Below are 116,595 nucleotides of genomic sequence, written 5' to 3'. Positions count from 1 at the left end.
ATAAAAGAGACCTAAGGGGCATCTTTTTCACACAGAGGGTGGTACGTGTATGGAATGAGCTGCCAGAGGAAGTGGGAGAGGCTGGTACAATTGCAACATTTAAAAGACATTTGGATGGGTATATGAATAGGCAGGGTGCTGGTTGGTGGGACTAGATTGGGTTGGAATATCTGGTTGGCAGGACGTGTTTGAAGTTTATCCATTCTTGCATTCTGTGAAAGATGAAAATAAATTGAATGGGGGGCCTCTAATTCATTCACTGATTTTTTTTTAACCTTTATTCTGTTCAAAATCCCATGTCAAATGAAGCTAATCAGTGTGACAGTTTCAGCTATTTAATAAATGAATTGCCTGAACCCCTTGATTAGATTCCAATCTGTAATTCACTCCCTCGTATCTGCTGTTCTATATATATAAAATCCCCAATCCCCTCCATTAGAGTCCTGTCTGTAACTTGTTCCCTAGTTTCTGTTTTTCTATATGTATAAAACTTCCGATCTCCTCATTTAGATTCTAGTCTGTAACTCCCTGCCTGGTATCTATTATTCCATTTACAAACTCCACCACCACCATACCACCCCTAAGCCCCTCGGTTAGATTATAGTGAGTAACCCACTCTCCATTATGTATTGTGGTCTTTATAAACTTGCTGAGATCATCAATTAGATTCCAGCCTGTAGATGATTGAATATTGACCCGGGAGCAAGAACAGGGAAAGCTGCAATTTAATTCCTGTTAGTTCTGTTTCTACAAAAAAATCAGATTCGAGAATTCTGTCAGTTTTTTGGAGTGCAACCCACTATTGCTTTCAATGGGAATGGAGGAGAAGCAGTCTCCATGAGAAACAGTAGATGGAGTCGTCTGTTATAAAGTATATGCAAGTTGTGATTGATTAACATGCAAATTTCAGACTGTGTTGAAACCCACTGTTCTGGGATAATTAAGTGTTCCAACAGAGTCTGGTGAACTTTCCAAACTTCAAACAGACAGAGCGACAGAATGTACAAAAGGTGACATATCTGGTCTGGGACTGAATTGTAGGTGTCAGGACTTGTTTGATTCCGAAAGCAGGAATTTATTAAATACCATACTGTCCCACTGGGACTTCAAATTTTGTGATGCCTGAAAAAAAAATCTGGAATTAAACAAACCTCGTGGACACAGATATGTGTTTCATAAAGTCATACAGAACCGATATAGAGCCTTCGGTCCGACTCAACTTTGTCAATCATAATCCCAAACTAAACTAGTCCTATCTGCCTGTACTTGGCCCATTATCCCTTCAAGCATTTCTTATTCATGTACTTATTTAAACATCTTTTAAATGTTGCAACCATACTTGCATCCAACACTTTCTCTGGCAGTTCATTCCACACAAACCAGTGAGTGTGTTTTTTTAAAAAAAACTTGTTCCTCATGTCTTTTTTAAAATCTTTTTCTCCTTAAAACATTTCTCCACTCAAAAGTATGCTCCTAGTTTTAAAATCCCCACCATTCACCTTGTTCATACATATCTATCAACCTTTATAAGACCACCCCCATCTCTTAGACACCACTATTCAGCCTCTCCTAACAACTCTAACCCTCCACCCTGGCAACATTCTGGTAAATGTTTACTGAACCCTCTCCACCTTAATAATCTCCTTCCTATAACGACACATTATTCCAGAAGAGGCCTAAGCAACACCCTGTACAACCTCAACAGGATGTCCTAACTCTTCTATTCGAAGGTCTGAGCAATAAGGCAAGCATGCTAAAAGCTTTCATAACCGAGGTAATGTGTAGGAGTATGTGATTGTGTGAAGTGGTGAGTTCGTGTGCGACCAGTGACGAAATGTGATCCCAGCCAATCAGGTAACAATGCACATAACTAACAACTGTATCAGCCAATCATTCAGATGATCCGATCTGCTATCTACAATTAGTAAATTTAGCCGGGGTCATCGGGTAGTCTGATTGACAACCATCTTGAAGGAGAAAGTGAGGTCTGCAGATGCTGGAGATCAAAGTTGAAACTTTATTGCTGGAACAGCACAGCAGGTCAGGCAGCATCCAGGGAACAGGAGATTCGACGTTTCGGGCACAGGCCCTTCTTCAGGAAGAAGGGCCTGTGCCCGAAACGTCGAATCTCCTGTTCCCTGGATGCTGCCTGACCTGCTGTGCTGTTCCAGCAATAAAGTTTCAACTGACAACCATCTTGCCCAATCAGAAATCAAGTACATTGATGTCTGGGTGATAATGGGCAAGGATTTCTGGATTACACCTCTTCCCACCCTACCTCTTGCAAAAATGCCATCCCGTATTCCCAATTCCTCCGCCTCCGCCGTATCTGCTCCCAGGAGGAGCGGTTCCACCATAGAACACACCAGATGGCCTCCTTCTTTAGAGACCGCAATTTCCCTTCCCACGTGGTTAAAGATGCCCTCCAACGCATCTCATCCACATCCCGCACCTCCGCCCTCAGACCCAACCCCTCCAACCGCAACAAGGACAGAACGCCCCTGGTGCTCACCTTCCACCCTACCAACCTTCGCATAAACCAAATCATCCGCCGACATTTCCGCCACCTCCAAACAGACCCCACCACCAGGGATATATTTCCCTCCCCACCCCTCTCCGCCTTCCGCAAAGACCGTTCCCTCCGTGACTACCTGGTCAGGTCCACGCCCCCCTACGACCCACCCTCCCATCCTGGCACTTTCCCCTGCCACCGCAGGAACTGTAAAACCTGTGCCCACACCTCCTCCCTCACCTCCATCCAAGGCCCCAAAGGAGCTTTCCAGATCCATCAAAGTTTTACCTGCACATCCACTAATATCATCTATTGTATCCGTTGCTCCCGATGCGGTCTCCTCTACATTGGGGAGACTGGACGCCTCCTAGCAGAGCGCTTTAGGGAACATCTCCGAGACACCCGCACCAATCAACCACATCGCCCAGTGGCTCAACATTTCAACTCCCCCTCCCACTCTGCCGAGGATATGGAGGTGCTGGGCCTCCTCCACCGCCGCTCCCTCACCAACAGACGCCTGGAGGAAGAACGCCTCATCTTCCGCCTCGGAACACTTCAACCCCAGGGCATCAATGTGGATTTTAACAGTTTCCTCATTTCCCCTTCCCCCACCTCATCCTAGCTTCTAACCTCCAGAAACTCGATCCCCTGACCTGTCCGGACTTGTCCAACCTGCCCAGCTCCTTTTCCACCTATCCACTCCACCCTCTCCTCCCTGACCTATCACCTTCATCTCCTTCCCCACTGACCTATTGTACTCTATGCCACTCTCTCCCACCCCCACCCTCCTCTAGCTTATCTCTCCATGCTTCAGGCTCTCTGCCTTTATTCCTGATGAAGGGCTTTTGCCCGAAACGTCGATTTTGCCTGTCCTCGGATGCTGCCTGAATTGCTGTGCTCTTCCAGCACCACTGATCCAGAATCTGGTTTCCAGCATCTGCAGTCATTGTTTTTACCTCCTTTCTATATCCTCGCCAATCATATAGCAGTATAGTAAAAAGCTCCACCCACATATTGTTATTGACAGTCACTTCAGCCAATCAATGAGAGCATGTGGAACTGGTGGACGAATCAGCATTCTGTTTTTATTTGTGTGTTTCAATTTGTGTGAGAAAAAGTGAAATGGTGTCTGTGTGAAATAGTGTGTAAAACTTAGTGCGAAATAGAATATGTGAGAAATGGTGTGTGAGAGAAATAGTGTGAATGAAATACTGCCTGAGTGTCTAATGGTGTGTGTGAGAAATGGTGAGTGTGATTTGAGAGGGGGTTGAGAATGTGAGACAAGTGGACGTGTGTGAGGAGAGAGCAAGAGTGACAGAGAGAGAGACAGCAAGCGTGTAAGAGAGCGCGAGAGTATAAGGAGGAGAGTATGAGAGAGGGGTAAATATTTTGAGTGATCTGGCCTAGTCCATAACATCAGCAGTGTCCGGGAAAATTAAATTTGATGTGGTCACGACGGCATTGTTTTTGTGGGATCAGTTCGGAGCTGACAATGCTATTCTGTGTTCTCAAACAGCTGGATGGTAAAAGGATGTCTCTAGCTGAGAGCAGGACGACGTGGTCAGTAATAGATAGCAGTTCCTAAACGTCAGCAATGGACCGAACAGTTCAAGAAAACCTTGTTAACCCAGAGACTGCGGGGGCAAAGAGTGATTGGGACAAGTGCAGGGCCCCTCCAGATATTGTTCCCCCTTCTGTCCACCATGCATCATGTTTTGCCACAATCCAGACAGGTGACAATGGCTGCCCTGGTGCCCATCAGGCTGTGGTGCCCCAGTTGATGCCACCTTGACCAGTCAAGCCTGGGTGCTGGCTATGCCACACTGGTGTTGGAAGGTGGAGAGATTGTGCCCGAGCTGTGGTCTGGTGGTGATGCTGGGATCAGGCTGTCCCTGTGATCCTCCGGGCTCTGGAAGTAGGTGATGGGAAAGCGGATCTCCAGCTGGTGGTGAGCACGGTTTCAATGAGCAGGAAAGCGATAAAGACCAGGTTCACTGGGGCAGCACCATGAGCCGTGGGTGAAAGCAACCGAACAGCGTCATGGGGATCTACAGCAGTGAGCTCAGAAACCAGCCAACTCAGGGCAGCTGTGGGCACAGGCCGAGAGACGGGCACAGGGAGAGGGGGGAGAAACAAGAGAAACTCAGGCGCACCAATGACATTGTGGCCAGCCCTGACTGACTGGCGGGGTGTGGGGGCGGGGGGAAACGCAGGGACAGAGAGAGACTGATGGTGGGAAACAGACAACATGATGTGGGGGGTAGAGGGAGGGAAAGACGGAGATTAGGGATAGAGAGAGATGGGGGGTGCGGAGAGAGAAATACAGACAGAGAGAGGGAGTGCGGGGAGAGAAGCAGAGTTGGGGGGGGGGCGGGAAGCGTTGCAGAGAGAGACAGAAAAACAGACTGAGATAGAGAGACAGAGCGGGAGAAGGGTGGGGAACAGAGAGGAAGCAGGGCAGAGATGGAGGAGGGAAAAGGGCAGGAGGAGGGGAGGGGTTAGAGGGAGTGTTGTAGAGTGGGCGGGGTGAAGACACAGAAGGAGGGAGGGAAGAGAGCTGAAAGAGGGAAGGACAGTGGGAAGAGAGGTGCAGGGAGATGGCGGTGCGGGGGAGGAAGGGAGTTGGGGAAAAAAGCAGGAGGCAGGAGAAAGAGGCAGTGACAAAGTCACAGAGAGTGAGACAGAAACAGAGAAAGTAATCATTAGATGCAATGCCAAAACTCACTGAACTCTCACAAACACACATCCCACACCTCTATAATACTGGATCACTGAATATATATTTCCCTCCACACCCCTTTCCGCAAAGACCATTCCCTCTGTGACTACCAGGTCAGATCCACGCCCCCTACAACCCACCCTCCCATCCTGGCATCTTCCCCTGCCACCGCAAGAACTGTAAAACCTGCGCCCACACCTCCTCCCTCACCTCTATCCAAGGCCCGAAAGGAGCCTTCCACACCCATCAAAGTTTTACTTGCACATCCACTAATGTCGTTCATTGTATCCGTTGCTCCCAATGCGGTCTCCTCTACATTGGGGAGACTGGACGCCTCCTAGCAGAGCGCTTTAGGGAACATCTCCGGGACACCCGCACCAATCAACCACACCGCCCTGTGGCCCAAAATTTAAACTCCCCCTCCCACTCTGCCGAGGACATGGAGGTCCTGGGCCTCCTTCACCGCCGCTCCCTCACCACCAGACGCCTGGAGGAAATATGCCTCATCTTCCGCCTTGGAACACTTCAACCCCAGGGCATCAATGTGGACTTCAACAGTTTCCTCATTTCCCCTTCCCCCACCTCACCCTAGTTCTAAACTTCCAGCTCAGCACTGTCCCCATGACTTGTCCGGACTTGTCCTACCTGCGTATCTCCTTTTCCAACTATCCACTCCACCCTCTCCTCCCTGACCTATCACCTTCATCCCCTCCTCCACTCACCCATTGTACTTTATGCTACTTTCTCCCCACCTCCACCCTCCTCTCACTTATCTCTCCACGCTTCAGGCTCACTGCCTGTATTCCTGATGAAGGGCTTTTGCCCGAAACGTCGATTTCAAAGCTCCTTGGATGCTGCCTGAACTGCTGTACTCTTCCAGCACCACTAATCCAGAATCTGGTTTCCAGCATCTGCAGTCATTGTTTTTACCTGGATCACTGAATACCAACCTTCACTTTCCTCCTCCACTGGCCCTTCTGATGCCTAGCCTTTGGCCTGGCCCTCACTACCGGACAATCAGGCTCCCTCTATCCTGTTATTCTTAATTGACCAGGACTGTGATTACCGTCAGGGGTTAGGGATGGTGACCGGATTTGGGATTACCGTCAGGGGTTAGGCATGGTGACCGGGTTTGTGATTACTGTCAGTGGTTAGGGATGGTGACCGGGTTTGTGATTATTGTCAGGGGATAGGGATGGTGACCGGTCAGTGGTTAGGGATGGTGACCGGTCAGTGGTTAGGGATGGTGACCAGGTTTGTGATTACTGTCAGTGGTTAGGGATGGTGACCGGATTTGTGATTATTTTTACTTGTTATGGATAGTGATCAGGATGAGATTGCCGTCAGGGGTTAGGAATGGTGACCATGTTTGTGATTACCTTCAGTAGTAGGGGATGTTGACTGGATTTGTGATTATGCCAGTAGATGGGGATAGTGACCGAGTTTGTGATTACTGTCTGTGGTGAGTGATGATGACCGGGTATGTGATTACTGTCAGTCGTTAGGGATGGTGATCAGGTTGTGATTACTGTCAGTGGTCAAGGATGGTGACCGTGTTTGAGGCTATCTTCAGTGCTTTCGGGATGGTGACCAATTTTTTGTGATTACTGTCTTTGGTTATGGATGGAGAACGGATTAGTGATTACATTCAGTGGGCAGGGATGGCGGCGTGTTTGTGATTGCTGTCAGTGGTTAGGGATGGAGACCGGTTTTGTAATTGCTATCAGTGGTTAGGGATGGTGACCCGGTTAGTGATTGCTGTCTGTGGTTAGGGATGGAGAACGGGTTTGTAATAACTGTCAGGGGTTTAGGATGGTGACTGGGTTTGTGATTACCGTCAGTGGTTAGGGATGGTGACCGGATTTGTGATTACCATCAGTGGTTAGGGATGGTGACCGGATTTGTGATTACCGTCAGTGGTTAGGGATGGGGACCGGATTTGTGATTACCGTCAGTGGTTAGGGATGGTGACTGGGTTTGTGATTACTGTCAGGGGTTAGGGATGGTGACTGGGTTTGTGATTACCGTCAGTGGTTAGGGATGGTGACATCCAAGTCACCCCTCTCCCAGGTGGTTACTGAACACCCCAATGCCTCCCTCCCACCTCAACAGTTACCAATCAGTCAGCACCACACTCCATACCCTCCCTCCCAAGTTACCGATCCGCCCTTCCTGGCTGGTATTACTGATCGCCTCCCTCTCCACCCACACCCGTGTTACCAAACCTCTGCCCCCACCCACCCTCGGCCGCCGATATTCCCGGCCAGAGAGGCACCAGTTTCCTCTGGCTCGGGTTGTTGTTGCTGAAAGCACTCTGGGCTGTCCTCCATCCCCAGGATCAGCAGTACCACTCCCCAGGGGGAGCAGGTTACCCTCCTTCCTTGGGACCCTCACTACCACGCCCCCCAGGGGGAGGGGGTTACCCTCCATCCCCAGTACCCTCACTACCACCCCCCCAGGGGGAGGGGTTACCCTCCATCCCCAGGACCCTCACTACCACGCCCCCCAGGGGGAGGGGGTTACCCTCCATCCCCAGGACCCTCACTACCACGCCCCCCAGGGGGAGGGGGTTACCCTCCATCCCCAGGACCCTCACTACCATGCCCCCCAGGGAGGGGGTTACCCTCCATCCCCAGGACCCTCACTACCATGCCCCCCAGGGGGAGGGGGTTACCCTCCATCCCCAGGACCCTCACTACCACGCCCCCCAGGGGGAGGGGGTTACCCTCCATCCCCAGGACCCTCACTACCACGCCCCCCAGGGGGAGGGGGTTACCCTCCATCCCCAGGACCCTCACTACCACCCCCCCAGGGGGAGCAGGTTACCCTCCATCCCCAGGACCCTCACTACCACGCCCCCCAGGGGGAGGGGGTTACCCTCCATCCCCAGGACCCTCACTACTATCCCCCCTCCCAGGGGAGAGGGTTACGCACCATCCCCGAAACCCTCACTACCACACACCCCCACCTACAGGAGGAGGGTGTTACCCTCCATCCCCGGGACCCTCGTTCCCCTCCACGCGGAGGTGGGGGGGGGGAGTGGATTGTTTGCTTGGGAGGGACGTAAGACCGTAGCCGTTCCGCCAGCATCAAAGATGGCGACGATGCCGTGTGGAGGCTGCAGGGGAGGGCGCCATCTTTGATACTGGCTTCCCCCCTCCATTTGGGAGGGCGAGCAGAGGACAATCAGTTCCTCCAGGACCAGGCAGGAATCATTCAGACGTCTATCAGAACAAGTCAGACAGGTTTCACAGAGATACAAGGCCCTCGACGGTCTTTCTGCTGAAATTGTGGGGGTGGGGGTTGGGGTTCAGTTATTGGACACCCTGGTGTCTGCGATGTGTGTGAACATGGTCTTGTACAAATAAGAGATGCCTTCAGTTTGTTTGCTGGGTCGAGTCAAACCCCAGAGTTTATTTGTTCATATACTCCTGGACAGAACCGAACTGTTTCAGTGACTATGTATGTGTATGCATATATTTTTATGGATGAAGTGCATTTTTGAAATTTTTTTAAAAAAGCTCTGATTTCTCTCCACAGATGCTGCCAAACTTGCTGAGTTTTGCTTTGCCAGCAATATCTGGTTTTGTGTGTTTTCCAGCATCCGCAGTTGTTTTGGTTTTGTTTTAAATTTAACCGGTTTGCATATCGGTCTGCTCAGCCTGATCCAATACCCAGTCTGCCGTTCAGCTGGCTAACGTTTGCTTTCGGTGTCTGAAAAGAGCAGTTATTTAAAAACGGGTATTCCACTACCTTTTTTTTTCAGATTCCCTAGAGTGTGGAAACAGGCCCTTCGGCCCAACAAGTCCACACTGGCCCTCCGAAGAGTAACTCACCCAGACCCATTTCCCTCTGACTAATGTATCTAGCACTATGGGCAATTTAGCATAGCCGGTTCACCTAACCCACACATCTTTGGACTATGGGAGGATGCCGAAGCACCCAGAGGAAACCCACGCAGACACGGGGAGAATGTGCAAACTTCACACAGACAGTCACCCGAGGCTGGAATCGAACCCTGGTCCCTGGTGCTGTGAGTGCTAACCACTGTGCCACCCCATGAAATTCAACCAGCCGCCGTACTGGGATTTGAACTGAAGTTCCCAGATTATTTGTATAGGCCATCCAGTGACATCACCACTGTGTTGCCATCGCCCCAGTTATACGTATACCTGACATGGTTGAGATGTTGGTAATAGATTAGATTAGATTACTTACAGTGTGGAAACAGGCCCTTCGGCCCCAACAAGTCCACACCGACCCTCCGAAAAGCAACCCACCCAGTCCCATTCCCCTACATTTACCCCTTCACCTAACACTACGGGCAATTTAGCATGGCCAATTCACCTGACCTGCACATTTTTGGGCTGTGGGAGGAAACCGGAGCACCCGGAGAAAACCCACGCAGACACAGGGAGAATGTGCAAACTCCACACAGACAGTTGCCCGAGGCAGGAATTGAACCCGGATCTCTGGCGCTGTGAGGCAGCAGTGCTAACGGAAAGTGGGGCATTTTAAACGGGAATGCCCGGAATTAGCACGAGAAAAGGAAGCCGTTTCCCTCATGACCTTAGATGAAGATTAGGGGAGTCAGGGGTTCCTTCCTCCTGAGACCCACCGGGAACCTTTGATAAATTTAAAGGTGGGACCTGAAGGGGAGGAGACAGTATTTTTGGTGGACACGGGAGCGGCACGGTCATCCCTAAGTTTTAGACCTAGCGGCGTTAAATTGACTAAGGAGTATCTTAAGGTTTCTGGAGTAAAAGGCGAAGAATTCTTGGTGCCTATTTTTGAACCAACCCTAATTAGAAGAAATGATGAGGAAGTGATAGGACAATTACTATATATTCCTGACATTGGAAGTAATCTATTAGGTAGGGATTTGATTATATTGCTGGGCTTAAAAATTGGGGTGCAGTAACTGTAACGATGGCTATGTTAACACCGAGTGAAGAAAGCCCGTGTTTGGATATAAGTGATTTTGGCTGTTGAGGTGATTGTGTAGGGTCTACAGTTTCATTCATCCCTTTTGTTATCAGGAGTTAGCATTTTTATAACAGAGTTCTGGGATTAGCTAAGGTCCCATGTAGTGAGCTCCTCCAGCAGGAAACAGCTTATTCCAGAAAAAAAAGAGTTATTGCTATTTGTTTTCAATCCCTGAGCAGTTATTAAATTCTGAAGTTTAAAGTATCACAGGGTACTGTGAGCAGATCTGTGCACCACACCTTAGGAAGGATAGATTAGCCTTGTAGGTAGTACAACACAGGTTTATAAAAATGATTCCTGGACTTCAGGGGCTGCATTATGAGGAGAGATTATACAAATTAAGCGTGTTCTCTTTTGAGTTTAGAAGGTTAAGGGGTGATCAAATCAAATTCTTCAAGTATGAACAGCAAAATGGTCGCTATTTTCAATGTAAAGGCAGAACTTTGTCTCCACAAGGACTATGTGGTGGTCACTCTGGTATCATGGACAGATGTATCTGCAGCTGGTATTTGGTAAGGATGAGTTTATGTCTGTTTTTTCCCTCTTGTCAGTTCCCCATACCACCTGCCGCGGACCCAGTCTAGCAGCTATGCCCTTTAAGACCCACCCAGTTTGATTAGTCGTGTAGCTACTGAGCCATTCTTGGTGGTGGACCTTGAAACTCCCCCCTCAGATTGCATTCTGCAACCTCAGTGCTTCCTCCAAGTGTTGTTCAACATGGTGGCAAATGATTCATCAGAAGAGGGAGGATTGCATGTGGTCATCAATAGGTGGCTACCTTGCCTGTATTTAACCTGATTCCATAAGACTTCATGGGGTCCGCAGTCAATGTTGAGGAATTCCAGGGCAACTTCGTCCTGAGTGTATCCCATTGTGCTATCACCTCCCCTGGGTCTGTGCTGCTGATGGGACAAGACCTATCCAGGAACAGGGATGGTGGTGTCAGGGACCTTGCCTGTAAGTTTAGGACTGTCTCAGGCTGTTGCTTGACTAGTCTGTGAGACAGCTCTCCCAATGTTGGCACGAGGTGCCCAATGATGGTGTGAAGGATTTTGCAGGATCAGCAGGGCTATTTCTGCTGTTGTCTTTTCCAGTGCCTCGATCATTGCCTGGTGTTCCACCTGGATTCACTTCATTGGGAGTTCTTCACTGTTGATACAAATGATTGGTTTCCTTGGCCATTGCTGTGGTTCTGGAGTCGCATGCAAGCCAGATCAGGTGAGGATGGCAGACTTCCTTCCCTGAAGGCCATTACTGAGCCAGGTGGGCTTTTCTTGATGAACGCCAATGATTTCATGGCCATCATTAAACTCTCATTCCAGATATGTATGGCACAGCAGCGACAAGGTGGCTTAGTGGTCAGCACTGCTACCTCACAGCGTTCAAGGGACCCAGGTTCGACTTCACCCTTGGGCAACCTTCTGAGTTGAGGTTGCACGCTCACCCTGTGTCTACGTGGATTTCCTCCCGCAGTCCAAAGATGTGGAGGTTAGGCGGTTTTTCATGTCAAGGCAGTGCAGGCTAGTTGGATTATAGTCATGGGAAATGCAGAGTTACAGGCATAGAGTGGGAGAGTGGGTCTGGGTGGGATTCTCTTCAGAAAGATCGGTGTGGACTCAATGGGCTGAGTGGCCTGTTCCCACACAATAGAATTCTATGATTGCACTTAAATTCCATCACCTGCAGTGGTGGGATTCAGACACACTTCCCCAGAACATTCCCTGGATCATAGAATTAACAGTGTAGCAACAGTTGGGTCCCAAGATCCTAGGACTGGATGAACAGTCTCGAGTCGAGTGTGGTGCTGTAAATGCACAGCTGGTCAGGCAGCATCAGGACAATCGATATTTTGAGCATGGGCTCTTCATCAGGAAGATGATGAAGGGTTTCTGCTTGAAATCTCGATTCTCCTGCTCCTCGGATGCTGCTTGGCCAGCTGTTTATCCAGCACCACACTCTTCGACTCTGATCTCCAGCATCTGCAGTTCCTCACTCTCTCCCTGGGTGAATAGTCTAGTGATAATACCAATAGACCATTATCTCCCCATGTCCCATCACCATGACACTTGAGAATGGATGTGGAGCATGCTGCCTGAGAGTGTTGTGGGGGAGGCAGGGTCACTCGAGGGGGTTAGGGTCTGGAAATTGCTGCCTCAGAGTGTGGGGGAGGCAGGGTCAATCGAGGGGTTAGGGTATGGAACACATTGAGTCTGCTCCTTCAGGCAATCAGAACCCTCTGCAGTGGAATTGCAGATAAGATGGAAAGTCAAGAATGTGGTGCTGAAAAAGAACAGCAGGTCAGACAGCTTCCGAGGAGCAGGAGAATCGATGTTTCGAGCATAAACCCTTCATCAGCAATGTGGCCTCACATTCTCAACTCTGATCTCCAGCATCTGCAGTCCTCACTTTCTCTAAGATAAACTGGAAAGGGAACGATTGACAGGAGACAGATGGTGATGGAGCTGGGGTGAGGTCAGTGGGAATATGGGGGAGAGATCTTTCCGAGATTCAGCGCTGTAAGGTTGGAAAGTGTGTGAGAATTTTGATTCAAGCTTAAATGTGTTTTTCAAAACATGTAAATTCCTGAAGCTTTCACAAGCTGATACTGTGTCATATAACACACTGCTCATCAAAGTTTTCTTGCCTCCGGCAATTCAAACAAGTTCTGTTTCTGTCGCGTAAGGAAATATCAGACACACATTGAAGAGGTGTCAGCCTGCATCCTCTCAGAGTCAGGTTGAGGCAGGCAGACAAAGTGACCTCATCCTCCCAGATTGAAAGAACCAATCTCAGCAGCAACCACTTGCTTTGTAATCAGCCTGCCTCAGTCCTGACCCTCCGACAGTGCGGTGCTCCCTCAGCACTGACCCTCCGACAGTGCGGCGCTCCCTCAGCACTGACCCTCCGAGAATGCGGCGCTCCCTCAGCACTGACCCTCTGACAGTGCGGTGCTTTCTCAGCACTGATCCTCTGACAGTGTGGCGCTCCCTCAGCACTGACCCTCTGATAGTGCAGCACTCCCTCAGCACCGACCCTCCGACAGTGCGGCGTTCCCTCAGCACTGACCCTATGATAGTGCAACGCTCCCTCAGTACTGACCCTCTGACAGTGCAGCACTTTCTCATCACTGACCCTTAAACAGTGCGGCGCTCACTCAGCACTGACCCTCTGACAGTGTGGTGCTCCCTCAGCACTGACCCTCCTACAGTGCGGCGCTCCCTCAGCACTGACTCTCTGACAGTGCAACGTTCCCTCAGCACTGACCCTCTGACAGTGCGGCCGTCCCTCAGCACTGACCCTCTGACAGTGCGGCAGTCCCTCAGTACTGACCCTCTGACAGTGCAGTACTGCCTCAGTACTGTCCCTCTGACAGTGCAGTACTGCCTCAGTACTGACCCTCTGACAGTGCGGCACACCTTCAGTACTGACCCTCTGACAGTGCAGTACTGCCTCAGTACTGACCCTCTGACAGTGCGGCACACCTTCAGTACTGACCCTCTGACAGTGCGGCAGTCCCTCAGCACTGACCCTCTGATTGTGCAGCGCTCCCTCAGTACTGACCCTCTGATAGTGCAGCGCTCCCTCAGTACTGACCCTCTGATAGTGCAGCGCTCCCTCAGTACTGACCCTCTGATAGTGCAGCGCTCCCTCAGTACTGACCCTCTGATAGTGCAGCGCTCCCTCAGTACTGACCCTCTGATAGTGCGGCGCTCCCTCAGTACTGACCCTCTGATAGTGCGGCGCTCCCTCAGTACTGACCCTCTGATAGTGCGGCACTCCCTCAGTACTGACCCTCAGACAGTGCTGCGCTCCCTCAGCACTGACCCTCTGACAATGCGGCGCTCCCTCAGCACTGACCCTCTGACAATGCGGCGCTCCCTCAGCACTGACCTGACAGTGCAGCAGTCTCTCAGTACTGACCCTTAGACAGTGCGGTGCCCCCTCAGTACTGTCCCTCCGACAGTGCGGTGCTCGCTCTGTAAGACCCTCTGACAGTGGGGCATTCCCACAGTACCTACCCTCCGAAATGCAGCACTCCCTCAGTACTGACTCACCGATAGTGTGGCACTCCCTCAGTACCGACCCTCTGACAGTGCGACACACCATCAGTACCGACCCTCTGACAGTGTGGCACTCCATCAGTACCAACTCTCTGACAGTGCAGCATTCCCTCAGTATTGACCCTTTGACAGTGCGGTGCTCCCTAAGCACTGATCCTCCGACAGCACAGCACTCCCTCAGCTGCTGTCATTCTTATTAATTTATCTGCGCAGTTCCCTTTTGCTGATACGATTCTCATTTCATTGTAATTCTTTTAATTTAAGTTAAACACAGTTGGTTCCGACCTAAGCTCCTCACTCTCTCACTGAACGTTATATTCTATCATGTTGTGATTAGTAAACCTTCCCCATTAACCATTACCAGATCCAATATACCACAATGCTATCCAACAGCTCCCAAATTACTGCCTGACCTTGCATCTTCATTTTATTTACATAGTTATTAATTTGTTTTTCTAAACTTTCTGACTGGTCCTTTAGTTTTTAATCTGTATAATATTTCTACAATTTACCTTTAATCTGAAAGTGACACGCAATAGTCTTTTTTAAAAGAATTCATTGACAGGATGAGGCATCTCTGACTAGACCAGCATTTATTGCCCATCCCTAATTGCCCAGAGGGCAGTTAAGAATCAACCACATTGCTGTGGGTCTGGAATCAAATATCAGCCAGAAGTTTCTTTTCCCACAGGGCACACCCCAGACAGGTTTTTCTGCCAATCGACAACGGATGCATGGTCACCATTTAGACCACGCAAACCAACCTCCACCCAATTGCCCTAACCAGTCTCAAACAGTGAACATAGAACGTAGAACGTTACAGCACGGTCCTCGATGTGCTGACCTGCAAAATTAATTTGATGCCCATCTAACCTACACCATTCCATTACTATCCATGTGTATATCCAATGCCCATTTTAATGCCCTTCACATTGGCGAGACTACTACTGTTGGAGGCAGGCCGTTCCATACCCCTACTACTCTCTGAGGAAAGAATCTACCCTTGATATCTGTCCTAAATTGAGGGGTGATAGATTTAAAGATCTATCCCCTCGTGCTAGCCTTCACTATCTGAGGAAAAAGGGTCTCACTGTCCACCCTATCTAACTCTCTGATTATTTTGTATGTCTCATTTAAGTTGCCTCTCAACCTTCTTCTCTCCAACGAAATCAGCCTCAGTTCCCTCAGGCTTTCCTCGTAAGATCTTCCCTCCATACTAGGCAACATCCCAGTAAATCTCCTCTGAACCCTTTCCAAAGCTTCCACATCCTTCGTGTAATGCGGTGACCAGAACTGTTCACAATACTCCAGGTGCGCCCTTACCAGTGTCATGTACAGCTGAAGCATGACCTCATGGCTCTGAAACTCAATCCCCCCAACCAATAAATGCCAACATACCGTATGTCTTCTTAACAGCCCTATCAACCTGTGTGGCAACTTTCAGGGATTTATGTACCTGGACACTGAAATCTCTCTGTTCATCTACACTGCCAAGAATTTTACCATTAGCCCAGTACTCTACATTCCTGTTACTTCTTCCGAAGTGAATCACCTCACACTTTTCTGCATTAAACTCCATTTGCCACTTCTCAGCCCATCTCTGTGTCTTATCTGTGTCCCACAATAACCCACAAATTCCTTCAGCACTATCCACAACTCTGCCTACTATAGTGTCATCTGCAAATTTACTAACCCATTCTTCTACGCCCACATCCAGATCACTGATAAAAATGACAAACAGCAGTGGTCCCAAAACAGATCCTTGTGGCACACCACTGATAACTGAGCTCCAGGATGAACATTTCCTATCAACCACCACACTCTGTCTTATTTCAGCGAGCCAATTTCTAATCCAAACCGCTAAATCACCTTCATCCCGAAACTCCTTATTTTGTGCAATAGCCTACTGTGTGGAACCTTATCAAATGCCTTACTGAAATCTATATACACCACATCAACCACTTTACCTTCATCCACCTGTTTTGTCACCTTCTCGAAGAACTCAGTAAGGTTAGTGAGGCACAACCCATCCTTCACAAAACCATGTTTACTATCCCTAATCAAATTATCCCTCTCTAAATGATTATAAATCCTATCTCTTATAACATTTGCCAACAACCAAAGTGAAGCTGACTGGCCTACAATTGCCAGGGTTGTCTCGATTCCCCTTCTTAAAAAAGGGAACAACATTTGCTGTCTTCTGGCACTACTCCTGTCAACAATGATGGCATTAGGTTCGAAACCAAAGGCTCCACAATCTCCTCCCGTGCTTCCAGAGAATCCTGTCCGGCCCTGGGGCCTTCTTTATTTTCAGATCTTCCAAAATTGCTAAAACCTCCTCTTTGTCATCCTCAAACCTATCCAATCTTGTTGCTGTGGTTCTGTTCGCTGAGCTGGAAGTTTTTGTTGCAAACGTTTCGTCCCCTGTCTAGGTGACATCCTCAGTGCTTGGGAGCCTCCTGTGAAGCGCTTCTGTGGTGTTTCCTCCGGCATTTATAGTGGCCTGTCCCTGCCACTTCCGGTTGTCAGTTTCAGCTGTCCGCTGTAGTAGCCAGTATATTGGGTCCAGGTCTATGTGTTTGTTGATGGAGTTTGTGGATGAGTGCAATGCTTCTAGGAATTCCCTGGCTGTTCTTTGTTTCGCTTGCCCTATAATGGTAATGTTGTCCCAGTCAAATTCATGTTGCTTGTCGTCTACGTGTGTGGCTACTAGGGATAGCTGGTCGTGTCGTTTCGTGGCTAGTTGATGTTCGTGGATGCGGATCGTTAGCTGTCTTCCTGTTTGTCCTATATAGTGTTTTGTGCAGTCCTTGCATGGGATTTTGTACAGTACATTAGTTTTGCTCATGCTGGGTATCGGGTCCTTCGTTCTGGTGAGTTGTTGCCTGAGTGTGGCTGTTGGTTTGTGTGCTGTTATAAGTCCTAGTGGTCGCAGTAGTCTGGCTGTCATTTCAGAGATGTTCTTGATGTATGGTAGTGTGGCTAGTCCTTTGGGTTGCGGCATGTCCTCGTTCCGTTGTCTTTCCCTTAGGCATCTGTTGATGAAATTGCGAGGATATCCGTTTTTGGCGAATACCTTGTATAGGTGTTCCTCTTTTTGCAGTTCTGGTGTGCTGCAGTGTGTTGTGGCCCTTTTGAATAGTGTCTTGATGCAACTTCGTTTGTGTGTATTGGGGTGGTTGCTTTCATAGTTCAGGACTTGGTCTGTGTGTGTGGCTTTCCTGTATACCTTTGTGGTGAATTCTCCGTTCGGTGTTCTCTGTACCATCGAGTCTAGGAATGGGAGTTGGTTGTCCTTTTCTTCTTCTCTCGTGAATCGGATTCCTGTGAGTGTGGAGTTGATGATCCGGTGTGTTTTCTCTATTTCCGTGTTTTTAACGATTACAAAGGTGTCATCAACATATCTGACCCAGAGTTTGGGTTGAATTTGTGGTAAGACTGTTTGTTCTAACCTTTGCATTACTGCTTCTGCTATAAGTCCCGAGATCGGTGAGCCCATGGGTGTTCCGTTGATTTGTTCGTATATCTGGTTGTTGAATGTGAAGTGTGTTGTGAGGCACAAGTCCAGTAGTTTAAGTATGCCGTCTTTGTTGATGGGTTCAAAGTCCTGTTGTCTGTTATGTCTGTTCAGCAGGTTGGCTATTGTTTCACTGGCTAGGTCTTTGTCAATAGAGGTGAACAGTGCCGTTATGACGAATGAGACCATGGTTTCTTCCTTGTCTATGTGTATATTTCTGATGATGTGCAAGAATTCCTGTGTTGATTGTATAGAGTGTCTGGATCCGCTGATCAGGCGTTTCAGTTTCTGTTGTAGTTCTTTGGCCAGTTTGTGTGATGGTGTCCCTGGTAGTGATCCTATGGGTCTGAGTGGGATGTCTGGTTTGTGCACTTTAGGTAGTCCATAGAATCTGGGGGTGTTGTTGCTTTCAGGTTTCATTCTTTGTAGGTCAGACCTGGTTATCTGTCCTTTTTTTGTAGGTTCCTCAGTGTGTTGTTTATCCTATTGGTGAGCTGTGGGGTGGGGTCAAACTCCCTCTTTTGGTAGGTGTTGCTATCTGCAAGTAGTTGTTGTGCTTTTTGGATGTACTCTGCTTTGTCCAGGATGACCGTCATTCTGCCTTTGTCTGCTGGTAGGATGATTATGTTCTTATCGTTTCTTAGTGATTTTAGTGCTTCCCTCTCCTTGGTGTTGAGGTTATGTGTTTGTCTTGTAGCCTGTATCTCCATATTTTCACGAACACTACCCTTTTCCAATGTAAATACTGATGAAAAGTATTCACTCAGTGCTTCCCCTATGTCCTCAGATTCCACACACAACTTCCCACTACTATCTTTCGTTGGCCCTAATCTTACTCTGGTCATTCTTTTATTCCTGATATACCTATAGAAGTCATTAGGGTTTTCCTTGATCCTATCTGCCAACAACTTCTCATGTCTCCTCCTGGCTCTTCTTGGCTCTCTTTACCTTTTCCTGGCTAACCTATAACTCTCAAGCCCCAAACTGAGTTTTCACATCTCATCTTCACAAAAGCCTTCCTCTTCCTCTTGACAAGAGCTTCAACTTCTTTAGAAAAACCAAGCCTCCTTCTCTCGACAACTACCTCTCTGCCGGATAGGCATATACGTATCAAGGACCCGCAGTAGCTATTCCTTGAATAAACTCCACATTTCAAGTGTCCATCTCCTGCAGTTTCCTTCCCCATCTTATGCATCCTAAATCTTGCCTAATCACACATAATTGCCTTTTACCCAGTTATACCTCTTTCCCTGCGGTATATACCTATCTCTTCCCATTCCTATTGTAAATATAACTGAATTATGGTCACTATTACCAAAGTGCTCACCTACCTTCAAATCTAATACCTGGCCGGGTTCATTACCCTGTACCAAATCCAATATGGCAGGGCCCCTTGTTGGCCTGTCTTCCTCCTGTGCCAAAAAAACCCTCCTGCATATATTGAAGAAAAACTGACCCATCTAAACTACTTGAACTATAGTATTGCCAGTCAATATTGGGGAAGATACAGTCCCCCGTAACAACTTCCCTGTTATTCTCACTCTTATCGAGAACCATCTTTTCTATCCTTTCCTCTACATCCCTGGAACTATTCAGAGGCCTGTAGAAAACTCCCAACAGGGTGACCTCTCCTTTCCTGTTTCTAACCTCAGCCCAAACTACCTGAGTGGATGAGTCCTCAAACGTTATCTCAGCTGCTGTAACACTACCCTTGATTAACAATGCCACACCCCTCCCTCTGTTACCATCTTCTCTGTTCTTGCTGAAACATCTAAATCCTGGAACCTGCAACAACCATTCCTGTCCCTCCTCTAGCCATGTCTCTGAAATGGCCACAACATCGAAGTCCCAGGTATCAACCCATGCTGCAAGTTCACCCACCTTACTCTGGATGCTCCTGGCGTTGAAGTACACACATTTCAAACCAACATCCTGATTGTCAGTGCCCTTTTACGACTTTGTAAACCTATCCCTGACCTCACTATCCTCAACCCTCCCGTGCACTGGAACTACAATTCAGGTTCCCACCCCCCTGCTGCATTAGTTTAAACCCTCCCAAAGAGCATTAGCAAATTTCCTCCCATCCCCAGGATATTGGTACCCCTCTGGTTCGGGCGAAGACCATCCTGTTTGTGGAGGTCCCACCTTCCCCAGAAAGAGACCCAATTATCCAAGAATCCAAAACCCTGCCTCCTGCACCATCCCTGCAGCCATGTGTTCAACTCTGCTCTCTCCCTGTTCCTCACTTCACTAGCATGTGGCACAGGCAACAAACCAGAGATAACAACTCTGTTTGTTCTCGCTCTAAACTTCCACCCTAGCTCCCTGAAGTTTTGCCTTAGATCCCCAACTCTCTTCCTACCTATGTCATTGGTGCCGTCTATATGGACCACAACTTGTGGCTGCTCTCCCCCCCCCTCAAAGAAAACATGATCAGACACTCACATCAAGATGGACTGTATGGAGTGTGGGGGTCGGATGGACCTGGTGGAATGGGGTGGTGCCCCTCACTTTGACAGGAGGTGGATGGGGGATGGTGGAAGGGAGCGTGAGGTGGAAGTGGTGTGAGCCAGTGCAGAGGTGTGCAAGGCAGGGTTGGGGTCGGTTGAAGGGAAGCGGTGATGTCGGCCAGTGGAAGGGCACCCCGAGGGGGATTTTGAGGGGCAGTGGAAGGTCCCCCGAGTGCCCTGAGTTGGGTTTGGGGAGCAGTAGATGGGTTCCCTGGGGGGTACGGTGGAATGGCCTCCTGCACGCCAGAAGGGGGACGGTTTGGGAAATGTCTAAGGGGATGCCAGTTATCTGGAAGAATAAAAGGGTGGTTATGGTCAGGAATTTTAAGTTTCTAAACATAGACTGGGACTGCCATAGTGTTAAGGGCTTAGATGGAGTGGAATTTATTAAATGTGTACAGGAAAGTTTTCCGATTCAATATGTGGATGTACCTACTAGAGAATGTGCAAAACTTGACTTGGGAAATAAGGCAGGCCACTGACTGAGGTGTCAGTTGGGGAGTACTTGGGGGCAGCAACCATAATTCTAGTAAATTTAAAATTGTAATGGAAAAAGATAGACCAGATTCAAAAGATGCAAGTTCTAAATTGGAGGAAGGCTAATTTTGACGGTATTGGGCAAGAACTTTCAAAAGCTGATTGGGGCAGATGTTCGCAGGTAAAGGGACGGCTGGAAAATGGGAAGCCTTTAGAAATAAGATAACGAGAATCCAGAGAAAGTATATTCCTGTCAGGGTGAAAGGAAAGGCTGGTAGGTATAGGGAATGCTGGATGACTAAAGAAATTGAGGGTTTGGTTAAGAAAAAGAAGGAAGCATATGCCAGGTGTAGATGAAATAGATGGAATGAATCTTTAGAAGAGTATAAAGGAAATAGGAGTATACTTAAGAGGGAAGTCAGGAGGGCAAAAAGGGGACATGAGATAGCTTTGGCAAATAGAATTAAGGAGAATCCAAAGGGTTTTTACAAATACATTAAGGACAAAAGGGTAACTGGGAGAGAATAGGGCCCCTCAAAGATCAGCAACTTATCGAGGTTTATAAAATCATGAGGGACATGGATAGGATAAATAGACAAAGTCTCTTCCCTGGAGTGGTGGAGTCCAGAACGAGAGGACATAGGTTTAGGGTGAGAGGGGAAAGATATAGAAGGGACCTAAGGGGCACATTTTTCATGCAGAGGGTGGTATGTGTATGGAATGAGCTGCCAGGGGAAGTGGTGGAGGCTGGTACAATTGCAACATTTAAAAGGCATTTGGATGGGTATATGAATAGGCAGGGTTTGGAGGGATATGGGTCGGGGGCTGGCAGGAGGGACTAGTTTAGAATGGGATATCTGGTCAGCATGGACGAGTTGGATCAAAGGGTCTGTTTCCGTGCTATATATCTCTATGACTCTATGACATCATGAACCTGGCACCTGGGAGGCGCACACCAGTCGTGAGAGAGGTTTGACAGAAATTTGGCAAGGAAATTCTGAGGGACTGTTGAGAATAATTGTCAAAATCAACAGAAATGATCAGTTGTGACAGTGAGAAATGTAATATTGATGGATGGAGCCCATGAAAGTTGAAGTGGTAACCAGTTCTTCTGCAGAATTAAATCTTAAGGGATGCCAGTTATTGAGGAGTTAATCATAACTCTGTCCATGGCTGTGTGGTCCGTAGAGACAAACATGCAGGGTCTGAAACAGATGCTGAACAGGGGAGCTTTCAGTTCTGCAGTGTGTTTTAGAGAGACACTGTGGGGTGCAGTATCATACCTTATCCAATCACTAATACAGACAATCAGATTAAGTTAATGACAAATTGCACTTTGGGGTAAATCTTGAGGCATCCTTGCAGAATCATGTGCAACCATGGGAAACTGGGCAGAGTACATGCGCACTGACTTCCAGCCCAGAACTGCCAAGTGAGGCCGTTCATTTGGAGTCTGCGAATCGATTGAGTCACACAGCCCTCTGAAGCAGCGGCTTTCCAAAGAAGCTGTTGCTCCAGGAAATATTGAAACAGTTAATCAATTAAGCTGTTCATTCCCAAACACGTCTGCTTGCCCTGCCGTCCACTCCCTGCCATGTTTGATATCAATTTTATTTTGATCGTCAGGACCCCAATGCTGACGGTGATCAGTTGATGAAGGTTTATGGTAAGCACAACACTCATGCAGTAGAATCACTTGGACCTACTGCGGAACTGCCCTTCGATTTATTTTGCTTAAGCATTTTCTTTAGAGCTGTTACTGGAGCAAGTGAGATTGATGCTGAGCTATCTGTCTCAGAGATAGAATCATAAAATCCCTACAGTGTGGAAACAGGCCATTTGGCCCATCAAGTCCGACAGACCCGGCTGATTCTCTGAAGAGTATCCCACCCATCCCCCGACCCAATTACTATACATTTCCCTGCCTAATGCACCTAACTTACACATTCCTGAACACTATGGGCAATTTAGCATGGCCAACCCATCCTAACCTGCACATCCCTGAACATTATGGGACAATTTAGAACAGCCAATCCACCCTAACCTACACATCCCTGAACACTATGGGATAATTTAGCACGGCCAGTACACCCAACTCAACTTCACCAACACATTCCACCCTGACCTTAAATTTACCTGGACCATCTCCGACACCTCCCTCTCCTTCCTGGACCTATCTCCATTAATGACGACTGACTTGACACCGACATTTTTTACAAACCCATCGACTCCCACAGCTACCTGGATTACACCTCTTCCCACCCTACCTTCTGCAAAAATGCCATCCCGTATTCCCAATTCCTCCACCTTCGCCATATCTGCTCCCAGGAGGACCAGTTCCAACATAGAACACACCAGATGGCCTCCTCCTTTAGAGACCGCAATTTCCCTTCCCATGTGGTTAAAGATGCCCTCCAATACATCTCGTCCACATCCCACACCTCCGCCCTCAGACCCCACCACTCCAACCATAACAAGGACAGAACCCCCCTGGTGGTCACCTTCCACCCTACCAACCTTCACATAAACCAAATCATCTGCCACCTCCAAACGGACCCCACCACCAGGGATATATTTCCCTCCCCATCCCTTTCCGCTTTCCACAAAGACAGTTCCCTCCGTGACTACCTGGTCAGGTCCACACACCCCCCAACAATCCACCCTCCTGTCCTGGCACCTCCCACTGCCACTGCAGGAATTGCAAAACCTGCGCCCACACCTCCTCCCTCACCTCTATCCAAGGCCCGAAAGGAGCCTTCCACATCCATCAAAGTTTTACTTGCACATTCAACAATATCATTTATTGGATCCGTTGCTCCCGATGCGGTCTCCTCCTACATTGGGGAGACTGGACGCTTCCTAGCAGAGCGCTTTAGGGAACATCTCTGGGACACCCGCATCAATCAACCCCACCGCCCTGTGGCCCAACATTTCAACTCTCCCTCCCACTCTGCCAAGGACATGGAGGTCCTGGGCCTGCTTCACCGCTGCTCCCTCACCACCCGACACCTGGAGGAAGAACACCTCATCTTCCGCCTCAGAACACTTCAACCCCAGGGCATCAATGTGGACTTCACCAGTTTCCTCATTTCCCCTCCCCCCACCTCACCCCAGTTCCAAACTTCCAGCTCAGCACCGTCCCCATGACCTGTCCTACCTGCCTATCTTCCTTTCCACTTATCCACTCCACCCTCCTCTCTGACCTATCATCTTCATCCCCTCCCCCACTCAACTATTGTACTCTATGCTACTTTCTCCCCACCCCCACCCTCCTCTCATTTATCTCTCCACCTTCAGGCTCTCTGCCTGTATTCTTGATGAAGGGCTTTTGCCCAAATCATCAATTTTCCTGCTCCTTGGATGCTGCCTGAACTGCTGTGCTTTTCCAGCACCACTCTACTCCAGAATCTGGTTTCCATGCTGTACATCTCTATGACTCTAAATCATCAAACCATCAAATATGAAGAGCAAACCCTCTGGGTTCTTCCAGAGCTCTCTCAGAACATTCTCAAAGTAAGGATACTGATCCAGTATCATATTCCTCAGGTTCACTCTACAGTTAATAGTATTTAAATCCTGGAATTTAAAACTGAATACAAATTGAAATTCTGGGTATATTTTCTCAGTGGGCCAATCATAAACAATCTTTTACACCATTACTGTTTTACCAATCCCTGGGATTCCGCTCACTGCTGCTCCCAGAGTTGGATTTTCTGTAAGAAAAGCTGCTGTAGAATAATTGATCAGTTCGGATTTTTTCTAGTTCATGACCGAAATGTTTCTCTCTCTACTCTTCATCGCTTCGGCCTTTTGCCATCAGCTCATGTTCTACAAGTGTCAGATCTCGAACGTGTGGAAATAACTGTTAGCTCAGCAGCTGGAAAATCTTCACCTTGTCCTTTATGAGGACAGTGTTCACTCTCAGTGTTTCAGTTTGGACAAGGAGTGTCTCCTTGCGTTTCTGCTGAGCACCTTCAATTAGAACAGATGGAAAGTAGTTCCCAATGTCGCTTATATTAACATCAAAGAAAACTAAAGTTCTTAATTTGTTTTCACTTGTCAGTGAAAATTTGCGTTTACTGCACAGATTCAGTATAGGCATATTTAGAAGTTAAACCTCTGTTCATGTAAATTTCACTTGAAGGTGGAGGACAGTTAAGAAAACAATAAATTATTTTAGTTTTTTGTTATTACTAAATATGGAGATTTCTACAAAAGTGATATATTAACCATGAGAGGGACATTATGATTAAATTGAAAAAGAATTACACGACAGTACAGTTCTCATTTCCACATAATAAGCACGAAACAGATATAGTTCAAAAACATTGTAACAGAAGTGGTAAGTTATCTTCATCATGAATATGATTAATGGACAGTACATAGAAAGTGGAGGGAAGTGGAGATTTTCATTTGGAAGTGAAGATGGTCACCAAATTACCACTGATTTTCACAACTTTTCATGGTCCTATTATTCATGGTGTAGTCCTTAATAGCCTTCTGCACCACTCACTATATAACCACACACCAATTTTCCAAGTTTAGTTCCATTTGCCATTGCTCTGCAGAGCTGACCAATCTTTTGATACTCTCATCCAGTTTACACTCTCCTCCCTACTGACCACCTGATCAATTTTCATGTCATATGCAAACTTCTTGATCATATCACCGGCATTTCTTTGGAAAATCCTGAAAATACAACATGTATAGTGAAGATCTGAACCCCCCTAAAGGATCTGACCCCCTTAGATTTTGCCTTGGGTTCATATACATTGTTCATAGGCAGACATGGAGCATGGCCACTTGGTAATAACCAACGGAATAACATAACGCATTCATTCATACCATCTCATCCTATCACGATTTCTTGTAAACAACCTGTTCTTAGAATCATGCCTTGTGGATGGGGTTAAACCGTTACTTCTGTATTTTTATCACGTTTGATCAGTCTGTGGAATCTTGTTTCTGTCTGGTTCAGTGCAATCTAATTTAGCATTTTGTGCAATTCCTTTAGCCATTTTGTCCCAAATGCTCACATCCTCAATCCCCCAACTTTGATTGCACTGCGGCGATCTGGAGCAAGTCTATATCACTGAGGGAGCTCATAAGCTTAGCAATTAAACACTTAACAATAGCAATACCAACAAACAGACAGAGGAGAGAATGATTCCGATATCCATTGCTAAATTGATAAGCCAATTGTACCAAGAGTCTAATTCCTAGTTTCCCAACTGGTCGCTTCAGTCATTCTGTCAAGGAACACCTGGATCTCGCCTTGTATCTTAGTAATATTGCCAGTGCGATCGGGAATGCCCATAATGTATTTATCTTGGACAATTGTACAGACCCTGCCTTCCCACGCTAGTATATACTCTAAGGCAAACCTGGATTCTGCATAGAATTAAGATGCAGATCTGATATTCCCAGTTAATCTGCTCCAGGGCCTCTTTGGTCTTATTTCCTCGAATGGTCAGGTGCAAATGAGGTAATTGCGGTTCTTTTGACTTATTTACCCTACCAATCCTCCCAAATTCAGGATACTCAGGATTACCCTGCATATTGAATGTCCTGTATTGCCACCCAGTCCCTTGGGATCCTTCCAATTGGAGCAAAAGTTGGCTGAGACCAACCGCTGCACCCTCCTCAGATGAAGGTTCCATCGACTTGTCCACTGGCCATGAAAAGGTATTGTTGTGGGAACAAGGGCTTCGATAGCAACCTTATGGGGAACATCTTTACCATCAAGGACAAGAAAATTGGTAGCTTTAACTTGGCTGAACAAATAACAGCCTGATTTGGTATATATGAGGGAGGGTTTGTTAAAATAGGTTACAGCAAGGGTTCTGGTCAGGAGTAAAGGGCCAACATTGTGTCATGTGAGCACCATAAGAAGTGGGCAAAGTGACTGTTGAGTGCTTGCACTGTATGGTGGGACAATGGTCCTCAGAATTCTGTTCCCATTAGGCTCTCCCTTAGCTCTTAGTCTTGGCAACAGTATCAGATTTTGAGAAGAGAAAAGACCTATAAATGTGCAATCTCCCCCAGCCAGTGGAATTCAAGCTGTTTGTATGCATGTGCAGGAGGTATAAGGCCCCTTTGTCTTACATGAGTGGGAGAGACAAGTCTCAAATAGGCAGAAGATGTTATGTGGAGCACGAACAATTCCACACCCATAACCGGTTTCATTAAAGCAATTCTCATATGACCCTGCAGTAGAGTTAAAAGACATCAGCAAACTTGTGGCAGGAGGGCCAACATGGTTTTGGAAAGTGATATTTCTCTTCGGAGGGTTGGCAGTCGGAAGTCTGATGAACAGATTGGGATCGGGACTGGGGACGGGGCAAGTAAGTCATCTACTGATAGACAGAAGTAACATCCTACTGACTCTGGGATGAAGAGTGTCCTGTGGGCCTGGACAAATAAGTTGTTTGTGGATTGAAGAGTTTCCCCTATTAGGCTTCTCTTTTCTCGAATAGACTTGTCCTGCAAAAAGACATGGTGCTCCCAGACTTCCTTAAAACATGTACCATAGTAATGGGGTTGATCATTTCTATCCTCACTAGGCTTACGTCTGCAGATAAAATCAAAAATACAGGTTTGGTACCGACATGGTAATTTCCACTGATTTCTACTGTCCATATGGACCATATGGTCTTTCTGATGTAAGAGTCCATTGCAATAATCAATCTTAGTCATGTTTCACATGTCGAAGGAATCTGGTCTGGTGCACTGGACGACAGCTCCTCAACATAGGTGGTAGATAATCTCGGATCGTTCCGGATCACATCGATTCTTTTGTGGCTTTCCCATCAGGATGTCGTGTGTGATCAAACAGGTCAGTAAGTAGGCAAATCCCCACATGTCTCTCCTCTTAGTTCAAGTATCTGCAATAAGAATAGCATTAAAACAACAGCAAAATTCAAAAAACCAAATGAATGGGATCTCAGTTTCCTAGGATTCCAGTATTCTCTCCTCCTCTTCCTCCTTTTGATTGGTGCGGTCAATCAACTTACAATGGTGCAGGTGGACCCACGCCGAGTGACCAGCCACTTTGGCCACCATAGGGGTGGTAAGTAAAACCTGGAAGGGGCCAACCCAACGAGGTTGGAGACCTTTGCGAGTCCAGTTCTTGACAAGCACAAGCGAACCAGGCTCCACCTGTGAGGAGACTGAGAGGGAGGAAACATCGCCATAGGCCGCACGAACATGGAAATGAAAATCACGCCTGACGTTAGATGGAGCAAGAACAGAAACAATCATTTCTTCGATCACGTGGTGGTGGAAATGGACTGAAGAGGGAACCAATTCATTCCAAGGAGTATGGACTGGGCAACCGTAGAGAATCTCAGCTGGAGACAGTTGTGTCTTGCCCGCAGGCATGGATTGCATCTAGAATAAGGCCAAAGAGAGCAGCATAACCCAGGAGAGGACAGTCTCAGCCATTATTTTGGCAAGTTTAGTCTTAAGAGTCAAGTTAAAAACATTCAACAAGGCCGCTGCCCGAGGACGATAAGCACAATGCAGTGCCAATGAATAGAAAGCTGGGAACAGAGTTCTTCATTAATATAACCTATAAATTACAGTCCATTGTCCAAGCTAATGCAAGCAGGTATACCAAAACAGGGAATAATTTCCTTAAGCAAAATCTTCTCCACGGTCTCAGCAGTAGTGTTAGTAGGGTAGGCTTCGATCCACTTAGAAAAGACAACAATAACAAAAACATATTTATAACACTGGCATTTAATCAACTCAATGTAGTCCAGTTGGAGTATCTCAAAAGGGCTGCCAGGCAAAGGGTATAAACCCTTGCCCACAGGGAACGCCGTTGCCAGGGTTTGCTCCAGACAGATCAAGCAACAGTCACTAACCCTCTGAGCCAATAAAAGGTGTTCACAAGTAAGTCCCTGATCGCTCTGGTGCCACCATGAGTTGCACAATGAACACATTCAATAACCCATAGAACAAGAGCATCAGACATATAAATTTGACTCTCAGGAATAGTCCAGAGTTGAGCAGGGTCATGCAAACAGCCCAACTCTGACCATAACAGCTTCTCAGTGTCAGGGGCGTTCCCCTGAAGTTTAACAACATCTGGGGATGGTTGGCATTAATTCATCTAAAGTAGTTTGGTTTTTGTTAGAATTTGTAGGCTGCCTCATCATTCTGCCCACAACCATAAGATCCCCTTTAGAGGCTGCTTTTGCTGCCACATCTGCCAAATGGTTGCCAATGTCAAACTAAACCTTCGCTATTACTATGGGCAGTACATTTAATAAATTTGTCAGCTGTAAGATTTACTTGAGAACCTCTTGATCTGTCTTCCTTTTCCCTTTCTATTTTGTAGCATTCTATTTTGGTCCCCCAAAAGTCTCCTAACTCATCTGCACTCTTGAAACTGCAAGACTACTATTCCAAAATTCATTGTTGAGTGAGCCATAATTTCTTCAGATCAAACTCTGGAAATTTAAAGCCATCATCCACTGTCAGGCTGTAGTTTTTATTTTGGTACTTGGTGGACTTTGAACTGAAACCCCAGCTTCACATCCTTTCTATCAGAGGTTGTTTAATTGCACCTCTGCATCTTTCTCAGTAATTTGTCACTGAAACTGCTGTACATTATACTGTTGTCACTTCCAGACTTGACCTCAGCAGTGAGTACTAGTTGACTATCAACAGTATCCACACTGAGTTATATTGTCTTTTGGTTTAAATGGAATTTGATGGGACCTTCCATGAAGAATAGCAATGCCTCAGCACCCAAGGTCTGTGCAATCCAATCAGAAAGAATCTCAAGTAACATGCTGTCAGAGGAAGTGGTGGAGACAGGTACCATTATGACATTTAGAAAGCACCTGGATGGATGCACGAATAGGAAAGGTTGTGAGGGATGTGGGCCAAAAGCTGGCAAATGGGAAGAGATCAGTTTAGGTTATCTAATCAGTATGGATAAGTTGGACCAATGGGTCTATGTCTAAGCTGTATATCTCCAAGTCACAGAAACACCTCTCCACCATCTCCCTCTATTCTGCCTTTCATTCAATTTTGTATCCAATGTGCCAGTCTGCTTTGCATCCCATGAGCTTTTACTGGACCAGTCTTCAATGAGGAACAAAATAGTGAGAGAACACAAGGGGGCTGCTGGGAAAGAGCGAACTGATGTATTTGGGCAGCGGCTGAACCAGAGACACTACACGTGTAGTCTCTCCCACCCATTCTCCTCCTCTAACCAAAACAAATATTGGATTTGGATTCTATACCATGAACAAATCAAAAGCATCTCTTCCTTGTGTAAAATCATATTTACATACATTTGAGGTACCCGGAGGGTCCGATGACTGAATGGACCCCCGTTTAACTCAGCACAAAGACCTCAGACAGTGGGTCTTTCTGCACTGCTCTTTGGCGGCAGCTGCCCCAAGCTTTCATGTGTCCCTCAGCACGTTCTGCACCTTGGAATGGGCTTGTCGGAAACACTCAGTCAAGGTCGACTCTTTCTTCTGGAATACTAACATATTTCGAGCCGACCAAAGAGCATCTTTCACTGAATTGATGGTTCTTCAGGTGCAGTTGATGTTTATCTCAGTGTGCGTCCCAGGGAACGGTCTGTAGAGCACAGAATCCTGCGTCACGGAGCTGCTCGTGACGGAGTCTCTATAAAAACCTTTCTCCAGACCTCCTATGCAATGGCACGTTCAACAAGGTTGTGGGACGGCCTCAACCCTCCCACAGCCGCTTCGCGGGCAGCATGTGGTGGTGCATGCAGTCATGTTGTACAAGATGGATCGCCACAGGTAGTGCCCTATTTACCACCAGTCAAGCAATGTCTTGGTGCTTGTTGGAAAGTTCTGGTGATGAGGTATTCTGCCAAACGACATTGACAGTTTGCTCAGGGAACCACGCGACAGGACTCACTATCTTTTCCTGCAGGGTCTTGTGGATGCGATACGCTGACCACGTCCTGATGGATTTATGGTCAAAGGTGTTTTTCTTTACAAATTTCTACACCATCAACAGGTGATGTGGAATGGTCCAACTACTTGGAGCATTCAGTGGCAATGAGCCCAGTGCCATCTTGGCAATAGTGGGAACAGGTAGAACCTCAGTACATAGTGACATTTGGTGTTTGCATACCGATACTAAGTGGCTATCAATTGGAGGGTGGTATTGAGTATGTTCTCCACGCTCTTATCCAGAGTTTTGCATATGGGGTCCCTGTGGACCTGGTCCAACTTAGAGAAAGTGAGAGAAAGTGGAAGCTGGCTCAGAAGATTGCAACGATGCAGGTCGTGGGAATCGGCCAACCTGCGCTACCTACAACAACAGTGAGAGTACCTCGCACCTGATGACCAATTGAGAGGGACTGCTGCTCCCAAATGTCCAGTTTCTGCCTCTCCTTGCTGGTGCGCTCCCCCCAAGATTTTGTGCACGCCCCGGCCCCTCTGATCCACATTGCCAGCACCTCAGGTAATCTGTTCTGATGGTGAAGGGGACAAAGATCAATCGATCCAGTTCCCAATGGACACGGCCTTGCTCTTGCCTTGATTTACGTTGACTCCTCAGGTCAGTTCGAACTGCTTGCAGATGCCCATGAGTCTGCGCACTGACAGTGGGATATGATGTTATGGAGTACGCCAGACCACTCAAAACATTCTTAAGCTGGCAACCCAGACCGTAACTTTGAAATTTGTTTTGGTAAGTGAACAGTGAAAATAACCCGGAGTGAGGTAGCTAGGTTGACTACTAGATGTTAAAACAGACAGAAATTTATTCATTTTTAACTCTTAGTAGTCAACACACACAAATACAGTATATAAACATGCACAACCACAAGCAATTCAGGCCACTGTACACCCACTACCGAACATCTCCATATCTCATTCCAGTCTCAGTAATGCATCGGCAGTCACATTTTCGCGACCTGCCAAGTGCACAATTGTCAAACTGAATGGCTGCAACAGCAAGCTCCATCTAACCTATCTGACATTTTTGTCCTTAAATTTTTTCATAAATGTCAATGTTGTGATCACTGTATATGACTGTCTCAGATGCACTGCTGGTAATATAAACACTGAAATGTTGTGATGCCAACACCAAGCTTAAAGTCTCTTTCTCCACCATTGAAAATTTCTGTTGATGAACATTCAACTTCCTGGAAAAATACCCAATGGGTTTTTCTATTCCCTCGTCATCCTCCTGTTTTAAAATAATTCATAGAGATCTGTATCTCATCTTTAAGGTTATAAAGTAACACACTGTTTTCAAACATTCTAACATAGCAAAAAAAAAGACCATTTGAAACAAGTGCCTATAAAATGTTTAGAAAGAGTTGGTAAGCAACAGCTTGCTTGACCAAAGCATGCAAGTGAGAACGTTAGACATTATCCTATTTCCAAACAGAAGTGAAAAGGCCTTCAAGGCATTGGAAATGAGGCAAGAAACCGAGTGTTGACTTACTCGCTAAGCTGAACCAGAAAACGTGAGCTGGAGAACACCCATAAAGTTGCTGCTCTATTTTAATAGGTGTTAATTATAATCCCAATAATGCTTCCTGGTTTCTGCACTAGACTATCTCCTGCTGTCTATTACATTAAAGATTCAAATGAACAAATTAATATTGTGATTTGAGTTTAAATTTTGTAAGACCAGTTGAAACTTACAAACTGCTATAGCAGAGATCAAGTGGATGTAACATAGTAGGGAGAAGGTGGTGGTGGTGGTGCTTACCCTGACAGAATGCTAATTAGCTTTCTTCATGCATTGACGGGCATTCCTCCATCGCAGAGAGGTACCATTGATCCAGGTGCTGGCTTCAGAGCAGTCTGGCAGATTTTGGTGATGTGGCCTCTTTGGCCAGTCCCGAGGGAAAAGGGTGTCTCTCCTCCAGCATGTTCCTGTCCACCAGGATCTCCAGGTCCCTGCTTTTAAAGTAAGGTATAACTTCCCCTTGTCTGCCACAGGCAGCAGCTCTGGTCTGCGAGCACTTGACTGATGACACAACAATCTTTTTAAATACGTTCCCGATGTCAAATATCCTGAAATTTCATGGCAGTATCAAGTATATTTGGCTACAGCAAGTGGGAGAATTGAGCTAGCATTGGACAAGATGCATGCCTTAGGTTTGTGGTAAGTAGTTAATGAAGCAGTTTTGGGATGAACACACTGGAAAACCTGCCGGATGGAGTAAAGCCCTCGATGAAGATGACACTTAGTCGTTTCTGGCAAGATTCACTCTGAGGATTTTAAGGTATCCTCATTGTTCAGCAGAGTAAATGATTGGTGTGTTTACCTTTTGGAGGTGTTGAGACATTAGGTGCTGATTGTGAGAACCAAAAGCCCAAGCGTCAGGGAACTGGTGGAGTGTTTCATGCAGTTTCAGATAGCAAGGTAAAAAAAAATACATTTCCACGATTGTTCCCAATTGAATTGACCATAAAACAGTATTTAAATAAATGTAAATAGCTTTGATCACAGTTGATTGAGCTGTTAAACTGGGGGATGGGGTGGGGGGTGGTTTATATCTATTTTAAAGTTGTAAAAAATGCACATTTGTCAGAGGATAAAGTCATGATACAAATCTCAAATTGCAAGCAGAGCAGGGAGCTGGAGAAGCATAGCAAGTCTGACAGCATTCTCACTGTTTTCTCGCTACGGGTGCTGTCCGACTTGCTCAGTTTCTCCAGCAGTCTGTTTCTGTTTGAGATTTTCAGCATCAGCAGTGCGTTGTGTTTATTTTAGTTTCAAATTACAAGGATCAGCTCCAATTACCAAATTCTGATTGGTGGCTGAAAACCAGGGACAACTTAGGCTTGGTGACAGTGATTTTATGTCGATTGCAAATGGAAATGGAGAATCTGCATTTCAAGGTAAGTTTCATGTAATTTCCCAGCCTATATTCTGTATTTAACTTTAATCTTCCATTTCAAGGCCATTTTTTCATGTTAGGGTTATGTTGCATTGGCTGTTATAACCATTGCTTTATCTTATAGCAATGGCATTTGCTCAGAGTGCCCTCAGACAGTGTCTGGGCTAGTCTTTTTCACAGGGAGGTAGCAAGATCAAACCACTCCTACTCTGTATCCTACTTTTATTTTTAACAGGCATTTTGAGTGAGGTGAATCAGTGTGTTATCCTGGACTACTGTGATGGAGATGGTATCTCATCCTCTGTGGTTATTTACCATAACACGTATCATGTGTCTTTTGTGAAAGTTTTCAATTTTGAAATTGTTGAGAACAAGGTTCAGGAACTCTGACAGTTCTCAATCGGCAGGGTTTAACTCGTCCTACTCCTTGACACCTGAAATTTAGAAAACTCCCTTTAGAGTTTGGCTGAAACTCAATCATCAATTAATCGGTTTGGATTTTTCACATTGCTCCAGATCAAAATACCTATCAATAATGTTGCAACAAATCAGGACATTATAAGTATATATTTTTCAGATTTTTATAGTTTAACTCAGTGAAGACTTATCAAGCCTGTTCAATTTGGTTTGACCAGAAATGGTGTCATTTTTCTAAATAAAGACTTATTAAGTCAAGGTTAATTTAATCAATGGGTGGAACTAAGGGACAAGTAAGATCAGACAAAGTAAGCGACAAAGAGAGATCAGCTGAAATGATCAGACGCAGAACTTAATAGCAGAAAGTATGCAGTGATAGAAAATGCTATAGGATTGAAGTGATTATACCTTCTTAACCCTATCTGAGTCTCTCTGCATTTGTTCTTTTTGCTTCCTATTGCGTCTTCTGTCTCAAATTCACCTCTTTGTGGCTACAGCCGTCGATTGTAGTGCCAGACATGAGCTAAAATGGTCAGTTCGACACTGGAACATCTGATTCAACCTGCTCATATTCACCACTATCACTCTGAACTTTTAGGAGGGATCGACCATTTCTCATGGAGAGTGTTTAATAGTTGCTTAGTCTGAATTGAATTCTAATCAGCTTACAACAGAGGTCATGTGACTATGCAAGGCACAAGTGTATAGTGTACTTACAAACACATTTCTCCAAACAACCCCTCTTTTCACAAATAAAATGAAAAAAAAGTGCTTGCAGTGTCATTCACAGTTACAACTAATCTAATGTATATGATCAATAAAGAAAATGATTACTCATGACCAAAAACTGTATGTTCATACCAGCCAGATCTACTTTCATCACAGAGTCATACAGTGAGGAAACAGACTTTTGGTCCAACAAACCCATGCTGACCAATCCCAAACTAATCTAGTTCCATTTGCCTGAGCTTGGCCCATATCCCTACAAATATTTCTTAATCATTTACTTATCCAAATGTCTTTTAAATGTTGTAACTGTACCTGCATCCACCACATCCCCTGGAAGTTCATTCCACAAGGTAAACACTCTATGTAAAAAGATAGCCCCCATGTCTTTTTATAATATTTCTTCCGCAAACTTAAAAATATACCCCCTCATCTTGAAATGTCCCACCCCAGGGGTAAGGCACTTGCTGTTCACCTCATTTAAACCCTTCATGATTTTATAAACCTCTATACATCATGCTGCGATCTCCTAGGCTCCAGTGAACAAAGTCCCAACCTAACCAACCTCTCCGCATAACTCAAGCCCTCCATTCCTGGCAGCATCCTAGTTAATCTCTTCTGAACCCTTGCCAGCTCAATAATATCCGTCTAATAACGGGGAGGCCAAAACTGGACACCAGAAGAGGACTCATCAATGTCCTGTATGATGTTAACATAATATCCCAAATTCTATATTAAAAGTCCAAGCAACAAAGGCAAGCATGCTAAATGCTGCCTTAACCACCCAAGCTATATGTGGTGCAAACTTCAAAGGATTATTTACCCTGGATCTCTCTGATCAATTCAACCCTATTGAAGGTCCTCCTTCCAACTGTTTCACTCATGCCCTTATTTGTTTTCCCAAAATGCAATACTTGTTGTTTTTCCAAATTAAGCTGTATCTGCCAATCAGCCAGCTCATTGAGTCCCTGCACATGCATTTCATTCATAATTTTTAAATCCATTCAGGTTTTTAAAGGCATTCATGAGAGTTAATATTGATTAGTGTGAAAACTATTTCTTGTCCTGTGCCCCAATATCCCACAGCACGACCTTAGTAATAAGCTTGGGTGCACATTCATATGATGAAGACAAATTAGCCAAGAACCTTTTTAGATAGCTCATAGATCTAAAGCTTTTATATCTATTGGTCACTGCATCTCAGGATCTAAACAAAGATCTTTTGCTGATGATTTTTGTGCTTGGTTTCAGGCATTGTTCATTGCACTTATTCTTGTTCAGCTTCAGGTTCGTCTAATACTGTCATTGTATCAACTATTATCTCTGGGTCAAACAGTTGTACTGGATCCAAGTCATGGTCTGCAATGGCTTCTTTTCTCATATCTCCACATCCATGGACTAGGAGATCATTCATGAAACCTTCTACTCGTGAAAGATCACTAACTATTTCAGACTCTGTGTGTGATATCCTTCGTGAGCTATGGAAATGCCAAATGACATTCACAACCATCTGCATCTCCCAAACAAAAGGTGATAAATGACAGAAGATGGTAAATGACAGACAAGGAAGTGATTGTCTTTGCCTCTTGTAGGTGTGATAGCTTTTGATCAGCATTTTCCTCATTGTTAGGTTTCTGTTCACAATTGGCAGGATCCTGATACAGTGTCAGAGAGTCTTCCAGCCGAGAGACAGGTCCTTTGGCCCAAACTGGTCCATGCTGACCAAAATGTCCATTTACGCTAACCCCATTTCCCTGCACTTGGCTCATATCCTTCTAAATCTTTCCGATCCATGTATTTATCCAAACACGTTTTAAGTGTTGTTACTGTGCCTGCCTCAATAGCGTCCACTGGCAGTTCATTCCATATGCGTACCACGCTCTGTGTATAAAGGTTGTCCCTCAGGCTCCCTTTTGTTCATTCCCCTCTAACCTTAAACTGTTGCTCTCTTATCCTTGATTCTTCAACCCTGTGAAAAAGACTGAGTGCAGTCACCCTATCCATGCCTCTCATGATCTTATATACCTCTAAAAAGAATCCTAGTTGGTCCAACCTCTCCCTACAACTCAGACAGTTGAGTCCTGGCAACACCCTTACAAATTTCTTCTGCACTCTTTCCAATTTAATAACATCCTTCTTGTAGCAAGATGACCAAAACTGAACACAATACTCCAAGTGTGGCCTCACTAACATCCTATACAACTGCAACGTAACTTCCCAACTTCTACACTCAGTGCTCTGACTGATGAAGGCCAGTGTGCCAAAAGCCTTTTTCACTGGTCAGTCTAGCTGTGACTCCACTTTCAGAGAACCGTACACCTGAACTCCAAGGTCCCTCTGTTGTACTACACTCCTTCAGGCTCTACTATTCAACATGAAACTCCTACCTTGACTTGACTTTTCAAAATTCAAGACCTTGCACTTATCTAAATAAAACTGCATTTGCCATTTCTCGGCTGAGGTCCCCAGCCAATCAAGATCCTGCTGCAATTTCTGATAAATTTCCTCACTATCCACATTACTGCCTATTCTAGTGTCATCTGCAAACTTAATAATCATGCCTTGTACATTCTCATCCAATTCATTGACATAGATAGCAAACAGCAATGGGTCCAGCATCGACTCCTGAGGCACTCCATGAGTCACAGGCCTCCAGTCCGACAAGCATCCTTCCAGTATTACCCTCTACTCCCGACCATCAAACCAATTGTGTATCCAATGTGTCAACTCGCCCTAGTTTCCATCGAACCTTCCAGAGCAATCTAACCTTCCAGAAGAGCCTTCCATGTGGAATCTTATCAAATGTCTTACTGAAATCCATATAGACAACGTTTACCGCCCTGCTCTAATCAACCTTCCTGACCACTTCTTCAAAGAACTCTGTGGGGCATAATCTCCCATTCACAAAGCCATGCTGATTGCTCTTGATCTCTTTCCAAATACACGTCTCCCTTTTCTCTCTGAATCTTTTCAAGTAATTTATCCACCACAGATGTTAGATTTACTGGCCTGTAGTTCCCAGGTTTTTCTTTGCAGCCCTTCTTGAATAACACACCATCTGCTACCCTCCAGTCTTCTGGGTCCTCACCCATGGATAAAAATGATGCAAAAATATCAGCTAGGGTCCCCACAATTTCTTTAGAACCCCAAAAATGTTCTAGAACAGAATCCTTAATTCTGTTTAACCCAGTGTTGTTTATATATTGGACTGTTACTCAGTAAACATTACTGACTGTATCATATTTGATTATGAAGCTGCTAAAGCTGATAAAGTCCGATGAGAGTTGCAGCTTGTGAAATGTAAGGATGCAGCACCAACCTTGTGGAAAGTCTAGGTGATAGTTTGAGAATTTTGGTCCTTAATAGTGAAGAAATGTAACTTTTGAGTGGGATAGCAGATTCATAGAAAGGTTTTAACTGTGTCTCTCACTCGCAGATTGGACATGATTTTACATGCCGTAACTGGGTGTGGTCTTGGCAGAGTCAAATGTAAAGTGAGCTAGGTGCACACCCCACCACTTTCTCATTCACTGCTACACACCCCATAATGCACTAGTATGCACCCATTAAAATAAAGATCCCATCTACCATGTTTTAAACAAATGACTCAGGGGCAAATGAGATTGTTACCAAGTCAATTGTTCTCTAACATACACTGTCGATCATCATAATGCAGTTGCTGGCAAGCTGGATTCATCCAGCCTTTTTTATGAATAATTTTTAAAGTGTGGGAGATAAGGGTTTATAATATTTGTGGGGCTGTCCTTCACATGCTAGGTTACCCTCTTGAAGATAATAATTCTCTTTCCTCCTACTCTCCACAACCCACTTTCCTCACTTACGCCCTGATAATTGAGTTGATCCATACATTTTTTTTCCATCACCCCATCAGCAAGAAAGGACAAAAGATGGGAATCTGTAAGGATGGCAAGTCGGCAGGGTAAAGAAAAGGGAGATAGGAATGCCTCAAACTCTCCCCTTGAAGTCAAAAAGGAAGTTTTGAAGATAAAAATCAAAAGTGGGACATCTTCGTTCAGTTGCAAAGGAAGACCATGGGCCATATTGAGGTTCGCAAGTGGGAATGCAACATGAGAATTCCAAGATAAAATGCCAAGATCAAATTATAACTCAGAAACTGGACGTAGGAGCTGCTATGAAAGCTTGGAGTTGAATAAAATAGATGAGAAATATAAAGGGTGTTTGTCAAAATGCAACATTAATCTTTTTTCTTCCAATATGACTTCCCTCTAATTTTCTTCCTGGCTGCGTGGGCTGCCTTGATTGATGCGCTAATACTATGCATAGAACATTGGAGCGCAGGTTAGAATGAACGCTGCATACCACTACAACCATAACTGCATTAACGTATCAAAAAGCTACTCAAAACTGGTATTCCTACCAGAGAGTGCAGTGAAACCCAAAGTGCCGAGAAACGCATGAGTGGAGAATATATCCCATTTCCAATGTGCTGAAAGCAAAATTAGAATGATTTGTTATGTGGAACAGTAGTGATAGAAGTTGTTAAGAAATTATCAGTGGATGGAATAGTCTTACTCCTGCTTAATGATTAGGCGAGAGTGAAAGTTATAGTTTTAGCCTTGATCATGAAACATCTCAAGGAGCTCATAAGGGGCAGAACAGTTACAATAACAACTTGCACAAAAGGGGGAATATACAGAAAATGGCAAAACAAAGTCCATCACCAAAGGTCACAGTAACTTCACAGGGAAATGTTAGAGTGGCCAAAATTCTATTTAAAAATGAGGATGATTCTAAATAGATGTTCACGCAGTCTTTGTTATTTGAGGGTCAGGAAACAGATCCAAAATTAAGTAAGTTGGCACAAACTGAAGCAAAGGCTATTAAAAGCTGGGTTTTATGAGAAAGTGGAGACTCCATCACAGACCCGTGGATTGAGAAAGGATGATTGTCTATCAGATAATAGAACTACCCAGATCATGTATGTATATATTGCAAGTGACAAATGAAATACCTATGGTTGGACATCTAGGAATACAGAAAACTCAAGCCTCAAAAAACAGGCATTTTACAAGGCCAAGATTTTATAAAGATATATTGCAGCACTATGTATGTTACCAAAACAGACCCTTCAGTCCAACTCATGCATGCTGAGCAAAGTTTCCCAAACTAAATTGGTCCCACGTGCCTGCATTTGGCCCATATTTCTATAAAGCTTTCCGATTCATGGAGGTATCAAAATGTCTTTTAAAGGTTGTTACTGTATCTGCAATCTGCATCTAACACTTCCTCTGGCAGTTCATTCCTGACACAAAACTGTAAGAAAAAGTTGCCTCTCAGGTCCCTTTTACATCTTTTTCATCTCACCTTGAACCTATGGCCCTGTAGTTTTGAATTCCCCTGCCCTAGGGAAAAGACCTTTGCTATTCACTTTATCTGTGTTCCTCATATTTTTATAAACTGTGTAATGTCACACCTCAACATCCTCTGTTCCAGTGAAAAATGTCCCCCTAGCCTATTGAAGCTCTCCTTATAACTCAAACCCTTCAGTCTGTGTTGTAACATATACCCCATAATATAATCCATTTAAAAATGGTGTTTCATTTCTTTTAAGGGTGCTGGTGTGTAAGAAAACACAGGCAGAATGTTATAATGGTATGAACAATGTGGTCTATGGTGAGTTCAGTGGTAGAATTGTGTGGGAGGGGAAGCAAGGGGGCTGAGAGATAAATGGGAGGGGGTGGGTCTGGGGGTTAGATAGCTAGGAATGAGGTAGGTACTTGGAAGTGTGGGGTGATGGTGAAAGGTCAGAGCAGAGTGTGGAGTGGATAAGCACAAAGAAAGATGGACAGGTAGGACAGTTCAAGAGACCCAGGACTGGCATGTCCTCGGCAGAGTTGGAGGTGTAGGGGAAGAGTGGGAGTTGAAGTGGTCGGCCACAGGGCAGTGGGGTTGTTCAGTGCAGGTGTCCTGGAGATGTTCTCTGAAACATTCCGCAAGCTGGTGTCCTGTAACTTCAACGTAGAGGAGACCACATCAAGAGCCACGGACTCAGTAGATGAGGTGTTTGGATGTACAGGAAAATCTCTCCCTGGTGTGGAAGAATCCTTTGGGGCCTTAAATGGAGGTGAAGAGGGAGGCGCGGGCACAGGTTTTGCATCTCTTGTGGTGGCAAGGGAAGGTGCTGGGAATGGAGGGTGGGTTGGTGGGGGTGGGGGGTGGGCGTGGACCAAATGAGGTATTTGCAGAGGGAATGACCTTTGCAGATTGTTGAAAGAGCTAGAGAGGGGAATATATCTCTGGTGGGGTCTGACTGTAGATGGCAGAAAAGATGGAGATGATGATGGAGGAGATTGGTTGGGCGGAAGGTAAGGACCAGGGGGGTTCTATCCTTGTTGTGGTTGGAGGTGTGGGGTTCAAGGGTGGAGGTGTGGGAAGTGGAGAAGATGCACTGGAGGGCATCGTTGACCGCGTGGGAGGGGAGGTTGCGGTCCTTGAAGTAGGAGGCCACCTGAGATGTTCTGGAGTGGAATTCATCCTCGTGGGAGCAGATGTGGCTGAGGTGGAGGAAATGGGAGTAAAGGGTAGCGTTTTTACAGTAGGTGGGATGGGAGTAAATGTCCCTGTTGAGTCAGTCACCAGAAATGGAGGTGGAAAGGACCAAGAAAGAGAGGGAGGTGTCTGAGATGGTCCAGGTGAACTTGAGGTCAGGGTGGAAGGTGTTTGTGAATTGCTCAACTGCCTCATGGGAGCACGAAGTGGTGCTAATATAGTCATCGATGTAATGGAGAAAAAGGTGAGGAATGGTGCTGATGTAACTGCAGAAAATGGACTATTGCACATACCTGACATCGAGACAGGCACAGCTGGGGCCCAAGTGGCTGCCCATGGTGATCCCTTTGTTCTGAAGGAAGTAGGAGGATTTGATGGAGAAATTATTGATGGTGAGGACCAGTTCAGCCAGTTGAATGAGTGTGTCGCTGGAAGAGTACTGGTTGGGTCAGCAGGAGAGGATGAAGTGAAGGGCTTGGAGGCCTTCATCATGGCTGACAGGGGTGTACAGGGACTGCATGTCCATGGTGATGAGGCATTGGAGACCGAGAAGCAAAGTCATGGAAGAGGTGGAGGACGTGGGTGGTGTCCCAAATGTATGTGGGGAGATCCTGGAGCATGGCGGGGGGAATGGTGTCAAGATATGCAGAGACAGGTTCGGTGGGGTGGGAGCACGATGGGTCAATGGAGGAAGTCAGGGTTTTGAGTTTTGAGTAAGATGCAGAAACGGGAGGTATGAGTTTCCCGGACTATGAGGTTGCAGGCTGTGGATGGGAGATCCCCGAGGTGATGTGGTTGTGGATAGTCTGGGAGATGATAGCTTTGTGATGGGCGATGAGGTCGTGATTGAGGGGGCAGTAGGAGGGGTTGGTACCTAGTTTCAGCGGTGTAAAGGTCAGTGTAACAAACTACAACTGCGCCCCCCTTGTCCTCCAATTTAATGGTGAGGTTGGGGTTGGAGCAGAGGGTTGCGCGTTGTGAGGGTGCGAGGTTGGATTGGGTGAGAGGGGCGGACATGTTGAGGTGATCAATGTCGCGGTGACAGCTGGAGATAGAGAGATCGAAGGCGGGTAACAGATTGGCACAGGGCATCCAAGTGGATAGGGTATGTTGGAGGCAGGCAAGGGGTCCCCAGAGGGTAGGTAGGAGTTCTGATGGAAAAAGTCAGTGCAGAGGCGGCAGATGAAAATTTCGATGACATGATACGTGTGGAATTCGTTGATCTGGGAGTGAAGTGGGATGAAGGTCAGGCTTAAGTGAGGGGAAGGTGTGAGGTTTGGTAAAGACACATTAGAGCTGGGGGGCTAGGACCAGGAAGAACATCACCACATTCCCTGCTTGGGGACCGTGCAGCCTTCAATATAGAGTTCAATCATTTTAGAACCTGAACACCTTCCTCTACGTCTGTTACCCACTCACAAACCTCAGACATTGTCATGACACAAGCTGCTTTCAGCACAGCTAACTCACTTTCACCTCCATGTTGGCCCCATTATCTGCTTCTCTTTCTCCCTGGCTCACCATTATAAATCTCTTTGTATACCTCACTGCTGTTCTCTGTCTCTGAGCTGCATCTCCAACTACTGCAAACTCCTCCCCCCATCCCCTGTCTTCAGCATATATGACTACCTTCTTCCTACAATGAGTTCTTAGGAAGGCTGACTGGACATGCATTGTGAAGTCTGCTTTCTCGCTCACTCTTGCTCCCTTTTTTTTTCTCTCTCTCACTCTCTCTAACACACACACACACACACGCACGCACAAGCCGTGGAGCCAGTGCTCATCGCTGCTGTGCCTCTTTCTCTCTCAGTCCTATTGCTCTGCCACTTACTTGTTTGGGCTGCCCTTGCTGACCTGCCACGTTTTACACTCCCTAGCAGCACGTTCTTACCTTGCAGCCCTGCTGCTACTGGACATGCTCTACTCACAGTCTCTCTTCTTCTGCTCCTCTCTTATCCAACAGGTGGTTTCTGCTTATTGGCACATTATTTCAGTTGCTCTTTGCCTCCCCTCAATCCAGAATCTCCATCATTTTTACATTCATTGCTGCTATATTCTGCCATTTGAGTTTGATGTTGCAGCTTCAGGAAGCATTTGGGTAAATTTTAACTTGGTAATTGATTTAGTTTGCAGAGGTTTGCAGCCTCCATTTTAAAACAATATAATAAAATGTGTCTGCAATGGTAAGTAGGTTTGGGTGTGGGGGGGGGGGGGGCGCAGTGAAGAAAGCACATGGAATGCCTTGCCTTCATTAGACCGGGTGTGGAGTATAGGAGCAGGGAAGTCATGTTACAACCTTATTAAACATTGGTTAGGGTACAGATAGTATGGTGACGAGAACTGCAGTATTCTATGAGAAGGGCATGATTGCACTGGAGTGGGGGCAGAGGAGATTTACCAGGATGTTCCATAAAATATAGGAGTAGAATGAGGCTTTCAGCCAATAGGTCTGGTCTGCCATTCAATCATGGCTCAGTCCCATCCTCCTGCCTTGTCCCCATAACCCTTGGTCACTTTACTAATCAAGAACTACTTATCTCTGTCTTAAATGCACTCAATGTCTTGGCCTCGACAGTCTTCTGCAGCAACGAGTTCCACACATTCATTACGCTCTGGTTAAAGAAATTCCTCCTCGTCTCTGTTCCAAAGGGTCATCCCCAGCAACTCAGTAGAATGCTTTATCCGGAACTCATCTGCTTTGTCTATTTCTTTCCTTTTTTTTCTCTTTGTATTTCTTTTCTTCTTCTTGGCGACGTCCTGCACTTGGGGCCTCAGCACTGACTTGGCGAGGCAGCTTCCCAGCCCAGTATGGGTTTCTTCCACAGCCTGTGGCGGTCTCTTGGCCCAGGGTGGTCTCTCAGTCCAGTGTCTCACTGGCTCATGGTGGTCTCAATGAAATACCCCTCATCGTTCTAAATTGCATCAAGTACAGACCTAACTGCTTCTCATATGATATACCCTTCATTGAATTCAATGTCATTTCAGATTGTAAACGAGAGTGATACAGTAGTTGGTACATTTGCATTTATATTCACATTGACAAGGAAATGGATCAAAGAAACAGCTAATAATTATATGGAATAGTTATCGTAAATTTCTGTCAAATAGGCTAATCAAATTCAGCGTTAACTGTGCCCTTTGCTGTTTGATTACAGAGAACTTTGGTCCTCACTATTTCTGTTATTTTATAGTCCAGTCATAAACAGGTTTTGTACTGTGATATAAAATCTGATTAATGACAAGGAGCTAATTTTTTCACCCAGAATAGTTTCATTTTTGTTCCGCTGTTGGCTCGTTTAAAACACAGATGGGTGGCTGACGGAGTATTTGTGTCAGTCTTAGCATTCAGGGGTTCAATGTCACTGGATACTAGTTCTTTAATGCATCACAAGATTATAGCACAAATGAGAGTCTGTGGAACTTAGGTTAAACCTTTATCCAAATATTTCCAAGTTGCAAAAAGCCCAAAGGTCATGTTTATGATGAGGGTGTATGCGGAACACAGTTATTTCACTGGAAGTCTTGTTCCAGAATCAGGAGACATAGCATGAGGTAAGGACCTAAATTATGTTGAACAATATTAGAGACTTCCTTTTTTTGTGTACAGGGACAAACTCGTCTCTGTTAATTTGTATAGTTTGTCAGTACTATTATTAAGTTGTGGCATTCATAAAGTACCAGGCAACAAATGGTGTTTTGTCCAGAAATTAACTTCTGACAGGAACACTTGAAAAAATCCAACTACTAAGGCTAAAATGCTAAAATTATACTTTTGTAAATGATGTGTAAATATATGCACAAGTTATGACATTTTGAGGTGCAGCTTCAGGAAGCATTTGGGTAAATTTTAACTTGGTAATTGATTTAGTTTATTACCAAGTGATTTATTATCACTGGACTGTTAACCCAGAGACCCATGTAAGGTTCTGGGGGCCTGGGTTCAGAACCTGCATGACAGATGGCCAAATTTGAATTGAACAATAATTTGAAATTAAGAGTCTATTGAAACTATTGCTGATTGTTGGAAAAACTCATCTGGTTCATTCGTGCCCTACTGGGAAGGAAATCTGCTGTCTTTACCTAGTCTGGCCTACATTTGACTCCAGGTCCATAGCAATGCAGTTGACTCGTAACAACTGTTTGGGCAATCAGAGATGGGCATTAAATGCTGGCCTAATTAGCAATGCCGAAATCTCATGAATGAATTTAAAAAATATAATCACAGAATTAAGAGCCTTGACTGTTTGTTTGGCATAATGTCTAATCATTATCACAATCCAAATTTTCCCATGAAGGTGGTAGATGAAGGAAATATTTGTTAAAGTGGATTGGGAGTTCTCATAGGGAAAGCATGTGTGCACACAAAGTGACCACACTCTGTTCAGTAATAGCATCAGGAAGCTCAAGGTATTCTGTACCACAGTATGTTGAATGCCATGCTTTGGCAATGAACCCCACTTCCCATCAATGAATTCTCTGTTTGAATTTCTGATAATGGAATATCAGCTAATATTCAGTACTGTTTACTGGAGCTACCTTGAATACACATTGTCACATTTGCTATTCTGTAAGCATGACATTATGTTTTATTTTCACACTTTGCATTTATTTATTTCTTCACCTCACGTCTATTTCTTTCTCAAAACATTTCAAAACTGTGCCGTCTCTTTCTCAATTCATTTATGCAAGGAAAATGGTCCCAACTTCTCCAGCCTTTCCACTGCACTATCTCATCTGTCAAACCATTTCTGTAAACCTCTCTGACACTGCCTAACCCATCCCTATCCTTTGTGGAGCCCAGAACTGCACACAGTACTTCCCCTGATGTTTGACTAGTTTCTTATCTAAATACAATCTCCCTGCTGTTGTACTCAGTTCCTCTATTAATGAAGCCTAGATTCTTAATAACATCTCTCTCTACCTTTCTTGCCACATTTATAGACCAAGGCTCATAATGGCCATGGTCTTTCTGCTCTTGTAAATACCTTTAGAATCATACCCTTTATTTTATATGGCCTCTCCATCACCTTTGCATCAAACTGTATCATTCACATTAATTTCATCTGCTGTATATTTGCCCACTTCACCAATGTCTCATGGACCTAAATGATTTTACACCGTCTTCCTCAAATTTCACAATTCTCCGAAGGTTTGAGTCATCTGCAGCCTTTGAAATTATCCCCTGTGTTGTAAAATCTTAAATCATTGAGCGACAATAGGAAAAGCAAGGACCAGAGTAGTGACCCCTTTTAAATTCCATTACAAACCTCCCTCCAGCTGAAAAATACTCATTAACTATTGATATCCATTTTCCAACTCTCAAACATGCTCTCTTTTATCCCAATGCCAATCATTTTTTCCTAAGTCTTTCGTAGCAATGTATTTCCTGCTTTTTGAAAGACATGCCCACCACATTAACAGCCTTGACTAATCAGCCAACTCCAATACACCAGGAGAGACTAGGACCCAAGGGCACAGCCTCAGAGTGAAGGGACAGCCCTTTAGAACAAGGATGAGGAGGAATTTCTTCAGACAGAGAATGGTGAATCTATGGAACGTATTGCTGCAGAAAGCTGTGCAGGCTAAGGCATTGAGAATATTTAACACAGGGATAGATAGGCGCTTGATTGGTGAGGGGTGAAATGTTACAGGGCGAATGGGTTTGAGAAACATGCACTTTTGTGAAAATAGCGGAGAATAATTGATTAAATGTAGTGCCTGGTGAGGTGGAAGGAACCAAAAGAAACTACACCATTGTCTTGGAAGGAAGGACACAATTGTTCAAAATAGAAAAATTAGATACATGCAAAATGTGGACGAGTCAAATTTGTTGTAAGAGGGGGAAATTATGTCTCACCGTTTACGGAATCTTTTTATAAGATCATGAGATAAAGGAGCAGAATTAGGCCATTCGCTCCATTGAGTCTGCTCTGCCACTTGCTAAGATCATGACTGATCTGATAATCCTTAAGTCCACCTGCCTGTCTTTTCCCAATACATTTTGATTCCCTTATTGAGGAATCACCATGGAAAAACTGGCACTATGTAAAGATGTTAAAGACGTGGCTTAACTTTTGATGTTGGAGAATTGCATTTCCATTCATGCAAATGGGTCAGGCTTCACGTGAGCTGAGCTGGAACCAGTCTCCTGGCAAATTGAATAACTCGGGCTGTAGGCCGACTTAAACAAACTAGAAGGAGTAAGGAGAAAGTGAGGACTGCAGATGCTGGAGATCAGAGCTGAAAATGTGTTGCTGGAAAAAGCGCAGCAGGTCAGGCAGCATCCAGGGAGCAGGAGAATCGACGTTTCGGGCATGAGCCCTTCTTCAGGAATTCTTCCTTCTTTAGAAGGAGTAAGGGTTTGGGAGACGGGAATCGCTGATTTTCAAAGTCAATGGTGGCGTTGAAGGACGGCTACTTAGATAATGATATCAAGAGCGGAACAGGAAGGAAAAGCAAATAGGGCCTAAAGGGAAAAATGGTAGAAAAAGGCAAAAATCATGGCTGTTTACTTAAATGCTTGTAGTATTCAGAGAAAAGTATAAATGAATTAACAGGTCAAAAAATGTTCATGAATTTTGTTTTATTTGTTCACAGGATAAGGGTGTCACTGGCTAGGCCAGCATTTAATGCCTACCCCTAATTGTCCAGAGGACAGTTAAGAATCAACCATATTGCAGAAGGTCTGGAGTCACCCGAAGGCCAAACCAGGTAAGGATAGCAGTTTCCTTCCTTAAAGGATATTAGTGGACCTGATGGGTTTTACCTGACAATGGATTTGTGGTCATTGCTAGACTGTTAATTCTCAATTTTTAAAAATTGGATTCAATTCCACCATCTGCTAGGGTGGGTTTTGAATCTGGTTCCCCTGAACGTTACCTGTGTTTTTGGATTAGCAGTCCAGCAATAATACAGCTAGGCCATCACAGTTGTGGAGGTATGGCCCCAACGAGATCAAAGCTGGCAACTAAAAGATATGTGAAAGGGCATGCAAGAAATGAAGGGTGGTGAGGCAGCTTTCATGGTATGTGATTTAATAAGTAAGATAGAAGAGATGGTTTTGGATTAAAAGATGTTGAACCTATATCCTTGGAGCTAAGAAATAATGAGTGTAATATGACACTGGTGGGAGCAATCTGTTAGATTCAATTACTTACAGTGTGGAAACAGGCCCTCCAGCCCAACAAGTCCACACCCCTACATTTAGCCCTTCACCTTAGGCTACGGGCAAGTTAGCATGGCCAATTCACCTAATCTGCACATTTTTGGACTGTAGGAGAAAACCGGAGCAAACCCGCACAGACTCGGGGAGAATCTACAAACTCCACACAGTGGGTCGCCTGAGGTGGGAATTGAACTCGGCTCTCTGGTGCTGTGAGGTAGCAGTGCTAACCACTGTGCCACCGTGCCACTAGAATCTTCTAGCAGTAATGTTCTTTAGAACAGAGCATAACATTAAATAACGAGGACATGTAAAAAGGCAATGCATTAATCAGAAATGACTTTAATCTTCACGTAAAATGGGAATGTCAAATTGGCAAAGAGTACAAATTCGTAGGGTATTCTGTGTAATTTCAGTGAACAATATGTTGTGGATCAACGCCAAGATATGTAGGAGCTAGTAATATGTAATAAGGCTGTTTTAATAAATGATTCTAGAATGAAAGATTCTCTGGGGAACAGTGAGTGTAATTTGGCAGAAGTTAGATTTCTGTTTGAGAGTAAGAAACTTGGATCTGAAACAAATACAGAGTCACAGTGATACACAGCCCAAAAACTGACCTTTCGGTTCAACTCATCTGCAATGACCAAATATCCCAGGTAAATCTCGTCCCATTTCCCAGCACTTGGGCTATGTATCTTTAAACTGCTCCTATTCATGTACCCATCCATATGCTTTCTAAATGTTATAATTGTGCCAGCCTCCACCACTTCCTCTGGCAGCTCATTCCATACATACACAACTCTGTGCATGAAAGGTTATGCCTTAGCTCCCTTCGAAAACTTGCCCCCTCACCCTAAACCTGCACCCTCTAAATTTGGACTCCGCCACCCCAGGAGGAAGACCTTGTCTATTTACCCTATCCATGTCCCTCATGATTTTACAAACTTCTGTAAAGTTACCTCTCAGCTCCAGAGAAAACAGCCCCAGCCTGTTCAGCCTCTCCCTGTAGCTCAAACCCTCCAACCCTGGCAACATCCTTGTAAATCTTTTCTGAACCCTTTCAAGTTTCACAACATCCTATGTCAGTGAGGTCACACTTGTATGCAGCATTCCAACAGAGACCTAACCAAACTCCTGTACAGCTGCAACATGAACTCCTATACTCAATGTGTTGACCAATAAAGGCAAGCATACCAAACTACTTCTTCAATATTCTATCTACCTGTGAGTCTGCTTTCATGTGCTGAACTTAAATTATGATTTGGAGATGCCGGTGTTGGACTGGGGTGTACAAAGTTAAAAATCACACAACACCAGGTTATAGTCCAACAGGTTTAATTGGAAGCACACTAGCTTTCGGAGCGATGCTCCTTCATCAGGTGATAGTGGAGGGCTCAATCTTAACACAGAATTTATAGCAAAAATTTACAGTGTGACGTAACTGAAATTATACATTGAAAAATTAATTGTCTGTTAAGCCTTTCATCTGTTAGACTACAGTGATAGTTTCACTTCTTTCATGTGTAAATCACAAAACCTTTTTTTAAAAAAGTTGCATTCTCGGGTTAGCTATTAACAATGGTGATAGCTAGACAATATGTTGAAGGTGTTGGCCCCCTGTGTTCTCTGTCTATGCCGTAATGCTTAGATTGATTCTAATCTAAAAAGTGAGATAACGGAGTTTTACATAAATTCATGCAGTTTTTGAGATCAGAGTTCTACATGAATGCATGCAGTTTTTGAGCAAAGTACAATGTAACTTAGATTGATGCTTAGATTGATTCTAATCTAAAAAGTGAGATAACGGAGTTTTACATAAATGCATGCAGTTTTTGAGCTCAGAGTTCTATATATATGTGTGCATGTGGGTCTTTGTCTGTCTGTGTGTGTGTCTGTCTGGGGTGGGGATTGTGAGTGTGAGAAAGTGTATTTGTGTGTGTAGTGAGTGCAGAGTGTCTTAAGTCTGTGAGGGGGTGCACGTGTGAGTGTGGGAGTGTGTGTGTGTCTGTCAGGGTGTGTGTGGGTGTCTGTGTGCGCGTCTGTGTGTACCTGTGTCCGTGTGTATATGAGAGAGTGTGTGTGTAGGAGTATCTGTGTGTGTGTAGTGCAATGGTGGTCACCTGTAATGTGACATGAACCCAAGGTCCCGGTTGAGGCCCTCCCTATGGGTACCGAACTTAGGTATCAGCCTCTGCTCGGCCACTTTTCTCTGCTGCCTGTCCCGAAGTCCACCCTGAAGGTCCGAGGCTGAATGTCCTGAACCACTGAAGTGTTCCCCAACTGAACAGGGAACCCTCCTGTCTGTTGATTGTTGTGCTGTGCCCATTCATCTGTTGTCGTAGCCTTTGCTCGGTTTCCCCAGTGTACCATGCCTCCGGGCATCCTTGTCTGCAACGTATGAGATAGACAACATTGGCTGAGTCACATGGGTACCTGCCATGTACAAGGTGGGAGGTGTCCCCACACGTAATGGTGGTATCGATGTCCATAAGTTCGGTACCCATAGGGAGGGCCTCAACCGGGACCTTGGGTTCATGGCACATTACAGGTGACCACCATTGCACTACACACACACACAGATACTCCTACACACACACTCTCTCGCATATACACAGACACAGGTATACATAGACGCGCACACAGACACCCACACACACCCTGACAGATACACACACACTCCCACACTCACACATGCACTCCCTCACAGACTTAAGACACTCTGCACTCTCTACACACACACAAATACACTTTCTCACACTCACAACCCCCACCCCAGACAGACACACACACACAGACAGACAAAGACCCACATGCACACATATATTTTGTGGGGTGAATTTGTACTTGAAAAGTTACATTGTACTTTGCTCAAAAACTGCATGCATTCATGTAGAACTCTGAGCTCAAAAACTGCATGCATTTATGTAAAACTCCGTTATCTCACTTTTTAGATTAGAATCAATCTAAGCATCATGGCATAGACAGAGAACACAGGGGGCCAACACCTTCAACATATTGTCGAGCTATCACCATTGTTAACAGCTAACCCGAGAATGCAACTTTTAAAAAAAAAAGGTTTTGTGATTTACACATGAAAGAAGTGAAACTATCACTGTATTCCAACAGATGAAAGGCTTAACAGACAATCAATTTTTAAATGTATAATTTCAGTTACGTCACACTGCAAATTTTTGCGATAAGTTCTGTGTGTTAGGATTGAGCCCTCCACTATCACCTGATGAAGGAGCGTCGCTCCGAAAGCTAGTGTGCTTCCAATTAAACCTGCTGGACTATAACCTGGTGTTGTGTGATTTTTAACTTTGAACTTAAATTAGGTTACCAACTTGGGTAAACGTATTTGGAATGTTTTTGAAGTCAAAAATACGATTAAAAAAGTGATGATAATGAAGGAGAAAACTGATAAGTCAAACTAACAAGCGACATAAAAATAGACATTAAAAAGTTCTTTAAATATCTCAGCAAAAGTAAAAGAGGAAACAGTGAAGATAGACAACTTATTGACAGGCTATGAAAAAATAATGAGGAGTCTGGAAATAACAGAAAAGTTGCAAAAATACATTAAATCATGAGAGAGGATGCTAATAAAATTCCAAAGATACTAAATATTCAAAGAGCTGAAATGGTGGAGCATGAGGAAATAAACACTAAAATAAACAGAATAAAACAAATAGTTCTGAGTGCTGAAAATCTGAAAAACAATAACTATCGCTATTATTTCCAAGTTTGCAGATGAAGAAAATATGAATGGTTAAGTAGTGTAAAAGTCTCAAAGAGATTGCAGGGGCTTATCGGCAGGTGAGGTCAGTGGGGTAAAATTTGGCGGATGGGACATATCTAGAAAAACATGCGTTTAAGCAACATGTATTTGAGCAGTTTGGCAGAGTTGAAGCTGTATATTATTTCAATGTGGAGACATTGCAGAAAACCGCAGGGTAGTGGGATTGGAAGGTCCTTGTACATGACTCTCAAAGGCTATGGTCCAGATTCAGCAAAGTAGGGGAGGCAAATGGACTCACTGTTGACCTTTTTTAACAAAAAGAATGGAGTATAAGAAAATAAACAGGAAGTCTTACATGAAACTACAAAACTGACTAGTCAGTTCAATCTGAGAATACACTGAACAGTTTGATCCCTTAGCTCAGGACATTGTATTGGCATTTAGGCAGTTTCTTCTTTTGATACTAAGTTGATTCCACGTATGAAGGGGATTTCTTTCGTATATGAGGATACGTTGATTAGGTTGAGTTGATTCTCATTGCAGCTTCGAAGATATACAGGAAGCCTTACTGACAATTTTAGGGGCCATGACAGGGTAGATACAAAGAAGTTGTTTCCCACTGGGGGAGATTTGAAACCCAGAAGGCATTAACTTAAAATAAGAAGTTGCACATTTTAAGACTGACATGGGGAAGAATTTCCAATTTTAGAGGATAGTGAATGTGTGGGATTTCTTACCTTGAGGAACAGTCAAGCTTCTGCAATTAGGAGTATTCAAGTCTTGAGATAGGAACATTTTTAATCAGTCGGGAATCGAGGTTGAGGAAGGAAGCTAGAAATGATGTTGATGATCATCAGATCAACCGTGATCTCATTGACTAGTGGAACAGACTTGATGGGCTGAATGAGTTACATGTACCTCTACATCTTATGGTATTAAAACATTGTGATTCCTATGAGGGACATGCACGTTTGCGCATGAAATATGCTCACTTTGTCTTGCTTCATTATCATTATTTCCAACAGATCTCACATCTTAATAATTCTGCTTAATAATTCCATGTTAATGGGAGATATGAGGATTCCATTTCTAATGTTAATTGCCTCAGATCTCTTGTATTCTATTTGTCAATTTCTTCTTCATTTGCCCAATCAATTTATTTGACCTCGACTTAACATGGAATAAAACACTACGTAAATTCAGCATCCAGTTGGTTGTTGCTTCATTATAACTTCTGCTTCCCTTGACTTTTGAGAGGTCCTGGATTTTGTTCCCTTATCCTTTGTTCCTGTTGGAAAAACTTTAGCATGTATCCTAAAGTGTTAATCCAGAACGGTCACCTATAGTTAGTTCAATTATTTAATTCCTGCTGATTTTTAGTTCAGTTTCACACTGGCTTGACCTCTAATACCAACAATTTTTGTTCAAACCAGCACCTTACGAAGCGGCTCTCTTAATAAACTGACAAAAATTGTCTACCTGAAATTGTGGAGACTTACTGTATTATCACAATGCCAGAGTAGTCAGTTGAGGATGCAAGTGATAAGGCTCTGCCGAGTTTTATTTTAACACATGCTGCATTAGTATTTAAGCGATTTATGTTGTATGTAAAGTATAATAGTGACGTGTATACCCGCTACATGTTTTTTTAAAATTATTTTTATTATTTGGACATATTGAATGTTTGATCAGTTGGTACATTCCTGGTCCAGTAGGTATGGTTAATCAAATGTTTGCTGTGACCCATCTACCACATATGATTGTTGTCCTTTCCATACTGAGAGACACAACCATCTGTTCAAAAGGACCGTATGGTTTAGCTTGGAAAGTCTTCTCTAATCTCATTAAGAATGAATCAACTGGTTCATAGGGATGTTGCATTTTTTAGAAGAAATGAATGGTGTTTAGGGATCCTCCAGAGATTTATATATCCCAATATATTCAAGTGCCTTGTACAATTCAATCTCACCCTTCCATATCAATACCCAACAGACTTCTGATGAGCCACCAGTGAATTTCTGCACTTTTACCTATTAGTGTTCTAAGAATGACCAAACTCGTGCCACGCCAATTTTTTTTTGTAGACACACAAGCATACAGAGCTACGTTACAGGAAGAAGGATCTTTGACCTACTGAGTCTGCATCAGTCAAAAACAAGCAGCTAACTATTCAAATCTCATATTCTGCTCACGTAGCCCAGTATGCATATACACTCACAAATGATCAATTATATAAAAATCGCAAATATTTTGTCAATGACTCACATTAACCTCGCTATGATTGCCTCCCAGTGACTCCCTACCCATCCTGACCTTTTGCTGTTTATCAATTAATGTCCCCCTCCCTATGTCATGCTGTGGTTGAGTTGAAAAGCTCCATTCACACAGTAACCCTTTTAATGCTTATCAATGACCTCCCCAAAGCTGAACTGTCATAGAGTCATAGAGATCTACGATACGGAAACAGACCGTTCAGGCCAACTCGTCCACGCCGACCAGATAACTTAACCTAATCTAGTCCCATTTGCCAGCACCTGGCTCTATCTCTCAAAACTCTTCCTGTTCATATACCCATCAAGATCCCTTTTAAATGTTGTAATTGTACCAGCCTCCACCACTTCCTCTGGCAGCTCATTCCATACACGCACCACTCTCTGTGTGAAAAAGATGCCCCTTTTAAATTTTTCCCCTCTCATCCTAAACCTATGTCCTATAGTTCTGGACTCCCCCACTCTAGGAAAAAGGTCTTGTCTAATTATCTTAACCATGCCCCTCATGATTTTATAAACCTCAATCAGGTCATCCCTCGGCTCCAGGGAAAACAGCTCCAGCCTATTTAGCCTCTCCCTATAGCTCGAATTCTCCAAACCTAGCAATATCCTTGTAAATCTTCTTTGAACTCATTAAAGTTTCACAACATCCTTCCAATAAGAGGGAGACCAGAATTGCACAAAATATTCCATAAGTGGCCTAACGAATGTACTGTACAGCTGCAAAATGACCTCTCAACTCAAATACTCAATGCTCTGACCAATGAAGGAAAGCGTGCCAAACGTCATCTTCACTTTCCTATCTACCTGCAACTCTACTTTCATGGAACTATAAACCTGCACTCCAAGGTCTCTTTGTTCAGCAACATTCCCTAGGATCTTACCATTAAGTGTATAAGTCCTGCTCTGATTTGCCTCTCCAAAATGCAGCACCTCACATTTATCTTAATTAAACTCCATCTGCTATCCCTAAGCCCATTGGCCCATCTGATCAATATCCTGTTGTACTCTGAGGTAACCTTCTTCGCTGTCCACTACACCTCCAATTTTAGTGACTTCTGCAAACTTGTTTGCTATATCTTCTGTGATCATATCCAAATCATTTAAATAAATGACAAAAAGCAGTAGACCCAGCCCCGATCCTTGTGGCACACCACTGGTCACAGGCCTCCAATCTGAAAAGCGACCTTCTTTCATCACCTTCAAGCCAGTTCTGTATCCAAATGGCTAGTTCTCCCTGTATTCCATGAGATCTAACCTTGCTAACCAGTCTCCCATGGGGACCTTGTCAAACGCCTTACTGAAGTCCATAGAGATCACATTCACTGCCCTGTCCTCATCAATCCTCTTTGTTATTTCTTCAAAAAATTCAATCAAGTTCGTGAGATATGTTTTCCCATGCAAAAAGCCATGTTGACTATCCCTAATCAGTCCTTGCCTTTCTAAATGCACGTAAATCCTGTCCCTCAGGATTCCCTCGAACAACTTGCCCACCACAGTTTACAGGCTCACCGGTCTGTAGATCCCTGGCTTTTCCTTACTGCCTTTCTTGAATAGTGGTGCCACGTTAGCCAGTTTTCTGACTATTGACAATACAAATATCTCAGTAAGAGACCTAGTAATCATTTCCCTAGCTTCCTCCAGAGTTCTAGGGTACATCTGATTAGGTCCTGGGGATTTAAGACATCCAGCACCACCACCTCTGTAAGGTGGACATTTTTCAAGATGTCACCATCTATTTACCCGCATCCTATATCTTCCATGTCCTTCTCCACAATAAACACTGATACAAAGCACATTTTTAGTATCTCCCCCATTCCCTGTCGTTGCACACATCTGTCTTGATGATTCTTGAGGGGCCATGTTGTCTCCCGAGTTGCTGTTTTGTCCTTAATATATTTATAAAATCCATTTGGATTCTCCTGAACCCTATTTGCCAAAGCTACCTCATGTCCCCTTTTTGACCTCCTGATTTCTCTTTTAAGTATACTTCTACTGCCTTTATACTCTTCTAAGGATTCACTCGATCTCTGCTGTCTATACCTGACATATGCTTCGTCTCTCTTCTGAACCAAAACCTCAATTTCCCTAGCCATCCAGCATTCTCTATACCTACCAGCCTTGCCGTTCACCTGAACAGGAATGTACTGTCCCTAGACACTTGTTATCTCATTTTTGCAGACTTCCCATTTTCCTGCTGTCCCTTTACCTGCGAACATTTGCCCCCAGTCAGCCTTTGAAAGTTCTTGCCCAATACCATCAAAATTGGCTTTCCTCCAATTTAGTACTTCAACTTTTAGATCTGGTCTATCCTTTTCCATTACTATTTTAGATCTAATAGAATCATGCATGCTGGCTGCAAAGTGCTCCCCCATTGATACCTCAGTCACCTGCACTTTTTTTCACCCAAAAGTAGGTCATGTTTTGCAGCTTTTCTAATAGGTGCGTCCACATATTGAATCAGAAAATTTTCTTGTACACACTTAACAAATTCCACTCCATCTAAACCCTTAACACTACTGACAGTTCTAGTCTATGTTTGGAAAGTTAAAATCCCCGACCATAATCACACTATTATACTTAGAAATAACTGAGATCTCCTTACAATTTTTTTCTTCTCAATTTCCCGCTGACTGTTGGGATGTCTATAATATAATCCCAATAAGGAAATCATCCCTTTGCTGTTTCTCAGTTCGACCCAAGCAATTTCCCGGGATGTAGTCCCAGGAATATCCACCCGAAGTACAACTGTAATTATATCCCTTATCAACCCTAGTCCCCCTCCTCTCTTGCTCCCCTTTCCATCTTTCCGACAGCATTTGTAGTCTGTAGCATTGACCTGCCAGTCCAGTCCATCCTGAGCCGTTTCTCTGTGACTGCTGTGATATCCTAGTCACATGTTCCTAACCAAGCCCTGAGTTATTTTGCCTTCCCTGTTAGGCCTCTTGCATTGATATCAATGCAGATTAATTTATCAATCCTACCTTGTTCTCTGCTTTGGTCGTGACTGTTTTGATTCGTTCCTTTCTCCATCTGTACCAGTATTTGCCTGGGTCCCATCCATCACCCCCCCCCCCCCACCCTGTACTAGTTTAAATCCTCCCAAGCAGCTCGAGCAAATGTCCCTGCCTGTATGTTAGTCCCCTTCAAATTCAGGTGCAATCCGTCCTTCTTGCAAGGTCACTTTTACCCCAGATGATCCACAAATGTGAATCCTTTTCCCCTGCCCCAGCTCCTCAGCCACCCATTCATCTGCTCTATCCTCGTGTTCTTTCCCCGACTTGGTCTTGACACCGGAAGGAATCCAGATATAACTACATTGAGGACTTCCTTTTCAAATTCCTGCCTAACTTTCTCTGTCAGGGGTTCTCAACACAGACTACCTACATTGACTCCCGTACTTTTTCCTCCATGGCATCCATTTATATTTCCTTCAGAATATTCAATGTTTCAGAAGGAAAAGGAAGAATTTAGCTGTACAATACGAATAAATTGTACTAAACTCTTTCCTTATGAGAAATGTTATCCACCGGGCCCATTGTTGCAGTTTGCTGCAGCCACAGCTGAGGTATGTTACTTCAGATGAATGGTGGTGGCTCAGTGGGTAGCATTGCTGCCTCACTGAGCTGGGGACCTGGGTTTGATCCGAGATTCAGGTGACCGTCTGCGTGGCGTTTACATGTTCTCTCCGTGTTTGCGTGGGTTTCCTCCAGGTGATCCAGTTTTCTCCACAGTCCAAAGATGTGCAGGTCAAGTGGATTGGCCCTGGGTAATGCAGGATTAATGGGATAGGGGGTGGGTCTGGGTCTGGGTGAGATGCTCTTTGGTGGGTGGGTATGGACCTGATGAGCTGAATGGCCTTCTTCCACACTGTGGGGACTCTATGATTTATTCAATGGTTCACATCCCATAAATCGTTGTTCGATTGGTGTGGATAGGGAAATGGTCACCTTCTTATTTTTTTGTGGTTCAACTTAACAACCTTGTATCTCTACAATTTATTTTAGGTCATCAAACCTAACAACATCCATAAAAACAATGGCTGAAGGCTCAAATCTAAAAGAAAACACAGGATTTTCAGTTAGAACAAGAGGAGTCAAAGGTAGAGTTATGCAGATCAGTTCAAAAATCAATTGAAAATTTCCACCAGCAGGCTACAGGTCAAATATAGACCTCCAGAGAGTACAGATCTCAGTAGCAGTAAGTAGATTGTGTGCCCGTGTGTTTTTTGTTAAAAAATATAATTATTTCTTTGGATGTGAACATTACTGTCGAAGTCAGTATTTGTTGATCACTCCAAATTGCCCTTGAACTGAATATAGTTACACAGACACAAGAATCAATATCTTTATTTTGGGGCACAAGCAGAAATTGCTGGAAAAACTCAGCAGGTCTGGCAGTATATATATATGGAGAGAAAAAAAATATTAACTGAAGAAGGGTCACTGGACCCAAAATGTTAACATTGCATTCTTTCCAGAGATGCTGTAAGATCTGCTGAGCTTTTCCAGTAATTTCAACTTTTGTTCCTGATTTCCAGCATCCAGAGTTCTTTGGTTTTGTTGATTTGTCTTTATTGTGTGTTTGGAGTCACATGTTGACTGTGACCCACTTTGGTCTATTTATCACAACTGAATATAGTTTCAAGGTGACCATTACTCACCCTGGCTTTCAGATTTCTTAACTTCATCCACACGAATTTCATGTTATCCAATCCAAGATCATTTCTCACAAACGTACTAGTTCCATATTGTACTAACAAAGCCCCACCGCCAGCCTTCCCTTCTGAGCTGCTCTCTTGAAAAGTCACATACTCTGAATATTTAGTTTTAAGCTTCAATCTTGTTGTAACCATGTCTCTGTTTCACCGAGAAGATCATTTCTGTTAATCTCTATGTTGTTAATTGATTTGCTTTCCTCTGAATATTCATGCATTTCAGTAATAAAGCACCATTAATTACATCTTTTTACCTTTTTGTTCCTTCTTCATACTGATTTGCTATTGCTCTTTGTTCTTTGTTCCTTCCTTTCCTTCTCAGTGCCCCAAAGCCAAAATAGTTGCCATCCCCTATTGCAAGCTCACATTTCCCCCTCTAATTCCTTCAAAGCCCTGATCATCCCACTGGAACAGCTCCCATCCACCATGAATTGAAACCATTCCTCCCACACCAAGATTTAAGCCAAACATTTGACTCCTTCACTTTATTTCTCCAATTGCCAATTTGCACATAGTAATCCTGAGATGATCACTTTGGAGGTTCTGTGTTCTGGGTTTAGTTGTTAACTTTTCAAATCTTTTATCACAACCCCCTTTGGAGTCCTATCAATGTTGTGAGTACCAATGTGTATGAGGACAACTGGATTCCTCCCATTCTAATCCAAAAGTCTATCCAGCTTCGAGGAGATGTTCCTAACTCTGGCACCAGGCAAGCAACAGAGCCTTTGGAACTCATGCTCACAGAGTCGCAGTGTCTATTCCTCTAATTGTACTGTCCCCCATCATTTCAACGTTCCCATTTTGTCTCCCAGCATGAAAGGCCCCTGTGTTTCAGTGTTGTGGTCAGGTTGTTCATCATCCCTACAGTTCCCATTCTAATCCACATATGTTTCAAACACTTCATTAGGGAATCTCATCTGTAGGGAATCTAATTAGTACAGTGTGGAAGCAGGTCATTTGGCCACAACACACATTTGGCCACAACAAGTTCACACCAACCCTCCAAAGAGTAACCCACCCAGACACATTTCCCAACATTTACCCCTGACTAATGCACCCAACACTATGGGCAATTTAACGTGGCCAATTCACTGTGGGAGGAAACTGGAGCACCCGGAGGAAACCCACACAGACACTGGGAGAATGTGCAAACTCTGCACAGACAGTTGCTTGAGAAGGGAATCAGACCCGCGTTCCTGGCACTGTGAGACAGCACTGAGCCACCGTGCCACTCTACTGTTGGACAATTGTAGAGACTGATTCTTCTCAAGAGCACCTTGGTGAATCTCTATACTACCCTCACATACCCTGACACCCTTGTGTTAAGTTTTAAGATCCCTTTCAAGGATATGTGACTGCCTCCTGGTAACATTCCCCCTTGCCAGCATGAAGTAAGGTCTGCAGATCAGATTCCAATCCTTAACTTGGATAGAAAGTTGTTTGAGGGCAAACACTTAACTACTGATGTGTTTGCTGTGGATTACATTGGTATCCAGCAACTCTGGCATGCTGGAGCTAAAAAACATCATCAAATTTGTCATATTTACTACATTTAATAAAGTTATTAAAATCAGTCTAGTATCCCTGCGCTTTATACTTCATTGCATCATTTGTCGTTTTTTAAAGACACTGGTATCAATATTACACCATACAGGCTACATCGTCTTCAAAAAGAGAAAACAAATCATCTGGAGACCTGAACGTAAACTTCAGACTTTACTTGCAGTTTAAAGACTAGAAATACTTAACTGCTCACTGAGACAAAAATCAAGCAAACACATCTGTCCTTCCACTGCTAACCTCGTTGAGATGCTTTATTCGTGCACTCTATTGCAAGTCACAATCAAGTGCTGAGTTGTGATGGGTGGTTGTTTTTATATGTTCACACCACTATGGGCCTAGCTCAGAAGTGAGGATCCAGTTTCAGCTTGTTTTTAATTAGGCTGCTCTTATAATGCACCCCTCAAAAATAAGCTTTCTGAAAGCTTGTATTGTAGAATTTAAAATCTGTTGCTTTCTCTTTAAGCAAACCACAATAACAATCTGAATTGGATTTGCATAAATCGACGATTTGGACACTTTCTTCCCCAGCAAATGCACACATTCACTCCAAGCTGATTTACCTCCTGAAATATTCAATTACGATTGTGTTCACAGGACCAAACTGCGCTGTCAGTGACATCCTGAAAAAGTGCAATGATTACCAACTGTTACAGTTGACAAAATTCTACCAGGACAGACTCGAGCAGGCAGTGGAAGGAGGGGTGGATGGAGTCAGCTTATTGTTGACTTATGAGAATCATTTCAGTGGCCAAGAGCATAAGGTAAGCAAGGTATAACTAAAGAGAGATTGAACATTGTTGAAAAGAGGGACATGTGGCCAAAGCCTTTCACCGTGCCCACTTGAGATCAAAAGTATAGAGGGCAAAATTTCAAACGATCATAATAATTTATACAGAAAATGCTGGAATAACTCAACAGGTGTAGCAGCAACTATAAAATATCATTAATATTTCAAGTCCACTGTGAAGAAGAGTTGTATCAGATTCAAAACATTAAATCAGCTTGTCTCTCCACAGATTCTGCCAAACTTGATTAGTTTCTTCAGCATGGCGAAAGTGAGTACTGCAGATGCTGGAGATTAGAGTCAAGAGTATGATGTTGGAAAAGCACAGCAGGTTAGACAGCATCCGAGGAGCAGGAAAATGCCTGATGAAGGGCTTTTGCCCGAAGCTTCGATTCGCCTGCTCCTCTGATGTTGCCTGACTTGCTGTGCTTTTCCAACACCATACTCTTGACTCTAATCTCCAGCATGTTCAGATTTCCAGCGTCTGCAGTATTTCGCTTTTATTGAAAAGGGAGCTGGTAGGCCACACCATCGTAAGACCCATAATTGAAAATGCCTGTTGTTGTCTGATGGCAGAAACTAAGCAAACTCTGGCCTGGTTAGTACTTGGATGGGAAACCACCTGGGAATAGCAGGTGCAGTAGGCTTTTAAGAGGCCAGCACAGACATGCTGGACCGAAGGGCCTATTTACATACTGTACACCTGTATGACCAGTGTCACCACCTCAGCTAATTGGAGTTAATTAGATTAGATTACATTAGATTACATTACAGTGTGGAAACAGGCCCTTCGGCCCAACAAGTCCACACCGACCCGCCGAAGCGAAACCCACCCATACCCCTACATTTACCCCTTACCTAACACTACGGGCAATTTAGCATGGCCAATTCACCTGACCCTGCACATCTTTTGGACTGTGGGAGGAAACCGGAGCACCCGGAGGAAACCCACGCAGACACGGGGAGAACGTGCAAACTCCACACAGTCAGTCGCCTGAGGCGGGAATTGAACCCGGGTCTCAGGCGCTGTGAGGCAGCAGTGCTAACCACCGTGCCACGGTGCCGCCCATAATGTGCCAACTAATATGCGTACAATGGAAACAGTGATCCAACTCGTTCTACAGTTCAGTAAAACAATCCAGCACCTCAATATATACCAGGCTTTATGGTTACTGCAGTGTGCTTTACAGTGCCATCAGCATTTTATGTTTCAGTGAATTGATTGAATAGCACAGATCAGAGATCTTTGATTTCTGTAATTATTTTAATCTGCAGTGCAGATTGTTGCATGATAGTGTGTTCTACCTCCAGAATCGTGAAAACGGGGAAACACGCAGAGAGATAGGCCATCTCCTCCTCACACTCAGTATGTTTTCTTCCCTGTCCTTTATAAATCAATGTTATTTTTTTTTAAAGAAAATTACCATGCTTGTGGAGAAGGGTGACAGGGCAGAAAGCTCAAAGATTCTTCTAAAGATGGTGATGGGGAAAGGGTCTGCAGCCAGAAGGGCAATGTGGACATCCTTCACAAAAATGCGCCAAGGAGTGCCAAAGTTGGACAAAATACTGAAAGAAATTGAAGAAATGGGTACAGTGACATTACACTGGTTTCATTTTCATACTTATTCACTGGTATAGTATTGATTGTAACTGATAATGTGCAATGTAATTCATGTTGACAGATTTTGATGCATTTCAAAAATTAAATATTGCACAAAGTCCATCTGGAGTCCCCGAAGAATTGAAAGGTAAGAGATTGAAATGTCAAACATTTTATTTACCTCTGGGAATCTAACGTCTTGAGTCTACCCTTTGTTTTAAGATGGAGCTGATATGTGTTGTGCATATACAAAGATTTGGATCAATACAAGTTGATCTGTATTAAACCAAACATTGCATGCAGATAGAAATCACAGTGCACATCGAGTTTTTGCGATTTATTGTAAATTTGCAGATTACACAGCTCCACAATACTAATGTGTTTGAGGATCCTAATACACTTTGCAATCAAATACATACTTGTCATCTTTTGAACCATGGTAAAAACATCTTCCGCCTCGGAACACTTCAACCCCAGGGCATCAATGTGGACTTCAACAGCTTCCTCATTTCCCCTTCCCCCACCTCATCCTAGTTTCAAACTTCCAGTCCCCTTGACTTGTCCGGACTTGTCCGACCTGCCCTAGCTCCTTTTCCACCTATCCACTCCACCCTCTCCTCCCTGACCTATCACCTTCATCTCCTCCCCCACTCACCTATTGTACTCTATGCTACTCTCTCCCCACTCCCACCCTCCTCTAGCTTATCTCTCCACCCTTCAGGCTCTCTGCCTTTATTCCTGATGAAGGGCTTTTGCCCGAAACGTCGATTTTGCTGAAGCTCCTCGGATGCTGCCTGAACTGCTGTGCTCTTCCAGCACCATTGATCCAGAATCTTTTGAACCATGTTTAGTGAGCATGATGAGCTCAGCCAGGTGGACTGCATAGAATATGAGTTCCCTAATTGGGGCGGTTACCTTGGTCCAATTAGGGAGGCTGAGCTGATAGATATAAGCAAGAGTGTCAGACGTCCTGTTCACTCTCAGAAGCTGGCTGTGATACAGCTAGATCAGTATCAACTTACCATGTGTAAATGAAGAGTGACTTGGTGACGAGATACCAATCTCTATAGAGATACTTCAGCAGCAATGAGAATAAAGCATTCTCCTGAAGAAATTCACTCTCAAAGTCTTCGTTTGGTTGGGTAAGCATTTCAAGCATCATGCTGTTATTTGGGAAGCTTGACTCGTCCGACCCTGCCGTCTAAGACTGGGACATGTATGTGACAAGAACGTGTTTTTTCTGGATAATGATATTGGGGCAGGTGAAAAGCAATGAGTAATTCTCCGGACACTTGTGAAAATGCAGATTTTTCAGTTATTAGGAACTTAATGTTCCCTGAGGCACCAGATGCTAAAACCTTTCAAGAATTGACTGATTTGGTTAAGGAATATTCTGACCACATGTCTCCTCCAATTCTGAGATGCTGTTGGTTTTACTCAATAATTTGTGAAACAAGGAATCCATATCAGGATTTTTCACTAAGGCAAGTTGACTGGCAGAGGCATGTCAAATCATAAAAACTTCACAGTGTGGAAACAGGCCATTGAGTCCACTCCTTGGTATAGAAAGGATGTTGTTAAACTTAAAAGGGATCCGAAAAGACGCTGCCAGGTTTGGAGGGTTTGAGCTGTTGAGAGAAGCTGAATAGGCTTGGGCAATTTTCCTGGAGCATCGGAGGCTCAGGGGTGACCTTGTCAAGGTTTATAATGAGGGGCGTGGGTAGGGTGAATTGTCAAGGTATTTTCCCCAGGATAGGGGAGTCCAAAACTAGAGAGGGTATTTTAAAGTGTGAAATAAAAGATTTAAACAGGACCTTAGCAGCAACATTTTCACGCAGAGGGTGGTATGTCTGTGGAATGAACTGCGAGAGGAAGTGGAGGCAGTTACAACTACAGCATTTAAAAGATACCTGGTTGGGCATATGAATAAGAAGGGCTTGGATGGATTTAGCCAAATTCTGGCAAATGGGACGAGATTGCTTTAGGACATCTGGTCAGCATGGATGAGTTGGAGAAAGTGAGGACTGCAGATGCTGGAGATCAGAGCTGAAAATATGTTGCTGGAAAAGCGCAGCAGGTCAGGCAGCATCCAAGGAGCAGGAGAATCGATGTTTCGGGTATGAGCCTCATTCCTGAAGAAGGGCTCATGCCCAAAACGTCGATTCTCCTGCTCCTTGGATGGATGAGTTGGACCACGGGGTCTGCTTCTGTAATCTATGACTTACCCACCGAAGAGCATACCAGCCAGACTCATACCCATACCCATACTGTAATCCTGTCAGCCCTAATCCATCAAGCCTGCACACCCCTGGACACTATGGGTTATTCAGAATGGGCAATCCACCCTAACCTGCAGGTCTTTGGACTGTGGGACACCCAGAGGAAAACCATGCAGACACAGGGAAAATGTTCAAAGTCCACACAGTTGCCTGAGAGTGGAATTGAACCGGGGTTCCTGGTGCTGTGAGCCAGCACGTCACCCATGTTTACAAAAGACCTAATTGATGGACAACTTCAATCAAAATCTGGAGATAAATGGGAGGATTTCAACTAATAGGGAGGGAAATAGTGAGAAAACAGAACAGTCGTAGGCTGGTACAGTTGTGAACAGGAGCAAGCCAAACAATCAAGACAGGTAGGAGCAAAGTCAAGAATGAGGAAGGACTGATAAATTAAACTGCATTTATTTCAGTGCAAGATGTCTGACAGGCAGTTGAACTCAAGGCATGGTTGGGAACATGGGACTGGGTTATCAGAGCTATTTCAGAGATATAGCTCAGTGATGGGACAGGACTGGCATCCAAATGTTCCAGAGTGTTGATGCTATGGGAAGGAGCAAGACAGGAGGGACGTGGTGCTTTGATTAGGGATAACATTATGGCTGTAGTTCGGAAGACTATTCCTGAAATATGCTACAGGATTCCTGAAGGGCTTGGATAGGGTGAACACCCAAAGTCTTTTCCCCAGGATAGGGGACTCCAAAACTAGAAGGCATTGGTTTAAGACGAAAGGAGAAAGGGTTAAAAGGCACCTAAGAGGCAACTTTCTCATGCAGTATGTGAAGCATCTAGGGAATGAGTTGGTCGCAGGAATTGGTGGAGGCTGGAACAATGACAACATTTTAAAAAGCATCTGGATGGGGATATGAACAGGAAGGGTTTAGGGGGGGATATGGGCCAAATGCTGGCAAATGGGGCTAGATTAATTTAGGATATCTGGTCAGCAGGGACAAGTTGGACTAAAGGGTCTGCTTCCATGCTGTAACCTGCTGGACTAAAAGGGCAGACTGTCTCCGATCCTGTGTAAAATATTCTTGTACTTCTGTCCAAGAAGTATAACCGGGGGGGTTATTTCATTTTCATTAAGTATTGAAAGCATCCCTTATCGAAAATGAAATGGATTTAGTTGAACTGATGTATTATGGATGCTGAATTCTGTGTTGATCGTTTTGCATCACCATTGAAGTTAATTTATACCAAACTCCTCAACCAAATTTTGCACTCATTACTTGTTAATGCCCCACAATCACCTCCTTTCGGAAAATGAATTCAGTCTTCATAGAACATCACTGAATTAAAATGTCACATTTATGAGTTGCTTCTTTATTTCATAATCAATACTGAAAAACATTTTTTTTGTCTGTTCCATTTTAAGACATTCAACAGAAACACAAGGAAACACTCCGTCAACAAACTGAAACACTGAGCGTGAACACTATCCTAATTAAGACAAAGTATAAGATTTTTCAATTGGTTGATCGATACGTTGAGCTAACTATCATTTCTACTGTTCGGGATCGGAAACTGGTCGAACATGAACTGCTGGCAAGAGGCGGAGACCATGGAAAGTGGAGAGAGAAACATCTCCGAAGAGATCTGGAAAAAGTCCGAATTGAGCAATTGTTTCAAAGCAATATTTCCCAGTTTGGAAGCCTGCTGCAGAAAATGAAGCATTTCTTTGGGCTGTCGAATTCTGGGATTTCAGCATCAGTGAGTGGGGTCCCAGGGATTGGAAAAACAACAATGGTACAAAAAGTGGTCCATGATTGGGCTACTGGGAAAATATATCCACAGTTTCAATTTGTTTTCAGTTTTAAATTCTGCGATTTGAACAATATTAACCACAGAATAAACCTGAGGAATCTGATATTGAATCAGTATCCTTACTTTGGGAACGCTCTGGGAGAGGTCTGGAAGCACCCAGAGGGTTTGCTCTTCATATTTGATGGTTTGGATGAATTTAAGGACAGTATCAGTTTTGAAGATAATCAAAGAAGTACAGAACCACATTCCATGTGCACAGATCCCCAATTCCCTTGTGAAGTGTCTGACATTGTATCGAGTTTAATCCAGCACAAGCTGCTCCCAGGATGTTCAGTGCTAGTAACCAGCCGTCCCACTGCATTCCATTTATTGGAAAAGGCTGAGATCAGTGTCTGGGCTGAAATTCTGGGATTTGTTGGTGATGAACGGAAGGAATATTTCCAGAGGTTTTTTGCAGATCCGCGGTTGGCTGCAGCAGTTTTCAGACACGTGGAGGAAAACGAGATCCTGTACACCATGTGCTACAACCCTTCGTACTGCTGGATCCTCGGTCTGTCACTGGGTCCCTTTTTCACACAAAAAGACAGGACACAGCAGCAAGTTCCCAAGACCATCACCCAACTATATTCCTACTTTATTTATAACATTTTGAAAAACCATAGCCGAGCAATTGAAAACCCCCGTGATGTATTACTGAAGCTTGGTGAGATGGCCTTCAAAGGAGTCTCTGAGAAAAAGGTTGTGTTTAGAATTGGAGATTTGATCCAGTACAATCTGCAACCCTCCCAGTTCCTGTCTGGATTCCTGATGGAAGTTTTGGAAGGTGACGTTTCTGCCCAGCATGTGGTTTACACGTTCCCACACCTCACCATCCAAGAATTCATAGCTGCACTTACACAATTCTTGACTCCAGATCCTGAGGACATGAGGAAACGCCTCAGTGCAGCCCACAGTGAGGAAGATGGGCGATTTGACGTATTTCTGCATTTCGTGACTGGCCTCTGCTCCCCACAGTCATCTCGACCTCTGGAGGAGTTTCTGGGTCCGTTTTCACATAAAACGACTTGCGAAGTGATCGACTGGGTGAAGGAGAATTTTGTAGCACATGTTGGAAATACAGAGAGTAAAATCGGCAAAAGGAACCTCCTGAGTGCATTGCATTACCTATTTGAGTCTCAGAACACTGCACTGGCTCATAGCACAGTTGGTTCAATAAAAACACTTAAATTTGGCGATTCAAACCCCCATAATGCTTTGCGATTGACCCCTATTGATTGTGCAGTTATATCTTCAGTTATTGGATTGTGTGAGACAATATGTTATCTTGATCTACAAAACTGCTACATTCAGCATGAAGAACTGCAGCAGGTGGCACCCCTACTATACAAGTGCCAGCATTTGAGGTGGTTGTTCATTTTTCTTTCTGTTCTTTCAGTTCTGTTGTTAAGCTATGACTTTACGTTATTCACATTTCATTGTAAAGGCAACAAGTCCTTCCACTACAACCAATGTGAGATAACGTGAAGATAAATTCTTAAAATAAACGTGCGGGAAACATACATCCCTCTATAAGTATCTCAAGAGATAAAAGATCAAAAAAGACGAATGTAGGTCCTTTTAAATCAGAAATGGGCAAATTATAATGGGGAGTGAAGAAATGGCAGAAGAATTCACCCATATTTTGGTTCTGTCTTTCAAAATTCAATAAACTGTGGAATAGTTTGTAGAGGTTGGAGATTAGCAAATGTTTCACCATGATTTAAAAAGGACAAAGGTAAAATAAAACAGGATTATAGATTGGTTAGCCTAACATTGGTAGTGGGGAAAATGCCAAAACCTATTAAAAACGCATGACAAGAGGTTAAATGAGAACAGCGAAAGACAGTATTGGACATGGATTCCTCAGGGGTTTGAAAATGCTGAAAGGATGTTTCCCCTTGTGGGAGAGTCTCGGATCAGAGGACATAGTCCCTGGATAAAGGGGCTCCAATTTAAGATTTAGATGAGACGGAGTTTACTCTCTCTGAGATTTGAGAGTCTTTGGGACTCCTTGCTACAGAGTGCTGTGGGACAGAATTCTTGTGTTATATCTAAGACTGAGCTGGATAGATTTTTGTAAAATTGAGGAGTCCAAGATTATGGGAAAAGTGCATGATAGTGGTTGTAAGAAGCTTTGGATCAGCCAAGATCCTATTGAATGGCAGAGGAGCTGCCTCAAGCTGCTGAACAACCTATTCCTGTTCGTACTACTTATAGTCTTATGGGTGCACAAAAGGGAAGTCAGCATGAGTCCAGAATGACTTCTTCAGAAATGAAAAAGAGTAACACCAGACTCAAAACGTTAACTCGGTTTCTGTGTCCACAGATAATGCCAGGCCTGTTGAGTTGCTCCAAAACTGTCTGTGTTTGTTTCAGATTTCCAGAATCTGCAGCAGTTTGTTTTTTTTTAATCAAGGGCGCAGGTTACGTTAATACTGAGCAGTTTAGTGTTTTAAAAAAATTCTCAAGGTCAGGTTCGTAGGAGAGTAGTCTGACACAGAACAAACGACCAAGAGGCGAGACTGCTAGAATATGGGCATTTTATTCCCCGCAGTGTTGCACAACGGGTCTGGCTTATACTCACTCTACATGTTACAAAAACTGGGAGCCGTCAGTTCTCGAAGAGCGGTTGCCAACAACCCACGCTCGGCGGTTAAACGTAACCCCGGAGCAGACTCACCGAACTGGAGACTTTTCCAGCTGATATACTCCCTTCCAGATATAAACATTCATGTGAACAGCAGAGCAAGGCTAAAAAACACATTCCATTCTGGTTACATACAGATAAGAAGATTCACACGGGACTAAGCAACACCTCCATTCCGGTTAGATTCACACATGTATTGGGACATAATTTTTAACCGTTTCACCACATTCCACTGCTTGGAATTTTACACCACATTCCACTGCTTGGCCCAATACATGTGTTACATTATGCTTAATTCAGTTCAATTCGTTTCAGTTAATTTCAGTTCAGTCAATTCAGTGTAATTCAATTCAGTTCCGTCCATTTCAATTCAATTTAGCTCAGTTCCATTTTGTTCCGTTCAATTTGATTCACTTCAGTTCCACTCAGTTCAGTTCAGTTCAATCCCATTCAATTCTGTTAACTCCGCTTCAGCCTTTTGGACATGCCCACATCCTCCGCTGTACCCCAGGCAAGGGGTTCTTCGGCAGGACTGGGATCCTTTCTCAAACAAACTGCCACGTACATGCCCACATCCATGCCATCCCGGGACGGTCGGGACCTCCACAGTTTGTTCTTCTGGTTTCTTAGTCGTTTTCCAAAACATTGTTCTGTATCAAAATCTCTCCTCAATTGCGATTGATCCTGCCGAATACGCCAAAATGTTTTAAAAAATTCTCAAGGTCAAGGACCAGGCTCGCAGGAAAGTAGTCTGACACAGAACAAACAGCCAAGAGGCGAGTCTGCTAGAATATAAGTGTTTTATTCCCCGCAGTGTCGCCACAACCAGTCTCGTACTTACAACGGGTCTGGTTTATACTCACTCTACGTGTTACCGGAACTGGAAGCCGTCAGTTCTCGTAGAGCGGTTGCCAACAACCCACGCTCGGCGGTTAAACGCAACCCCGGAGCAGACTCTACCGAACTGGAGACTTTTCCAGCTGATATACTCTTGTCCAGATATAAACATGCATGTGAACAGCAGAGCAAGGCTAAAAAACACATTCCATTCTGGTTACATACAGATAGGAAGATTCACACGGGAAGGTGTATAATAAGATTCACACGGGACTAAGCGACACCTTCCATTTTCGGTTAGATTCACACATGTATTGGGACACAATTTTAACCCTTTCACCACAGTTAGCAACTGCTGGAAATTCACCGTAAATGAAGGGCCAAAACAGAACCTTATATTGATCTTTAAATTCAGTTGTGTGAGTGAATTGTGGGAGATTTCACTTCTGTCCCCACTCCTGGATTAACCATAGGAATTCACTTTTAGAGGTCCAGCTGAGGGAAGAGCTGTAACCAGCCTCTTATGTGTGCAAGGAAACATTAGGTGCAAGGTCATGGATGGAGAACTCAGTAAGATTCCATCAAAACAAGGGGTTTTTTTCAATTTAAAAGTACTTCAGTAGGGAATCAAGTAAGTGATGCTCACTCACTATCAACTGACTGTACAGGGACTATGAAGACATGAAACTTGACAAAACAAAGCTTGTTTCAACATATGCCATCTTGTGCTGTGTATTTGACCGCAAACAGGAACACCATGGTCCATAGTATAACTTTCCTTGAATTATTTTACCGATTGATAAGGTGCACAAAATTCTAAGTGAAAGAAAGCACTGGTTTGTCCTTTGATTTGGTGGCCAATCTATTCCAATAAATTCACAACAGATATTATGGAAATATCCGTAACCATAATATGTCTTGTCACTTGGCTTCCAGAAGGGTAATTCTCTTCGGGAAATGACACTAAATGCAACAATAAATTAATGCTTTCCCAAGCCAATACAGTCTTTTCTATAATTATGCATTTCTTCAACGTAAATTGGCTTTAACACAATTGAAGAATTTAGACCATTATTTGTAGAATGCGATCCTTCCTTACCCGTATTAGATAGAACATGCTTCCGACCCCATTAGTTTAAATGGCGCTGATATTGTGTGACTTTCCTATAACTTGAGATTGCAAGAGAAATCGTGCATTAAATCAGAACTGACTGTACTTCATTAAACTGAATGACACAACAGAGTGAATTCTTTCCTTATTTTCCTATATCTACGACAGTGAAGGTGTATGTTAACTGATAATTAAGTGACCTTTCTTCCTCATTTTGTCTTCCTGTGTTTAGGCTAAGTAATAATGAACTAGGAGGCTCAGGACTGAAATTACTGTGTTCAGCTTTGCAGAATTGTGATTGTAAAATACAGAAACTGGAGTGAGTATCAGATCATGTGAAATTCTGTTTGGAATAATCTGTCGTCCACCATTGAGTATATTGTTAATTATGCCAATTCCAATTTTTAAGTACTGCATGTTAATATATCAGCAAATGTTCTAATATATACTGCATTCTTATCACCATCGATGACAGTGTATTAATTGCTCAGTTTTTCTCCCATTTCTCTTATTTTCCCAATGCGCTGATCACCAGGTTGCAATCTGTTGCTGTCACTGAATCTTGTGTTGTGGATTTCGCCTCTGCTCTCTGTGCAAACCGATCATTAACAGATCTGAACCTGAGTATTAATAAACTGGGAGATGTTGGAATCAAGCATCTGTCTGTTGCTTTAAGGCACTCAGAATGTAAAATACAAGATTTGCAGTAAGTAACAATCTTTGATGATTGTGTTGCAAATCTACTAATCAGACATTTGTCACTGCTCATTACTGACAGTATTATCAAAATAAGGAAATGCTGCCACTTCACTGATGCTTTTCTGTCTCCCTCCCTCTCCCTCCCTTTCTCAACCCTCTCTTTCTGCTATCCAGGTTGACAGTGGTTGATCTCACGGACTCTTGTGCCTTGGATCTCTCTTCTGCTCTCAACATAAACACGTCAGTGAAAATTCTGAACCTGAGTTACAACAAACTGCGGGATTCAGGACTAAGAATATTTTCTGCATTTCTGAAGAATCCAGAATGTAAATTACAGGATCTACGGTAACTATGAGATGATAGTACTTTTGTGTTTCATAACTGGATATGATAGGATACATAGTTCTTAGGATCAATGATTTTAATAATAAATACTACATATGATCGTTTTAGGCAGCTAATATCTCCTGAGTGATTCAGCCGCCTGAGGTAGGTGCAACAATAACAGAGATGTGGGTATTATTTCGGACAGGTCAGGCAGCATCCAAGTTGCAGGAGAATCGACGTTTCGGGCATGAGCCCTTCTTCAGGAAACTTCTTCTTCCTGAAGAAGGTCTCATGCCCGAAACGTCGATTCTCCTGCTCCTTGGATGCTGCCTGACCTGCTGCGCTTTTCCAGCAACACGTTTTCAGCTCTGATCTCCAGCATCTGCAATCCTCACTTTCTCCCATTATTTCGGACAGTCATTTTTCTGGCCTCTGACTCAAAAGCCTATACCCACACTGCACAGTTATTGGGTCACTTTAGCTTGCTTGGCTGGACAGCTGCTTTGTAATGCAGAGCATTACCATCAACGTGGGTTCAATTCCACACCAGCTGAGGTTATCATTAAAGGAATACCCTTCTTGGCTGAGGGTGGTGACTCTCAGTTTAAACCACCACCAGCTGTACCTCCCTGATGGTTATGGTGACTTTAAATGAATTTCCTCAGCTGTCAGTGCCTGAGACAAGGAAATCCATCTTGCTGGGATTAATCTATGTGAGATGATTGTCCCTTCAGGCAGAGTTATTACAAATGTGAACGAAACTCTTTTTGAATATTGGGAGTCGGGGATCTGGGACTTGCAAGATGGCATTCATTCCCACAGCAAACTTACATCAAGGCAACTCAGCCATATTGATCATTTTCCTATTGACCTGCAATAGTAATGTCAACCAGCTGAACTCTGAATGACCAAAACATATGCTGCAGGGATAACACTAAAAGCTGTTGTTCTCATAGGACAGCAGACCGGGAATAGGTGAACCCATTACTGCTTAACCCAATAATTATCGTTGCAGAGCATTGGGATAAGATGAAATCTCTGAGTAATGAAGACAGGCTGGATAAGCTCATCTTGTCTTCTTTGGAGCAGAGAGGTTTGAGGTGTGCCCTGACTGAGGTGTATATGTTTATGAAGAGCATGGACAAGGTGTATAGCAAACAGCTGCACCCCTGAATCGAAGACTCAATAACAGGGGAGCATAACTTCAAATTGAGACGCAGGAGGTTCAGAAAGGGTTTGAGGAGAAATATTTTCAGGCAGAGGATGGTAGAGTGCACTGTGGAGGGCAGTAGAGGTGGGAAACCTCCCAAGTTGGATGAGCAGTTGAAGTGTCATAATACTCAAGACTATGGACCTGGTGCTGGAAAGTGGGACTAGCGTTGATCGTCGTATATAGATGGTGATACAGTCTTTATTGGCTAAAAAGCCTCTTTAGTACTGTGTGGTTCCACAATTGTCCACACGAAGCAAATGCAAAAGTGGCTGTGTTCAAAATCGGAAAGGAAAAAGTCAAAAGGTGTTTGATAAAGTCTCATGCAAATGTTAGAGCTGCTCCAAAATGAGTATTCTTGCCAGGATGGACTATTTCCAAGCTCTGATGCCCAGGCCAAAAATCTGCAAATGGGGCTGGTTGCAGCACACTGCAAACTAACATATGAGTCATTCCAGTTAAGGAATAGACATTCTCCATGGGAGGATGCAAGTGTATGCTGATAAGGAAGCTCTCCCATCCTATCACAAAGCCTTGGCATCTGAATATGGGTTTTCCTACTGAGTAAAATTTTCAGATGGAGTAATTGAGACATGGAAATGTACAGCAAGGAAACAGACCCTTCAATCATGCTCAGCCATGCTGACCAAACATCCTAAAGTAATTGAGCCCTATTTGCCAGCATATCCCTCTAAACCCTTCCTATTCACATAACCATCCGGACGCCGTTTAAATGTTGTAACTATACCCGCCTTCTCCACTTCCTGTAGCAGCTCATTCCTTACATACACCACTCTCTGTGTGAAAACGTTGCTCCCTAGGTCCTTTTTAAATCATTCCTTTTTCACCTTAGAAAACTGCCATCTGGTTTTGGACTGTTCCTCTCTGGGATGTCGCCATCCATCACTTAGCTCAAAAGAGCATTGTGGTTCAAAACACTTGAAGAAGCTGTTTGGTGACTAGCGAATGGCGCAGGGGCTACTAATCCCGGGGAGTGTCCTGACTGAAGTGAAATCTGCAGATTCCGATCTGAAAGGGGATGTAAAGACATGAATTGTGCATTGAAACAGAGCCAGGAATGGTGGAGAACAGCGCATCCATTCAATAATTTTGTGAAATGAACTGTTAAGTCAGCTAGGGTGGACTTTGAAAGGGCTACCTGGATTTTTGAGGTTCAGCACTATTCTCCATCTACTTTATCCAGCACGGAGCACTCGAAGGTGATTTCCCTAACATTAGTGATGTTAACACATCAAGCTACTGTCATTGCTCAGCCTCGCTGATAGAGTGTAAGGATTTTTAAAGTTTCTGTTGAAATATACTTGGGATTTCTTAAACCTCAGTTGTGCAATGTGGGTGTTGGTGGCTGGGCCAGCATTTACTGCCCATCTTTAGTTGCCCTGGGGAAGGTGGTGACAAGCTTCCTTCTTGAACCACTGCAGTCCGTGTTTTAGGTTTACAATGCTGTTAAGGAGGGAATTTCAGTATTTTGACTCAACACTCAATAAACAGCAAAATATTGCCAAGTCAGAATGGTGAGTGACTTTAAGGGGGTGATGTTCCCATGTATCTTCTGCTGTTATCCATCTAGATGAAAATGATCGATGGTTGGAAGGTGCTGGCGAAGGATCTTTGGTGAATGTTTGTAGTGTCTCTTGCAGATAGCATACAGAGCTGCTACTGAGTGGAAGGAGTGGGTGCTTGTGCATGTGGTGCCAGTCAGGTTACCGGCTTGGTTCTGCAGGTTTCCATGCTTGTTGAGTGTTGTTGGAGATCCAGGCAAGTGGGAATTATCAGATCATACTCCTGAGTTGTTCCTTGCGAATGGTCAAGGGTGGCGGTGGAATTGATCAATACAACTTGTAAATGGTCCATTCTACTGTCAGTGTGGATCCTTTGTGAAGTGAATGGACTTTGAATGTGGTGGATGGCATGTCAATCACTTGTAATAATTCATGTTCTTTCTCTTCCTTGGATCCAAGCTTGGATGAGAACTGTCTTACAGATGACTGTGCAAAAGATTTGACCTCAGCACTCAGTACAAACCGGTCTCTGGTTGTTCTGTCCCTTGAATCAAACTTCTTCACAGACCAATCTGTCCCTTCATTCCGCCATCTCATACTGACCTGCAGGAGTCTGGTGCATGTTAGGTGAGTTAATTTTTTATGTGCCGTCATGTCAATTGGTAGTATTGGCAACATTGTTGAAGCATTGCCTCAGCTTCCATGTTACTCAGTCTGCTCACTTACTGTTTTCCAGGCTGTGGGGAAATAAGTTCAGCAGAAGGGGACAGAGAGACCTGAAATCACTGGTGGAATCCAGACCTGGATTAACGCTGGGGATAGATACGTTCATTTCATAAAAACTAACAATTTAATTGTCTGGATATTGCAGCCAAACTTCAGTCCTGTATGTTCATGCTCCACCTTCATATCCTATAAGGGGCATCTCATCTCCATCTGTGCAAGTCTTATCTTCCAATGTGACATCAGATGCCCAATATCAATGTCATGTGACTCTGCTTCATTCCAGAAACAGCGTCAGGAGGAACATATGAACAAGAAACGAGAATAAGCCATTTGGCCATTCAAGCTTGCTGTGCCATTCTATAAGGTCACGGCTGACCTGATTTTAACCTCAACTGTACATTCCTGTATATCCCCTAACAATCTTTCATCTGTTGGGACCCTCACTACTTTTATTTTTCTCATTCTAGCTTTAGAACTGTGAGTCAAAGTTGAGAATTGAACCTTGAACTTGGAACAGCAGCTTTTTACAAAAAAAAGAATGAACAAATGAGTGTTTGCTGCTGGGAACTAGGACTGCAGATGCTGGCACTGTGAGGCAGCGGTGCTAACTACTATGCCACCGTACTGCTCTTACTGAAAGACACATATTGTGTTTTCCTTTATTAGTCAGAGCATCGAGTACAGGAATTGCAAGATCATGTTGCGACTGGACAGCACACTATTTGGAGATGCCGGTGTTGGACTGGGGTGTACAAAGTTAAAAATCACACAACACCAGGTTATAGTCCAACAGATTTATTTGGAAGCACTAGCTTTTGGAATGCTGACTCCTTCATCAGGTGTTTGTGGAGCATAAGGTCGTAAACCATTAAATTCTGTGTCGTACGATCTTATATTCCGCAATCACCTGATGAAGGAGCAGCACTCCGAAAGCTAGTGCTTCCAAATAAACCTGTTGAACTATAACCTGGTACAGGACAATAGTTATGATACTTTTGGGATATTGTATGCAATGCTGTTCTCTCTGCTTAGAAGGATGTTGTGAAACTTGAAAGGGCTCAGAAAACATTTACAAGGATGTTGCCAGGTTTGGAGGGTATGAGCTATAGGGAGAGGCTGAATCAGCTGGCACTGTTATCCCTGGGATATCAGAGGTTGAGAGGTGACCTTATAGAGGGGCATGGATATGGTAAATCGACAAGGTCTTTCCCCGGAGTGGGTGAGTCTAGAACTAGAGTGCATAGGTTGAGGGTGAGGGGGGGGGGGGGGGGGGGGGGGTGGAATTTAAAAGGGATCTAAGGTGCAACCTTTTCACGAAGAGGGTGGTGTGTGTATGGAATGAGCTGCCAGAGGAAATGGTAGAGGCTGGTACAGTTACAACATTTAAAAGGCATCTGGATGGCTATATGAAAAGGAAGGCTTTAGAGTGATAGGGACTAGGTTAGTTTAGGATACCTGGTCAGCATTGACGAGTTGGATTGAAGGGCCTGTTTCCACGCTGTACATTTCTATGACCCTGTCACTTTGTGATTCATGATACTGACATTGTACAACTTTAAAGACAAGTGACACAGGCAGAGAGACAGAATTGGAGACTTTTATTCATTACATTTGAATTGATTCAAATTATGTCCCATTGAAGGCAGAACTGTTGTTTCTCTCTCTCTCTCTCACTCACTCACTCACTCACACACACACACACATGCATACAGAGAAATAAATGTTTAGAGATAGGCTCACAGACATTCTGAACATTATGCAAGCCCTCACATTCTTGGCTTAACCCTATTGTATTTCCACCTTCCTTCATTTCCGATGCAAAGACATCAGCTGGAACGGGTCATTCTGTTTGTTTGCACCAACTCCCGCTGAAGTATAGTCAATATTAGTATGGTCATTGACACATAGTGTTCCCTGAGAGGTTTATGAAATTGCCAATCAGTGAAGCATTACTTTAAACAGCAGACAAACTGGGTATCCTCTACCTGGCCGCCTTCACTATCCTATTTATCCGTCCATCCACTTTCAAGGAACTATGAAATTGCACCCCAATGTCTCTTTGATTAATAACGCTTTCAGGACCTTACCATTAAGTGTATAAGTCCTGTGCTGATTTGCCTTTCCAAAGTGCAGCACCTCACAATCATCTAAATTAAACTCCATCTGATCAGAATCCTGTTGTTTTCTGAGCTAACATTCTTTGCTGTCGAATGCACCTTGAATTTTGGTGCACTCCTCAGCTCATTTTCAAATTCATAATTCTGTTGAAAAACATTGTCTCATCGCTATAATTTATTTAGCTCATCTTCATTTTCTAAAACTTTTACTATTAGCCACTTGTCTTTGTGCGTTCTCTCCTGCAGAAAGGGCAGGAGAGAACGCACAATAAAATGGAAAAGTGTTGAAATAAAGTACACCTGATCAGCTAGCATTGTGTCGACAGAAACAGAGTTAACGTTTCGAGTCCATCAACTGAATTATTTTCATAACTGGATATTTCACGGCATCCTTCAACTGGTCTCTGAAATTTCTCTGTGTCACCACGTAAATGAATGCATTTGTGCAGCAATTTAAGTCCCGTAGCATATATCCGACTTGTTGAAAGAGAGAAGCAGCAGCAGACTTCAAGGAATAAGCAACATTAAAAAAACTTAAGACAAAAACCAACCAGAGAAGTATGAAGCTGGCACATATGGCAAAGAGTAAAACCACAGAGTTCTGTCTGCTCTCTACCTCGGGATCATTGTCTATTTTTCTCTGACCTCTCAGTCCTTTACGCATCTTAATAGCCTCGAAGATGTGTCCGACGGTCAGAGTGTTAATAAAGAGAATAAACGTGAATGGGAGAAATGGTGTTAAAAATTGTTCAAGATATTGAAAACTTTTCCACCGAGGATCATGATAATAACTGGACCTGATATAACAGTACCATGGAACATTATTGCTGATCTTTCCAGGTTTAAATCGAAAGTAGTTGGGAATGTTTTTTAAAGCAAAGAAAACACAGATTGTTGTTAGAACTCTCATCAAAGTTTTCTCTGTGCAATACTTAGTTTTCATCTGATGAAAACAAATGGCAACAAATCGATCAAAAGAAAATGCAACAGTGAACCAGACAGAGCAATCAATGGTCAAGCAGACCAGGACATAGATAACACTACAAACAGGAGTAATGTCCAGGAAACACGGTGCATAATAATAACGTAGAAATTTGTAGAGTACGAAATGAATAACAATGAACAGTAGATCAGACACTGCCATGGCCACCAGATAGTGAGTGCTGCATTTTGAAAGACCACACCTGCCTCGAGCCAGGAATACAATTAGCATTAGAGTAACTGGAAGAAAAAGAAAGGAAAAAAGAAACTTGATGCTACTGATCAAACATTATTCCTTCCTGAGCCCAGACCGTGAGTAATGACACAAAGATATTTTTTGTTCCATGTCATATGAAGTTGAAAGCATCTGAACCACACCAACAAACACTCTCTAAATGAATCACTTGCAGTTTTTTTAAAAAAAAAGATGATGGAAAGAACATGAGTTCTCAAAGAAACACAGTAACTTACTCAATGTTGGTTTAAGGTCGGCGTTGGATGAATTCAGCTGCTTTATAAGTTACTCAGACTGGCTGGAGTTTCGCATAAGACCATAACATCCACACAATGATAACTGATATTAGTAAAACAAAGAATGGGAGAGACCTAGCACGGACACTGATTACAACATTTCTGTATTTGGTTTCGGTGTCTCAATAGCTCAGATTGCTTCCAGAATTATATAATCATGCTGTATGAACTATAGCAGAGGAATTGAATCAGTCCACGGTGTCTCAGAGTGGATGCCCTGCACAATATGGATGAACGAATGATCGGGCATTGAATGGCTCCATCGTGTACAGGTTTAAACATCCCTACAATCTGTACGATGAGTGGATGCCCATCACAATCATAAGAATGCGAATATTTGGCAGCTGTCCATGATTGTATACAATAGCTCCCAAACAAATAAAACCTGAATCCATGCAGCATTAGCCATTGCAACTTTCTGTTTAAGAATCCGACATTTTATCTGAGATTAAGTAAAATGTCCTGCGCAGGCTCGTGCACCAAGTTTCTCTCCTCGGCTTTCACATTGTGAATAGAGATCCCCCTCCCAGATTTGGAGCACACACTGGAGCTAGAAAACCCCATGGTTTAACCAGCAATCACTATGGAGATCACCAGTATTGTACAGAGCAGAAACAGTCCATGTGGGCCATTGAGTCTGGAATGATCACCCAAAGTGCATCCCACAAACACTACCTAACCTCATGGATGTGTTTTTATTTCAGCATGGCAGGTAAGAGAAAATGTTCAAACTCTGCACGGACAGTCACCTAAGAGTGAAAATGTAACCGGGTCTCTGGTGCTGTGAGGCAGGAATGCTAATCACTCTGTTACAGTGCCACACTTAAATCGCTATGATTGAGGCCAATGCTAAAGCTTAGGGGAGACAATGGCCTAATGGCCTTTTCACTATACTGTTAATTCAAAGACTTAGGTATTTTTCTGGGAAGCTGGAGTCGGCATTCACCATGGCAGACGGTGGAATTTCATTTCAATAAAAGTCTGGACCTAAGAGTCTCATTGTCAGAAAAAAAATCCTTTCGGGATGGTAATCTGCTATCCTTACCTTACACATGACTCCAGACTCAGATCAATCTGGTGGGGCAATTAGGGAAGGGTGCGAAGTGTGTGCTAAGCCAGTGATAGCCAAACCTCTTCAATGAATAAATGAAGATGCAGTTTCCCAAGCACAGCCAACTTCCCAGTACAAATGAATGCATGACCATTTTAGACCATGCCCTGGGATTGGATATCTCTGCATTGAGTCCATTGTCACAAATTTGAACTGACTCACTCCAGGTTTGATCGATTTTCAAAGATAAGGTTTCTTCCCCATGTAGTCACCTGGAGGAGGGAACACAAATGCCTCAACCAGTACCCAACACAGACAAATAAGGCAAAAGGACCTGTCTCCTGGCTTTGAGACCAGCAGGAGCTGGGAAATTCATTGGACTCAACAAAATAAAGAGTGAGATGGATTATCCACTGGGGTAGCTGATGCCCAGAAATCGCAGAACCTCAGCACCAAGCATCCAGCCTTTCACCTTAAACATTTCTTCTGCTGTCTGATTTACGGGGCATTCTCATGGACACAATCCACTGTCTGCATTCAGAGGTAACCTCTTGCAGATTAGGGAATGGTGATTATTTTTAAATGTGCACATGGAATGAGCGATTTAGTGGTTAGGGTAGCATCCAATATCCTTTCATATGTACTCTTTGTTGTGGTGTTGCCTTTGTGAACATCTATCTCCTCTGTGGTGCAGGGAAACACACACTGTTTTTGGGGGAGAGTTGCAGAATTTTCTCCCAGCAAGAGTGATGGAACGGAAATGCATTTGACAGTTAGAATGATATCTAGCTTGAAAAGGAACTTGCATGTGATGTCTTTTTGATGTTTCTGCTGCCCTTATGCATCCAGGGACTTGAGGCCATGGGTTTGCAAGGAGCTGCTGAGACAGACTTTGACGGTAATCATTTTCCATCCTGTGGAAGGTATTTTTTTGCTCGTCTCGCATGTTATTGGGGAAGGGAGTGAGTACTCATTGTGGTGATGTGCACCGTCAATCAAGCTGCTGTTTGTCCTGCACAATGTGGAACTTTGTGTGTCTTTGTACTCAGTGTTGCATTTGAGCTGCTCTCAGCTAGATACATGGAGAGAATTCCAATCCACCCATGATCTATGCTAGCTACATGATGCACATGGATTGCAGAGGTAAGTAGAGTATTCAGTAATGAGAGTGTTTGATGTATGCCTGTGGCCACAGTACTTGCATGCTTGGACAAGGTCATTCTCTTGACAAGGGTTAACCCAAACTGTTGATAGTCTTGCATTCAGTGATAGTAATGGCAAAGTAAGCCAGTTGAAAATTGGTAGATACTCACCTTTTGAGATGTTCATTGCCTGCTGCTTGTGGGAGGCGAATGATACTTGTCAATTACCAGTCCAAGCTAGATGTTGTACATGGACACAGACCTCTTTATTGCCTCATGAGCCATACATGGTGCTGAATATTGTGCAATCATAAGAAATCATCTCTAATTTGAAAATTATGATACATGAAAGGGCATTCATGAAGCATCTGCAGAATTGGGGCTGAGTTTATGACCCTGAAAATTGCTGCAGAGATATGAGACAACTGACCTCCAGCAGCCATAAACATGCTCACCTGTGGTCAGGATGAAAACGAACAGAGCTGTAATCTCATTGACAGCAGTTCTTTTTAGGGCTCCATTTTGAAAACATAACACATCTCTAGGGCATTTTATTGAAAAAATATTGTTGCTCTGACATTCTCACTTTATTAAATATATCACATCTACTTATCTCTAATAGGACATTTCACTTTGTAAACTGAGGACCAAACATTTACAACCAACTTCAAAGGTTTTCCCATTTGCAATCCAGTGTACATTTACAAACTACATTAACAGCTCAGTCAGTGGACAGAATAGAAACAAGGAATGTAATATAAAAGAAACACCACATGCTCCATACTGTCATGGTCTTAGTTACCACTGTGAACAGATATTCCATTTATATTCAGTTCCCCACAAGCAGGTCAATTCTTGAGACATCAATACTGCTCCATGCACAAGGCCACTGGGGTAAACTGTTCCTCTCCAGTTGGTAATTCCCATTTAGCATAATTTAACTTGGAGAGATGTTCCCAATAACACATGAACACTGGGTTAGTTGTTCCCCTTTGGCTATATTTAGTCAGATTCTAATTGAAAGATGCTCACTGAATCACATTATCACTGGAATTGGCTTTCACACGATTGGCCTACATGCAGGATAGTTCTACAGTGAAAGGAACTCCCAGTAAACCTTCCAATTGAACTTACAGGTATTCTCCTGCTAGTGCTCTACACTTACTGTAATGCTTTACAGATACCAGTAGACAGGTAGGAATAGTGGGTTAGCAGTTCTATTCGAGCAGTCACCCGCACTCAGTAGAACGCTGTAATGGTATGTCTCCCAGAAGCATGAGGCCACAGTAATCAGAGGATCCAACCTGATATTCGTTGACAATTCCGCAATCAGGAATACCTTCACTCATAGTGATTTCTGGAGATCTGAATCAACAGTACAGACATTCCAGTCAATAACTGCATAATGCAGAATGCCTTTGACCTACAGATTAAGATCTTTCATTTTTCTGAGTTGATGAATTTCAACATAAAGTTAGTTTGGAAATGTCAAATGCGTACATTGATATCATACAATCAGCAACTCGTTCTGTCCAATTCCTGTGCTCAGTAAATCAGGGGTTAAATGCATTCATTAGGAACAGTACTGGGTTAGCATTCAGGCAGAACCCTACAATCAGGGAGTAGGACCATCTGGAGAAGTAAGAACTGAACGTCGATAGAAGAGTAAATAAAATTCTCCAAGAGACGCCATCTCAGAATGCTAGTGCTGAGAATATTGAGGCTTCTGTTTTGTATTAATCTCTGTAGGTACGGCAGTAACACATCTTATCTGAATCTTACAAAGTCTTATTGGATACCAAATGAAATTACTTTGATATCTTTCCATCGAACATTCCAGCAATGACATTTTCCATCAAATAAATCATTTTGGACTGAAACAAATGAAACACTATTGCATCAAAGAGTTTATCCACCTTGTTTCTCTCCTGATGAAAAACACTGAGCCAGATATAGCCACAGTCAACTGTGTTAATGCCCTAATGTTTACAATGTACTGAGTGAAGTTCAACTGGGTGTTATTGTTACTACAAAAAGTAGTAAACCTCTAAGGGCTAGTTGGCAATAAATAAGTTGCTTTAATACTATCTTATACCCACCCTCAACAAACCTTCCACTCTTCAATGTCCACAAAAGAGTTTGGGTTTATAACTTTTGGAATTTATATATCAATATAAATCTGTCTCTGTGGTCTAAATCACAAATTGAACAGACATCTCGTGTAACTATCTGTGCAATGATGCTCCACACCATGAGGCAAAGAGCATCATGAAAGTTTGGGGCGACAGTTGATTCATATCCTTTTCCCAAAGCGCTGCTGATGGACTAAGAATCAACTGATGACCCTGACATAGTTTCCAACTCACCGAGTCCCAGAATGAATCGTCAGTGCCAACAAAATAACCATAATAATAATATCAATAATAATGATAATATTAATTATAATAATGTATCCAAAATGATGTCCCGAGACTAAGCAACAATCCCAAATGAATGCACATGGGAGCACCTTCACATAGACCATTATTGTTTGGGGAACATCAAAGAATGATAGCAACCAAAGTAAAGATGGGAAATCTCCTGTTGGACAAAGTTGTTTGGTTGTCTGTGGGAGAGCTGCTACCACAACACTCCAGATTTGAGCATTTGTCTGATTTGAATCTGCAGCACAGTACTGTGCATCTTTTTTTTTTACAATTGGCACAGCTCACACGACTTTGTGACAATCAAATAATTCAACAACATACATCATACTTCCAACTCCGAGCTCAACACGTTTCTGTTGACCTTCACTTACCACTCCATAATGACCTGCTCAATCCACTCCTTGTCCACGTTGTTTCTGGGCTCCCATTTGGAGCAAGCTGCCCGAGTCAGATCCACCAAAAAAAAATCTTAACATCAAGACATGGGGAAAGTGTGATGTCATTGAGAGGTGGATTGTTACAAAACTCATCTGACCCATCGCACCTTTGAACTATCACAGAGACAGAAAGTGATAATTCTGAACATTTTGTGGGACAAGCCAGAGCCGGTGATCAGTCATTCATCATCACTGCAAACCCATTCTGCGCAGAATTGACAGACAATGCTGCATAATATTGAGCAGCCTCATAATTGACAAACTGTTCTCTTTAAACTCAGTAAGTGAGGGCACTGTCGCCCGGCATCCGAATTTGTTTTGCTAAATGAAAATAATATTATTAATAGTCCTAAGGTTGAAATAAGTATGATTTAATGCAGATATGTATATAACATAGCGTTTTAAAAGGCTTACCAGGAATACCAACACTGGCAAGGACAGTGTCGTACAGTTTTTCCACCGTTTGCCTTGGAAGATGCATTTTGCTGTTTATGAAACAGTCTCTCCCTTCCTGCTGCTTTCAACCTGTCAGAGTTGGAGAATTCTCTCTTAATTGGAGTTAACATTTTTCCACAACATTATTTTATATGATGTGACATCTCCACTGGGAAACTTTGAAGACACCTTTAATTTGTTTCTGAACAAACTTATTACGACTACAGCTTTATTTTAATGATGTGATCTCATTGAGATTTATGTCTGCAACTGAATACCCCAAAGACTGGATTAAATTGATGCCGTCACGTCTCAATGTCAATTCCAACCTGCCTTCATGCAACAACGTAATTGCACTCATTATCAGTCCCACCAATATGTAACTATCTGTTGATACTCTTTCCAGCGATGACCTTCATTTTGCTGAGGCTATTCAGACTTTCAATTGCTCATGTTGTAGAGCTCCTTGAGAGCTGTTTTACTGCAAACTGTATCACATTGCTGTTCTGATTAATTCAGTTTTAGAAATTTCATTTGTGAATTTCTAGCTGTGTCTGAGCACTCCAAAAGAGAGAACCTGAAGCCAGTATCGATCACAACACCAACTGAAACTTACACTAACTTATGTTTTCTTGATACAATGCAAAACAAACTTGGAACTAATTCAGAAGCTTAACTTCAGGAGTCTACAATGGCAGAATCTTACGGAACAGAAGAGTCCCTTCGGCCCATCATGTTTGTGTTGCCAAAATGACAGTAAATCTGCATCACTCCCATTCTCCAGCATTTGGCCCATAGCCTTGGATATTATGACATTACAAGTTCTCCTCCAAGTACTCTTAAAGTTTGTGAGGTCACCGACCATCCCACCCAGAAAAGTGCAGCTCCCCTCCATGATAGCAATTAGAACTTTTTTCCTCATGTTCCCTTTAAAGTTTAGCCTTTCGGCTGAAAAGTATGCCTTGTTGTTATTGGCCCTGTGACTAACTCTCCAACTCCTCCTCTCTAGCTCTCTCAGCCTCTCACTGCCTTTCCCATCTCTAGCTCTGTCAGTCTCTCACTGACCCTCTCATTTCTCGCTCTCTCTCACAGCCTCTTGTTCTCTCTGTGTCTCTCCCTCTCTCTCTCTCAGCCTCTCACTGTCCTTCACCTCTCCCTTTCTTTCTCTTTCTCAGCCTCTTGGTGTCCCTCTCCTCTCTTCCTGTCTCTCTCAGAGCTTCTTTTTCTCTCTGTCTCTATCTCTCCATGTCTCAACCTATCGCTGTCATTCTCCTCAACCCCCTCTCACCTTCCGGTCCATCAATGGCCTACTTCTGCATCGTCGGGTATCTATGATGAGCACACTATCTGTATCTCACACATAAACACAATCGTTCACCATTAATAATCTCCCTGAGCTATGACCGCATTGGTTAGCAGAGAGTTTCGACGGGGTGAATGGCTTACTTTGTCTCCTGCATGTTGTGACTCCAATGCTTAAACTTGCTGGGAATATAAATGTAGAACGTAGGAGTTTCTAAGAGCATGTAAACATAAAATGATTAGTGAAGACCTATACATTGGGGAGACAGGCCGCCTACTTGCGGAACTTTTCAGAGAACACCTCTGAGACACCCGGACCAACCAACCCAACCGCCCAGTGGCTGAAGAACAATTTAACTCCCCCTCCCACTCCGCCAAGGACATGCAGGTCCTTGGACTCCTCCATCGCCAGACCATGGCAACACGACGCCTGGAGGAAGAGCGACTCATCTTCCGCCTAGGAACCCTCCAGCCACAGGGGATGAATGCAGATTTCTCCAGCTTCCTCATTTCCCCTCCCCCCACCTCGCCTCAGTCCCAACCCTCGAACTCAGCACCACCTTCCTAACCTGCAATCTTCTTCCCGACCTCTCTGCCCCCACCCACTCTCCGGCCTATCACCCTCACCTTAACCTCCTTCCACCTATCGTATTCCCAACGCCCCTCCCCCAAGTCCCTCCTCCCTACCTTTTATCTTAGCCGGCTTGGCACACTCTCCTCATTCCTGAAGAAGGGCTTATACCCGAAACGTCGATTCTCCTGCTCCTTGATGCTGCCTGACCTGCTGCGCTTTTCCAGCAACACATTTTTAAGCATACGATTTAAGGAAATGGCAGTGCAATTAAATGACTTATTTAGCTCTATCTTTACACAAGACGATGCACATAATTGCCAGTAAACCGAAGGATACTAATGTCGGTGAGAATTGAAGACAATTAACATTAGTTTACCATAGTCCGGAGAACTTCATTCAAACTAATCCAGGAGCTAGGAGATTAATTGAAAATTCATGTCGCTGAAGTGGATGTGTGTGTGTGTTTGGTGGAGAGTTGGTTGGGATGTGGGCTTTGTGGAATGTGGTGTAGTGGAGTTGAAATCGGCACATGATGTTGTTACCTTCCCAAAAGCTGCAGATTCTGAAGAGTGGAGCAACCTGACAGATTAGAGGGTCACAGTGTCACTCTAACATGGAAAAATTGCACATGACACGCAGACAGGTTAACGCCAAACATCACGGAAATGTTGAAGTTATTGTGAGAAAGACGTGGAAACGGGCAAAGTCCACACACACAGATGAAAGTGAAATCATATTTTACAGACATACAGGAATTCCTTGAAGATAACATCAGAAAGTGGGAAGGGACATGGAGTGGATCTGGTGCATTTAAGTGTTTGAAGGCTATTTCATAAAGTCTCGTGTCAAAGGTTAGTTTTGCAATATTAAAGCAAATGGTATTGGGACAGTATTCTGCTATGGTTTGAGAATTTATCAGTGTCAGAAAGCAGAATGTATATTTTTTGAACCGGGAAATAATGAACTTTGGTCTTCCATGCGGATCAATGTTTCGATTCCAGCTATTCACAATAGCTTTAGTGATTTCTTTTCCCATTCATGACATGTACTTACTGGGGCATGTCTCTGGGACTGTTAATAGCTGTTTTGTTCATTCATTAACTGGATAATTAATGTGATGGGATACTTCATCATCTCCTGGACTTGTTGTCTGAACTGGGATTGGGTTCCGATACAAACAAATTTGTTTGTGCAGCAACTTAAATTCGCCAGTGAAAGTCCAACCTTCACAAATATACGTTTTGTATTGTTGCAAAGTCTCGGGTGTTTTTCTCGAATGTTATAATAAAAGAATTCCATAACATGCACTGACCAGAGAATTATGAAGGTGCTGAATATGGTGAACAGCAAAATCACAGACTTTCTTCTGCTCTTCACCTGTGTGTCACTGGGATTCTCTCCTTTGTTCTGACCCTGCAGTCTCTGATGGACGACTAGTCACGAAAATGTGTCTTACTGTCAGAGCACTGATCAACAAAATTGGAGCAAGTGGAAACAATGGAGTTAAAACCCTATCAAACAAATTAAATCCCACCTATCCAGGCTCAGTAATGCATTTTGGTTTTTGATAACAGAACCATGCTACATTGGCAATGGCTCATATCAAAATTAAAACAGGATTTTTCAAAACAGAGGAAAGTTTACCATATTGAGAAAATGACATCTGCATTTTTCTTGGTACAATATTTCGTTTTCATGATCAGGAAGCAGATTGTAATAAATCGATTAAATCAGAAGGTGAGTGTGAACCGGACAGAACAGTTCACCGCAGCATGAAGCAGAACATGGTGGACACTGGACACAGGGATGGCGTCCAGGAAATATAGGGGAAATAATAATATTCAATTTGTCACAGAATAACTTCAGTGATACTAGCAAATAGATCTGCTGTTCCCATGGCCAGCAGGTAGAGACTGGCACAGTTTGAGGGACCGCAGTTTCCTCAGGGCATGACCACAATTCCAAGAGAATTAACTGCACAATAAGGGAACAGAAAGTGTAAATTACAGATTGAATACATTTGTGCACAGTATTCAACAGTAGGTACAGTTTAAGTACAAATAAGAAGCTCTTGGGTTTAATTTTGTGTATTTTGGGTGGACAGATACTAGAAAACACATTTTATAATTGACACATTTTAGAATAGCATTTAAATAGTCTACACTGCCTCAAATCGTCAACGAATGATGCCCCTCCACATTTTCAGTCTCCGTAAATGGTTTCTGGAAACTTGCAGCATCGACATTGAGTCAGTTTCAGCCTCAAACATTCCTTGAAAATATAACCCGCCCAAGACTGGTCCTGTGACAGGATTAGAACCTGGAGAGCTTTGGAAACTGCGCATGACTGGACTAGATCTGGAGATCGCACTTAGCTCAGTAACAAGAATCAAACACTTTCTTGTTCGATTCCACTAATGGACATCAGAATCCATCTCATTTTGCCCAGTATCTCATTCCCCTCAGAATCAATACTCCTGTCCTAGATCCTATTTCCTTGAAGCCGTTGTGAAGAAGACTCAAACCGGACTCGAAACATTAACCCTGTTTCTTTCTACCCAGATTCTGCCAGATCTACTGAGTTTCTCCAGTGTTCATTGAGCTGGCACGATTACACACAGTTCTGATGAGGGAACAGGCCCCTCCATGGATCCTAATCAGACAAGGATCCCATCTCATGGTGCAGAACTCCATCAAGCACTGTAAACCTGTCCTATCGGATTTGGGAATATGACAATCGTTCCTCAGTAGGTGTATACCATGAGAGCACTAATGTCATATGTAACAATTCACCGAATACAGCCATTTTCATCAGCCTGTTCAGACACATCTCAAGTGCTGGTAATACTTGAGTGCAGTTCTTGTATTTCAGATGTAAGGTCACTACCACTTGCATCATAAGAGCCTGTGCATGTCAGTGTTAGAGCACCGAGAATATTCAAAACATCTGGCATAATAAATGACATCATTGATCAAGTGTTCGTACAATGGCCAGTAGATCAGAATGTCACCATGAAGGGTTCTTCCTTACAGACTCATGCACGGTGTGCTGACCCCCAGCTTAAACTCACCACCCGTTGCCCCTCTCTGCTTAGAGAGGTATGCGGCCCTTTGCGATTACGTCTCCAAATATATCTCCAATACTCCACCATGGGGAATCCAAATGACTCCGCACAAAAGCAAAGCTGAACCTGTTCTCAAAACTCTTCAGACAGAAGTGCCGAGGGGTTGATTCATCTTGGTCTTCTCTAGTGGGCAAAGGCGGCGGCCCTGACAACATTTCAGCAATGGCATCGATGACATGTGCTCCAGAACTTGCCGTGCCCTGAGTCAAGCAGTTGCTGTGGAGCTACAAAACTGGCATCTACCCGAGAGAGTGGAATTTTGCCCTCTTGTATCCTATGCAATGCACACAAAGGAGGAAAAAGCCAAGCTGGTCAATTTCCTCCCCATCAGCCTTATCTCGAGCATCAGTAAAGTGATCGAAGGTATCATTATAGGGGTGGCACAGTGGTTAGCACTGCTGCCTCACAGCACCAGAGACCCGGGTTCAATTCCCGCCTCAGGCGACTGACTGTGTGGAGTTTGCACATTCTCCCCGTGTCTGCGTGGGTTTCCTCTGGGTGCTCCGGTTTCCTCCCACAGTCCAAAAATGTGTGCAGGTTAGGTGAATTGGCCATGCTAAATTGCCCGTAGCGTTAGGTGTAGCGGAATGGGTCTGGGTGGGTTGCTCTTCGGAGGGTCGGTGTGGACTTGTTGGGCCGAAGGGCCTGTTTTCACGCTGTAAGTAATCTAGTCTAATCAACAAACAGCACCTGCTCAGCAATAACCTGCTCAGTGACGCCCAGTTTGTGTTCCACTGCGGCGGGCCAGCTCTTGACCCCAGTACACACTTAGTTCTGACATGGACAAAATAAATGATTCCAGAGATGGGTGAGTGTGACTCGCTTAACATCAAGACTGCATTATGTGCAGGTTTGTACCTGGGTTTCTAGTGGAGATGGCTTGAAAGACAGACTTTGTCTCATACAAGAGACACTTGTATATGTGCTCGATTCGTATGAGAAGTGTGTGTACGACTTTGTGACCGAATGTTATACTAACTGCGTAAGGCTCCACAGTCGTGTATGTGTGTGTGTCAGTATCTTGTGCATGCACCTGACAGCATATAGTGCATGATTGAATGTGATTGTGTCTGTTGTTATAATCCTATCTGTTGTTTCTAACTTTTCCTTCTCTTCTTACCTTCGAATGTTAAAGTTGTTGATTCATTCCGGAGACCACCCCTGGCTGGAAAATCGACCCTGCGAGGGCGCAGCAAGGATTGGCGCCCAATGCTGCAGAATACCAAACAAAGATTCGGAGGAATTCAATGAAATCACCTCTTTACAGTAATATAGAAATCAGTATGACATATGTATTGTTAAAATAAAGTCTGATATTAGCTGAATAGCAGCCTTATATTTGCTTCATTCTATTCCTTCATAAATGAACTGAACTGATGAGTTACCACTTTCATAGTTTTGCAAAGTTGTATTGCAATTTTAACTGACTTCTAAATCTGCTTCTCTGACCCCCTTTGCAGATCGACTGAATTCACATCCTTACTTTCTAAGCAGGCTCCCGGTTAGGAATTTGTACCATTTTTTTCAGTCCATTCACAAGTCAATTAGTGTACAAACTGAAAAAGAATATAGGACAATATATATATTTTTTGAAGACAAGCTTCCATTTAGTCAATGCAACAACAGCAACTATTTAAAGCTAAATCGAAAAATAAAAGGATAAAATTAGAAATCTTGGTATGAGACAGCTGGCCATCCCCACTCAGGTTGCTTCTCCTGTTCCAACCGTTAAAATAAACCAAGACCTCACAAACTGTTTAATCTATTGACTTGCCAAGTAGGCAGCTCTTCACCTCTCTCATAAACCCACACTGTTGAAAAAAAATAACAAAATAACTCTTAAACCAACAGCCTTATCACAATGTACAGGGAATGAATTGAAGGATTGTGAACCAACAGCAATTAATGAACTCCGATATAGTTCCAAGTCAGGATGGTGAGTGGCTTGGAGGACAACTTGCAATGGATTTTGTTTTCATTTATTTGCTATCTTTGTCCTTCTAGATGGTTGTGTTCGTGAGTTCAGATGTGCTTTCTGAGGAAACTCTGTTGAATTGCTGCAATGCATCTTGTAGATAGCACACATGTCTGCTACTGAGATTCGGTGGTGGAGGGAATGGATGCTTGTGGCTGTGGTGTCAGTCAAAAGGGGGCTGCTTTATTCTGGATGGTGTCAAGCCTTTTGAGAGTGTTGTTGGAACTTCACCCATCCAGGTACATGAGGAGTATTCCATCACACTCCTGATTTGTGCTTTGTAGATGGTGGGAAGTCTTATCATGGTTGGGGGCTGGGGTGGGGAATGTGCAGTCAGGAGTTGAGTTTCTCACTGCAGGACTCCTAATCTCTGACCTGATGTTATTTCTCCAGACTTCAAATGGATTGGATTTCACCACCCCAACTGTGGGACTCAAGATTGAAGGCTGGATCAGATTACTCTTGAGAAGCCAAACTGTGACAAACTTAGATGTGTCTAAATGATGCCACCATTCTTGGAAGGGATACGATACCTGACAGTTTACAACTTCACCTACAGATTGGAGCAATTCCTCTTATACTTCAGATCTCGCCTTTTAATAATGCCACCATTACCATCTTGTTTCTAATTCCATCTTGTCAAATATCGAAATGAAAGGTAAGGAGAGATAATCAGAGGGTGCATGCATTGACCATCTGCACAAGGTATATGATCTGTATTTTGGCTATGTTCAAAGTCAAGCCATGGATGGGAAAGGTGGTGAGTTCAGGACGTGTTGTGGTGCATGGATTGAGGAGTAGAAATGAGAAAATGAATTAATCACAAATACATACTTCTTTCTGGGTTGTGGGTTCTGCTGGGGGAAAATATTCTGCAGACTTAATCCTGTGAGATTGTTTACTAAAGAGACTTGCAAATTATTAAGCCATTCAAATTGACAGCTCATCTCTGAGTTATCATCCCAACCCTTGTTCTGATTCCATAAAAAAATGGTTGCATGGAACCACGTTGGATCAGGTTGAAATTTTCCAATCGCATATCAACTCCACCAAACCTACTGAGTCAACCCCCTTATTCTTGAGTCAGGCGGTAACTAGATCAGTAAATTTGCAGGCTCTTTTCCTTTCTCTGTCTTGCAGATAATTTAGGGACGATTGTGATTCTGACCAAGAGAAAATGTGCCCTCACTCCTTGCACAATGCGTGACCTGGTGGTCATGGCAATATCTGACCTAAAGGCCACTATCAGTGATGTCAAACTCTATGGGATATGTTATTGTTATTTTCTGGAATCTCTCCAGAATATCATCCCTGTATAAAGTGTCATCACCGTCCTGCTGTATGGAGTATGAGACTGTTCATTCTGGTTCACTGTCATTTTCTCTTGTGATTGACTTGCGGCTATTTTTTGCTAGAAGCTGAAAAACATTGCACCCGGAGAACTGCAACTTCAGTACTCGCAACAACCTGAATTCTGATTTGTTGAGAAAATAATGCCATGCTCCACTTTATACATGAACCTGGTTTGATCATTTACAATATTCCATGGGGATGATATGCAAAACCAAACTATTATACTGATTCTGCATGGGTTTAGCAAGATTTTCACAATTTTGGTTCCATTTGCCTTAATCCTGCAGCTCAACACTCTGAAAGGCAGACATATTTTAGTGGCCAATGGAGTCAATAACGGACTGAAGAGTCAGAGCAAAGGAGAGTCCCAATGAGGCTGAGATGGAGAACAGGAGGTGGCCTCTGAATTTACTTTTCACCATAGCTGGCAAATTCTTATGTCTGTGGCAAGTGGATGTTATAAAATTCATTCTGGTGGGCGGCACGGTGACACAGTGGTTAGCACTGCTGCCTCACAGCGCCTGAGACCCGGGTTCAATTCCCGCCTCAGGCGACTGACTGTGTGGAGTTTGCATGTTCTCCCCGTGTCTGCGTGGGTTTCCTCCGGGTGCTCCGGTTTCCTCCCACAGTCCAAAGATGTGCAGGTCAGGTGAATTGGGCATGCTAAATTGCCCGTAGTGTTAGGTAAGGAATAAATGTAGGGGTATGGGTGGGTTGCGCTTCGGCGGGTCGGTGTGGACTTGTTGGGCCGAAGGGTCTGTTTCCACACTGTAATGTAATCTAATCTAATGTAATCTAATCTAATCATATATTACAGTCTGAGAAGAACAGATGACACAGAACCGGAGTATGTCTTTCATCAAGTCGGATGGCTGCTGCAAAATTTAATTTGCTGCACAAACGTATTTATTTATTCGTTGACTCAGTGTAAGTTCAGAATGCAGTTCATGAGGGCGGTGAAATGTCCATCCACATTAATTGTTCAGTTAAGTTCTGAAGAAAATCACTGATAGTAGCTGAGAGCTGGGCCCCAGTTTCACCTGTTAATGGATAGAAACAGCAATTCCTTGACTCCCAAAGAAGAAGAGCAAAGGACAGGGCAGTATGCAGAAAGTGATTCTGCTGAAGAGAACGTGAAGGGAGTTTTCAGGAAGGTCAGTGCACTCTCTCCATGTCAGAAGAGACAACAATCGCAGTCTCTTCTCCACTGCGAATTGTTTGAACCTCAATTCTTCAACTTCGCTAAGGATGGAATTCGATTCGAACTTACAAAAGACAAAATTGTATAGATACTGACATCGTCTTTTTTTTTGGAATTCCCAAACATTACTTACTTGTTGAAGTATCTGACCTCTTGGACTTACATTAATTCCAAATTCTTTGACAAGGTTTCAATTCCCTCACTGGTCTTGACTCTGTCAGGCAATCCCTGTAACCTTCTTTTCCCATGGCCAATCCAGCTAACCTGCATATCCATGGACACTATGGACAAGTTAGCATGGCAGATCCACCTAACCTGCACATCCAGGGATACTATGGACAATTTAGCATGGCCAACCCAGCTAACCTGCACACAGTGGCATTTAACCATGAATGGTCTGTTTCTCAATCCCAAACTCTTGCATTCTCCCCACAACATTTGAACCCCTTCCCAATCACTAATCCAAAAACCTCTGTCCTAAATATGCTCAATGTCTTCGTCCCCACAGCCCTCTGTGGTAATGATTTCTATAGATTATCCATCATTAGACTGAAGAAATTCATCCTCATCTCCATTCCAAAGGTCGTTCCTTCACTCTGAGGCTGAGCCCTCAGGTCCTAGTCTCTCCTACATGTGGAAACAGCTGACGAGCAGAGGGTGAAATGGGAGTATTCTTCACAAAAGGAAGTACAATGCTGGTCTGATGCTTTGGAATACTGTCTCAGGACTGATTGGAATCGGTGGACTGGACCAGGTTCGAGAACTCAGCACTTTGGGATTGATCTGCAGTCCCAGCGGCGGCCGGAAGGGCGGCAGCACAGAGTAACGGCGATCACACGTTCATGATTGTGGTGAATGATGAGGCTGGGACACCCAGTCTCTCATTATTCTGGCGCAGAACACATATTCTGGAAGGGGTGCGAACGAGACAGTAATTGAAGAACACTGGGAAAAGAGAGGGCTAAATACAGATAGAGAGAGGGTTAACGATTGTAATTAATAGATAATTTAATCAAGAATAATGGGAAGATTATTAAAATATAATTGGAGGGTTAAATAGGGACTAACAGGGAGAGAGCTGAACACAAGAAATGGCAGCAGGATGTTAAAGACAAAACAGGGAGAAGATTTCATTGAAAGTAATTGTGGGAGAAGTACATAGAGAGTAAGAGTAAGAGTATTGATTACAGGGGCACAGTTAGAGGGTTAATACAGGGCAAAATATAACGAATATAATGAGATTAGCCAGTTAGATCTCATAGAATATGAGTTCCGTGATTGGGCCTGTTAACCTGCTCTAATCAGGGGGTCCTGGCTGACAGCTGCAAACAGGAAGGTCAGGGGTTCTGCTCACTCAAAGAACCAGCTTTGTGCTAGCTGGGTCAGTGTGACATACTGTGTAAGCATAAAATCAGTAACTTGAGGACTGGTTAGCAAACTTTGTGGAACGTGAGAAGATTTAATACAAAGTCACAGGGAGGATGTTGAATAGAGTGGAGTATAGTGAGGATTACGTTAAGGGGAAAGAAAGTAGAGTTAATACAGTGTAATAGAGAAAGAACTAAATATAGACTCATGAGAAGAGAGTTGAATGCAGGATAATTGGGAAAGTCTTAAATACAGGAAAAATGAGAGCGATAAATACAGAATGGAGAGGATTAAATGAAGACTAATAAGGAGAAGGTGAATTAGTGAGCAATAGGGAGAAAACTGAATACAGAGACAGAGTTAAACACTGTAGTCTCAAACATCAGTTTCAATAGAGCGGATTCAATGGAAAATTATCGTGAGATGGTTAAATATAAAATAATAGGGACAGTAGTAAACAGAGAGTAATAGGGGGAGTGTTGAACTGAGCAGAAGTGAGAGATATGGTTAAATACAATGGAATATATAGGATCAAATATAGGTAAAGGTAGGATTAGGTAAAGAATAACAGAGGATGAGTAAATACAGGCTAATAAAGGGAAGATGAAATACGGATCAATTGATGGAGATGACTGAATACAGATATTGGCTTAAATGTTGATTCATAGGGAGAAGCTACCACAAAAAAGAGTTTCATCCTATCAAGTTTCCAAACCTTAATATTAAGCCTTGGCTCTCCCTCTGTCTATTTTGCCTTGCCTCCCAGGATCACCTCTCTCTGCCTCACCTAGTTTCCCTCATTCCTCATGCAGTTGTCATGGAACCTCGCACACGCCCACACTCCTCACATCTTCCCTTTCCCTCCTGTCTTCGCTTTTTCAGGTAGAACATTGTGGATTGACGTAATGCCTTTGTGCTGTTCTCGTAGTGACATGAGAGGGGATGAATGGCCTTCAAACTCTCCTCTTTACCAGCTCAAAATGAGCTCAATTGCCTCCTCCTCTTCCTCTCTATCAGTCTCAAAAAGGGGTTTTTTCATTCAATCAATGGGTGAGGGCATGGCTGACGAACGCCAGCATTGTTGCCCATCTCAAATTGCCTAGAGGACAGTTAAGTGTCAACCACATTGTTGTGGGCCTGGAATCACATGAGCTCCTGACCATTTAAAGATGGAGTTTGCCCTCTCGAAAGGACAAGAGCAGATAAATAATTAATATTGGATTTGTGGTCATCATTAGCCTCTTTAATTCCAGACATCTACTGAATTCAAATTGCACAATCTGCTGTATTGGGATTGAACTTGGTTCCCCAGAACATTACCCAGGTCTCTTGGTTAACAGTCCAGCAATAATTCCACGAAGCCATGTCCTCCACCTACTAAATAGCTTCCTTTTAGTAGTAGGCTGGAGAACGGGCTGAATACAAACAGATCGACCTGCGGATGCTGTCAATTATAAACAAAACCAGAAATTGCTGATCAACTCAGCAAGTCTGCCAGCATCTGTCAAGAGTAATCAGAGCTGAATGGCCTCCTGTTCCAGTGTAACAAAGTGGAGAAGGAACTGAATGGCCTTCTCCTATTCTAGTGTTGCTGGGTGTGTCTGGCAACAGCACACTCCTGCAGTGATTAAAATCGAAGCAATGCTTTGTCCATTGAATTAAAAATAAAATCTGTCAGTGAAACTTGCAAGTCTCTGGCTATCTGTTTTCCTGTTAGGGAATATCTTAAATAAAATCTCCGTGCAGTATTCTAAATACTTCAGCTCTTCACAGTCAGTTAGTGTGATATTCCTATGTATATTTAAATCATTAACAAGGGAAAGGGGCCGGCAAATAGTGAATAATGTAGGACGTGAGAATTGTTTAATCTTTTTGGTAAAGAGAGACACTATAAATTAACTGGCCCAATTATGGAGGGGATGTCATAACGTCAAGACTCGGAGGTGTACTTTTTGTTTTGGAAAGTGACTGAGCAGATTGGGCAAGCTTTTAAACATCCATACAATATTCAGTTAGAGTACAAATGTGAGGGAAATGTTGCTAAACCATTATAATTCACTGTTTCAGCTACGGTTGAGGGAAACAGACCAGCTTTGAACCATTGAAATGTGAAAGTCTTGTTGTTGTGGTTCTGTTCGCCGAGCTGGAAGTTTTTGTTGCAAACGTTTCGTCCCCTGGCTAGGCGACATCATCAGTGCTTGGGAGCTACCTGCGAAGCGCTTCTTTGATGTTTCCTCCGGTGTTTATAGTGGTCTGTCCCTGCCGCTTCCGGTTGTCAGTTTCAGCTGTCCGCTGCAGTGGTTGGTATATTGGGTCCAGGTCGATGTGTTTGTTGATGGAGTTTGTGGATGAATGCCATGCCTCTAGGAATTCCCTGGCTGTTCTCTGACTGGCTTGCCCTATGATAGTAGTGTTGTCCCAGTCGAATTCATATTGCTTGATGTCTGCGTGTGTGGCTACTAAGGATAGCTGGTCGTGTCGTTTCGTGGCTAGTTGATGTTCATGTATGCGGATCGTTAGCTGTCTTCCTGTTTGTCCTATATAGCGTTTAGTGCAGTCCTTGCATGGTATTTTGTAAACTACACTCGTCTTGCTCATGTTGGGTATCGGGTCCTTCGTTCTGGTGAGCTGTCTGAGCGTGGCTGTTGGTTTGTGCTGTTATGAGTCCTAGGGGTCGCAGTAGTCTGGCTGTCAGTTCCGAGATGCTCCTGATGTATGGTAGTGTGGCTAGTCCTTTTGGTTGTGGTATGTCCTCGTTCCGTGGTCTTTCTCTTAGGCATCTGTTGATGAAGTTGCGCGGGTATCCGTTTTTGGCGAATACCTTGTATAGGTGTTCCTCTTCTTCTTTTTGCAGTTCTGGTGTACTGCAGCGTGTTGTGGCCCTTTTGAATAGTGTCCTGATGCAGCTTCGTTTGTGTGTGTTGGGGTGGTTACTTTCATAGCTTAGGACTTGGTCTGTGTGTGTGGCTTTCCTGTATACCCTTGTCGTGAATTCTCCGTTCGGTGTTCTCTGTACCAGGAATGGGAGTTGGCTATCCTTTTCTTCTTCTCTCGTGAATCGGATTCCTGTGAGTGTGGCGTTGATGATCCGGTGTGTTTGTGTTTTACAATGTCTTGTAATGAGTCCAGCTCAGACCTGTCCCCATGACTTGTCCTGACTTGGCCTACCTGCCTATCTTCTTTTCCACCTATCCACTCCACCCTCCGACTCCGACCTATCACCTTCATCTCCTTCCCCACTCATCTATTGTACTCTATGCTACTTTCTCCCCATCCCCACCCTCCTCTCACTTATCTCTCATCCCTCAGGCTCTCTGCCTCTATTCCTGATGAAGGGCTTTTGCCCGAAACATCGATTTTAATGCTCCTCGGATACTGCCTGAACTGCTGTGCTCTTCCAGCACCACTAATCCAGAATCTGGTTTCCAGCATCTGCAGTCATTGTTTTTACTTACAAAATTGATTTCTGCCCATTTCTCAATACCACATTTTAGGAAAAAATGCCAATACCTTGGATCATTCTGGGAAGAGATTACTAGTCACAGGTACATAGCAACAGGCCATACAGCCCCCTCAAGCGTATTCTGCCATTCAATGTCAGATCTGCAAGGTAACTTCATACACCCCTGTGTTTGTGACTTACTCCTTAATATGTAGGCATAATAAAGACAAAATCTATCTCAGATTTAAAATTAACAACTGGTCCAGAATTAAATGTTGTTTGTGGAAGAGACTTCCAAATTTCCATAAGCTTTCCTATGCAGAAATGCTTCGTAACATTTCTCCTGAACACACTGACCCAATTCACAGACTACATCCCTTTGTTTGGGAATCCCCAACCAGGGGATATAGTTTATCTTTACCTACCCTGTCTTTGAATCTCGAGAGGGAGCAGGCTTAATGTATGCAGTCTGTCCTCATACCTAAACCCCGAAAGTAGAGATATCATTCTTGCAAACCTACTCTGTATTCCTTTCAAGGCCAATATGTCCTTCCAAAAGTGTGGTGCTTGGATCTGCTTCCAGTATTCCCAGTGAGATCTAACCAAAGGTTTTCTTACCTGCAGCATACCTTCTGTGGCCTTACGTGGGATGAGCGCCTCACCATTTAGGAGAGCAATTATTGCCCTTCCCAGAGGGCAGTTAAGAGCCAAACACGTTGTTGTGGGTCTTGAGTTACATATAGGCCAGACCAGGTAAGGATGGCAGTTTCCTTCCCTAAAGGACACGAGTGAAACTTGATTTCTTTTCTCCTAAAAAAAAGCTAAGGCAAAATGATTAATTTAGGAGTTGACCATTTCGCTGTATACATTGACAATGTCCACTGTAGGGTTCGTTTTCATATAATTTGACCTATTACAAAATTAGTAGGCCTCCTTTTACACCAATAATCACATTTGGTTAATTATTTTTGAAATAGAAGATAGATAAATATGTAACTTTACAAAACCAGTTTTTCCCTCTAATATCCTGAGTAACATAACATTTTCTGAAACATCTATGCCCGCAAACTAGCTGAAATTGCGCGATTACTGCTTGTCGAACTGGAGTTGGGCCTTCTCACAAGGTTCCTGCTTCCTGATGATCTCTGTGGCATCTCTCTGATTTCAGTGACTTCTTTTAGCTTTAATGTGGAGGTGCCCATGTTGGGCTGGAGTGGATAATGCCAGACATCACAGGACACCAGCTTATCGTCCAATAGGTTAACTTGAAATCGCAAGCTGTAGTGGGACGTCTGACCTGCTTTTATCTCGTTATCTTGGTCATTTCTGATTGCAGTGGCTAAGCAGTATGATCATGTAATAACATTGTTGTCATATTTTAAATTCAGTTTCTATTTCAGGATGGGTGTTACATAAAACCTTTATTGTATATTTTATATTCCTCTTTTTAATTGACTCGTCTCAAAAAAAGGTTCTACTGAAACTCAGGTCTATTGTTCCACCTGAAACCTTGTTGCAATTTCTCATTGACAATAAATTAAATGTTCAGTCAAGTTGAAGCCTTGCATATCTCACTGGCTTGACTGAATTTGACCCTTAATGCTGCACGCTTCTTGGTTTAATATTCCATTGTCTCATTAACACCCTTTCAATGTAATCAAACAAGATAATGGGTTTGCCTACCTGGGCCGACCACATCAATGCCATTACTGACACCAGAATTCATATTCCAGGCTCACAACGCTACTGCTGTAGACACCACTGATGCCATCTTCCTCTACCATCACCGCCACAAGGAAGAGAAGATAAAGATGAAGACGAGAAAGAAAAGACAGAAGGATGCAACCGGCCTGGCGATTGGAATCAAATGGGTTCAGAATACTGAACGATGCCTATCCAGTCAATGCCTGGCAGCTTAAAACAAAGTTCGAGGAGGAAGTGGTTGAGGGACGTTCACCAAGGCTCCAGTGCCTTCTCCTGTGAAGTGACACCAGAGAGATTCGGATTTGTTTTGGTTAACTCCACCAGCGCGAAGTCGGTGTTCTTCTCTGACCACTGCCTCCTGCTGGTCAGCAAGAGAACGTGGAATCTGAACATGGAACGGCTGATCCCACAAAACATGGAGGAACTTAAAAGGGAGAACCAGGAAGGGAACTTCAAGACCGTCTTTATTCCCAAAGGTCTTCTGAAACAGAGTGAACTGTCCAAACTCCATAAAACCATGCAGCACCTACACCAGCTGCAGGTGACCGGGGTTGATGTCATGGAAGATCACCAGGAGGTGAAGAACAGCGAGCCTCACTCTACGTCAGAAGCCACCAAAACAATCCAAAAAGCACAACAACTACTTGCAGATAGCAACACCTACCAAAAGAGGGGGTTTGACCCCACCCCACAGCTCACCAATAGGATAAACAACACACTGAGGAACCTACAAAAAAAACGGACAGATAACCAGGTCTGACCTACAGAGAATGAAACCTGAAAGCAACAACAGCCCCAGATTCTATGGACTACCTAAAGTGCACAAACCAGACATCCCACTCAGACCCATAGGATCACTACCAGGGACACCATCACACAAACTGGTAAAGAACCACAGCAGAAACTGAAACACCTGACCAGCGGATCTAGACACTCGATACAATCAACACAGGAATTCTTGGACATCATCAGAAATATACACATAAACAAGGAAAAAACTATGATCTCATCCGATGTAACGGCACTGTTCACCTCTATCGACACAACCCTACCAGAGAAACAATAGCCAACCTGCTGGACAGACAGAACAGACAACAGGACGGGGAACCTATCAACAAAGACGGCATACTCAAACTACTGGACCTGTGCCTCACAACACACTTCACATTCAACAACCAAATATACGAACAAATCAACGGCACACCCATGGGCTCACCCATCTCTGGACTCATAGCAGAAGCGGTAATGCAAAGATTAGAACAAACAGTCTTACCTCAAATTCAAAGCTGGAAATGTGTTGCTGGAAAAGCGCAGCAGGTCAGACAGCATCCAGGGAACAGGAGAATCGACGTTTCGGGCATAAGCCCTTCTTCAGGAATCCTGAAGATTCCTCCATTCCTGAAGAAGGGCTTATGCCCGAAACGTCGATTCTCCTGTTCCCTGGATGCTGCCTGACCTGCTGCGCTTTTCCAGCAATACATTTCCAGCTCTGATCTCCAGCATCTGCAGACCTCACTTTTACCTCAAATTCCACCCAAACTCTGGGTCAGATATGTGGATGACACCTTTGTAATAATTAAAAACACAGAAATAGAGAACACACACCGGATCATCAACGCCACACTCACAGGAATCCGATTCACTAGAGAGGAAGAAAAGGACAACCAACTCCCATTCCTAGACTCGATGGTACAGAGAACACCGAACAGAGAATTCACCACAAAGATATACAGAAAAGTCACACACACAGACCAAGTCCTGAACTACGAAAGCAGCCACCCCAACACACACAAAAGAAGTTGCATCAAGACACTGTTCAAAAGGGCCACAACACGCTGCAGTACACCAGAACTGCAAAAAGAGGAAGAAGAACACCTTTACAATATATTCGCCAAAAACAGATAACCCCGCAATTTCAGCAACAAATGCCTAAGGGAAAGACAACGGAATGAGGACATGCCACAACCCAAAGGACGAGCCGCCCTGCCATACATCAAGAACATTTCTGAACTGACAGCCAGACTACTGCGACCACTAGGACTCATAGCACACAAACCAACAGCCACTCTCAGACAACAACTCACCAGGACGAAGGACCCGATACCCACCATGAGCAAAGTTAATGTAGTGTACAAAATCCCATGCAAGGACTGCACAAAACACTACATAGGACAAACAGGAAGACAGCTAACGATCCGCATCCATGAACACCAACTAGCCACGAAACGACACGACCAGCTATCCTTAGTAGCCACACACGCAGATGACGAGTAACATGAATTCGACTGGGACAACACTACTATTATAGGACAAGCCAAACAGAGAACAGCCAGGGAATTCCTAGAGGTATGACACTCATCCACAGATTCAATAAATAAGCACATCGACCTGGACCCAATATACCGGCCACTGCAACGAACAGCTGGAACTGACAACCGGAAGCGGCAGATACAAACCACTACAAATGCCGGAGAAAAGGTCACAGAAGCGCTTCACAGGAGGCTCCCAAGCACTGAGGATGTCACCTAGACAGGGGATGAAACGTCTGCAACACAAATTCCCAGCTCGGCGAACAGAACCACACCAACAAGATAATCTCCCCGTCCAATGTCCACACCGTGAATTAGGATGAGACATGCTCTCATTTGGTTTTTCAGAAATTGCACGGGGAGTGCTCTCTGCTCAGAACCTGAAGAAGAAGTTGACTCTGCAACATTATCTCAGTCTGATATCCTGAGGATGAGCAAATCCTTTCATGCCAGAATGCACGACACGAAGCCCACAGACAGCGCGACCTCCTGGTCATTCCTTGCTGTCATGTAGGTCTTCAACGATAGCAGATGAGAGTGGCTGCACCAACTGACCGAGGCCCTCGAGTCCATCAAAAAGAGTAAGATTCGCAGAAGAGATAGCTTACCAGACGAGTTGTATTTGACTCTGTCACTCATGATTGGCCAGGACCTGCTAGAAGCGGACAACAGCATGCTTCTAACAGGTAGCTTTGTGAATCCATGAGGAAAGTTAACCTCCTCTTCATTTACAATCAGAAGGAAAAGAGGGACGACTGACGACCATTTTCATTGCTGAATGTAAGTCGAAATAATCTGACTAAGGTCATCACCAATCGACTTAGAACTGCTTTCAGCTCACTCCGAACAAACCTGATCTGTACTGTCAGCCTCACGCTTCTCAGGAATAGAATCGCCTCTGTGCAGGACAGGGGGGTTGGAAGTCGCCCTCATCAGCTTCGAGCAGAAGGTCTTTGACAGGATCTCACATACATACATGTGGGATGTGCTCACCAATGAACTTTATCAGTTCAGACTCAGTCAATGGTTGGGAATCAGAAAGCTTCCTGATCAGATCCACAGTCAGGCAGGGTTGCACACTCTCACCTTTCCAGTCATATTGTTGACCTGAAGGCAACTATACAACTATTGAAAATCATTCAGGCATTTATTCCTGTTTGGTAATTATCTATCCACCAAGAACTTCTTTACTAAGGTTCCTCAATCTATCATTGCTCATTCATGCATCAATTCTTTATTTAGAGTTAGGACTCGAGTTTCAGACTCAAATTCTTCATTCTCAAACTGAACAAACACTTCATGCATCTGAAGATCACTCTTCCCCTATACAATAATATTGTAAATTCATGCTTTTGCATTGTGTTTGTAATATTTGGTGAAAGTATATTAACTTGTTGCATCTTTTCTCTTGTATCACTTCATATCTGTGAGATGTAATAAGTTAGTTCTTTTTACTGCGTCATTTCTGACCAAATACCTCAAGCATCATCACAAATAATAAATATAAAGGTGATATTTCGGCACTAACTGTATCACATTACTGAAACATATTAAAAAATTAAAAAAGAAGTGCTTCAGAAAGAACCCTGTCGCTGGACCTGTGAGGCAAGTATTTGATCCTGAAGATTAGGATTTTGAAGCATGGATCCAGAACACATGTTTGTTGCTTTTGTCTTTCACTCACAGATTTTTGGCTTCAAGTGGCCAGCTTCATTTGCCTTCTAACTGAGATTTATCCCAGGTTTAAGGCACTCTGACTGGTTTGAGTAAATATTTCACAATGGCGATAGTGTGTTTCCCCTGAAGAGTAGCAATCACCATCCAATTAAAGCAAAACCCTCGTTTCCAATATATTTAGGCCACTGCAGCCCTAGAAACCTCACCAATAATCGAGACATCCAAAGCCCATCGTCCTTGAACCAGTGTTTCCAACCACATGGTCATTGGCCAAATGAATACTCAGAGTAACGAGGGGATCAGCTTTTAAAATTGCTCCCTGATTTGCTGAATTTTATGTATTTAAATTCATTGCTGTTTCAACCTGTTATTGTCATGAAGTCAGTCAGGTGGACCTCAGAGGATATGAGTTCCCTGATTGGGGCTGTTAATCTAATCCAATCAAGGAGCCCTGTCTGAAATAAAAGGATGGATAACAGGGATATTGAGATGTCAAATGTCCGAATCAACAAGAGGCTACGATGAAAGCTTATGTATTTGCAAATAAAGCGTGATTAATGACAGGATGCTGGTCTCTGAAGAGTGATATCACTTCCAGACATTTTGGTGTCAATGTGCATCAGGACCTTGGTCGCTTCACTTTCCACACTTTGACGCTCCTGCTCCTGTCCCACCCCTGTCAAACCCACAAACCAAGATATGCTTAAGTTGTTCCGTGACGCTCTTGACCCGAGGCACTTTTGATGCAATATACCATCCTGGACTCTGTGAAGTCAGGACTGATGATTCTGAAAAAGTCAGTCAATAGTTTTCGCTTTGTGCACTGGTGCTATTTGACATCAAAATAGCACCAAACTGACTTTATAAATGGGGGATTAAAAAAAAGGGGAGTTGGGAGTACATGTCCATTTGAGTACAATATTGATTGGCCAGAATGATATTGGACAGCAAGGGTTCAAAAATGAGAAGTTGAAATGACCCAGAATTGAATTCCTCAAATTGAGAAATGTCTGAGACGATTAAGTGTTTCAAGAGAATAAAGGATAGCACTGGCACTGAATGAAACCAAAGGTTTCTTTTTGCCTCTTGATTTTGTACTAAGATAAGCATCTAAAAGTTTACAGAAAGCCCGAATCTTTCCAAGACTGAAAGGAATGAAGAATCTCTTACATTTCTCTATATTATACTGCACAGACTAAGTGAGAATATCTCATCCCTTTGTTTTGCATTGCAGACCATGTGTGCCTCAGAGCCAGCTCTGAAACATGTCCAGGACACTCTTATCCTGGTAGGAGGATGTACAATCAATCTGTATTGATTGGAGATTATGTAACCGTTAAGATGTTTTCTTCAGTGAGTTACTTGACATGTTTCAATTATTGCCTCAATTGGCGAAATTCTGTTCCATTCAAAAACTGCATCAGCACAAGGTGAGGAATTCTGTAGTGATGTTGGATTTATTAAACCAACGATCATCCCTTCACAAAACAGTGTCTAATAGCCATGAAGCCACATCCCAGTGTTGAGGAGACCGTTTCACAGAGAGACACTTAACAACCGGAATTTAATTTCCAAATGATCAAGTCAAGGGATGGACAACGCTGAAATGAAATGAGAGTTTAAAGTTCGACAGATGGTGTTGTGCTGTCAATGCTGGTATAGAGGGCAGCACAGTGGCTCAGTGGTTAGCCCTGCTGCCTCACAGAGAGAGCGGTGGGTCTGGGTGGGATACCCTTTGCAGGGTAAGTGTGGACTTGATGAGGCCATTGGCCAGCTTCCACGTTGTAAGGATTCTATCATTTTATTCAATATGATTTTTCCTCTGTTTGCTCCTGACCAATTGAGACATGTATCATCACATAAACCAAATAAATAAAATAAAAATAATCTGTGGCCACTGGGAGTTAACACACCGGTGTCACCTGTTTGTTCAAATTATTGAATAAATGAAGTGAACCACATTGTAATGTAACAGTCCCCCAGGCGATGCCAACAGGTATAAATGAAAGGCTTTGAGATTATATCACCTCGGCATTGAGTACAGAAAGATTGCCTGCGCACGGAGATTCAGGCAGAAAATGACGTTTTCATTTTATTATGTGCGTAAATTATTTTACATGACTCTTCCGATTGTAACAATCCCTGGTAAGTGCGGTACACCCATTGAATTTGTGTCAATCGGTCTGATGATCAGTTGCGTATTCATACTGTCACTGACAATGGTACATGGGTATGTTGTGCCCAAAAGTCACATAGTGGCAGGAGCTTGGTAATTTATTATCAGATTACAGAGACCCTGTGGAATCCCCATCGTCGCAGATTCTGCAAGACTTGCCTGGGAAAGTATTCATCTCTTCTGAGAAGCTTCCAGAGAGTTTCACTGGAACTAAGGCAAGGAATCACTTTGGAAATGTGTAAGTGGCGGTATGTTATGTCGAGAGTGCAATATTATTGAATTTGAATTGGTTTCTGGTATTGAAGTGAATATACAGTGGCCTTCTCTGTACCTCCGAACTTTATAGTTAACTTGGAGTTATTTGTGTAATTGTAGCCATTTGTTTTATAAGTTGTGTTTGAAGTTTGGCGATCAGCTGAATGCCTTTGTGCACTAATGAGCTTTTGTTTATTTTTGATGCTTGCAACCCAGCATGGTATTAATGCAGCCTGAAAAAAAACATTGTTGGTGAGTTCTGGAATTTGCAATTAAGGAAGAAACCCTTACTGAGTAAGCTTTACTTTCACTTTTATTACTTTTGTCATTTTTTTTTGTTTCTGTGAAACTGAGTGGATATATAGATCTGTGCTCATGCAAATGAAACAAGAGTTTTCGTAAATGACATTACCTGGGAGCGAAACTTTTGTGTTGATCACACACAGTAGTGTTGGGACAAAAGAAAAGCTCTGAAGAAATTGGATAAAAGCTGAGTACGTTGATGCTCAGATGTGCGGTATCGCCAGGAAGAAATTGATGGCAATTCCAGTTGAGAATTGGCAGTCAAACGTCATTTAACCAAGTGATGGATATAGGGATTTTGGTGTGAATATTTTTTGAGGGCTGTTTTGTTTTGAACGGTGGCTCAGTGGTAAGCACAATTACTTCACAGCACCAGGGTCCCAGGTTCGATTCCACCCTCCGGTGACTGTCTGTGTGGAGTTTGCACGTTCCCCCCATGTCTGCGTGGGTTTCCTCTGGGTGCTCCGATTTCCTCCCACAGTCCAAAGATGTGCAGGTCAGGTGATTTGGCCATGTTAAATTGCCCATAGTGTTAGGTGCATTAGTCAGAGGGAAATGGGGCTGGCTGGGTGGGTTAAATGACTGGAGGCCTGTGAACAGTGGAGTGCCACAAGGATCAGTGCTGGGTCCTCAACGTTTCGTCATTTATATAAATGATTTGGACGCGAGTATAAGAGGTACAGTTAGTAAGTTTGCAGATGACACCAAAATTGGAGGTGTTGTGGACAGCGAAGAAGATTACCTTGGATTACAACAGGATCTTGATCAGATGGGCCAATGGGCTGAGAAGTGGCAGATGGAGTTTAATTCAAATAAATATGAGGTGCTGCATTTTGGGAAAGCAAATCTTAGCAGGACTTATACACTTAATGATAAGGTACTGGGGAATGTTGCTGAACAAAGAGACCTTGGAGAGCAGGTTCATAGCTCCTCGAAAGTGGAGTCGCAGGTGGATAGGATAGTGAAGAAGGCGTTTGGTATGCTTTCCTTTATTGGTCAGAGTATTGAGTACAGGAGTTGGGAGGTCATTTTGCAGCTGTACAGGACATTGGTTAGGCCACTGTTGGAATATTGCGTGCAGTTCTGGTCTCCTTCCTGTCAGAAAGATGTTGTGAAACTTGAAATGATTCAGAAAAGGTTTACAAGGATGTTGCCAGGGTTGGAGGGTTTGAGCTATGGGGACAGGCTGAACAGGCTGGGGCTGTTTTTCCTGAAGCGTTGGATGCTGAGGGGTGACCGTATAGATGTTTAGAAAATTATGAGGGGTAATGGATAGGAAATGTAGACAAATTCTTTTCCCTGGGGTCGGGGAGTCTTGAACTAGAGGGTATAGGTTTAAGGTGAGAACGGAAAGATATAAAAGGGACCTAAGGGGCAACCTTTTCACACAGAGGGTGGTGCGTGAATGGAATGAGCAGCCAGAGGAAGTGGTGGAGGCTGGAAATTGCAGCTTTGAAAAGGCATTTGGATGGGTGTATGAATAGGAAGGGTTTGGAGGGATATGGGCCAGGAGCTGGAAGGTGGGACTAGATTAGGTTGGACCGAAGGGTCTGTTTCCATGCTGCACATCTCTATGACTGTATTTAGAAGGTGACGGTGCATTTGGAGTTCACTTCCCAGTCTGGATGGTGGCTTGAAGTGGCAACCCTCAACTTATTTAAAGGGAACTTGGATCTGCACCCGAAGTCTCGAAACCTTCAACGCTGTGGACCATGATTTGGAAAATGGAATCAGAAAGGTAGCCAGTTTACTCAATTGACACAGAGGTGAATCAGCTCTTTCAGTGCCATAGCTTTACTCCAGTTCTGTGGGATTGAAGTAAGACTGAGGAGTGTTAAAGTGAGTTTTGAGAAGATTTGTAGCTTAGGTTGAGTTTTTGGATTCAGGTTTGCTCGCTGAGCTGAAAGGTTCACTTCCAGATATTTCTTTACCCTACTAGGTAACATCTTCAGGGGGCCTCAGGCGAAGCAATGCAGAAAATTCCTACTTTCTATTCATATGCTTGGATATACCCAAAGAAACCCAACCATATAAATATAAAGCAGGAATTTTCAGCATTGCTTCACCTGAGGCCCACTGACGATGTTATCCAGTAGGGTAATGAAACGTCTCGAAATGAAACTACATCCAGTGTTAAAGTGAATTCACTTGGTAGGCAGATTGGGCTGTTTCTGCGTTGTCCATTTCCAACATTGGAACACTGTAGAGAGTTAAACTGAATTCCAGATGACTATGGTTAATTTCTAGTTGTTGCCTGAACAAGTTTTTGGTTTCATATTTTTACAATGCATGAAGCAATTTTGCATGGCAAGGAATATTATTCACTAAGTTTAGAATATAATAATTAATCAATTTATTAGGGCAATATTGCTTACCTTATTTAGGTATTCTCATTACAAAACAAAGTTTTTTTTAAAAGACGTGTCATGAAGTCTTGTTCTGTCTGTGAACCGCTGAGTATTTGTATTATCACCTCCCATGTTAATTGCACCTGACATGATTAGAACACAATGGAGTCAGAATAAACTGAATTTTTCTTTTGTAACGTCATATTTTATTATACAATGGATTGGAGCCACCAAATTCAGTATTTGCAGTAGTGAATTGTCTGCTTTGTTGTGCGTAATGTAGCTTACTCAAAAAGTTTCAACAAGTCCATTCCCAAGACTATTTCTGTCAGACATTGCAGAGAACACAAAAAAAAGGTCACATCTACTGATTTGCATTTGGCATTGTCTGTTCACTGAATTTACAAGCAAAAATGGGATACTTTCTAAATATGACAAGGAATTGTTCACTTCCCAAAACAAACTCTCCAGGATTCAGTGAGTTAACAGATCCTCACTTTGTCATCACAGATGGTGGTTGTCCCTTGAGTGATGTAACCAAACTTTCTCGGCTCTGTTAGCATCCTCCGTCAAATCATTCCATCTGATCAAGTGCAACAACTCATGTTTTTGTAATATATTGATCAGAACATTCCAGGCAAACCGATATGGAGGACGGAAAAGACTGCAGCTGTAAGTGCCGCTCCCTTAGTTGTAGCATTTTACGTGTCAGAGCTGACTTTCACGAATTTCTGGAAGACTTTGTTTTATAAGTTGGACCATTATTTTGGAAATTTGGGGAAAAGAAATATCAATGAAAGGCAATTTAAAAAGGAGTAAGATAGACGAAGTTGGAAACCACATTGTCAGCGAGAGAGAGAGAGAAAGAAAGAAACTATTACTGCTGTCTGACACAGCAGTGAATATGCACAGCTACTGCCTTTGCTGTTTGAGTGCATACGGTTCTGGCCACCGGAGAGCTCTGGGGAAAAAAACCCCAGCAAAAATCACAGCTGCCCTTGGAGAAACTTGTGTGACAGCTCGCAGCACAGGAGCAGATAAGTCCATGGTTTTTAAGTGTAGCGTTGCATTTTGTTTTTCGCGTAAGTCTACAATAATGAGTAGATCGAGTTCTTTTTGGCTATTTGTTATATTGAGATCTGTCTCTTGATTAAAATGTAAGTGTAGAAGCTATTGGCAATAAGTTAGCACGGAGCGGTGTCTTTTCGAGCTCTAGTGCTGTGGTATTTTCTGGGTCTGTAGATTATTGAGGTGCAAAGATGATTTTTAGTGGACTGATAAACTTTTCCTGACGGGTGTGGGAGGTTAGGGAAAGCTTCCATTTACTGAAGATTATGTCGACAGTACGTCTGTTTTGGTTGTGAATCCTATCAAGTCGCCATGGATCGATTGGAGAAGCAGTCAGAGGTAAAGGGGAATTTACAGGAGGTAAGGGGTGTGACGGCTAGGATTTACAGGAAGAGGGGAAAACCGCAGACACAGTCATGTAGATGGGACACCTCCAGGAAAGGTTGGACAGGGAGGTGGATATTACAGGAGTCTCTGGTAGCTATCGCCATCTTAAACAAGTATGCTGCTTTGACGGGAGTGATGGACTCTTAGAGAATGTGGCATGAACAGCCAGATTTCTGACACCAAGACTGGCACTAAAGTATAACAGGGGCACGCCAGATTCCAAGTGATCCGTTATGATAAGGTACTGTCCAGTCAGAGGCACAGACAGACGTTTCTACGACAAACATTGAGAAATCAGAACAGTGTGTTGCCTCGCTGGTGCCAAGATCAAGGATATCTCGGAGAGGGTGCAGAATGTTCTCAAAGGAGAGAGGGACCTGCAGGAGGCCATGTGCACAGTGGAACTAATGATTTAAGAAGGGAAAAGGATAAAATTCAGAATGTGGAATATAAGAAGTTCGGTAGTAATTTAAAATAACGTGCTTGGAGGGAGTGATTTTGGATTGCTCTCGGTGCCACAAGCTCGTGAGTGGAGGAATTGGAGGATAGAGGCTGAGGAGCTAGTGTCACAGAGAAGGATACACACTTTGGTTTCATTGGAATCTCTGCTGGAGTAGAAGTGACCTGTATGAGGAGGACGGATTGAACCTGAATTGAAAGGCGGCTAACACACTGGTAGGGAGATTTGCTCGAGATGCCCAGGAAGATCTAATCTAATAAGGTTGTGGAGTGTTGGGAATGCGGGCAGTGTGTGGGGCCCAGGGAGATAGTAATGGTGGAGATTAGTCAGATATTGAAGCATTTGCAAAATGGAGGAGGTCAATCAGTCAGGGCTGTAGAATACAAAAGCTGTCGTAAGGAAAGAAAGGGAGCCAAGAGAAGAGGGAATTTGTGTTTTTGATAATGGATAACATTACAGCTGTAATTTGACAGGATATTCTTGTGATTATGTCCTGGGAAGATATTTGTGTGGACCGGAGAAATAAGAAAAAGATGATCAGCTTATTGGGATTGCATTATTGACCCGCGAGTGGTAAGTGGGAACTCAAAAATATTCGAAATGGAGATATCAGTTATCTGTAAGAATAATAGAGTGGTATAGTAGGGAATTTTAACATTTCAAACACAGTCTCGAACAGCCAGAGTGTTAAGGGTTGAGATGGAGAGGAAGTTGTTAAGTGGTGAACAAGAACATTTTCTGATTCAGTATGCAGATGTAGGTACTCGTGCAGGCTCAAACCTTGACTTACTCTCAGGAAATAAGGCAGAGCAGGTGACTGAGGTGTCAGTGGGGGGCACTTTGTGGCCAGCGACCATAAATCTATTAGATTAAAAATTGGCCAATTGTGACAGTACCTGGCAAGAACTTTCAAAAGTTGTCTGCAGGGAAATGTGTGTAGGTGAAGCGATGGTTAGAAAATGAGAAGACTTCAAAAATGAGATAACAATGGTCCAGAGACAGTATGTTCTTGTTAGGCTGAAAGGCAAGACTAGTAGGTGCAGGAATGCTGGATGATGGGAAAAATTGAGGTTTTGGTAAAAAGAAGGATGCAATGTCAGGGATAGACAGCAGAGACCGAGTCAATACTTATAAGAGTATGAGGGGAGTTGGAGTATACTTAAGAGGGAATGGATGTAGATTTGCTCGCTGAGCTGAAAGGTTCATTTTTAGACATGTCGTCACCATACAAGGTAACATATTCAGTGAACCTCCGAATGAAGCACTGGTGTTGTCGCTGGCTTCCTATTTATATGTTTGAGTTTCCTTGGGAGGGTGATGTCATTTCCTGTGGTGACATCATTTCCTATAGTGATGTTCTTTCCAGTTTTTTTTTAAGGTTTGGGAGATATTCTCAAAACTCGTAAACTTAAGAGGGAAATCGGCAGGGCAAAAAGCGGACATGAGATAGCTTTGACAAAAAGGGTTAAGGAGAATCCAAACGGATTTCATAAATATATTAAGGACAGAATCGTCACCCAGGAGAAAATAGGCCTCCTGAAGCATCATGTGGCAGCCTGTGTGTGGAAATGCAGGAGATGTGAGCAACAGTAAAGAAGCTTTTTGCATCTTTGTTTACTACACATAAAGGCATGGTAGATACAGAATGATAGGGAAACAGATGGTGACATCTTGAAAAATGCTCATATTGCACCAGATGCGATGCTGGATGTCTTAAAAATCATGAGGTTGGATAAATTCCCAGGAGCTGATGAGGTGTCCTCTCAATCTCTTTGGGAAGCAAGGGAAGTGATTGCTGGAGAACTTGTTGAGATATTTGTATCATTGACAGTAGGTGACGCGCTGGAAGACTGGAGGTTGGCGAACATAGTGCCAGTATTTAAGAAAGGTGAGAAGGAAAAGCCAGGGCAGTGTAGATTGGTGAGCCTGACATTCGTGGTGGGCAAGCTGTGAGAGTGAATCTGCAGGGACAGGATTTACATGTATTTGGAGTGGCAAGGACTGATTAGGGGCAGTTGACATACCTTTGTACATGCGCTATCATGTCTCACCAAATTAACTGAGTTTTCTGAAGAAGTATCAAAAAGGATTGATGAGGCAGAACAGTGGATGTGATCGATATGGACTTCAGGAAGGTGTTTAAACTGGTTTGTCATGGTAGACAAATTCGTAAGGTTAGTTGGCATTGAACTCAGGAAGACCCAGCTATTTGGATACAAAACTGGCTTGTCGGTGGAAGACAGAGGGTGATGGTGTCGGCTCGCATTTCAGAATGGAGGCCTGTGACCAGTGGTGTGTGAGTGGAATTGATGCTGGATTCACAGCTTTTTGTCATTGATATAAATGATTTGAAATTGATAACTTACATTCTAGTTCGTAAGTTTGCAGATGACACCAAATATAAAGTGAGATTTGACAGGAAAGAAGGTTGATGACATGAACCAATGATCGGAGGAGTCGCAGATAGAGTTTAATTTAGATGAATGTGAGGTCCTGCTCTTTGAAAGGCAAATCAAAGCAGGGAATACACAGTTATTGGCATGGTCCTGGGCATTGTTGCTGAACAAGGAGACCTTGGAGTGCAAGATCATAGATCCTTGAAAATGATTTCTGTGATAGAGAGGTTGGTGAAGACGGTGTTTGGTATACTTTCCTTTACTGATCAGAGCATTGAGTATAGGAATTGGGAGATCATGTGGCTGTGCAGGACATTGGTTAGGCCACGTTTAGAACATTGTGTGCAGTTCTAGTCTTCCTCCAAGAATGTTTGAAAATTCGAATAGGTTCAGAAAAGATGTTGCCAAGGTTGGAATATTTGAAGTACAGGGATAAGCTGAATACGCTGGAGCTGCTTTCCCTGGAGTGTCGTAGGCTGAGGTGTAACCTTCTGCAAGTTTATGAAATCATGAGTGGCATTCAAAGAAATAATAGAGAAGGTCTTTTCTCTGCTATGGAGGAGTCTAGAACTAGAGGGCATTGGTTTGCAGTAAGAGGGGATAAATTTAAAAGGAACTGAATGGGCACCTATTTCATGGTGTGGTTGTGCAATGCATTATCAGAAGAAGTGGTGGTGGCTAGGACAATTACATAATTTAGAAGGTATCTGGATGGATAGATAAATAGAAACGGTTGAGAGGGATACATGGGCAAATGAGACTGGATTAATTTGGGATATATGTTTGGCATGGGTAATTTGGACTCAAGTGTCTGTTTCCATACTATACTACTCCATGAGTCTAACCATGGCCAGAATGCTAAGAACAATCTCACAAATGTTCCATAGCAGTTGAATATCAACACTTCAAATCTGACTTCGTTTTTTGAAATGAATCCCTGGCTTTTTGTTGCAATGATAGGGTTTTGTGCGCAGGGAGAAATCTGAGATAACGTTTTGGGTTCAGTGACCCATGTTCAGATAAAGATGTTCTGATGAAGCGTGATTCCATTCACCCTGTTTCTCTCTCCACAGATACTGCCATACTTGTTGGGTTTTGTTTTGTTTCATGATTTCAGCATTCAAAACATTAATTTATTTCATTAAAATGCTTCACTTTCAAACCTGCCTCTCGGAATGAATTCTTCGAATCACAGATCCAGACTGTATAGGAGAGAGCCTTCGGTCCATCCAGTTTGTGCTAACAAAGCTACACAATATCTACACTCGTCCCAGCTCCCAGCGCCATACTCATAGTCTCGAATACAATGATGCTTCAAGCGTTCATCCAGGTTGTTGTTAAAGTTTGTGACGTTTCCTGCTTCTGCAACTCTCTCAGGCACTGAATGATCAGACATCCACCAATCTCTGGTGAACACCTCTTCCTCAGATCCCGCGAAACTCTTCCCTGTCACCTTAAAGATATGCTCCCCCTGCCATCTGACAATTCCCTGCCAACCCTTAGTTAAACACAGGAATGAGCAGCTTCACATTGGGTCAGGTCTTTGGAGCTGTCATGTTCAATCTTAACATCGGAACCTTCCCAACTGCCCCAGTTATATGCGAAAATCTTATATTGCTATCTGTGCTGACGTAGAGAAGCTTGATCAGTAATTTCCAATTTGCATTTTACTTCCTGTTTCTTTCAGTTAATTGCCTGGTGATTTTGGTTCTTGCACGGGGAAAGTGTGGCCTCT

General features: G+C 43.6%; 1 protein-coding gene across 4 annotated transcripts; it reads left to right on the top strand.

Moving 5' to 3' along the window:
* Positions 1 to 11,322: 11,322 nt before the first annotated feature.
* Positions 11,323 to 77,207, top strand: LOC122544130 (NACHT, LRR and PYD domains-containing protein 3-like). 4 transcript variants are annotated; one of them, XM_087981747.1, is made up of 12 exons: positions 11,323 to 11,435; positions 47,916 to 48,029; positions 58,500 to 58,594; positions 61,367 to 61,533; positions 62,973 to 63,144; positions 63,239 to 63,304; positions 66,811 to 68,602; positions 72,066 to 72,152; positions 72,369 to 72,539; positions 72,707 to 72,877; positions 76,052 to 76,219; positions 76,329 to 77,207. In XM_087981747.1, the coding sequence occupies exons 3-12, from the start codon at positions 58,531 to 58,533 to the stop codon at positions 76,429 to 76,431; spliced, it is 2,961 nt and encodes a 986-aa protein (XP_087837873.1). In that variant the 5' UTR covers positions 11,323 to 11,435; positions 47,916 to 48,029; positions 58,500 to 58,530; the 3' UTR covers positions 76,432 to 77,207. The 4 variants fall into 4 exon arrangements, with proteins under 4 accessions (XP_087837873.1, XP_087837874.1, XP_043539103.2 ...); XM_087981748.1 differs by lacking the exon at positions 11,323 to 11,435 and adding an exon at positions 32,860 to 32,905; XM_043683168.2 differs by lacking the exon at positions 11,323 to 11,435 and adding an exon at positions 33,576 to 33,645.
* Positions 77,208 to 116,595: the final 39,388 nt, after the last annotated feature.

This window comes from Chiloscyllium plagiosum, unplaced genomic scaffold (assembly GCF_037043375.1).
Source record: "Chiloscyllium plagiosum isolate Xiang-an unplaced genomic scaffold, Cpla_swu_hap1 HiC_scaffold_40, whole genome shotgun sequence".
Classification (NCBI taxonomy): Eukaryota; Metazoa; Chordata; class Chondrichthyes; order Orectolobiformes; family Hemiscylliidae; genus Chiloscyllium; species Chiloscyllium plagiosum.
This window is presented reverse-complemented; position numbering and strand designations above follow the sequence as displayed.

Bases quoted from the DNA above. Each gene is read 5' to 3' on its own strand.
- LOC122544130 (XM_087981747.1), top strand. From the start codon at position 58,531: ATGGCTGAAGGCTCAAATCTAAAAGAAAACACAGGATTTTCAGTTAGA. The intron at 61,534-62,972 runs GTAAGCAAGGTA...TTTTTTTTAAAG, and splicing joins TCAGTGGCCAAGAGCATAAG to AAAATTACCATGCTTGTGGA. The intron at 72,540-72,706 runs GTAAGTAACAAT...TCTGCTATCCAG, and splicing joins TGTAAAATACAAGATTTGCA to GTTGACAGTGGTTGATCTCA.